Raw genomic sequence first — 113,938 nt, 5'->3', positions numbered from 1 at the left:
ATACTTTAAATATGTCCACCTGGGAAGAGACCTCTTGAGATGTTCATTGGTGGCTCTGTAGCAGTGTAGTTGGAGTGCCAGCCCGTAGACCCGGGTTTGATTCCAGCTGTGTGCTTCAGGCTTCCTGTCTGTGTCCTTGGACAAGACACTTCATCTGCATCATCCCAGTCCACAGGGGCTGTTCTTGACTGAGGAAGTAACCTGTGCTGAACTGGTGTCCTATTCAGAGTGAGTCAGAGACTCTGATCAGGATTCACACATCAGTATACCAGGATAACCACTGGCCCCACAAGCCTCAGAATCTGTACAGGATTACATTTTGTCTAGCGTTGCTGACACCTGCACCCAACTGATGGTCGTTCCCAAAGATTTGGACAGTTTGACACAGTCGTAGTGTGCCCTAATGTTTGGCAACTTTGGTGTCAAAATCCAACCTCTTGTCCGCGTCGTGAAACCTCGGTAAGTGATCGAGTAGGGATTGCCTGTTGGGGTGAAATACCTTGCGAACCTTGTGTGTCCTGTGGCTGCTACAGTAACCATGAAGGCCCAACGGGAACCCTGAACATGAGACGGCTAACAGGACTCTGGTGAAACAAGATGCCAGATCAGGTTAAGGAAGTAATGACTTGTCACCCAACAGCTGTGAAGGTGGATGAAGGCTGCAGCAGGTCCTCAGAGCCCAATCGTCTGGGATTTCCCAGCCATGTTAAGGGTGGCCAGGCTAAGGATCTACCAAGGACTGTGTCCATTTGTCTGTGTGCAACAATAATCCCATGTTAAAGTAACTGTAGCACAGTCGTCTCGAGATCAACACCTGGATGTAGAATCCCATCCAGAAATCGATCGAAAGACAATCTTCCTTGCCACCGAGGGATCGCCATGACGTTTGTTGGCAAACTATACTTTGGGCCCAGTTTTCCAAACGAGATGGTCCATATTACCAGGAATTGTTTACTTTCACTTGTTTTTGATAATGTTCCGCCCAGTTGTCTAATATGATGACAGACAGTTCACTTTGTGAGGTCACGATGAGTCACAGCATCATGATAATTTGGAACATACACAACATTTTCACAACTGACAGCAAATCTCTCAAGAGTGTAAACACTGGTTGCACACGGTGACATTCCCAGATTGGGTGTCCAATAAATTTTTGCAGCCACAAACGTAAACGATCAGCTTCTGGCAATCAGCAATGGAAGAATGCCTGTTTTTTACGTCATATCAGCCAATACATGCATTTTTAATCACAAGTGGTGAAAAAAAAAAAGTCAGAAGTAAGTGTTTGCAGGGTGTCACTGTGACATCATAAAGCAGGTTCTTTAATGATGCATCACAAAATGCAAAAAAATTAGAAAACTTTAAGGCAAAAGGATCATCACCATAATTTAGCCATTTTACACTAAAATCTGTTGGTTGCATTTTCAAATATTTTGTCTACATGCATTCATACTGGACAGACGGGGTGATCACATGACCCTAGAGGTGTGCAAAAGTTTGACCTTCACCCCCCCCTCCATTGGTTGGTGGTGCCAATCATTTCTTTCACACATGCATAGTAAAAGTTTAACCTTCACATGCTGCGGCTCTGCAGGTCCTCACGACAGTGAAAACATTGACATGCTTTGAAATTTTCACTCGTGCTGCTCGAGTGCTCAGACTCCAGCGTCCAGCACGCCGTCCGGCCAAAACGCATTCCCACTTTAAGACACCATGAACAAGGAACAGCTGGTGAACTGGCCACAATTTATCTGTAAAGTTCAGAGGCAAAAAAAAGAAAAGTTCCGCGGTGAAGTGGAACAGAATGTGGGCCTGAGCTGCTACGATTGGACCATTCTCTCCCAGGCGCCGTGCGCTGCCCTGTGGTAGAGTTGCGGCTGCCCGCCGGGGAACAGACTGTCGGAGCTCGGGTTCTGCAGAAGGAACTGGATGGTGGATTTCATGTGCTGGACAAAGTGTGGTGGCTCGGCCATCGGAGAGGTGGACAGGTACTGAAGAGGAGCGACAAACATCAAGTCAGACACGGTTTACACACAGAAGGTGTCATGTGATCACACCTCTGTAACAGCTACAACAACCACACGCAGGAGGTTCAGTTGTTCCTTTGATGTACTTCAGCCCAAACCCGTGAAGGACTAAATGTCACTGCACACAAAAGAGACAGCAGCCAGTTCGAGCACGCGCACACTGGACACTGAACTAATAATGTGCGTTTTGGTGTTTAATGTGGTCTGTAGTCTCTGTTTCACTGCTGCAGCAGGCGGAGGCGCCAACCCAGGATATAAATAGAAGTTATCTGACGCAACTCTGGTTCTGATGCAACCTGCAGCCTTCTGCAGGCTTTTCTCTGTGATGCTAAAAATCTTTCATGAGAGAAAACTCCCAGCTGTACCAGGAAAAAGTCACAAGTGCCAAAGAAAACATTAGAATTGAAGATGACATCAGTGTTATTGAACGTCATCGACCTTCAGATGTTCTTACCTTTAAAATGGTGTCATCACTCTGTGACAACCAGAAGGCAATATCCAGATTAGGGGACCACTTACACGGGCTGATTTTAACAAGTCCTCGGCTTGGATCATATATGTCAACCATCTGTAAGACAAAACGTTTGTTTATTAACAGAGCTGAGAGAAATAATTAGTGTTTTAGTGATTAAATAGCAGAAAATAGCAGCTGTTTCCATAATCAATTTTTATTGAGAAAAATAAGGTCTCACTACTTAAGTGAAAATGTAATAATTTTCCCTTTTTTTGTCAGTTAAGTCACCTGACAAGGTAAGGTGACATTTATGGCGTTACTTTAGATCCCCTGCTAATGTTTAAAAAACATGTAAAACAAATGTGTCAGAGACTTTAATATAGGAACTTTGAAATGGATCAGGAGCTCTCTAACTTTGGAAGCAGCAAAACCTATTTTAACACAATGATAATGTCCAGATTTTATTATTGTATCACATGCTGGTCATAAGGAAATAAAACCGCTTTGAAACTGTTAGAACTCATTCACAAAAAAGCCTGAAAAATTTTGGACTGGAGAACAAGACAGCACCATCACTGCCATGTTCTGGAAAAATACAGACTGATGAATTTTAAAGTCACTGAAAGAATGACAAGTATCCGTTTAGTGCATAGAATTATATACATAACTCTGCACCTGCTCCTCTTCAGAACTTTGTCCAGTTAACATCTCAAGTGACAAACAGAAGTACACGCTCCGCCACCAGGGGGCAGTGTACTGTTCCAAAACGTAAAACAACTTTTGCACAGTCAGCCTTTTCATATAGAGATAAAAAAAAGAAAAAAAAATATGAGATCATCACTGCCCATTTCAATATTTACATCTGCTAAGGACATAATAAAATCATCTGTGTTTATTTATTTTCAAAACTACTGCACAGATTTTGACTAAACTTTTACCACAGATACATATTAGGCCATGGAAGACTGCATTAAATTTTGGAGGTGATCCGGATCTGGATCTAGATTTCACTATATATAGGCTTTAAAGGATTACATCAAAACTGCTTCACAGATTCTCACCAAATTTGCACCACAGACAGATATTAGGTCATGAAAGACTCCGGATTGGCAGACGTCTGAAATCTCTGATTGCTCTTGTTCCTTTTACATTCCATTTAAAACACTGAGATCAGTGTTCCTTTGATCTCTCCTGTAACATTCTTGCCTCATGGGATCATAAAGCTCTCTGAATCTAATCTGTCACTTCTTATTTGCAGTAAATTCTCATTCAGGTATCTGCATACGTGCAGACAAACTGGATGAATAATAAACTCAGAATTCTGTCCACAGTCCTGAATGTTCGTCGCTCAGCTGTGCAGTTCTCTTTTATATTGTAAACTGAATCTCTGAGATTTGGAATTTCAGCTGCACAATCAGGTCTTTTAGTGACATCATAGAGGCTTTAAAGCTGAACCAAATCACCACTAAAATTTACTTGACTTTAATCCAGCGACTATCTCTCCATAAAACACAAATTGTTCAACAGTTTTTAAATTTTAATGTCTGTGATCTCACAGGGGTGGTCACATAACCTCCACCCTCCTCTCATTAGTTCCAGTCCTACATATTAGCAATCTGTACCATGGGTTTTGGTTGTCTCAAGTCTAAAATTTTGTTCCCATATAACATAGACGTCATCTTATTTTTTATTAAATTAAACAGTTAACAACTATTTACCCCACAGCATTTTAGTGAAACGTCTGATTTGGTTTTATGAAAATACTCAAATAATGTTTTTTAAATTTTTGGGGTTTTTTGTGAAGAAATAAACAAACATGCTTTAAAACCTAAGTTTCATGTTGTGCGTTACCTGTCCTCCAGTGAAGGTTCGAGCTGAACGCAGTTCCTCTGCAGGTCCTTTATGATGGAATAAGGCAGGGAACACATCCCCCGTTTTAACATTTACACCTGAGTGGAATCAGATTAATACACAAGATGTCAAAGGTTACATGTCAATCAAGCATTTGCTACTGACTATCATTTATTCATCACTTACCAATTCCATATACGATAGGTCTGTGAGTTCCGTTCACACTAACGTCATTCATTTCTATAACATAGAACAATGATATAATTAGACAAATACTGTTTTTTCAAAACACTAAAGTGCACATAATTAAATGTTATCTTTCAGTTACAATTAAATATGTTTTGAGGTTCATGTTGTCAAAGTCCCATAAATCTACACGTGTGATCTGTGAAAAACGCCCGTGCAGTTTGCAGGATCGTCAGAGCGGTGGGCGTGGCAAACTCCAGCTCCATTACTTTTAGAGCAACGGACACAATTTTGTTTTCATTTATATAGTGCCAAATCATAACCGAGTTGCCTCAAGATGCTTCACACAAGTAAGGTCTAACCTTACTAACACCCAGAGCAACAGTGGTACGAAAAAACTCCCTCTGAGGAAGAAACCTCAAGCAGACCAGACTCAGAGGGGTGACCCTCTGCTTGGGCCATGCTACAAACATAAATTACAGAACAATTCATAAATCGAATATACAGGAAATGCTGTTGGTGCACAGGACATGAAGGTCTCCAGCACAAATACAACTCCCATCTCTGGATGGAGCTGCACCATCCTCTGATACTTCACACAAATGTGAAGTATCAGAGAAGATGCATCAGAGTCTACGAGGATATTTAACATGTGTTTTTAAGATTCCTGCTGACCCCACAGAAAGGAAAAGACATATAAAAATGAGTTTTTACCTGTGATGCAACATGTTTCCAGTTGGATATCTTCTTTCTGATTGTGGAATGCAGCTGTCAATCAAAAGAGACCTTTCAGGATTGCTATCATGATAAAACTGCAATGTTACACAAATTAATGTAAGAAGAAGATACCCAGCAGGTTCAGGCTGAGAGTGTGGGACATCTTTGATTCATCATTAAATCCCCCGACAAGATGGAGTTCGAGTCTAAACAGTGAAAAACAAAGCAAGTGAAATAAATTCTGACACTACAGTGATAGAAATACTCACCTCATTCTATGTTAGTGTGTCTCATCAGTGTGTAGCACACACATTTACAACAGACTGTCCTGTGGTTTGTGTGATTTTGGTATTTGTGCTAATTAACCAATGGTGAACACTTGTTTTGTCTTGATTTTCACCTCATTTAGTGCACGTATCTGCACGGTGAATGTGATGACGTGGTCTGTGTTTGAGTTTCACACCTGCCCTCCTTCACATGATTACTCAATGACATAACGGCTTTCACAATGAGTGGCACTTCTGATTGTGTGCTGGAACCATCACAGTGTGCCAGACAAACAGCTCCACTCTCTAAAGAAACAATAAGAAGTGTTAATGTCATGACGACTTACAGAGTCTGAATTAAGCACATAACATGAATCCAGTGAAAAATGTTACCGGTGTGTCGCAGTACGACCAAGTGGCAGGTGGTGGCGTCATCAGATCCAATGACTGAAACATTATCTGTGATAGATGGAAGGAAAAAAGCATGAAGACTGGAAGTCTGTCAGAGGCTAACAGATGTTTAAAAGCAGACGTATGAACCAAACTGACCACAGAAGAGTTGAACCTGCAGTTTACCCATACGGCATCAAAATGATTCTTCTTTAATTCATTCATTCATTTCCTATCACTTATCTGTGTTTGGGTTGTGGTGGCAGCAGACCAAGCAGCTCAGACCACACTTCCCTATCCTCAGCCAAGTCCTGTAATTCTTCCTAGGGGATCCTAAGTCATTCCCAAGCCAGTTGGGAAATATAATCCCTCCAGTGTGTCCTGGGACTTCCCCGGGGTCTCCTCCCAGTTAGACATGCCCAGAAGACCCCCCTAGGGAGACAACGGGGGGGCATCCTCACTAGATGCCTGAACCACCTCCACTAGCTCCTTTCGATACGAAGAAGCAGTTGCTCTACTCTGAGTCCCTCCCAGATAGTCGAGCTTCTCACCCTGTCCAGGAGGGTAAGCGCAGATACCCGATGGAGGAATCTCATTTCCACTGCTTGTATCCACCACCTCATTCTTTCAGTCATTACCCAAAGTTCATGACCATAAGTGAGGACAGGAGTGTAAATCAACTCGTAAATCAAGAGCCTCGCCTTCTGGCTCAGCTCCTTCTTCACCACGGCAGTCCAGTATAGCACCTGTAAACCATCAGACGCTGCCTCAATCTGTCTATCGATACTTCTCTTTTTTAAAGTAAACACCCCAAATTTCTTAATAGAGCTGGACAATGTTTTTGCTCATGAAACTGTGCAAACAATGAATAGGACATCAAAGTGCAGAATTTAACTTCAGAGTATTGGTGCTTTTTTTCTTCAGGTCTTCAGGTGTCCCCTTTCAGATTATGAGGTTTACCTACCGTCCTTTGGTGTCGTTGAAGCAAACTCCCTTTGTTGAACGTACAAGAGGCACTTTGGGTCAACGTTAACAGGTGGCTTGGAAGAAAATGATCTTGCATTTTGCTGGAAAATAGCAAAGAAAGGCACCACAGTTAACGGAAGATCTCAACTTGACCTGGATTTATGTGGATTATGTCAAGCACTTTCATGCTCAAAGTGCTTTATAGCGATGCCTCACATTCACCCATTCACACACACTCTCGCCAGTGTCAGTGTGCTGCCGCAAGGTGATTGACTGCACATCAGAAACAACTCAGGGATTAAGGACCTTGCCAAAGGCCCGCAGTGATTGTCTGGTCTGGCTGAGGTTCTAACAGAGGATCCTCTGGTCTCACACGAAACCATCACCTCCCCAACAGGCTAAACAGATCAGCTCCAAAGATGTTGCCAGACCAGATGTGATCAGTAAATCCTCCAGTGAGTTCTGGGTCCAACCTGTAGTCTCCTCATACCCTGAATATATCCAGAAAACCTCCAAAGGAAGAAGATGAGGACAAATCCTGATCCAAGAACCAACCCAAGTAAACAAAATATGATTTCTTAATGCCGCTTTAAGACATTTTGAAGATATTTAATGAGTTTCATTGTTACGTAAGGCCTTATTTTAAAACAACTTTTATTTTAAAGCTACTTCTGCGACTTTTTAAGGATCATCAGGAGTAATTTCAGTAAAAGTAAGTCCCTGCAGCTACTCCCTTGTTTGCACTTGGGGTCACCACAGCAAATCCAAGGTGGATCTGCATGTTGAATTGGCACAAGTTTTACGCCGGATGCCCTTCCTGACGCACCTCCACATTACATGGAGAAATATGGCAGGGGTGGGACTTAAACCCGTAACCTTCTGAACTGAAACCAAGCGCATTAACCACTTGGCCACCACCCCTGCACAATTCTTTGTCAGATATTTAAAGTTACAGCTTTTATAACTGAAGGAAACCGAGGCTGGTTTAGCAGAAAAATAAATACATAGATCATTTTTATTCCTTCGTGGTTTATATTGTTTCAGACTGGGTTTAACTTTTAAGAATAATTGAAGTGATAAAACAAACCTGCAAATGTGGAAATCTGTCAAACAGCTCCGCTGTCGATCTGATCCGGTCAATTCCTCTGTTGTGAATTAACAAAGGCATTTTCTTTAAAGACGTGCAAATGAATTAATCTTAATATTCGGTGATAATGTGAGAAAATGACGAAATTATTTGACAGTTTGTTGCGTCCTGTTCGTCTTCCTCGACTTTGAAAAGGTGTGGCGATAGAAAACGTGTTAGCGCATTACCGCCACCTAGTGATGGCAATTTCGAGGCCTCATGAACCAATGAGCCACTTCAACACAACTGGCTGAAAATCGACACACTGCTTCGAGGCGTTTGATACAGACCTGAGCGAGTGCTGTGACAAATGTTTGCAGTAATTCATGACTGATGTGGTTTGTCCTTGAAAAATACTAATAAAAAATGTCATCTTCATTATTGTGTCTTTCTTAATGTAATAAATAGTCCCTACAGATGCACACATACTGGTTATGAAAGCCTTTATTGTAGACTATATGTAGATTCATCAGTCCTCAAACAATATTTGGATGGAATGTGACGGGAAAAGTGAGAAAGGCATGTGCTTCTGCAACTTGTGCTTATGATACTGTAATTTGTAAATTAGAATAGAGGGGATAGGAGACGGTGATTGTGCAACTATCAACAATTTTTATTCAAAAAAAGAATCATTTCAACAGTGCTGGGCTTTAATCGGCTCCTCTTCTGCCTCACCACCTCTCCAGCTTTGGAGAAGACCCGCTCGCCAAAATCACAGCTCTTCAGTCACTCAGCTCAGTCTCTGATCTACCTATGAATATATAGTCTAACCTATAACCTGTGTTCATGTACTGTGTGGATAAATGTTGTATATGAATGGATGCCTGTTGTGTGTGGTGTGTGTCTGTCTATGTTAGGTCCTATGTGTATGTAGCTAACTATACTAAATGAACTCTAAACTAGACCTAAATACGTGTATAAACTAATGCTGTCCCTGTCACGTAGTAATTGGCAATAACACTGTCGCTAGCAGTCTCCTCCTCTCACAAACCCACAGTTTGTGCCGCGATTCAGAGATCATTTAAATACTTGGCGGGTCGTATCGACACGCCCAGATTATTCGACTTTCCCGCGAAGCTCGACACGTGGGGTGACGTAACGAGGCCTCGCTCGCAGTGGTCACGTGATGGGGGCGTGCTCGAAACGCTGCTCACCGACACTTCTGGTTCACAAAGCTCGATGCTGTGTCGAGCAACCTGACTCGAGCTTAACATCACTACCGCCACCTATTGGTGGAGAGTGCGGATGGGAAGGGGGAAAGGCTTCATTCGCCGTGTGTGTTTGTGTTTGTGTTTGGGGGCTAATTCATTTCCTGCAAATGTTCTTTTCCAGCATTTTCACAAATATAACACTGCTTTCATAAATACAAAATCATGTTTTTTATTTATGATAAAAAACATGTTTTTTGCAGTAATGACACTCGGTTACGCCAATCGGAGGTCACTAAAATTAACATTGAATCGGTGTGTAACTTTGCAAAAACAATGTCGGACTCTGTAGTTTTCTCTGGGCCCCTCCCCAATCGGACCGGGAGTGACATGTTTAGCCGCATGTTCTCCTTGAATTGCTGGCTGTCTGAGTGGTGTCCAAAAAATGAGGTGGGCTTCATTGATAATTGGCAAAGCTTCTGGGGAAAACCTGGTCTTGTTAGGAGAGACGGCATCCATCCCACTTTAGAGGGAGCAGCTCTCATTTCTAGAAATCTGGCCAATTTTTTGGGATCCTCCAAACTGTGACTGTCTAGCGTTGGGACCAGGAGGCAGAGTTGTAGTCTTACACACCTCTCTGCAGCTTCTCTCCCCCTGCCATCCCCTCATTACCCCATCCCCGTAGAGACGGTGCCTGCTCCCAGACCACCAATAACTAGCAAAAATCTATTTAAGCATAAAAATTCAAAAAGAAAAAATAATATAGCACCTTCAATTGCACCACAGACTAAAACAGTTAAATGTGGTCTATTAAACATTAGGTCTCTTTCTTCTAAGTCCCTGTTGGTAAATGATATAATAATTGATCAACGTATTGATTTATTCTGCCTAACAGAAACTTGGTTACAGCAGGATGAATATGTTAGTTTAAATGAGTCAACACCCCCGAGTCACACTAACTGTCAGAATGCTCGTAGCACGGGCCGAGGGGGAGGATTAGCAGCAATCTTCCATTCCAGCTTATTAATTAATCAAAAACCTAGACAGAGCTTTAATTCATTTGAAAGCTTGTCTCTTAGTCTTGTCCATCCAAATTGGAAGTCCCAAAAACCAGTTTTATTTGTTATTATCTATCGTCCACCTGGTCGTTACTGTGAGTTTCTCTGTGAATTTTCAGACCTTTTGTCTGACTTAGTGCTTAGCTCAGATAAGATAATTATAGTGGGCGATTTTAACATCCACACAGATGCTGAGAATGACAGCCTCAACACTGCATTTAATCTATTATTAGACTCTATCGGCTTTGCTCAAAAAGTAAATGAGTCCACCCACCACTTTAATCATATTTTAGATCTTGTTCTGACTTATGGTATGGAAATAGAAGACTTAACAGTATTCCCTGAAAACTCCCTTTTGTCTGATCATTTTTTAATAACATTTACATTTACCCTGATGGACTACCCAGCAGTGGGGAATAAGTTTCATTACACTAGAAGTCTTTCAGAAAGCGCTGTAACTAGGTTTAAGGTTTAAGGATATGATTCCTTCTTTATGTTCTCTAATGTCATATACCAACACAGAGCAGAGTAGCTACCTAAACTCTGTAAGGGAGATAGAGTATCTCGTCAATAGTTTTACATCCTCATTGAAGACAACTTTGGATGCTGTAGCTCCTCTGAAAAAGAGAGCTTTAAATCAGAAGTGTCTGACTCCGTGGTATAACTCACAAACTCGTAGCTTAAAGCAGATAACCCGTAAGTTGGAGAGGAAATGGCGTCTCACTAATTTAGAAGATCTTCACTTAGCCTGGAAAAAGAGTTTGTTGCTCTATAAGAAAGCCCTTCGTGAAGCTAGGACATCTTTCTACTCATCACTAATTGAAGAAAATAAGAACAACCCCAGGTTTCTTTTCAGCACTGTAGCCAGGCTGACAAAGAGTCAGAGCTCTATTGAGCTGAGTATTCCATTAACTTTAACTAGTAATGACTTCATGACTTTCTTTGCTAACAAAATTTTGACTATTAGAGAAAAAATTACTCATAACCATCCCAAAGATGTATCGTTATCTTTGGCTGCTTTCAGTGATGCCGGTATTTGGTTAGACTCTTTCTCTCCGATTGTTCTGTCTGAGTTATTTTCATTAGTTACTTCATCCAAACCATCAACATGCTTATTAGACCCCATTCCTGCCAGGCTGCTCAAGGAAGTCCTACCATTATTTAATGCTTCAATCTTAAATATGATCAATCTATCTTTGTTAGTTGGCTATGTACCACAGGCTTTTAAGGTGGCAGTAATTAAACCATTACTTAAAAAGCCATCACTTGACCTAGCTATCTTAGCTAATTATAGGCCAATCTCCAACCTTCCTTTTCTCTCAAAGATTCTTGAGAGGGTAGTTGTAAAACAGCTAACTGATCACCTGCAGAGGAATGGTCTATTTGAAGAGTTTCAGTCAGGTTTTAGAATTCATCATAGTACAGAAACAGCATTAGTGAAGGTTACAAATGATCTTCTTATGGCTTCGGACAGTGGACTTATCTCTGTGCTTGTTCTGTTGGACCTCAGTGCTGCTTTTGATACTGTTGACCATAAAATTTTATTACAGAGATTAGAGCATGTCATAGGTATTAAAGGCATTGCGCTGCGGTGGTTTGAATCATATTTGTCTAATAGATTACAGTTTGTTCATGTAAATGGGGAATCTTCTTCACAGACTAAAGTTAATTATGGAGTTCCACAAGGTTCTGTGCTAGGACCAATTTTATTCACTTTATACATGCTTCCCTTGGGCAGTATTATTAGACGGTATTGCTTAAATTTTCATTGTTACGCAGATGATACCCAGCTTTATCTATCCATGAAGCCACAGGATACACACCAATTAGCTAAACTGCAGGATTGTCTTACAGACATAAAGACATGGATGACCTCTAATTTCCTGCTTTTAAACTCAGATAAAACTGAAGTTATTGTACTTGGCCCCACAAATCTTAGAAGCATGGTGTCTAACCAGATCGTTACTCTGGATGGCATTTCCCTGATCTCTGGTAATACTGTGAGAAATCTTGGAGTTATTTTTGATCAGGATATGTCATTCAAAGCGCATATTAAACAAATATGTAGGACTGCCTTTTTGCATTTACGCAATATCTCTAAAATCAGAAAGGTCTTGTCTCAGAGTGATGCTGAAAAACTAATTCATGCATTTATTTCCTCTAGGCTGGACTATTGTAATTCATTATTATCAGGTTGTCCTAAAAGTTCCCTAAAAAGCCTTCAGTTGGTTCAGAATGCTGCAGCTAGAGTACTGACGGGGACTAGCAGGAGAGAGCATATCTCACCCGTGTTGGCCTCCCTTCATTGGCTTCCTGTTAATGCTAGAATAGAATTTAAAATTCTTCTTCTTACTTATAAGGTTTTGAATAATCAGGTCCCATCTTATCTTAGGGACCTCGTAGTACCATATTACCCCATTAGAGCGCTTCGCTCTCAGACTGCGGGCTTACTTGTAGTTCCTAGGGTTTGTAAGAGTAGAATGGGAGGCAGAGCCTTCAGCTTTCAGGCTCCTCTCCTGTGGAACCAGCTCCCAATTCAGATCAGGGAGACAGATACCCTCTCTACTTTTAAGATTAGGCTTAAAACTTTCCTTTTCGCTAAGGCTTATAGTTAGGGCTGGATCGGGTGACCCTGGACCATCCCTTGGTTATGTTGCTTTAGACGTAGACTGTGGGGGGGTTCCCATGATGCACTGTTTCTTTCTCTTTTTGCTCCGTATGCATCACTCTGCATTTAATCATTAGTGATCGATCTCTTTTTCCTGGTTCTTTCCCTCAGCCCCAACCAGTCTCAGCAGAAGACTGCCCCTCCCTGAGCCTGGTTCTGCTGGAGGTTTCTTCCTGTTAAAAGGGAGTTTTTCCTTCCCACTGTGGCCAAGTGCTTGCTCATAGGGGGTCGTTTTGACCGTTGGGGTTTTTCATGATTGTTGTATGGCCTTGCCTTGCAATGTGGAGCGCCTTGGGGCAACTGTTTGTTGTGATTTGGCGCTATATAAGAAACAAGTTGATTGATTGATTGATTGATTTAAGTTGCCTCAAGGCGTTTCACAAAAGTCTAACCTTACCAACCCCCAGAGCATGAACACAGGCGACAGTGGTAAGAAAAAACTCCCTCTGATGATTTGAGGAAGAAACTTCAAGCAGACCAGACTCAAAGGGGTGACCCTCTGCTTGAGCCATGCTATAGACACAAATTACAGAACAATTCACAAAACGAATATACAGGAAATGCTGTTGGTGCACAGGACAGGAGGGTTACAGAAACAGACACCACACCCACCTCTGGATGGAGTCACACCTCAAACAGAGAGAGAGAGAGAGAGAAAAAAACAGAACCAGGCATCAGAAAGACAACAAATACAGTATAATTGGTCAGCATTAAACAAGAAAAACAGGAAATACTAAGGCGATCGCCAGCCACTAGCCCTAAGCTTCACTAAAAGACCCAGAATTTAAATAATGATTCATTTATTAGTGTGATAAAAAAAGTGCAAAATAGCATATAAAAAATACACATCACACATAAATGTACAAAAAATAAGAAAAAACAACAACAAAAAACCACAGACTGAGCAAAAGTAATCCATATTTGTTCTGTGATATAAAATAATGTGATGTTTTGTGGTTTACATAAATAGAACATCTGGGAACCATCACCTTATCATGGTGGAGAGGTTTGTGTGCCCTTATGAACCTGAGAGCTGTGCTGTCTGGAGCCTTCATGTTCCTGGTAGGGTCTCCCATGGCAAATTGGTCTCAGGTGAAGGGCCAGACCAAGAATGGTTCACAATGACTCCATGGAAAAACAAGGAAGACAAAACCTGGCCCAGCTCAGAAGAAGCCTGGGGTCCCTGTCTGGAGCCGGGCCTGGTGGCCAGCCTTGCCACAGAGCCCCGCTGGGCTTAGCCCAAAAAGGCAACGTGGACTTTCCATCTGTGGGCTCACCACCCGCAGGTATCCCCCAGTCAGAGGTGGTTAATGTGGCCGAGGAAAGGGAAGTCTGGAGTCCCCTGATGGAGCTGTTGCCCTGTGACCCGATCCCAGATAAGTGGTTGAAGATCTATGCATATAAATAGAATCTGTTTTATGTGCTTGAAAATTATCTAATCTAAAATAAAGTAATTTGATACATGACCATAAAGCATAGATTGGTCATCCCTGCACTGAAAGGGACTGTACATCTTTTTTTAATTTAAGATTAGTCCCATTGAGATCTATTTTGCAAGGGACACCTGGACAATTATAAAATTTCTAATCCAACTAACCTTAATGTCTTTAAATGTGGGAGGAAATCGGGGAGAACATGCAAACTCCACACAGGAAGGCCGCAGGTAGGAATCAAACCCACGACCTTCTTGCTGTGAAGCAGCAGTGCTAACCACTAAGCACCATGCTGCCCGCATCTGCACCCCAATCACCTGTTTCTGCACTTTTCCCATTCCATTACGTTTTATTTATTTAACAGTGAAGTAGTTTTGTCTATTTGACTCTTTTACTTCTGTTTTCTTATTGTTTATGCATCGATTCTGATTCACACCTCCAAAGCTTTGCCTCGACACGGCACCCATTTCACGAAGCTTTCAAAGCGCGCGGTGTCAGACGTAGCATCGTTTGTTTTAAGACGCCTGTATCTTATACGCGTAACAAAATTATTTTAGTTTAAACGAAGTTTTCTCCTAGATATACAGCGATAGTTTAAGACTGTTTTGTTAAACAGCGCACCACTTAATCTGTATTTCGCGGTAGTTCTCACGAAAACCAACCTTTGTCCGACGTTGAAGCTACGCTAAGGCTAAGCTAACGCAGCGTCGAGGGTTAATTTATTTTCGGCAGTATGAGAGGAGGAGGTTCGTCATTTGAAGACCGGGACAGAGACCGTGGGCGAGCCAGGTAACGCGGATATATTTAAAATGTAAACTTGTTTAAAACACAGTTAATGTTGGGTTACAAAACTTTCGTTAAGGCCGTGACGGGTTTAATGCAGGAGGCGAGGCCTAAAACAGCGCTTCGACTTAAAAAAAAAAACAAAAAAAAAAAAAAACGAGAACATTGGGGAGGAATGAAGAAGCTAAACTTTTTGGGCAACAACAGATTCGTCAAATGGGGAAAAAAAAAATCATCTGATCAACATAAAATGAGTTTCTGTGATACACTGACTTTCTATTGTTGTTACCCCTACCGACAAAGGGCGGTTATACGTCGGCCCGGCCGACTTTTCACTCCACTGCTGCAGATGACGTGCACTTTATTCTGTCTGCTCTGTCAATACCTCATGTCTTACTATTGCCACCACAGTTTGCCGTCAGCAAGGTTCTTGATCCCCAGATTGTTCTTGGGGTGTGGTTCAGCATGTTGCATGGCAGCATCCTCATTTGGGTGTGTGTAGTTGAATGGGAAGTTTTATTGAATTTACACCAAATAGGTCAGTGGGGAAGCGAACCGAAATGATAAAATAATTATATACTAATATACTATGTATAAGGTAATAAACTGCTCGTGTCCGATGGTTCAGGCACAACTAAACAGCACCCCCTATTGTTTGACTCCACACAAACCTCTACCAGCAACACTTGGCCACTTTTGCAAAACTGAAATGACAGAATCGAGCAACTTCATTAACCTTCAGCATTTAATGTACCAAACATTATCTGGTGAAGGTTGAAATACCTCTATAAAGCACTTTAAGTATCTGTCATAGATGGGAAAGCACTATATAAGTACAGTTCAGTTATTATTTCCTGTCTTGTCACTACCAACACTTAAGCTGAACACACCTGACTAAGTTAATCAGAAGGAAAGAATGCAGCAGAACAGGTGAATTCCAGGAACTGTGTTTGTGACCACTGATTTGTATGATATCTTAAAAAAAGACCAATTTGGACAATTTTTTTGTGGCCATGATTGTTTTTTTTTTTTTTTTTTTTTTAATCTTCCTGATTATGCTTTCCTTGTAAAGCTCTGTGTTCTCCAGATATTTCTTGTTGTGGTCCAGGAAAGATCATAAGTCTACAGTGCGATCAGGTCTTAAAATTTTTTTTAAAACTAAGGTCTTAACTCACTTAATTTCAAGGATCTTCCTACAGAGATAATTGCTGAGCAGTTATGTTTATTGCAACCCTCAAAATTTGCATAATGACAGGTTATTAGTTTGGTTTAAACCTGAGGACAGCCAAGAGAAGGTCTACAATAATCCTTTTTTCTCTCCAAATAAGTGACAAATGTCAAGAAAAAAATCACTATTTTATATTTTTTCCTGGAAATTGACATGCTACATGGTGTTTTTGTGTCATAAAATGAACAAGATTTAAGTCTTCTATCCAAAGAAAATTAATCACCAAGAGCAGTCATATTTGTTTTTGTTGTTGGGGTTTTCCCATGATGTAAATGGAAGTACCACAACTTGGGATTCTGCTAGTGTTTCTTTACTCTTTACACTGGGAAGAGTTAGGGTTATATTTGGATACTGTATTGTCTAAGAAACCAGGTGTACACTGAAACCTTACTGGGTTCTGTCACTTATTTACAGCATACCATGTTCATTTAATTCAAGGTGCAGTTTTCTGTCTCAAAGGGATGGGTGTCAGTGCACTGGTAGTGATCAATTTCAATTTATTTTATTTTAAATCTATAGCATCAAATCACAACAAAGCCACCTCAAGGCGCTTCACATGAGTAATGTCTGTCTTTACCAACCCCTCTGAGCAAGCACACAGATGACAGTAGTAGTAATAAAATGACTATACAGTCTGCGGGTGTAAAAGTGTGGAGATTTGGATTTAGCTTGAGAAATATACTGATCACAAACGAGCAAACTGCAGGGTTAACTGCCATGTTGATAAAGCAAGTGCTAGCCATTCAGCCTCGTGAAGTAAGCCAACATGGTGAAATTATCCTCATCTCCTAGACCTCGGTTTGGTGGTGGCGGTGGCGGCGGCGGCGGCGGCATGGGTGGTCGTGGTGGCCCCCCACCGATGAAGTTTGGGAATCCAGGGGAACGTCTCCGTAAGAAGAGGTGGAACCTGGATGAGCTGCCAAAATTTGAGAAGAATTTCTACACTGAACACCCAGAAATCCAACGCACGAATCAGGTAGCAGCACAAAATGGTTTGACTCTTTTCAGCTAGTTCACAGTAAAAACATTTGTGATTTTAATGTTCTAATGTCTTCCATATTATCAACAGTTACTGAAAAAATGATTTGCTCTTCATAGTCAAAATTATTTGGAACAGTATAACCATCTGCACAGCATATTTGATACTGAAGTCTTAATTTCATTCCTGGTCATATCCAGTATGAGTTGGAAGAGTTTCGCCGGAAGAAGGAGATCACCGTCCGGGGAGCCAACCCTCCAAAGGCTGTTACTGCATTTCACCAGGCACAGTTTCCTCGTTAGTAACTACACAGTACACATTTGATAATGCCTACATGGTTGATTTCACTGAAATCCTTATTCATTTGGCTTTACTTCACAAAATTAGGAGTAATTTAAATCTTTTCTCTTTGATTACTGTGAAATATTTTGTAGGCTTGCATTTGTAAGGATTTCTAATATAATGAAAGAAAGCACAGTAACACTCTGCTCAACTGCAGTGTAATTGTCTTTTTGGTTGTGTTACTCTGGTATTAGAGTATGTGATCGATGTGCTGATGGAGCAAAACTTCAAGGAGCCAACAGCAATCCAGTCTCAGGGATTCCCTGTGGCACTGAGTGGCAGGGACATGGTGGGAATTGCACAGACTGGCTCTGGAAAAACATTGGCTGTAAGGATGAGAGGCTGTAATTCTAATTTTATTGACATAGCACTCTTTTAAAACAAGTTCCAAAAGACTCAGTGGTATAAATAAATTAAAGAATCAGAACATTTTCTCTTTTTTTCTCTCAATAGTATCTTCTTCCTGCAATTGTACACATCAACCATCAGCCCTATCTTGAAAGAGGAGACGGACCAATTGTAAGTACATATTTCTGAGTGTGTTATATAGGGATGTCCCGATCCGATCATGTGATTGGAAATCGGGCCCGATCACGTGGTTTCAGACTTGATCGAAATCGGACGTTGCATCCCGATCAGGGATCTGATATAGATTTTATCCTCATTATTTTGATCAGCGGTATTTCAGGCTCATTAATGGGCCTTTCACGCGTCGGAAGCGTCAGAGGCGTGAGACACGTTGCTTTTTAAAGGCGTCAGAAGCGTCGCTTTAGCTTGGCTTTTGACGCGATGCTTCTGACGGGAGCGCGCATTGCTGCTTGTCGGCAGGCTGACGCGGTCAAAGTTCAACCCAGTCTTTTTTTCTTTTTTTTTTAATTGAACAAAAGAAAAAACATAAGTTCAACCGGACATTCTCGCACACGCGTGCAGCTGAAACTGATTCCAGAGGAGAAAAGGGAACAAGAAGAGATGGAATTGTAACCCAGACAGAGGTGGGGGGAGTTACGCGCGCAAAGTTTCTTTCGCAGAACTGCTGTTGGTGTGTTTACATGCTCAGCCTGATGCCTTGATGGAATGACAAGAGGATGATGGACACTTTCCCACCGAATCTCTTGCTCAGTCATCCTTCCGTGCGCACCAGGACCCGGTGCTGACCAAGTCCTCTGTCATCTGATTAACAAAAAGAAAAAAAATCCAAATTGACCTGTGATCGTTTGTCTACAAAACAGAACGAGAGATGGTGTGCGCACGAGCGACGTGCGCACTCATCACATTTAGGAGCGTGTCTTAAAGAGCTTCCGTCTTCATTCACGTTCACTGCGCTGCTCTGAACTTGTTGAACACTGATAAAGCATCAGAGGGACACTGAGGACTGTCAGGATGCAAATGTAAGTTGTTTTTGTTTGTTTTGTTTTTTTTTTTTGTTTTTTGTTTTTTCTTTTTACTTTTCAAGTTGACTTTTGAACTTTCGACGCTCTGAGCCGTGATGTAGTTTCGCCAATAGGAACGGCGGGTCGGGCCAAAACACGGAAGACTAGTGGCAGAAACCACTGATCTGTACAAATGGTAAATTGACTGCATTTATATAGCGCTTTTCCATCTGCATCAGACGCTCAAAGTGCTTTACAATTATGCCTCACATTCACCACGATGTCAGGATGCTGCCACACAAGGCGCTCACTACACACTGGGAGCAATAGGGGATTAAAGACCTTGCCCAAGGGCCCTTAGTGATTTTTCAGTGAGGCGGGGATTTGAACCACAGATCAGTGCAGAAACCATGTGTCTGAAGAAAAATCCTTGGATATGTTTTTTGTTGTTGTTTGTTACCTCAAAATTTCTGATTACTGTTTAAAAAAGTTTAGAACACTTGTAATTAAAATAGCTAAATCAATAAATGGTTCTTTAGAAACCTTTCATCTATAAATTATAACCACCTGTTATTTCAGATTAGATAATTTCTTGTTTAACATACGGAACCTTGGTCATTTATTTTTAGACAAATAAAATAACATGGAAATTTGTACATTTTTTAAGTCTGGTAGATTATTACTTGATCAAGTTACCTCAAGGAGAAGTGCATTGTTTAAGTGATAAATAATAAAATAAGGTGATTAAAATGAAATTATTATATATTTAGCATTTGTTCATTGTTCATTCAGTTTTTTAAAGTATCAGATCGGGACTCAGTATCGGCAGATACTCCAGATGACTCGGAATCAGATCGGGGCCAAAAAAAAACCTGATCTGGACATCCCTAGTGTTATAACATTGTGTAGAAATTGCACTGTAATTGTTGGGACAGCTGCTCCGTAACACCCAACTGGTCTTCTTGATTTCAGTGTCTGGTGCTAGCCCCAACCAGGGAGCTGGCTCAGCAGGTTCAGCAGGTAGCATATGACTACGGCAAGTCTTCACGTATCAAGAGCACCTGTGTCTATGGAGGAGCACCCAAAGGTCCACAGATACGGGACCTTGAGAGAGGTGGGTGTGGTTATTGGCAGGTGTATGCAATTTTTTGATTTTTAGTATTTGGGGAAGAGATCAACTTTACATCAACTGTATAATTTGGTATTCGTGGATATTAGCTTGCTGAAATCTTTCATCTTGGCTGTTTCCCTGTAGTCTGTGTCTTCTTCACTGATAAGTGTGTGGATCAAATGAAGAACTAAAGCTGTTTGACACATTGATTCTTTAGATAAAGAGCGCAGACTCTGTGACAGAAAATTTAAACGGTCAATGATTTTTGATCTGTATTAGGATGAGCTGGAGAGGAAATAGTCTGAGTACCAAGTCCCACCCATTATATACTCTGATATCACATCTTCTTCATCCCTGAGAGACACAAAGTTTCAAAATACAATCCAGGAAAATTTTAAAATTAATAAAATGTTGTCTTGCCTTAGGTGGAACAGTGAACAATAGAAGGACAAAAAAAAAAAGCAAATGAAAACTAGAATTTTAGTCTCACAAATTTTCCAAAATCATGCTGTAGTCTGAAACATGTAAAAACTGGGGTCACCAATGAAACTTTCCTTGTACAAAGTACTGTGGTTGGTTACTAATGAATTTCAGTAAATCCAATCATCAGCACTGCAGACAAAAGACTGTACCAGCTGTAGCGTGTGACTGAGATTTTCTACAGACTGAGTTCATCTTATAATTTTAAAAGTGCTCCCTATTTTTTGGTAGTCTTTCAATTAATGACGTCTCATGAACATTATAAGTGCATGAGTATCTTTTGACTTCTACAGCTGTAATGGGCTTCCTAATTCCTTGCACCCGATGGTCTCTATCTCTTTGTGATCTGGTCTAATGAGGATTTTGTCTGATTGTAGGTGTGGAGATCTGCATCGCCACACCTGGTCGTCTGATTGATTTCTTGGAGGTGGGAAAAACTAACTTGCGTCGCTGCACCTACCTCGTGCTGGATGAGGCCGACCGCATGCTGGACATGGGCTTTGAACCTCAGATTCGTAAGATAGTGGAGCAGATCAGGGTAGGAGGAATGTTCAGTGACCATGTCGACTGTGCTGAATTAAAACAAATGGTAAATTTAATGTGAACTGGCACATGTCACTGCCATTTTTTTCCTCCCCACTTGTCACACAGCCTGACAGACAGACTCTGATGTGGAGTGCAACCTGGCCAAAGGAGGTTCGACAGCTTGCTGAGGACTTCTTGAGGGATTACATCCAGATTAATATTGGCGCCCTAGAGCTCAGTGCCAACCACAACATCCTGCAGATTGTCGATGTCTGCATGGAGGCTGAGAAGGACAACAAGTATGGACATTCAGGACTGTAGCAGTAATGTGCTGTTATATTTCTATTATCAGCTGCTCCAGTAGTGCCACAGAACATTATCTCATACGTTTACACACAACAACTAATCATTACTTCTCCTAATCACAGCACTTATAGTTAGAACTAGATCTTTAGATTCCAAAACATCAGGAAAAAATGTTTTTGAACCCAAAAATCCAGGAAAACTGGCTTTTCTTGGTTGATGTCCACAGAAGGCTAGTTAAAATTTGTCCAATTTGCCATTGGTTGACATGTAGGGAATGCTCTGTTCAAATCCCTGTCAAATCAGAAAATCACTAAGTGCCCTTGGGCAAGGTCCATAATCCCTAAGTTGCTCCCCGTATGCAGCGAGTGCTTTGCACAGCAGCACCTTGAGGTCGGTGTGTGTGAATGTGATGTAAAGTGCTCTATAAATGCAGTCTCTTTACATGTTTAAAAAATTTCAGAAACATCTAATGTCGTTTCATTAATGTGGAAACAATTAAAACCTGATAATCTGTCATGTTAAACACTTTAAACCAGTTTAACATTATTTTAGAACAGTTTAAAATAAGGAAAATGGTTTTAAACCAGTTGAGAACATGGACCGGTTCCATAAAGCAATCTAATCTTTTGGTCTCTTAAACTTAGTCGACTACAGTTAGTTTGTCTAATCACCATTTCACATCAACAGCTAAACTTGTAGATTAGCCGTTTTACATTGGTGGATAAATTTCATGGCCATAGCGACCTTGCAGCGCTGTTGTCAAGAAACCCCTTCAATGCACAAGAGTTTTGCATTCTTCCGGGTTGGTCATTGTCATGAACTGTCCAGCCTAACTGGTTTTATTAACATTTATGGACACATGAATTTCAGAATGACGTGCTTAGCTCTTAGCCTAGCATTTCTTCTTCTACACTTCCTTCAAGCCTTTGTGTGCACACATCACTGCTCAGCATAACGGTGACCTCCGGTGGTTAATGTGAGAACTGTCACAAACACATCATGACAATTGTCTGCTAAAACCATGCCCAAAAGTGGAGCAAGCTCTCCTTTTGGAGGAATATGAGCGACATAGGGATGCTCTTGAGCGTTCCATCAAGTGGTGATACATGATAGCCACCATTTTTGAGGTAAGACACTGAAGTTTTGTTGACTAAAATAAGATTGACCTTCTTTCTATCAGGCTAAAAACTTAAGTCTGGTAACGGGAAACTTTAGTCGACTAATGTCAAAAAAGTAGTCAACTAAGTGAGTTTATTTGGCTAAACAAGATTAGAACACTTTATGAAACCGGGCCCAGGTCCAAGGAGCATTACAAGTAGGGATGTGAATCTTACAACAACTCACGATTCAATTTGATTCAGATTCTTGGGGCGACGATTCAATTCAGAATCGATTTTCGATTGAAAGAGCTCTGAGAAATAGTTATACAGTATTACTTAAAAAAAATGTTTAAGAAAATGCAGCTTTACAAGCTTAATCAAGTGATTCTAAAGATGTAAATTTACTCATCTGCTTTGCTCGTTCAGAGTTGACTGGCAGTTTAGCAAAGCGCTGGTCAGTAGTCGGCAGATACCGCTGCTCCACTTCTTTTAGCTCCGGGTGATGGCGTAGCATGTGGGCTTGTGGATTTGAAGTGTTTCTGAAGTACTTGACTTTCATTTTGCACACTGCATAAGTCATGTCAAGCTCCTTCTTATGCCTCAAATAATAAAATCCAAAATTCACCCAAACATTTGCCTTCAGCAAAGATGGTGCTGGCTGAATTAGCGCTTCGTCTGCCATGCTAAGCTACAGCTCACGAATGTTTGAAGCATGCCGGACCCTCCCCCCGCGGGGACGCTGTAGTACGGAAGTCGTTGCCTGACAAACAGTACACGCAGCGAGTAAGTAAGAAAATGTTTTAAAAAATGCTTTTTAAAAATCGATTGTTAGACATTTTGGATCAATTCAGAATCTTAATAAGAATTACGATTCGGACATGAATCTATTTTTTTCCGGCACCCCTAATTACAAGCAGTTTAAACCTGTTTATCTTTAGAAAAGGAGTAAATTCTTGAATTCCAGAAACCATTTTTTTCCTGTTTCCATGACTACAGGCTTATCCAGCTAATGGAGGAGATTATGGCTGAAAAGGAAAACAAAACCATAATTTTTGTGGAGACCAAGAAGCGTTGTGACGATCTAACCAGAAGAATGAGACGAGATGGGTGAGACCACAGGCATATATTATGAGAGTGAAGTCAGAATCAGAATAGCTTTTTTTGCAGCAATGCAGTGTTTGTGAATAATCAATTATTAATAAATGCATGTAATGTCTTAACAAATTTACAAAGTGCTTTATAAAAGAGCTTATGGATTTGATCAGAATAAAATGGGGGGAAACATTTTAAAATTGAGGCAAAAAAACCCTAATGTTAATATAAATAATGTACTGCTCCTGTTTTCAGAAAGATAATTGCTAATATTAACCATGTGACTTACAGAGGCAGTGTATTTGGCGAAACTGGTAAAAAGCAGGCCATGTGGTTATGCCACATGAGCAACTTAAGTTTTGTGTCTTTTGTGGGTTTTTGTTTTTGTTGTTGTTGTTTGTTTCTCTGCTACTTAAATGCATCATATATTTGACAGCAGATATTTATAGTCTGTTGGTCTCATAGTGGTTTTGTTTTCTAGATGGCCAGCCATGTGTATCCATGGAGACAAAAGCCAGCCAGAAAGAGATTGGGTACTCACAGGTAATAATACCTCCAGTGCAGCACATGTCGCTGTCATCTAGTGCGTTACAGCTGAATGTCCACAGAACTCTTAATTCTAAAGATGTTTAAACTGTGAAGGGGAAGGTTCTAAAGTTACATGAGTAAAGCAGCTCTCACATCTGGCTCACTTAGGTGCTGCCTCATTGTGTATCGGGTTGAGAAAGAACTCCGTGTCTCTTGGTTGACACCCCCCGCAACTCTTGCCTGGCCTGCGTTCAACACATAGTCCTCCCAAACTGGCACACAACTTGATAGAAATTGGCAAAAGTCCCTCCATCTTTCCTGGGGTCAGTCAGATTCCTGCACTGGACAGACAGTGCGAGGTTGACCCCGACCTAACATCAGGAGAATTTGGTGCACATTTCAGGGAACTCATCCTCATCTCGTGTGCCTCTTACATTTTTAAGAGCACACCAGAATGAAGTGAACCCACTATCAGAACACATGTTACAGATGCTTGTGTTTACTATCATTTGAGTGTAAATTGAGCTGATGATTCATATCTAATAAATCTTCCATCCATCCATTTTCTTCCGCTTTATCCGGAGTCAGGTCGCGGGGGCAGCAGCTCAAGCAAAGCTGCCCAGACCTCCCAATCCACACACCTCCTCCAGCTCCTCCGGGGGAACCCCAAGGCATTCCCAAGCCAGCCGAGAGATGTAGTCCCTCCAGCGTGCCCTGGGTCTTCCCAGGGGCCTCCTCCCAGTGGGACGTGCCCGGAACACCTCTCCAGCGAGGCGTCCGGGGGGCATCCGGAAAAGATGCCCGAGCCACCTCAACTGACTCCTTTCGACGTGGAGGAGCAGCGGCTCGACTCCTAGCTCCTCCCGAGTGACTAATAAATCTTTTTTTTTTTTTTTTTTTTCCATTTATTCTCACAGAATTCCGCAGTGGAAAAGCTCCTATACTGATTGCTACTGACGTCGCCTCTCGTGGTCTGGGTAGGTCTGCTCACACATACAGATAAGGCCATGTGATCTTTGACATTATGTCTCATCTGTCCTCCTTTCAGCATTTTTCATGTGAATAACATGGAGAGTTTTATGTGCCTTTTAGATTGATAAGTAAAATGTTGCAGTCAAATTCATGTGTTCAAATGCAGCTATTCTTCCTTTTTGTGAAGTTAGCATGACCACTAGGTAAGTAGATGTGAGAACACCTACGGCCATCAGACTTTGAAAATACAAAATGTCACTGCAAACACATTGTTGTCAAATTCAGGTCAGCTACGTCCATATATATATTTGGACTTTAGTTTACTTTTTAATTGTAGCTGTTTTATTGCAGTATATTAAATGGCAAATGGACGCATTTCACCTTTTAAGTCCAGTGACCCAGTGACTCCTCCCATTCATGCACGTAGTCCCACAGACTGATGTCCTGGCACTTTTTTGCACCTCAGCTGCACACCAGAAGCAATTTTTGGAGTTTGCTGTCTTGCTCAAGGCCACTTCCACATGTAGATAAAAGAGATCGAGCTGCTAACACTTTCATTAATGTGATCAAAACATTCTACCACCTGACCTACAGTCCCCTATTAGAGTTGAAAGCACAGTGTATTAAAATGTGTAACAGTTGTTGTCACATCTTGATGAATTTACAGTAAATAATCACTTTTACAGACAACTTTCTTAAGACAAGTCAGGGTTGATGCGTGACCCTGGCAAAGTCAATGAATATATGCCTTGGAATTTATTTATCTCAACCACTAACAAATGCAAACAGTATGGTGCTGTTTGGTAAATCAGTCTGGAGTGGGCAGTTCTCAAATAGTGACCACGCAAATAAGAAACGAGTGAGGAAGACACTAAGTTGCCTATGAAAACTGACTTATAGCCTTCTGTGGCTGTGATTGAAGAACATATGAATAGTGCAGCGTTTGTCTGTTGCATCACCAGTTACACAGCTTCATGGTGTGGTGGAACAGAGGAAGACTTTAAAACACCAGAACCTGTTCCACTCCACTGTTGATGCAACAGACAGAGCTGCACTCTGCACAGATTTCTCCAGTTGCTGCCATAGAAGCCTATAACTATAGAGTTGTCACTGGTGTCTTGGTGACTTTCCTCACTTGTCAGCTCTAGGTGCACTGACTTGTTTTCTGAAGATTACCTTCTGTAGACAGATTTGCCATCTTGAGTCATATTCTTTATCTTTCTGAATCATTGATTTCACTGAACCAACAAGAGATTTGTAACACATGAAATCGACTTTTGCCCCATTTCTTTTGCAGACTTGTTAATGAAATAGTGACATAACATGAGGGCATAAAATGGCTCGTTAGACGTGTCCAAAGAGTTTCAGTCACTTAAAAAGTTCCTAAACCATTGATTTTAATGTGGATATGATTAACGAGTAGCTCAGTAAGGAGCAGGACTGTCATTATGTGAACCTGGGTTCACATCTGGCTCGCACCACCTCTCTGTGTCCATGGATAAGACACTTATAGTACAGTGCACTATGTAATTCCGTAGGATTTGCTTGCCAAAATAGATTTTTTTGTTTAAATGGCTTTATTTGGGTGCCAATAAATAAAAAAAGTCAGGGTCTGAATTTTCAGACCCCTGGAGCCCACTCTGGGGATGCCCCTTAAGTTTCCTACCAAAAAGATCTGATTTTCGGTAATATTTCTAAATTGTAAGTTAATGTTGGTAATATAAAGGTGTTTATGAGACATTTAAGGGGTAACATGATATCAGGCTACCAAATAAAAGACATTTTTTGTATTTTTAACAATTTTGTTAACATTTTAGGTTTAAATATAAGAAAATTAGAACAAAACTCTTTAACTTTCTTAGGACAAGAAATTATTTAATTTCAGAATGTGATGGAAATTCAGCAGTATTATTTACCCATACTGAACACATAATAAAAATAAAAAATACCATTAAAGCTAAGATTTTATTTAAGGTAATAACATCTTACATAACGCAGTGCGTAAATACTTCAGTATAATAAGTACGTTTTAAGTATCATATGGACATATAAATTTACACAGGCCTGTAAATTAGAGAAACAGTGTCCTAATCATCATCATCCTCCTGTTCATCATTTCTATCAACATTTTCACAGCACATTGAGAAGCATTTACATAGAGGGGTGCATGGAATATTGTTCCTTAGACAAACACACCATCTTTACATCCTGATTTGCACCCACACTTGGTTAGTTCAATGACTGCTCGAGGTGCTGGGAGCTCAAGGCATTTCAGAGGCACATACATCTCATTCTGAATGTTCCATCCACTTCCTTCCACAGAGGGGAGAGATGCATTTTTGTCATCATAGGATTTATCTCTCAGACAAAGTTGACCCTTGCTATATGTGGAAGCAATGCAGCACGAGTAGGAGGCAGCATTTCTCCTTCCAGATTCTTTGATGTAAACAGCTCCCATCGCAGTGCAGGTAAGGTGTAAGGGCCAGTGGATGAATAGACATGACAAACAAACCTCTCCAAAGGTCTAACCTGTCGTGGCAGCTCACCATCAATTAGGTTAATAGGAATAGGACCACAACCAAGATCAAAGAAGCACGGTAGAGCAGGATCATTATCCTTAAGTTTCATGTATGCATTTACCAAAGCCTTTTTGGTTACTCCTACAAATTTGCCTCCCCAGTCAGCACCAGAAAAGTTGTGAATGCCAATAGTAGAGAAGCTTGAATCTTCGACTGGACTGGGTTGCTTGACGCAAGGACATTTCGCTTCAAATCGCCAAAGCTTCCTCAGCTAAAATTCTTGCTCTGGTGGTCTGACTTCTGTCTTGACTCTTGTAGAGAAGAATAATCAGAAGTCACAAAAGCTGGAGTTTAAACCTAACCAGATCCCTCCTACCGAGAGGCAGACTGCTATAGGCCCGTGACTAAACAATAGCTCTAATTAGCACCTATTGTGCTCTAGTTACCACCCTCCTAATGACAGGGCAGCTGTCCCTCCTAATGATGGGACGGACCCTCTCCTGATGGCTCCCTTGACGACTCTGCTGATGACGTGAATGACTCATTACCATGAACAAAAGACTGAAACTGCTTTGACCTGAGTACCCCATTGTAAACAGGGGATAAAGCGTGTCTCAGACTCCCTCCCCGGTTAAGGCTGGGTTTCAAACGTTTCACAAAGAATGCCTCCTTGACCCCTCTCTCAAACCATTTCTTCTCTCTGGCTAATATTTTAACTTCCTTGTCCTCAAACATGTGGTTAGTGTCTTTAAGATGGAGATGAACTGCAGACTGAGGTCCACTGGCGCCCTCTCTGCAGTGCTGGTATAGCCTTTTGTGTAAAGGTTGCTTAGTCTCACCTATGTAGTGTTCGTTACAGTTTTCCTGACATCTGATAGAATACACTACATTGCTCTGTTTGTAACTAGGGATCCTGTCCTTAGGGTGAACTAATTTCTGTCTCAAGGTGTTAACCGGTTTAAAGTAAACTGGGATTTTGTGCTGTCTGAAGATCCTCTGTAGTTTTTCCCCTACTCCTGCTAAATAAGGGAGAGACACTCCTCTTCTTCTTGTCTCCTGTCTATCTGGTCTCTTTGTTCTCTGGGACTTCTGCACTTTGTCCAGGGACCATCGTGGGTACCCACATACTGTGAGGGCTTTCCGGACATGTTGTTGTTCTTTAGCCCTTCCCTCTGCAGTTGTGGGCACCTGTAGGGCTCTGTGTTGAAGCGTCCTGATCACTCCGAGCTTGTGTTCAAGGGGGTGGTTTGAGCCAGAGAGCAGATATTGGTTTTCTGTAAACCCCTGTCTGGAGCTGCCTGTTCTCTCCAGTCGTAACATACCAGTCCAAGAAGGCTAAATGGTTGTTTCTGGCATCCTCACGTGTGAACTTGATATTGGCGTCCACCAAGTTGATGTGTTCTGTAAAGTCCTCAACTTCCTGTTGCTTGATTTTAACCCATGTGTCATCAACATATCTGAACCAGTGACTGGGAGAGATGCCCATGAAAGATGTCAAGGCTGTCTTCTCCACTCGCTCCATGTACAGATTGGCCGCAATGGGGGATACCGGAGACCCCATGACACAACCATGAATCTGCCTGTAGTAATTCCCCCTAAACAGGAAATACGTGGTGTTAAGACAGATCTCCAAGAGTTGGCAGATGTGGTCTGGTGTGAGTTTGGTCCTTTCAGTAGACACACATCCTCCAGCAGTCTCTGCCTCACAGCTGAGATGGCCTCAGCGGTGGGGATGCAGGTGAACAACGAAGTCACATCAAATGACACGATTGTTTCATCTGCCTCCAGCTGCAGGTCCTTGATCTTGTACACAAAATCTTGTGTGTTCTCCACATGGTGGTCTGAGTTACCCACTAGAGGAGCCACAATCCACTTGAGGTGCTTGGCCAAATTGTATGTGATGGAATCTGTGCTACATACAATAGGCCTGAGTGGCACGTCCTGTTTGTGGATTTTGGGCAGTCCATAGATGCACGGAGTGGCGTCCCCAGGGTACAGTCTGTAGTATGTCTGCCTGTCGATGAGTCCCTCTTTCTCCAGGTTTTGGAGGTAGCTAATGATTTTCTTCTTATAGCCGCTCGTGGGGTCTCTCTTCAGACGTTCGTATGTATTGGAGTCCTTGAGCAAGTTGTTGATCTTGGCCTCATAGTCCAATGTGTTCAGGACCACCGCGCATCTGCCTTTATCCGCTGGCAGGATAAGGATGCTTTGGTCCTTTTGCAGTGCTGACAAAGCTTTCCGTTCTTCTCCTGTGATGTTGGACGGAGGAGGCTTAGCACTGTTCAGCACTGCTATGACTCTTAGTCGGACGTCCTCAGCTTCTGAGTCATTCACGTCATCAGCAGAGTCGTCAAGGGAGCCATCAGGAGAGGGTCCGTCCCATCATTAGGAGGGACAGCTGCCCTGTCATTAGGAGGGTGCTAACTAGAGCACAATAGGTGCTAGTTAGAGCTATTGTTTAGTCACTAGCCTATAGCAGTCTGCCTCTCGGTAGGAGGGGTCTGGTTAGGTTTAAACTCCAGCTTTTGTGACTTCTGATTATTCTTCTCTACAAGAGTCAAGACAGAAGTCAGACCACCAGAGCAAGAATTTTAGCTGAGGAAGCTTCTGCGATTTGAAGCGAAACGTCCTCGCGTCAAGCAACCCAGTCCAGTCGAAGATTCAAGCTTCTCTACTTACTTTTTGTAGTAGTTCATTAATGATACTGCTGCTGGATTTATCAATTTTTTTTTCTTTATTTAATTATATAACCTAAACAAAATGATATATGAACCTTAATTGACTATTTCAGTAAATATAAGCTTTGAGGACCCACTTGATTAGGGAAGGGGGGTCTAGGAGTCAAAGAATTAAACACAAATATTTACTTTTGTTTTTACCCATTGATTGAGATTATTGTATTAGCACAAAAAATATGATTCATATCAGCTTTGGGGGCCCTGCTTGGGGGGTCTAGGGTGTCTAAAAATTTGGACCCCAATATTTTTTTTACTTTTTTACACCCATAGATGGCCAATTAGAATAAACAAATTTGTCAAGAATATCCTACGGGAGCTGTGCTGAAGTCTATTTTTCAGGATATATCAGCCTCTGGGGCCACTTTTGGGGAGTCTAGGGGTTCCAACAATTCTGACCCCAATATTTTTCACTTTTTTACATCCATAGGGAGCCATTAGAATAAAATAATTAATTTTGGCAAGCATATCCTATGGAAGACATGCCAAAGTCCATTATTTCAGTATAAATCGGCTTTGGGGGCCACTTTTGGGGGGGTCTAATATTTTTCACTTTATACACCCATAGGGAGCCATTAGAACAAAGGAATTAATTTTGGCAAGCATATCCTACAGAAGCCATGCCAAAGTCCATTATTTCAGTATATATTGGCTTTGGGGTCCATTTTTGGGGGTCTAGGGGGTCCAGAAATTTGGACCCCAATATTTTTCACTTTATACACCCATAGGGAGCCATTAGAACAAAGAAATCAATTTTGGCAGGCATATCCTAAGGGAGATGTTTTGGTGACATAGTGCACTGTACTTTTAATCTGCATTGTCTCAGTCCACCCAGCTGTAAATTGGGTACCGGCCTTGGCTGGGAAATGACTTGTGATGGACTGGTGTCTTGTCTAGGGAGAGTTACAGACCCTCCTTCACAACACATCACTGAGTCCGGGGCTCAGCACCGGCTCAGTGGGCCTCAGGGCCTAAAGATTGGGTACTTTTTTTTTTTTTTTTTACTAACTTCACATTGAAGCTGACAGTCTGCACTGAGTTCATGTTCACAATTTGCTTGTCAACTCTAACCTGTCTGGATCTACAGCTGTACAAATTAGTCTCTGCCACAAATTCCATTTGTTTATATTAGTTGAATTTACTATTTCACTTTCACATTGAAGGTTGTAGAAACTTTTAAACTTAGAGCGAGTAAAGCGTATTATTGTGTGTGGGGGGGTGGGGGACATTTAAAAAAGGGTGCAGCTTGTGACAAAGTGTAATGTCCAGGATGGAGGCTGTGCAGCCTTCTGGGTGTTTTAGTCTGTTTCTTGTTACTGCAGTAAAACAGTTTCTTCAGTCGGGGTTCTCTGGCACGCTGCCTGAAAGGAGGGGTGTGTGTGGGACGCTGCTCCTGTGCACATTTTCTTAAGTCTCCTTCATGGTGTCAGTGCAATTCAATAATGATGCTGCTCATATTACATGATATTATTATAATAATAAATTGTGTAATTGACATATTTCGGCAAAATGGTCCATATTGTTATGTTTTGCAGATCTGTTGGTAGGATAAATCTGAGAATGGGGAAGAAGGGAAGTGTTTTTGACTTGATAAAATTCTTTTGACTGTATCTTTTTTTTTTTTTTCTTCTTCCCCTCTCAGGGTTTGGCAGCACACGGCAGCTGTAACAGTCTGTGCTGCTGTCACTGCCCCCTCGGTCACGTTAGTCTAGAGACTTGGCTAGTCTCAGAGGGTTTAAAGCCCCTCTTATAGATAAGTCAGATCCCCCCTGCCCAGTATTGTCAGACATTAAATCCAACGAGCCTTCCTTGGGAGCAGCCTGAGGTGCCTGTATGTCTGCCCATCGGTCCGTCCAAAAAAAGCAGACAGACAGGAGAGAGAGAGAATTAAAGGGGCTCGTCTGGATCCAGTCCTGGCCGGGGTCTGAGGAGGGTCCCGCAATGCGACGAGAGAGCAACAGAACCGGCCATTTTGCATCTCTTGAGGTTAAAAGGTTCTGCTCCCGTCTGCTGTTGCTGGTGTGCGCAGAAGGTGAGGGATGAAAGCTGCGTCCCTCCCCCCTCAGCCCCTCCGTATGAACCGGGACTGAACAGGGGGTGACTGTCTACCTTTGTAAAAACAACCTGACGGGGGTAAGTACCTCACCGTCCTTTTGCCATAACGCCTCCACGAGTTCACTGTACATTCAGGTACTTCTGTCGTCCACTTTGTTGCTGCTAAGTTTCAGGGCACATCATTGTTCTTAGATTGTGGTGACGTCCGTCTGTCCAGCTGGACTGAAAAAAGGAGACTTATTGATGAGACTGAGCAGTGCTGTCAGAGCCCCACATCTCCTGTAATGAGAAACAGACTCCTACTTGTGTTCTAAAAAATTTGACCTGTAACATGGGTCAGTGCGTGCTCACATGAAGAATCTTAAAACTTGACGGTTTTATGCCTCAATGGCGAGCTCAAAACCCTGACGTCATGTTTTAACTGTGTTTGATTTATGAAATGAAATTTAAGATGTGTGGATTTTTGCACAATATCTGAACAAACAGGTAAGATGATTATTTCCAACCTGAAATAATAACTTTTTTGTTGTTATGCCTCATTAAAATATTTTTGAATTATTTTAGAAATATTCGTTACTGCTACATACCATATTCATGCATTGGAATTTCCTGTGCATTCCATGCAATATTCTCCCTGAAGAGGAGGTGGGTGGATGCACAATCACAGACAAATGTTACTTTGTTGGACTGCAGGTGTCAATAAAATGTTTATCATAAAAAAAAATCACAAATAACACTCGTTTATCTGTTTTATTCCAGTACAAATCCTCTTCTCATTCATTAAATGTGTTCTTTGTCATCAGCTAACGTCACTTTTCAATGATAACCACACAGAGAATATAATAATTTGCTTAATTGAAACATTTTGCACAGCATTATACTAAAGCAGAAAACCCTGGCTCTGATAGCTGTCTAAAAATTTCCCATCTGTTGAAACCAGGCGATTCTCAATTTATATGATCTGTTGGTAAACTAGTCTTTAGTTGTTGTTTGTTTCTTCTTTAATACTTGAAGAAGAAGAAAACTCACCTAGCCACAGGCTTCACTTTCCAATGAGTTGGAGTTAATCTTTTTTTAATGAACCAGTAATCCTTTCACTTGCATCTGCTTTCTGGATACTACAGCTTGTGTGCCTGGAGCACTGCAGTTTAAAGGCAGACAGGTGCCGTTCTGATTGGCTGTCCTATTTGAACTGCAAAACACCCATCACTAATAAATGCTGGAAACTAAACCCTTATGTTTTTTACACGGCACTGAATTTGTGCTGCTATTTTATGCCCCTTAACTAGCAAATTGCACTGGGACATGCCATATTGGCCTAGTGCCATATGTGCACATCTGCATTATGCCTACAATTAAAATAGGAACCTTGAAGTCTGATTATGGTCTAACTTTAACAGTTACAGGTTTTACATTTAAAAAGAAAAGAAAATGCTGCTAAAAGTTCAATTGGAAGCTCAGACAACTGCTGTTCCTTCAGCTTGAAAAGAGTTCATGGAGAGTAATAGTTACCACTCTAACGTTCTAACAGCTAAAACTCGATGTGGTCACTGTATTTATCCTCTCAAACACCGCATGTACAGACATGCATCGTCTGGCAGTAACCATCTTTGGCTACTAGCATGAAATCTGAGCACACTAATGACAGCCAGGACATCCAGGTTGTAATTTTGACTGCTTTCAAAATAAGTTAATTAGTGCAATTAATGACGGCTACTTCAGTATATATAGGTCTTGTAGCTTATATTCCAAAGTGATGTGGGGAAAAAAAATGCAGAAGTCTGTGGCCACAAGATGGCATAGAGTACATGTGATAAGATGCTGTATACTGAATGAGTCATTCACACTCTAGAGCACAATTAAACCGGGTGCAAACAACCTTAATACAATTAGATCAGAATGAGAGACATTCTGTTTAAGAGAACAATTCAATTTAACAAATCATGCTCTCAGTCTGAAAGACCACAATGGAGAAAAGAGGAAATATAACTTTAATACTGCTTGGCAGTTAACTCGTTTGAGCTGTGTGAGACAACAAGAACAGCAATGTCAGGTCAGCAGGCCTGATCAAAGGTAAGTGGTCGCGTGATAAATAAATTACGTGCAGATTAAATTCTTTTTGCGTGAAATGGGAGCGCCACATTTCAAACATAGGTGCAACTTGTAGCCCAGTGTGCTTTGCACTTGTTTTGTGTGGGGTTTTTTTTTTGTTGTTTTTTTGTTTTTTTTTCTCCCCACTTCGTGATGCATTGTTGGACAGATGTGACATTCTTTGGTGCGACTTGTAGTCCAGAACGTGTGGTTTACACAGAAAAAAAAAAATGGAGAGACAAAAACGATTAGTTCTGATTCTTTTCCTGCAGTGATTATTGATTTATTTATTTTTTCTCTCCACTCCATCAATTGCTTTCACCAAAAGATGTGGAAGATATCAAGTTTGTCATCAACTATGACTATCCCAGTTGCTCGGAGGATTACGTCCACCGTATTGGACGTACAGCCCGCAGTACCAACAAGGGCACTGCCTACACCTTCTTCACCCCGGGGAACCTGCGGCAGGCCCGGGACCTTGTCCGAGTGCTAGAGGAGGCCCGGCAGGCCATCAACCCCAAACTGCTTCAGCTCGTTGACTCAGGTCGTGGAGGCGGCGGTAAGAATAAATTTGATTATAAATGAATGGAATTTTTTTAAAACATATCTTGAATTTAGTAACGACACTGATGCAGTTTGGAGATAATTTTTTGTTGTTTGTTTCACAGGTGGCAGAATGCGTTATCGTAACACCAGCTCCAACAACCCCAACCTCATGTATCAGAATGAGTGTGACCGCCGCATGCGCCCCAGTGGCGGTAAAGATAATCGGAGTGGCTACAACCGCAACAACCGTGATGGGGACCGCACATCATCTTCCTACAGGGACCGAAACCACGACCGCAGGAACAGCTACAACTCGGAGCAGTATCAGAGTTACGGCAGCAGTGGCAGCAGCGCTGGTGGGAATTACCGTGCCGGAGGACAGTCCAGTGGGGGTGGGGCAGGTGGCATTCATGATCAGTCTAACAAGCCACAGGGTCAGTTTGGGCAGGGTCCTCCTCCCCCATCTGCAGTGCCACAGCCGCTGATGGCACAGCCCTTTGCTCCACCACAGGCCCCCCTCATGGGCTTCATGGGGCAAACGCCATATCAGTTTACGTCTGCGCTCCCTCTGCCGGGAGGCCCGCCACCTCCCCGCAAGTAAAAATACAAGGCAGAAGCATCAAGTCAACCTCTACCATTTAATGTGTTTAAAGTAAAACTCTTTTCTTCTTATTCTTCCTTTTTTTAAAATGATCAAGAACAAATATGGTGAAACATCTAAGCATAAAAAATCGGATGGAAGCGGGTTCTGAAGGCATAAATCTGAGGTAAGCGTTCTTTTTCTATCATGTACTTTAAATGTGTGGAATTCTTTTCAAATATTCAAATGTTTGTGTTTATGTAAAAACATAAAAAAAAAAATAAAGGTGAGGAAAAAATTGTAGGCCCCCCCCCCCCCCCCCCCAACTAACTGTAGCCGTGTTTGTTGATGGAGATGCGTCGGTATGGAGATGATTTTAAACGTAACTGGATTTCTTGTGCCACTCTGACCCAGCCAGGTCCATGTGAGGATATTCAAATCACTCGTGTGTCTGTCCGTCTGGAGCTAGATCTCCACATCCACTCTTTTTTTTTTTCCCATTTATATCTCATATCGATGCTGCCGCAAGGTACGTCATAAATTTAAAACTATGTGAGTAGACCTTTGTTATAAAATGAATGTGTGTGTGCGCTCAGCGAGTGTGTTGCTGTTTGCTTGGGAGGGGCAATGCAGAGAGTGGTATTCAGTTGAATTTTGAAATTCAAACTTTACTCAGTTCCATCATTTATTATGATGGCAAACTAATTTGGTGTATTTAAAATACTGTTATGGTAAATTTACTCGTTCTGACCCAAACTAAATGCTTTGGCTTCTCCCATTTTGCTCAATGTCACCACTGCGAATTCCGTTATGGATCTGCAAGTTAATGTGGCACAATTTTTACACTGATTGAGCATCGTGTTGTAACTCCGCATGTGTGAGGAGAGCGGCGGTCTGAAGTGAGGACCACCGGCTTATTGGTGGTGGTCCTCTGACATCTGTCTGCTGTCTTGGAGCTCAGGCACATAGGGACACTTCATACATCTGTGAGGAGCACAGCCACTGACCTCCTAGGGGGCGCTGTGACCTTACAGGGCATCAGTCATGCTGTTTGCAGGGATTAACTTTTAAATTAGGCTTCAATCAGTTCTAAGAAAAAATGAGCAAGAGGAAAATCAGGAAGTCCGGTTATTTTTAACTCATCTGCTTAGACGTCTGCTTTCTTTTTGACCTTCATCCTGTTGGTTGTTTTTAACATGAACTGCAGTTTTGTAATCAGACGGTGCAGCAATGGATTTTTAGGGTTTTGACTCCATGGTGACATGACTTTTTTTTTTTTCCTTCTTTAAAATATATATTTTATTTAAACCTTCGCATTCCAGGAGTCGACCTGTTTTCCTTTGATTTTGTATAGTGAGAATAAAACGAGCAGCAGAATCATTTTTCTCGAGGCACTGATTAAATGTTTCAACAGGATCAGTGCAGCTTCAGTTTCGTGATCATATCTGCTCATATTGATACTTTGTCATTCATGTTGTTTCCTGTCAGTTAAAATCTACTTTTCCTGAAAAGTAGATTTAATCCAGCTGATTCTAGACCAGTTTGACAAGTTGCTTGCTCTCTCTCTCACTTGTTTTTCTAGTGCTGTCTTTAATAAAGAGTTAAATTCAAGCTTTGTTTGTTCCAGCTGATCACTTCAGTGTTTTGGTTCAGTCACCCGCAGACACGCTCACCAGAGATCAAAGGTGGGGTGGGGGGGGGGCTGCATGACAGTAAAACCAAACTAGACTCTTGGCACTAGGAGCATCACATTTAACTGATCTCAGGTTTTCTGAGCACATGCTGGTGCATTATGCATCCACCAAATATCAGAACTATCTGGGGTCCCAGATGGCAACCACCCAGGTAGACAATCTATCCATCCAAATTAAGCCTTTAGCTGCTCCAACCAGGTAAAATGTGAGCATGTTCTTAACCTTCCCCAGCTGCTGGGGTCCTCAACACCAAGGTACCATCGTACCTGTACCAAAGATGTGGAGTTGTCATGTGATTAGTCAGGCTGCACCAGAACCCTTTATAAATTATGGAGTTGTGCCCTGTGTGTAGTTGTAGCTTCCCACGTCATAAAAAAAAAAAAATCCAGCAGCATGATTTTAATTTTCTTTATGACCTCAGAAGGATCACAGAGGGGTGCTGCCTTTTACAAACACTTCAGATCATTCTGCAGCATCATCTGATTCAGTCTTCAGCAATATAACAGGAATATAGAAAACATTATCAGTTCAGTCGTTTGTACACATTTACAAAGCAGAGAGAAACCTAAAGTTTCATATCTCAGGCACATGTGGTGGAAGTGAGCGGTCAGTCTGCTCGCCCGCTATTTGGATTCACCAACAACACAAAGATGGCAAAAGGTGGTGATGTGCAAAATTAATCCACATGTAAATAATGTGCAACTTCAGGGGGAAACGTGAAATCAAAATGGTTAAGAGTGCAGACATTTAAAGTTATACATTTTAAACATTGAAAAACTTAAAAAAAAAATCTTAAAGATGACGCTGTGCTGCTCTGCGTGGATTTGGTTTTCCATGATGGTTCTCAGTGATGTCACATCAAGTCCCAGTTCATAAAATGAACATGAAACATTAAGAGACAAACGTCGGACTCTGGTGTGACGTGTTCCAGGACGGAGAATCAGAATCCAGATGTCCAAGTTTTGACGGGTTCAGCTCGTTTTCCCAACAGTCTGATTCTTCATGTTTAACGGTTATCTTCACATCACCAGGTCACTGCCAAAAGCGGGGACAGTGAGTGGGGACCAAAGGCACTAGATAGACTAGGCGGTTCCTCGCTGCCGCCGCCATGTCTGTTCATGTTAGACCCGTTTCAAACTGCTGACGTGTAAACAGAATGCGATGGGTGAAGACAGGCCTCCCTAAAGGTTCCCCCAGCTGTGTGGAGGCGGGAACTGGTCCACGTCTCCCGATTCATCATGTGATTTGTCCCCAAGGATGAAGGTCAACTTGTAGCGCAAACGCACCTTCTCCTGAAACAAGATTCAGACCTTAGTCCTAAACTCTCACAGGCTGAGACCTGAACACTTTAGAACATGTATAATTTATAAAATAACCAAACTTAATTCAGATAATTTTAAATCCTGCTGATAAACATGAAAATTTAAACTTTGTGGTACAATGATGGGGCGCAGCACCTTGTGTGGGTTCGCTAACAGTAGGACCTGCGTGATGGCGGCTGGAGGCAGCAGCGGGCTGAAGGCAGGGAGCTCGGAGCCGGAGGGTGGCTGCAGTTTCACTTTCATCACCTTGTCAATATTTACAAACGCACAAGAATAAACCATCAGAGGGTTATAACGCAGGTTTAAAGGTTCAGGTTCCGTAGGACCTACTCTGGGCACAGCTGCCTGGAAGCGGATGTTGGTGACAGGAACGGGCGCTGAGGACAACATGGAGATGATCACCACCAGGACGTCAGGCCGTGACGGCGGACAGTCATGAGCAAAGTGGAACAAAACCCGCAGACTGCATTTGTCAAATACGGTCACCGGCAAGAAGCTGCCTGGAACATACACGAAGAGGAGAAGAGAGACTGACTGATGGAGAGGAGTGAGGACAACCGACGACCTAAACACTGAGGGCAGCTGGCCCATTTTAATACTGGCAGTTGTGTTGAGGATGCAAACTGCAAAAGTTTGTCCACTCTACTGGACGACAACTGTCCAAAAGTCTAGTTTTGTCCACCAGATCTGAATCATCAGGCGGAATGCTCTCTTTGATCCTGATGTCTGGAGATTCTTAGTCATCCAGGTTATTGTGCCCAAACACACTAAATCAAAGCTTCACCACTTCAGATGAACCTCTGAAGCTTTTATGCATGAAGATCACAACATCTTCAGGGAACTAAAGTACAGCTGCCCAGACTCAACCTGCTTGGACACTTTGATCATGACTGCTCACCTTTGTGACTCCTGATCACAACCTTGGACCTGGACTACTAAACTTTGACCTGGAGCACTTGCCCTTGATCCAGACCTTAGATCCCGATTACTTACCTTTTTCCTCTTTTAATGATCTTTGAACCTAAATTTGAGCTTTGATCTTGTTCATTAAATTATGATGACTCATCCTTGAGCTAGACTGTGTGATTCTCATCCTGGTCCTCCAGTACCAACTGACCTACACATTTAGGTGGTACTGGAGGACAAGGTTGAGAACCACTAACTAGACCTCTGATTGTTGACCTGTGATTCTTGATTTTTATTCCCAATCAGTCATCCTTGGATCTTGATTACTGAACTGGATCAGGAGCACTCATCCTTAATTCATACCTTTGATCCTGATTACAGGATCAGAGTCCACATTAAGAATCAAAGACCAAATCTGCCCCTTGATCTAGAATTGTGGCCAGATGTTACAGTCTCTTCCTTGGTCCATGTCCCGCCCCTCCACCGAGTTTCAATAAAAACAGTTTGTCAGTTTTGCGTCACCCTCCTGACCACAAGGTTATTTGTTGGTGATCAAATAACCTTTTGGCACTTACTCGGTTTAACAGATTCCAGAGGCACGATGATATCCGCTAATGAGACATTATGGGCTTCAGCAGTCGGTGACAAGCTTCTCTCAGCAGCTGTACCACTGGGATCAGAAGCAGGAGAGTCTAGCGGCTCTGAAGGGACAGCGCGGCTGGAAGTGGACCCGGGAACCAGAGGTGTGCTGGTTGTAGCTGAAGCAGATCTAGAACCTGTGCTGGCCTTAAACTGGAGATCTCGTAAAGTGAGTTTAGAATGAGGTTGGGTTTTATCCCTGCACAAGAAAACACAAACAGGAATCACTGAACGTGGGTTCAACCAGTCAGAACCACTTTCATCTTGCTGGTCTCACCATTTGACCTGCTGGCTTTCTGGAGGAAGCGACTGCTCCAACAGAGTCTTCCCCAGCAAATCCAGTTCGTCCATGGCTTTGGGAGGCGCAGCAGTGCCCTCTGCTGGTGCAGCAGACAGAGGCTGTGCCACCACCGAGAGCAAGATGCCAGCCGGGTCCAGTGGAGGAGACAGATGTGGATTATCCGAGATCTGGAGAGACCCGGCAGAGAGGTTTGTGAATTTAACAACAGTTAAATTTGCTTGAATGCAAACATGTTTATTTTTTTTCCCCCACCTGGTAAGTGTCGTCTCGGTCACAGTTTTCTGTTACACTCCGTCCTGAAGGATCAAACAGACGCAGGTTTCATCACCAGCAGCCAGATAAGTTTATTTTGATGGGTTTACAGGTGACATCATGCTGTGGGGGGTGTATCCAGGTGTAGACACAAACCTAATTCTATGTTATTTCTCTTTAGCTGTAATTTTTTGTCCTGTTGTGACGAGTGTCAATGTGTTCGGACCAAATTAAAAACGACAGGCCGTTATCGAGTCTAAATGAGTCCACAGTGGCTCTACTTACCCACTGACACGAGCTCGTCGTCCAGGAGGCTGAGTCCGAGGCTCTGAGTCTGTCGGTCCGAGATTCCCGGGTCGGCTGATAAGTTGATTCCAGTCAGATCTACCAGTGCTGTGCTTCTGCTATCTGGTTAGGACAGAAAACGACAACAACCCATCACAAGAGGCAGTGTAAAAAAAAACTAAACAAAAACCTTCATTACCGAAGACAATCCCTGCTGGGACGGCCACAAAAAGCAACACATGAAAACTTGAGTGTTTGCGTGTCTGATTATCAACATAATGTAGATTCATGAGTGGCATGGAAAAAAAAAAAATATATATATATATATATACACAGAACAATTTGCACAATAAAAAGAAGTAATTTCAGAATAAAATAATTTACTGCATCCAGAACAGAAGCTAAATATTTTCCATTTATCTTCCACATTCTGGTTGTGCTGCTGTGACAATCTGCTAAACAAATGAAGTAACACAGCTACAGTCTGAATGTTTGTGCATCTGACAGCCACAAGAGGGCACTGTTCCATTGTGTACACAAATTATTCACCATTTTAATAAGATTGACCAACAAACTTGGCTAATAAACTAGGGGAGGTGATGGTCTAGTGGTTAAAGTGCTGGGCTTGAGACCAGAGGATCCTCAGTTCAAATCCCAGCTTGACTGGGCCCTTGGGCAAGGTCCTTAATCCCCTAGTTGCTCCCGGTGTGTAGTGAGCGCCTTGCATGGCAGCACCCTGACATCGGGGTGAATGTGAGGCATTGATGTGTAAAGTGCTTTGAGCGTCTGACGCAGATGGAAAAGCGCTAAATAAATGCAGTCCATTTACTTGGCATAAAAACATACACTTTATTTTAAACAAATTACAAGTTTTGAGGCACAAACGCACATTAAGCTACCTGTTTTTGCGCTCGGCGTGGGACCATCCATGTTTAGCTCCTCCCCCTGGACCAGCTGTCTGTACAGGTTGATGATTTGTGTTAAACTGTCGTTGGCCTGTAAGATGTCGGCTGCAAGCACAAAATATTCATTACATTTCACACAAATTTTAAAAAGTGAATAAATCCAATAAATTTGAAATGCTTTAGGAAATAAGTCTGCTTATATTATGGATTTGACATCTGACACTGATGTAACGTTTTTATTGTGTTTAAAAAAGTTTCTCTCTAGAGTTTTTAATCTACACTTCATGACAGTGATTTGTTCAGCCGGGATTATATGTGTGACATGAAAGGAAAAATTATTCACCAAAAAAGAAATTGAACAATTGCAAAAAAAAAAAAAAAAAAAATCATAAATGCACGCAAATTTGTTTTCCTTAAAGTTTTCACTCTGCAGACTGAATTTTCTCTGAATGAAGCAGCACAAACGTAACACTGTCAGAATTGTAATTTAACTTGACTTTAATTTTATGCTGTGTTCACACGACTGCAGAGAGGCTGACAGAAAAATTCCACTCCCTCTGTCTGTGATCGTAACGCCACTTACCATCAAAGGTTTAGAATTTTCAGCTGTTCCTGCTTACATCAGTGACAAGGACAAACTGGATGTTGTCTTATCTTTAACAAGGAGGCAAAACGGACAACGATGGATGGATTATTTAAGTGCAGAGAGTCACTTGGTTTTCAACAGGTAAATGTGAATAATTTGTATGATATTTCCTAAAGGAATTAATTTATAACCTCACAAAAAGTTCACTTTTTAAGCTGCCATCAGTTTTTCTTTCAATGAAGTATATTATCCATGTTCTCATTGAAAAATGATGCCGCCACTTGTTGCCACCTGCAGTCTGTCGCTGCAGATGACAGAAATTCTGCTGTAATGACTGCTGTGACAGTTATTCTGACGCTGACGTGTGAACACAGCATAAGAAATAGTCGATAGAACATTGAGGCTCTACGCAGTTTTGATTAGACTTTATTTTTTTCAAACTTTGTGAAAAATTAAGTTTTAAAAATCAGTTTTATTCTTTGGATTCAGTTATAAAATGCTTCTGGACATATTTACACCGTGACTGACCCAAAGCATCGTCGCTGTCCTCCGTGTCGCTGGCTAATCGGAACAGTGTGGGTCTCATCTTTTCACAGCGCATGTAGAGATCCTGCAGACAGAAACGTCATGTCAACTGGTAAAAACAGAGAAGCATTAGCGTTATCGATGTGGATGAACCTTCAGGAGCTCCTGGCTGCTCGGGGAGCGTCTCTCCTCGCTGTAACCCTCCAGCAGCTGGCTCAGCAGGCTCACGCTCTCCTTCACCTCCTGGATGGCCTTTTCACGCTTGGACACCTTCTCCACTCGCTTTTGGTCCTGCAGAAGAAAGCAAACAACAACTGGATCAGCAGAACATATTTAATCTCAGACAAGACTTTTTTTTTTCTCCTTTCTATTATGTTGAGAGGAAAAAACAAATCAAAACACCTGTTACAGATGATTTATGCACAAGAATCAAGTTTATCACAAGAAAACGCAAACATTTCCAAAACGTTACCACACTGTAAACTGCATAATAACATTACCATGCATTTGTAGGAATATTTCCTATAATGCCGACACTTTATGAAATCAGCCCTGCACAAATTATCACTGTAACTGATCTAGAACCGAAACCAGATCTATGTTAAAATCACTAAGACGTCTCATGTGGCTCAGGCACAACTGACAGGTTTCATTAGGATCAGTGAATTAGATTTTGATAAAATGGGGAGGATGAACCATGTTGTAATGAGGAAGAAAAAATTAAATAAATCAATGAGTTGGCACCAAAATGTCATCTAATTTTTATTTTTGATAAATCTGATTATGTTTTATGTTGATGAAAACAACCTCATCTGGCGCTGAAGGAAAAACCTATTTCATCAGAATCAGCACAGTGGAGCCACTTTGTGACATCACAATTGCTGGATTAATTGATCATAATTACAAATCGTGATTATTAATCTGTCAGATAATGACGGGGAAAGCTCGTGCCTCATGATGCATTAATCACTGGTTTGAATTATTATTTGTTGTTTAAAATAAAATAAAAAGGAGATTCTTAATTATTTTCTCAGAGGTCAGATTTGTTCTCTGGTATTCTGGGCAAGTACAATTTTAGATGTTTGGAGACTATTTTCGTTGTGCAGGTGCAGTTTTTAAAGTAAACAAATCAAATCATCAACACCAAATAAGACTTTATGATGCACCAAATCACTGGTTCACAAACACTGGACTGAACCACTGTTTGATTAACTGCTGCGTGAGAGGACGTGAGCTGCACTCATCTCTCTGAATTGGTGTCAATCATTCTGATAAAATCCGGCATGCTGGAGAGCAGGAAAACTCAGGATTCCCACTCAGGCGGGCCTCGTGCACACACGGCGAGCGATGATTCACCTCCTGAACCATTTCCTTTATGAGCTTGTTTGCTGCTCGTAGATCTTCAGGCTGAGTGCTGTTCAGTAAGCGGGACAGCGTCTACAAAAACAGGACGGGACACAAGAGGAAGCGTGAGCGAGGGCAGCGTGATGGTTTTTACAGATACTACATTTCACTCATGTGATATCTGTCCACTTAAAAACAAACACATCCTCACACAGGTCATCGTGTTTTCACCAGCATACCTTGGCTTTCTCCTCATCCTCAAAGATGGCATGTTTGGATCTGGGTGCAGTGGGTTGGGGGGACATGTCCTCAGGAAGTCCTGGAGCCTGTTTGACAATTCCTGGAAGAGGACATCTCCACTTATACACAAAGACGTCAGGCTGCCATTCAGTTAGCGAGCACCTCACGTTCACCCATTCATACACCAATATACACTGGCTCAGGATCGGAACCTATGACCCGTTGGTCATAATGCCTCTTCTCTAACTTTTAGATTCCCTACCTTCCCTGAGATGTTGATGTATTCCCACCACTAGGACCAGATCCTGGTACTGCAGTACCTGGTTTACAGGTACAGGTTTAATCCTGGTTTACTCCGCCCGGAACAACCCAGATCTTTATTTAAACACGGAGCGGAAAGCCAAACCCCACGACTTTAAGACGCTTAAACCTCCAGCTCATCTTGTTCTGGTCTGAATCAAACAATATTTAAAACACATCTCTTTATTCCCTGTTATTTATGATAAATGATTTTCATTGAATTTCAATCTTCCTGTAATTGATAGTGTGCTGTTGACTTTATTTTGTTTGGTTCCTGTTGAGTTATAAATTATTTTATGTAAATTTATTTCAAATTGCACTTTGTTTCTGAAACCATTTCATAAATAAATTTGATTCATTTTATATATTTATTTTTGACAAGTTTCATTTATTTATTTTCAGAAATTTGATTCATTTTAGGTATTTTAGTTTTTATAAATTGGATTTTTCTTATATAGAGAAATTTCATTCATTTTATTTGTCTTAATCATCAAATATAATCATTTCGCTCTTGTTGACGACAGCGAAGCTAATAAGAAAAAAAAAATAATTAAAAAACAGATTTTAAATGGAACATTCTACATCAAATCAACAAAGAATCAGCCAACATCACCCAGAATTTTGTAAATCTTTGTGGGCTGACTGGGATTCATGAGTAACACTCAGAACGCTCATATTTTTGCTCATGTTTTTTTCTTCAGTAGTGAGATACATGCTAACTACTTTTCAGCTAATTTGTGCACCTTTACGACTTTAAATGCACATATCTCAGATGATAGAGGACTGGGTTTGGTGTCATGTTAAAAGTTCTTTTCAAGCTCTGCAAATTCTCTGTATCTTTTTCACAGCATTAAACAAAAGAAAGTTACAGCAAACTGAATCCCCACGAAAAAAAATACATCCTTCAAATTTCTGTCAAAGTCGGCTTCTGGTCTCAACAACAACACAAAAAGAAACATTTTACCCGCTTTCACATTAAAAATCAAGACATAACCCCCCCCCCAAAAAATCTGACAAATTCTGATTCTGAATAATCTCAAATGGACCATGAAGATGTGTTTATGTGCAACAACTCGACTGGTAATATCAGGATACATTAAACAAAGTGTTTGTGAATCATCAACGTAAAAAAGAGAAGTGACAGTTTGGGACAGATGAGTGAGCTATCCACCTCGCCTCTCTTTATGTGTTCTCACCCTGTTTCTTCAGCATCTGATAGGCATCTGCTATCTTGGTTTCATCAGGCAACTCCACGGTCCACCTGTACATCATTTCCAGGACCTTCTTCTTCACCAGCTCCGGAGCCCGTGAAGCCAAATACTGGAAAGCAGAAGGTGTGGACGGTTACCAAACCTGCCGTGTTTGAAGACACTTTGGGTCTTTGGGTTCCTACTGAGTGACTTCCACCAGTGAGGAACAACTTCAGTGGAACCACATGAAGAAATTCAACCACAAACTAAATGGTTTGGAAGTCAAAAAGTTTGTTTCCTTACACACAATCTGAAGGTGGAACTGTGGCAATAATGTGTTAGACACCACTTCACAGCACCTCGATTCCTCAGACACATAACTGAAATGAGCCATGATCTTTGCGAATGTAAAAGCAGCAGCTGCAGCAGGAGCTCAGACTGACATCTACACAGTGATACGGACAGAACAGACATTACCTTTGGTGAGACGACCTTGATGAGCTCGTTAAGGAAGCGAAACTTTCCCACTTCTCTGTGAAACCGCTTTCCACAGGTCTTCATGCACGTCTCCAGAACCTGCAAATTATTGGTTTGTTGGTTTTCCTTTTGTGCCAGTAATCCTCAACAGTGACACCTTGACCCAGACAAAAACTTCAAATGAAAACTTTGACATTCATCGGCTTTGCCAAAGCTTCATGCGGGACAGTCTCTTACCGTAAGTGCTTGCATGGCCTCCCACTCCTGAGGAGACTGGATTTTGTGGGCCAGAAGCCTGGTTGCGAGCTGAGGACTGATAAAAGAGAGAAAAGCAACCTTTAGTCTTCACAGCATTGACGAGGCAAACAGCTGTGTTAACTCCTCCTCAACAAAAAACGTGAATCAGAAATGACTCGATACAGTCTTCAACATCACCATCTCACCAATCCGGTTCATTGCTGAGCTGATCACAGAAGCCCCTGATACTGTCCCAGTCCATCTCTTTGTTCAGAGGGTTGGTGGACTTGTCTGTGCAAAAAGAAAAGACAAAAAGACTTGCACAACTTGGTTCTAAATCCTAATCTGGAACATGCATGAGCGTCCTACTTTATTATGGACAGTCCAGGACAGATGCGGACAATTCTCACTGGGATTTAAGTGTGTTGTGTCCAATTCCGCCACTCCGTCCTGTTCTTGACTTTCACTTGAAATCATGTTTTTTCCAACACTTTCTAAAATGATCTCAATCCCAGCTAACACGAAACAACATTCAAAAGGACGCTGCTGCAAATTACACCTCAAAGTCCTCACTTGTGCTGGTTTCAAAACAGAATCGCCTTTTCTCCTGGATGGCAACCAACTAGGCAGACACCTAGCCCACCCCAACCTCTCAAAAGTTAACATCTATGTGCTGCATATAGGTGAAGCGTGGGTGTGCCTTTGTTTTAACATTGGGTCACTACGTCAATAAAACAGTCAGATTATGTATAGGGATAGCGGCCAGCAATCACCTTAGTATTTCTTCCACTTTGCTGTTGCTTAATGCTGATGAATTATACCTTAAGTGTAGTTTTTCTGGCTGACTAATTCTGTTTTCTTTTTCTCTCTGTCTGAGATGCGGCTGGATCCACGTGCTGGACTGGATGATTTCTGTGGCAGATGTGGGATGGACTCCGCTGTAGGAACAGATCCAATGAGTGGCTCAATGACCCCCCCCCCCGACGGTGAACTGGACGCTTGCATGGACTCTCATCAATTGTTGTTGTGTTGTGTTCTGTATTGCAAACCTTTTTGGTATAATGGCCTAAGCAATGGGTCACCCCTCTGAGTCTAGTCTGCTTGAGGTTTCTTCCTCAACATCATCAGAGGGAGTTTTTCATTCCCACTGTCACCTGTGTGCTTGCTCTCAAGAGCTGGTAAGGTTAGACCTTAATTGTGTGAAGCACCTTTGAGGCAGCTTTGTTGTGATTTGGCACTATATAAATGAAATAAATTGAATTGTCACAATCAGCAGTCAAGTCTCACAACCATACAGTAAAACAGGAAGTACCAGGACCCAAAAGATTTGGACTTTCATTGTTCTGCAAAGATATCTGCATCACCAAACACTTCTGTTCAGTGACCTCATGACTCCAGAAAGTCTTTCCAGGCGTCTTTATCTCAAAGGCTGAGGACCCAGAGACATGTTGCTGAGTTAAGGGAGTCTCTCTCAAAGACAGTCGAGCTCAGGAACTCAGTGAAAGCCAAGATCTTTGTCTTCATCCAGGACAATCACAAACCCAGACTCTCCGATTTCCAACTCATCTCCTCAAGTGTTGCAATCAGGGAATTCATTGAATCTGTCATGTTTATGGTGTCATCTGCAAAGTCAAAGTTGGCACAAAGGCACCAAAATCTCTTGTTTCCACACCCCGACCAAACACCCTGTCCAAGGAACGGGCACTGAACGGTGGAGGAACCAGAACTCAGGAAGCTTCAGAGATTTTTGCCGCTGCTGAAATCTGTCCAGCGTTCACGGGATCTGTGTGTTGACTCTGGCTGCGAGGATTCCACCAATTCTCAGGATGTCCCAGAGACAGTTATCTGCTCAACTGAAACAACTGTTCAGGAGGCTTTTTATGTTTGAAACATGTTTCACAGGATCCAACTGAGACCTGAATCAATCTTCATGAATCACAATCCCACCGTAAATGTACGATATAACACAATAACACGTGCCTGTAGCACTAAACTCCGTCACTGCGTGTCAGAAAAAAAAACACAATAAAAGCGAATGTTAAAAACTAAAATGTAATTTAATGTTTGACTGAGTTCGTGTCGTCAGCTGACAAAATACCGCGACCACACACCCGACAGTGACAGCTGCTAACTAAGAATACAAACACAGTCCTCTTCGCGCACAAACTGTCTGATTATCGAACATTATTGGGTAAAAGGGACTTACTGATGAGAGACTGCAGGCTAACCTCAGCTGGAGGCGCCGCCATCTTTGGGAAAATCCAAACAAGTCACGAGATTTTCTTTAAGGCATCGCGTGGATACAGCAACGAGGCTATAGCGCCCCTGCTGGGCGAAAAGGCGAACAACAAAGTGAGTTGGAGGAGCGCCGCCAGATTCGCTGATTATAAGCAACTGTGATTTGATTTATTCAGGAAATAAAACTACAAGTCAAAACACATTTATGCAATATTACCGAGGATAACCCAACACAGGATAAAACTGGTTTTCATGATGGTCCTCGAGAAGAAATATATTAGATTAGAAACAACAAATCAGCTAAAATTAAAATGGCAAAGAGTAAATGCAGGCCAGTGATTCTCAAAGTGTGGGCCGTAGCCTCCTGGTGGGCCGTAAAGGTACTGCAGGTGGGCCAAGAGAGGTCATTTAAAATGTATTCTAAAAATGTCTGATTTTCAGTTTTGTAATAAATTTTAAAATAACATCACTCACTCATTTTCAACTGCTTACTCCTATTAAGGGTCACTGGTGGCTGAAGTCTATCCCAGCAGTCATAGGGCGTGAAGCGGGTTCACCGTGGACAGGATGGCCGTCTGTCGCAGGGTCACATATAGACAAACAAACACATTCACACCTACGGACACTTTAAAATTTGTAATTCACTTGACCTGCATGTCTTTGGATGTGGGAGGAAGCCGAAGCACCCGGAGGAAACCCACACAAACTCCATACAGAAATGGTCACAGGTTACACAACAAACCACAACAAGCTCCAAAAGGTGGAGGGAATTTGGGTGGAAGTGCCTCATGCGTTTCTTCATTACTCCTCAAATTACAGCTAAAGTACAAGGGTTTGATCAGCCGTGTTGGAGACAATGTGGTCACTTGAATGCCAATCACTCTCACATTTTTTGGACATGTACAAAATTAAAACCTTTCTGGGACAATGTATTTGAAACAACAAAGTATTTTCGCATATGCAATTCCCAGGGATCCCCAAATCTATCTCCTGGGCCTTCTAACAGAAGAGCTTTTTCAGAAAGAGGACATGTACCTTTTTAAAGTTTTGTCAGTTGCGTCGAAAAAAGCTATCACAAGGAACTGGATTAAACCCGACCCGACAGTTTTGTTTTACGCTTTTTACTCTTTTAATTCATTTTATTAGTAATTGGAGCGGGCCGCGGCCTCAACTTTATCTAAATTCTGGGTCTTTTAGTGAAGTTTAGGGCTAGCGGCGGGCGATCACCTTAGTATTTCTCTGTTTTTCTTGTTGTTTAATGCTGGTAAATTATACAGTATTTTTTTTTTGTCTTTCTGATGCTTGATTCTGTTTTTTCTCTCTGTTTAAGGTGCAACTCCATCCAGAGATGGGAGTTGTATTCGTGTTGGCGATCCTCCTGTCCTGTGCACCAATTGCATTTCTTGTATATTCGCCCGTGAATTGAATTGTTCTGTGAATTGTTCTGTAATTTATGTTTGTATCATGGCCCAAGCAGAGGGTCACCCCTTTGAGTCTGGTCTGCTTGAGGTTTCTTCCTCAGAGGGAGTTTTTCCTTACCACTGTTGCTCTGGGGGTTGGTAAGGTTAGACCTTACCTGTGTGAAGCGCTTTGAGGCAACTCTGTTGTGATTTGGCGCTATACAAATGAAAATAAATTGAAATTGAAAAACTGAAATGTATAGAGGGGTCAAACATTGTGAGTCTAAACAGGGCCACTGCTAAGGTTTTGGAGGCCCTAAGCATAACTGGTCAAGGAGGCCCCCCCCCCCCTCACACACACACAAATGTTCTACTCAAACCATTACTATTTATTAAAGCGTTTTTTAGCATTTAAAGCTACATCAAATCAGCAAAGCCACGCAACCTAGCTTAAGCAGCACCACTGAACATTAAGTAATCAAAACAATTTAAACCTTTAACACGTACTTACCAGCAAGGGATGAACGGGCATCATCTTTTTGTTTCTTTTTCCTCCATTTTTCAGCTCCAGACTCCTGCTGTCGCTTCGTTGTTTAATTGTGACATAGTGGCAACTTGTCGTCTGGTGTCAGAATCGAATGTGGGCTAGCAGTGCTACTTCAGTTAGGCGCAGGGTTGCCAGATTGGGTGTTTTCCCATCCAATTGGTTTGTTTAGGGTAAAAATATGGCACTGGACGAGTTTTTTGTATAGAATTGCCACACACATTTTAAAAATCAGTTCAAATTGCGCAGGATTTAGTGCCTCCATGCATTTTTGAGCATTTATTGAACTGGAAATCGTCACATCTGGGAACCCTGGTTAGGCGACACAGCGAACAGAGAAAGACGCAAACAGGGCTGTACCATTTCAGGGAATCGGGGCGGGGGTGGATGGGGGCTTTATATTAGGCAAAAAACTGTTAATTTGCCCCAATTAAGTAATGGGGTAGGGGCCGACACAATGTTTAAAGACAAAAACGATGGGCCTATTCATAAATAATTCATATTGATTTTGAAATGTAATAATCAGTGTTGCCACAGTTACTTTGATAAAGTAATCCAATTACTGATTACTGATTACTCCTTGAAAAAGTAACTTAGTTACTTTACTGATTACTCAATTGTAAAAGTAACTAAGTTAGATTACTAGTTACTTTTTTAGTTACTTTCCCCAGCTGCCGACAACAACCCCCTGCCACCTCAACATGACAATGATACCTGTTTTGCCAAAACTCACTTTATAGTCACCCTTTCTTGACTACAATGAAAATAAATACTTGTTTTATAAAAAGTAAAATAATCTTTCTTGACCTCATATTTAACTGTTGACAGCACTGTAACAGTAAAACTTGCAATTTCTAACCTACATTGTTTATAAATGTAACTATTAAATTCTAACATTTTTCTAACATTTAAATTCTCTATAAACATTTTACTTGTCAAAATTATTATTATTTTAAGTAGTATTAGTAGTTGTAGTAAAAAAAACGGCTTCAAAACTGGACCTTTAATCTATGGCGACACATCTGGACTCAGACCTGCAAAAACCTGAAATTTTATTCATCTACATAATCAGAAAAAAAAGAACAAAGAAAGAAGCAAGTAGAAAAAACTTCACAAAGACTTGTCATCAGTTGCCAGTCGTAAACTTTATTATCATAGACTTTTATATTGATTAACTTCCAAGCTGATGGACGGAGGGGGCGTGACTGTCCCGCCCCCTCCGTCTCGGCTTTTTTTTCAGTCACGGTTCCTTGTTTCTAACTGCTTGTTTTTAAAATCTGGCAACAGTGTGGGAGCAGAGGAAACATGACAAAAAATCTTTCACCGAAGCGCCCAAGTTGGACTTTTTAAAGTTAGTTTTAAGTGAATGGAACATCTGTTTATTCTCGTTTATCTTAATGTTGTCAGAAATAGAGTGTCGTGAAGAAGAAACGAGTGCTGTTTCAGACTTTTGTTTTGCTCAGGAGCTAACCCGCACAGAAGCTAACATTTAGCTAACTTAGGTACGTCGAGATTTTTTTCTAACAACTTTGTTTTTAACTCATTGTTTTTATGTAAGGTCTACTTTTAGACACATTTCTCTCCGTCGGTGTCTGTATGTGCAGCAGACAAAGTACAATAACGGTCTTTGTTAACACCCAGCTAGCCTGTGAGCCTTTTTTTTTTTTTTTTTTTTTTTTTGATGGATGATGTACCGCGTCGCTGCGTCGGGTGTTGGCCGTTGCCGTTGCCCGTCGCCTCCGCGCTGAATCACCGCTCATGACCAAAGACTTTATCCTGTCTGTTGGGACAGCCCGGACAAAGACACCTCGAGTGATTTTTGAAGCCGATCCCTTGATTTTAAGGACAGGATGGGCTCCCTGAAGGCTCTCCAGGAGTGGTGTCGGATCCAGTGTGAACCTTTTAACCAAGTGGACATAAAGGACATGTCAGCGTCCTTCCGAGACGGATTGGCTTTCTGTGCCATAATACACCGTCACAGACCGGATTTGATGTAAGTACGCCGGTGTCTTAACGGTGGAAATTACAGTGCAAAGAAAACTGTTTTATTTTAGCACGTAGTTATGATCAAATGATTTTTTTACCTCATTTTAGCAGTGTTCACACTACCGGCTGAAGTGACTTAAATAAGATTTTGTTTGTATTGCCAGATTTGTTTTTTATTATTAAAATACAAACTGCTCACACTCAGTGATTGTCATCTGATTTGGCTGTTGACACATCAGTCACACCACTGAGATTAAATTTAAAGAGCCATTATGCAACTTTTTAAAAAATCTAATTCAGCAGTTTGGGAGCAATTCTATTCTTGCTAAATGGCTTGTTTTTGGGAGAATAGGGGCATTTTGTGGTGGAAAACCAGCCTTGTAATTTTAGGGATACCAACCCAGCGTCCACTGAACAAGAGTCATGGTTCTCGTGAGAAACTTGAACTGCTTTACTGCCCTCCAACAAATATGCACCAGTTAGCTAACAGCTATAAGAACAAGTCAACGAAGGCTCTATTTCTTATATGTTCATCACCATAGCAGAGGTGGCAAAAAAGGGAAATAATAAAAAAAATGGTGTCAGGAGAAGAGGAAAAAGAGCGTGTGACCAAATGAGGGGGGTCATGCACGGGTCAACCTCAGTTGGGCTTTCTTCAAATAGTGAGAGCTAAAAGATAAAGAAATGTGCGAAATGGATGTAAACTTGGCGTTCTTGCTGTTGCACTTTAAGTATATTCAGATAAACTCTCTGTTCTCTGTATTTCTGTGTACTGCTGCTCCATAGATTGCATTTGCCAGCTTCTTTGAAAATAAATGCACATAGAGACTGGGGGAAGAGTTGAGGGGGGATGCCCAACATTGAGGTTTTACAACAGTTTTGTGACATATGTACTCCCGAGCTGTAGAGGGAGCTTCATAGAGAAGAATGAGACAAAAGAAAAGGCCAGAGAAAGTGAAAAACTGACCAGAGTTGCATATTTCCATTTTAATGGTACACACAGCAGTCACATGAAATCAGATTTAACTGTTCACACAGCAGTCACTGTGCCCCAGAGGTCAAAATCTAGTACATTTAGGAACACATTTATGAACACACTGCAATCAAAGAACAGATCTAGGCCACATGGAAGTTTTAAGGTCACTTCAGTCTGTAATGTGAACATGAATAAATGGTTGAGGAGCGACGTTGAACCAGCACTTTTCATCGGATGCAGATGATCAAAGCATGTCTTTACTTTGATATCTGTGATGCAATGAAGACACACACATCCAAAACGCATAAAAAGGCGTGCGGGACCAAATTATTTATCTGTTTGCTCTCAATTGGTTTCATTAGTCTTCAGGTGAGGGCAATCATTAATTGTGTCAGTATTTAAGCAGGTGTTTCACACTGAACATGCTGTGTGATGAAGGGCTGGTTGCCCGAAACGTTACGTTTATCTTTTGTTAAATTACATTTTTTTTGTATCGGCGCGCTGTGGCTGTGCAGATCATTTGGTTTCTCTCTTTACTTTGATACCTCACATTCACCCATTCATGTTGCCCCCTGCACATTAGGAAGAACTTGGGGATTAATGACCTTTGCATTACATGGCACACAAGTGGCTTTCCTCTGTGGTCTGGAAATTGAACTTACAAGCTTCTGCTTCTAGCTAGGCTACCATCCTCTTTAAAAAAACCAAACTGTTTTATTGCAGTGTTTTACTAAATGTAGAAATGGAGGGTGGTGGAGGGTGCCATTAAAGTCTCAAAGTGATCCAATCTTTCGTACCCCAAATCTGTTAAAACAGTAAGTCTCTTTGGCTGCTCCCTTTTTTCCACTTGGGTTGCCACAGCAGATCCAAGGTGGATCTGCATCTTGATTTAGCACAAGCTCTATGCTGGATGCCCTTTGTGATGCAACTTCACATTAAATAGAAAACTGTGGCAGGTGTGGAGTTTGAACCGGTGTCACCGACCGAACGGTTCCCCTAAAAATCGGTCCCCCCTGATCATGCAGTTCTGCTTCAAACTGCATACTGGTCATCATCTATCTCAGCAACAGATATCTGAAGCTTTTGTACAACAATCATTTCCACATAAATTCAGCATTATTTCATTATAAAAGGCGGCAGAAGCGATCAGAGCACTGCGGCTAAATGAGCTACTAGCTGATGCGTTCAGCACACGTCGGACATTTCAGAGTGTCATGGAATTTCACCTTGTTTCTGCTTAAAACTGACTTTAGAATGATTTAAGAGGTTTTACCTTTATCATCTGATGATTAATAATCCCATTAATCCATTTTATTGCTTTGGGTGAAGAGTGCTGCTGTAGTCCGAAATGACGCATACGCAGATGCAAAAGGCGGACCCATTTTTAGGGGCGGACCGTTCAGTCTGTGACACCAGGAACCTTCCACACTGAAACCACCACTTGGCCACCACCCCTGCCTTAAATCTGTTAAAATATATATAAAATAATTTGAATGATCTCTGAGTGAATGTTATGGAGTTACAATGGAGCAAAGTGGTTGACTGTGTCATTGTAGTCTCAGCATCCCGGAGCAAAGTTAAATTTTTATGCCTGAGGTGTAAAAAGCCTCAGGTGATAAGCATTGGATGACTAGTACTTTTACAGAGACAGAACTTGAGTGTGGCTTGCTGTTGAGTCATGGGCCGTGTTGGACCTTCTGGTTAGCGGCAGGCAGACAGTGCTGCCACTGAAGACCTCATTGAATGTCAGATCCCACCCTCGGACCTCAGCCCTCCATTGTTCACTTGTATGTCGAGGAAATGGCAGAGTGAATGGGACGGCTGTTCTGGAAACAAATTCTATGAAAATAATGCTGTTGTCAGTAAAAGAGTCTGTTACTTACCTTCCAAACCAGACATGATCGTCATGTACACCAGGTGCCTTTTTTTTTTTTTTTTTTGGCCATTCAGCCTCATCCATGTTTTATTGATTTACTCCCCCTGTTCTTTGAACAATCATGTTTTTCATGTGGTGCCACCACAAAAAGTACAACTTTTTAGTCACATGTGATGTGGATCTGAAGAATCATAATTGGTTGTTTTCTTACCTATGTAACTTGATTTTCTTTTTTCTTTATTTGTTTGTTTTCATCATTTCTTTGTATGCATTCACAACCTCTTCTGCCATGAAATAGCCACTAGTACGGGCAGTAAATCACGGTCTACTACTCAGTCATGGTGGAAGTATCTGCACCTCACTTCAGTCCTCATTAATATCGTTTTTCTAGGTCAGGTCATAAGTATGCAGTTGAAATTTGAATGGACAGCGACTGTGACAGCAACAGCAGCAACTGTGACGGTACAGCTATGTGGGACATTTTCCAGAGAATATTCCAGCAAGTAGATGGGCTGCAGCGACCAGCCAAGAACAAGCAGACTGCTGCATTTACACTCCTGGCTGCATCACATAGCTGGTTCCTCTTCCTGTCCCTGTCATCTCATGCAGTTTTGTGAGGTGGTGAATGCAGTACCAGTGCTCCCAAACCTGACCTGAGTGAAGGAAATGATAAAATGTCACAAAACGCTGCAATTTAGTGTTGGAAGTATGGAAGTGGACAAATCACTCAGCTTTTGAGTTTGTTTCTCTGCGTTCATCCCTGCCTGGTTGTCTTTACACCCGCAGTGGTCCAGACAGACAGGCTGTGATGCACATAGACAGTCTGTCAAGCTGATGTGCAGCTGAGACCTCTGCCTGTCAAAGTGGATTTAGGTCCAGAGGCAGACCAGACTGTTGTAGTTCTGCTCAGCACTGTGGAGCCATTATCAGAATACAGAGAGCTTAGTCCTGCAAATGGCGTTTTGTCAGTCAAGAATAACTCATTCAAACCATTCCAGAGGCAGCAGTGGAAGAAGACAGTGTGTGATATTGTTGAAGGATCGTATCAGATATTTTAACATTTTGGTCAAAATATAGTTCAGTTTCTTACACATTAGTTTGGGCAAGAATTTTCTAACTGTAAAGTCAAAATATACAGCTAATAGAACTTTCACCGCTGGCTTTAGTTCATGCTGGTCAGCCAACAACATGAGCTCACAGTCACTTCAGCGGTCTTTGGAGAGGTAATCCATCACGGTGAACAATGGAACTGATGAGACTCCAGCTGCAGTCTGCAGAATTCTGGTCAGGAGAGGTTTGCATGGTCAACATCTGTTTCCTGGAGCTTACAAACTGTTCAGGTGATACCCTCCAAATTCATTAGCCAAGACCTCAACAAATACTTGTATTGAATTCCTCTTTTGTACTGTGTTAGAAAATATTGCTGTTTCTTCCATGTGCTTCACAATATCACAATTTATAAACATGAAATTATGTTGAGATTCCACACTGTAAATATTGGTGTAGCTGGTTACTGCCCCCTACTGGTTGTGTGAGAACCATGAACTTTAGTAGCCCTTACTGGTTGTTTGAGGGTGAGCTGGATAAAGTCAGACTTTAAGTGTACAGGGGTTCAGGCCACAACTGTACACACAAATCTGATGACATGACGTCGACTTGTATAGACGTGGAACCAAATGAAAAGAGAACGAACAATGCTGATCATCTGAGGCACTCGACCATTGCCATATCAATCAGTTTGTGATTCAGCTTGTTTCCTGATTGTCATCTTGTCAAGTTCTGGTCTTTTCTATTTACAAATCATCAAAGATCATTATGTGCAAGTTAGTGGATCAGTTATTCTAGTTTCTGGTGTTGTGATCATGCAGACACCTGGCGCACACATCATTCCTCAGCAGTCCTCATACCAAAAATACACAGTGTCTCAGTCCCGGATTATGTTTTCTGCACCCTGTGTGTCCGTGGCAGGTGGCTCTGTCTCAGAGGAGTGCTGTCAGTAGGGTTTTGGATACTCTTTAACGTTTGTTCTCAGCATTGTCGGTGTGTTGGTAAATGTTTTTACCTTATCTTGATGAGTGTTTGCAGTCATGGGAACTAGATTAGGGAGAACACAAGTTACATTGTGTGCCACTGACATGGTTCATAAGGTTCACCCCGGGGTTATAGGATTTTATTACTTTCCCCAAACTTGATGCCAGAATACCTCACAAAGCTGCGCTTTCATCTAAAGCACCTCAGACATTTTCCACTTTTACTGCAGGATGTTTTGATGTGAGTCTGGATTTAATTCCTCACTCCTGGCATTTCAAAGCAGAGCCTTGTAATTATCATCACTCCTGTTTACCTCAGCTGTTTCTTACCTTTTGTCCTACCAGGGTTCCAACTACATATTCACCGTGTTTCTGTCTTGCTGCTGTACCAGCCATAGCTTCTTCACCATTTATAAGTAGAATTTGGTTACTATGAATACAGTCGTGTCCTCTTAGTGAGGCTTTGTTAGAACTTCCACAGGAGACCTTGGGCTGAGATGTCATATTTTATTTAAACATGCTGAGTAGTTGAATACTGAGCTTTTTGTCAAATGTTGTTTTGGTTTTTAATATTTTTTTTTTTTTCCCCTGCTGTGTCCATCCAGAGACTTTGACTCACTGTCTAAGGAGAATGTCTACGAGAACAACCGTCTGGTGAGTCAGTTTTCAGCTTTATCTTTTGAAAAGTGTGCACCCCTGTTATTATGCTGTTATTTGAGATCACATCATCATGTGCCCCCCCCTTGACATTTTATTCAGTTTCTCAAAAGGTCATTGTGTTTTCAAGAGGGTAAGGTGCTTTATCTTAATTCATTTCTTTCTTTCTTTCTTTTTTTTTTTTATATAAACTGGCTTAAGAGGTCCTGCAACTTATATTCCATTGTGACCTAAATATGTAAAAATATTCTCCGGGGGAACCCCAAGGCGTTCCCAATCCAGCCAAGAGATGTAGTCCCTCCAGCGTGTCCTGGGTCTTCCCCGGGGCCTCCTCCCAATGGGACGTGCCCGGAACACCTCTGCAGCGAGGCGTCCAGGGGGCATCCGGAAAAGATGCCTGAGCCACCTCAACTGACTCCTTTCAATGTGGAGGAGCAGCGGCTCAACTCCGAGCTCCTCCTGAGTGACCGAGCTCCTCACCCTATCTCTAAGGGAGCGCCCAGCAACCCTGCGGAGGAAACTCATCTCGGCCGCTTGTACTCGTGATCTCGTTCGTTCAGTCATGAGCCAAATCTCATGACCATAGGTGAGGATCGGAACGTAAATCGAGAGCTTTGCCCCCCTACTCAGCTCTCTCTTCACCACGACGGTCCGATACAGCGACTGCATCACTGCAGATGCTGCACTGATCCGTCTATCGATCTCACGCTCTATCCGTCCCTCACTCATGAACAAGACCCTGAGATACTTAAACTCCTCCACTTGAGGCAAGGACACTCCACCGACCTGAAGAGGGCAAAGCACCTTTTTCCGGTCGAGAACCATGGCCTTGGATTTGGAGGTGCTGATTTTCATCCCGGACGCTTCACACTCGGCTGCAAACCGCCCCAGTGCACACTGAAGGTCCTGATTTGATGAAGCCAACAGAACCACATCGTCCGCAAACAGCAGAGACGAGATTCTGTGGTTCCCAAATCAGACCCCCTCTACACCCTGGCTGCGCCTAGAGATTCTCTCCATAAAAATAATGAACAGAACCCGTGACAAAGGGCAGCCCTGGCGGAGGCCAACGTGCACTGGAAACAGGTTTGACTTACTACCGGCAATGCGAACCAAGCTCCTGCTGCGGTCGTACAGGGACCGGATAGCCCTTAGTAAAGGACCCCAGACCCCGTACTCCCGGAGCACCCCCCACAGGGTGCCCCGAGGGACACGCGATGTTGCAGAGGCGTGTCAGCCAAGACAGTCCCACAGCATCCAGAGACTTAAGGTACTCAGGACGGACTTCATCCACCCCAGGAACCTTGCCACCGAGGAGCTTTCTAACCACCTCGGTGACTTCAGCCTGGGTAATGGATGAGTCCGCCTCTGAGTCCCCAGTCTCTGCTTCCTCTTCGGAAGACGTGACGATGAGATTGAGGAGATCCTCAAAGTATTCCTTCCACCGCCCAACAACATTTGTGAGGTCCTGCACTTTATATCCCAAAATTATGAAAAATGTATGAAAAAATACTGCATTATCATCTATGGCCACAAGATGGCAGTATCAACACCCATGACAAGCTGCTCCTTTACTGAATGAGGTGCTGTGATTCACATTCCAGAGCAGAAGAAGAAGAAGCAGCAGCTCTAAATGAGAAATTGTGTTGTCTTTGAGAACAAATACATTTAAGAAATAATCCTCTCCATCTCAAATACCATGCTCTGGAATAAAAAGAGGGTATATAACGTTCATGGTCCTCTGAACAACACTCATTCGTACTGTGGGAGATGATACTAACAGCAACAGTGTTATTGGTTATAAATGTTTAACAGAGTTTTCAAACGTTTAATTTCATTGCACATTTACCTTGTGTGTGATGTGTGTTGATTGGCCAAAAGAAGCAGTTTATTTGTGTTTTATGCCTGGTACAATAACATTAATTAGCTCATTACTCTCTGTTCATTACAACAGTGTTTGTATTATAAATAAATAAGTAATGTTATGTACTACATATCAAAAATAAATGTGATTCATATTCCGGAAAATGTGGTGCTGATCTTGATTAAGCCTGTCGGTTATTTATGCCCCAGCACAAAGAACTAGTGAAATTTCTTGCAGACTTGCAGTGAAACACCTTTGAGTTGTGGTGATGCCAACGAAGCTCCTCTGCTGTAAGAAATGTGGCTTCGAACATACAGTAACATTGTCAGTATCACTGCTGGATGGTTTGGCTTTGACAGACATACATGCTCTCAGTCAGTCGTATTGCAGACGTCTGTGAAGTCACACTGGGTGTGACTGAGCATGTTTGATGATGTTACCTAATGAAGTGTTTTAGGAGAGAGGACTCAAGAACACATGGGGCCAGAAAAAGGAAATAGCTGACCTAAACATCTACAAGGGATTTTAAGAGCAAAATGCTGAATCTGCACTTTTGTTTATAAATGGGTCGAAACATTTTGTCATATTTCGAGGCTGGAGTTTTCCACAAAGTCTGCAGACCAAAAGAACACTGAGTAATGGGAGTCTCCTCATGTGTGAGCTCAACTCTGGCAACTTTTAGCTACACATGCACACGCACGTCACGAACTTGTGGAATTAGCAGCAGTAGGACCGGCCAATTCCCAGTGTTCTGGCTGTCACATGTATTGTTCCGAGCTCTGCAGTCCAAAGTGTCCCATAAGCTGTCGTCTGTGTGAAGCTTGTTGTTCAATTTTATATCAGAACATTAAGTCAGAACAGAAGGAGAGTCAGTAAAAACAGTCAAAAGCCCCTAAACGCGTAAAAGGGCTTACTGTCTGTATACAGTTCAATCAAATATTTTTCATTTGTACAAAGTGGCTCTTGATTGTTTCTCTTAGTCACATGATCTCAAATTATTATTTATAATTTAGATGTGCAAATGAAAGTGGTCAGATCATGTTTCAGTGCAATGTTTGCTGTAAAATTGTTATTCCGATAGGTTTTATTTGTCGTTTAAATTTGTTTTGTATTTATTTCTATCTGACTGCTTAAGGTGGTAATATATTGTTGAATTTAACATTCAGATTTACCTCAGCAGTAAAAAAAAATGCATTATTTGATGTAGCCAACCTTTATAATTTTTTAATGTATTGGCACAGTTTAGACACCTGCACTATTTTCAGAGTATAAGTTTAGTACTGGTAATGTGGGGAAAAAAAAGTCCATTTCAATTAATTTAGTTTATATAGCTCCAAATCACCACAGAGCTGCCTCAAGGTGCTTCACAGAGGTAAAGGTCTAACCTTACCAACCCCTAGAGCAAGAACACAAAGGAATCAAAAACCAAATGATGTCACTGTGTATTTTCTGTGTATCCATTTAGCCATCTGCATTCTGCCATACATTAAGGACCTTGCTCAAAGGTACCTCAGTGAGTTTCCTGTACTTCTACTGTCAACACGCAATGTTTATTGTAACTACTTTATGTAACAGAAATAGTCCCCAGAATGTCAGAAGATCCGATTAATTTGTGCCATAATAGTGTGACATTTTAATAGCTCTGTCTGTCTGTTTTTGGTCTGGATGTGTGTTCTATAACGGGTAAACTAGTGAGTTTTTCTAATCACAGCTTTGACTTGAATTGAGAAATGGATAAAGATATTACTAATCTCCTTGCCATCCTCTCTTCCTGTGTCCTTACCTTGCTTTAGGCCTTTGAGGTGGCTGAAACAGACCTTGGAATTCCGGCTCTGTTGGACCCAGAAGACATGGTGTCCATGAAAGTGCCTGACAGACTCAGCATCATCACTTACGTGTCCCAGTACTATAACTTCTTCAACAACAGGTCTCATGGTGAGTGTGTGAAATGTGTCTGAACTACAAAAAAAAATGATATAAGTTCTTTTAAGGACTGTACAAACATGCAGCATCAACATCCAGGGCTGGGTATCAATCAAAAATTTTCAATACCGGTACCAGTTTCGATACCTTCACTTCAATACCAGTTCCTGAACGATACTTTTTCAAGACCAATTTTATAAGATCAATTCTAACAAAAAGAAAATTACATTACACATAGTATAAATATTGAGTTTTATTTTTCTGATTTGTAATTTTCCACTCCAAGCAGTTTTCTTACAGAAAAAATAAGCGACAAATAATTTCCAGTGCAAAAGAACACTTGAAAACACTCTGTAGTTTTGTCAAAAGCATTTCCTTTCAGACATTTTGGCATGAATGTCTCTTCATAGAATCTGAGCTGAGCTCAGCCGGCTGCTGCACGTCAGCGCAGAACGTCTCATTTTGGGAGGAAAAAAACTTTTGATGGATTGCAGTTTATTGTTTGTATTACAACATTTGGAAAGAGGTGTCATTCGATTTAAAGGCCGATTCCCTTTGAAGTTATTAATTCTGATCAGACTCTTATATTTCTCACGTGACCGCAGCGTTTGGAGCTGTTTGAACGGAACTTTTTCTCGCAACTAGACAGGAGTCCCAGTTAGTCTCTTTAATCCGCACCAAAGTGACTCACGATCGACATATTTTAAAGGCTCTGAGAGGCGTTAAGAAGCAGATTTGCCGCTTCTGAAAGGCAGCGAAGTAAAGAACCAAGTATCGGGTCGGAACAGCGCTTCATTGCGTCAAGTTTCAAAACAGTGCATGTATTAAGTTGCAGTTGAAGCCGACTCCGGTGGTGGAGATTTTGAATCAGGCTGCTCGTGCTCAGCTTCTGGGGAAAACCTGGTCTTGTTAGGAGAGACGGCATCCATCCCACTTTGGATGGAGCAGCTCTCATTTCCAGAAATCTGGCCAATTTTCTTAAATCCTCCAAACTGTGACTATCCAGGGTTGGGACCAGGAAGCAGAGTTGTAGTCTTACACACCTCTCTGCAGCTTCTCTCCCCCTGCCATCCCCTCATTACCCCATCCCCGTAGAGACGGTGCCTGCTCCCAGACCACCAATAACCAGCAAAAATCTATTTAAGCATAAAAATTAAAAAAGAAAAAATAATATAGCACCTTCAACTGCACCACAGACTAAAACAGTTAAATGTGGTCTATTAAACATTAGGTCTCTCTCTTCTAAGTCCCTGTTAGTAAATGATATAATAAATGATCAACATATTGATTTATTCTGCCTTACAGAAACCTGGTTACAGCAGGATGAATATGTTAGTTTAAATGAGTCAACTCCCCCGAGTCACACTAACTGCCAGAATGCTCGTAGCACGGGCCGAGGCGGAGGATTAGCAGCAATCTTCCATTCCAGCTTATTAATTCATCAAAAACCCAGACAGAGCTTTAATTCATTTGAAAGCTTGACTCTTAGTCTTGTCCATCCAAATTGGAAGTCCCAAAAACCAGTTTTATTTGTTATTATCTATCGTCCACTTGGTCGTTACTGTGAGTTTCTCTGTGAATTTTCAGACCTTTTGTCTGACTTAGTGCTTAGCTCAGATAAGATAATTATAGTGGGCGATTTTAACATCCACACAGATGCTGAGAATGACAGCCTCAACACTGCATTTAATCTATTATTAGACTCAATTGGCTTTGCTCAAAATGTAAATGAGTCCACCCACCACTTTAATCATATCTTAGATCTTGTTCTGACTTATGGTATGGAAATTGAAGCCTTAACAGTATTCCCTGAAAACTCCCTTCTGTCTGATCATTTCTTAATAACATTTACATTTACTCTGATGGACTACCCAGCAGTGGGGAATAAGTTTCATTACACTAGAAGTCTTTCAGAAAGCGCTGTAACTAGGTTTAAGGATATGATTCCTTCTTTATGTTCTCTAATGCCATATACCAACACAGTGCAGAGTAGCTACCTAAACTCTGTAAGTTAGATAGAGTATCTTGTCAATAGTTTTACATCCTCATTGAAGACAACTTTGGATGCTTTAGCTCCTCTGAAAAAGAGAGCTTTAAATCAGAAGTGCCTGACTCCGTGGTATAACTCACAAACTCGCAGCTTAAAGCAGATAACCCGTAAGTTGGAGAGGAAATGGCGTCTCACTAATTTAGAAGATCTTCACTTAGCCTGGAAAAAGAGTCTGTTGCTCTATAAAAAAAGCCCTCCGTAAAGCTAGGACATCTTACTACTCATCACTAATTGAAGAAAATAAGAACAACCCCAGGTTTCTTTTCAGCACTGTAGCCAGGCTGACAAAGAGTCAGAGCTCTATTGAGCCGAGTATTCCTTTAACTTTAACTAGTAATGACTTCATGACTTTCTTTGCTAATAAAATTTTAACTATTAGAATAGAATAGAACAGAATAATTCTTTATTGTCCACCGATGTGGAAAATTGTCTTTGGCTCACCAGCACAAAAAAGACAAAAAAACAGTCATAAAACATTCATACAAACACACAAATAAAACAAAAATAAGATACATAAAATACATGGAAGTAAAAGAAGAAATAGAATAAGACCTAGTAAGATAAATAAAACGTACAGTAAGATCTAATAAAATAAAATAAAACAGAAGTAAAGCAGTTCAGGTTTAATTTGTGGAGTTGTCACTTTTTTGAGTTCATTATGGTGACGGCATTTGGTATAAAAGATTTTTTGAAAGAACCTTTGGCCAGAGGAGCTCTGTCTTCAAGAGCTCAAACTGACAGGACAGAGGATGAGAGCTGTCTGCCAGGACTCTCTCAGCTTTCCTCCTCATCCTGTCAGTGTAAATGTGGGCCAGAGTCTTCTGGGGTTTTCCCACAATTTCCCCCCGCCATTTTTACAATTCTATTTAATTTGTCCTTACATTTACAACTCAAGTGACCAAACCAAACACAAAGATGGAATGTTAAAATACTCTCAATATGTGCAGAATACACAAGCTCTAAAATCTGCGGATTAACACCAAGACAACTCGCTGTGAACATTTCTTAAAGATAAAATCAGTGTTTTCAAAGAAGCTCAAGTGACTATCAAGAACTGTACCAAGATATTTAAAAGTTTCAACCGTTTCAACAAGCTGGCCATCGAGTCACGGTCAGTTCTTGCTTTGTGTGAAAAACAAGCTCCTTTGTCTTAGACACATTGATTTCCAGCTGGCTGTCGAGACACCAAGCTTCAAGAGCCTTAATGTGAGCGAGATAGGAGGCTTCGCCAGAGGAGTCACACTTCTGTAGCAGGCCGACTAGGGCCATGTCATCCGCGTATTTAATCAGTTTAAAGTTTGTGTCATTAACTGCAAAAGAGAGAAGAGCAGAGGTGAAAGAACGCTACCCTGTGGGCAGCCAGTGCTTATGATGAGCTCTCCTGACAGAATGTTGTTAGCACAAACTCTTTGAGGGCGACAAGACAGAAAGTCTCTGATCCAGAGCATCAGGCCCTTTTCAACATTTAAATCAGCCAGCCTTTTCAGAAGAATATGTAATTTCATAGAATTAAAAGCTGCACTGAAGTCTACAAACAAAACCTGAGCATATGCTTTAGCAAGTGAAAGCTGCTTTGCAATCATGTCCAGCAAGATCAATCCGGCATCATCAGTACCTCTGTCCCTCTTATAGGCAAACTGCAGAGGGTCTAGTTCACTGACCACTGTGGTGGTCAGGACGTCAACTAAAACTCTCTCCATAGTTTTACATAATATGGAGGTTATGGCAATGGGCCGAAAATCTTCAGGTTTGCTTGCCCCTGGCTTTTTTGGTATAGGCCTTATGGAGAATTTCCAAGATTTGGGCACTCCTGTGACAAGAAGGGAATTAAACAATCTGGAAAAGACTCCTTTTAATTGAGGAGCACAGTCTTTGAGTAGACGGGCTTTCAGGCCATCTGGGCCAGTGGCTTTGTTTGGCTTCAGTTTAGAAAGACTTTTAGCCACGTCATCCTCAGTGATAGCTGTGGGAGCTCCTGCTGGAAGATTTTTACAGATCTCATCACATTCCTGTTTATCATCCACTTTATCAAATCTGCAGAAGAAACGGTTTAACTCATCAACAAAACATTGATTAATGGTTGTAAGAGCATCACATTTCTTACTGGATTTGCCCATCACTGTATTTAGACCTTCCCAGGCTTGTTTTATATTGCCACTGAAAAATTTACTTTCTACTTTATTCTTGTACTCAATTTTTGCCTTAAATATATTCCCTCTCAGCTGTCTCCTTTTTTCCTGCATTAATTGCACATTACCAGAGCAGAAGGCTGCCTTCTTTTCAAGACAAATTTTCAATTGTTTGGACACCCAGGGTTTGTTATTTGGGAATATTTTCACAGTTTTAGTCTCTGACACGTTATCCTCACAGAACTTAACATAAGATGTGATGGTGTCAGTGAGTTTGTCTCCACCCAGACAGGATTCAAAGAAAACGTCCCAGTTTGTTTCATCAAAACAGTCTCTGAGTTGCTCTTTGCGTTCCTCGGACCACACCTGTACCTGCTTATTAACTGTTTTAATTCTTTTGACCACAGCTTTGTATTTAGGCAAAAGATGAATCACATTGTGGTCAGATTTTCCAAGAGGCGGTCTGCATACCGCTTTATAAGCCTCTGGGATGTTGCCATAGCAACGGTCAAGCGTGCGATGCAGACGTGTGGGACAGTCTACATATTGCTGTAGAGTGGGCAGGTGGTCAGACAGACTGCAGGAGTTAGTCACCCAGAATGAAAACGGGCTGGTCAGCAGAGCGGGTGAGTGCATTATTATAGCTCTCTGCTATTCTCTCTCCTGCTGCGTCATCATCTGGACCGGGCACGTATACGAGAATGACAGTGATCTGTCCGAACTCCCGCGGAAGATAAAAGGTTCTAAAAGATACAGTCAGTATCTCATTGTCAGGTGTGCATACTTGCTCTCGTATGCTGTATTGAGTGGCCCAGCTGTTATCCACAAACAAACACAGACCCCCTCCGATGGATTTGTGCGCAGTGGGCGCGTCCCTGTCCGCTCTGACAGCGGTGTAGCCTGACAGGCTCGGTGTATTGTGATGATCTTTAAGCCATGTTTCCGTCAAACACACAAGATTACGCTGTCTAAATTCACTGTCATGCTCGGCTCTCAGCACAAGTTCATCGAGTTTATTGCTTACCGAGCGGACGTTAGACAGAGTGATGACAGGCAGCCGGAATCTGCTGCGGCATCTCCAGAGTCGGTGCCTCATGCCTCCCCAGGAGCCACGCTTTTTCCTCTTCCCCAGACATTTAAGAGGCCGTCGGATTTCCTGACAGTCCGCAGGTAGACAAACTGAAGGAACCCCACCAGGTGAGTGAAGTGACAAAAGATGCTCTCTGGTGTAAGTAAGGAAGCTTTGCCGGCTTGTGAGGCAGCTCCCGTGCGCAAACGCTGATAGGCAGAAAATGATGCACAGCAGTGCGATTTTCATTGCGACGATAAGGTCCAAAGTGCAAAGTGCAGTGAAGTTCTGACAGGTCACATCCACATTAAACCAATGAACTGCTTAAAAATATATGTTAAAACAAATTTAATAACGCTAACAGACAAACAGTGAGCGCAGGGTCAGCAGCAGGCCGCGCCCCCGGACGTTTGCAATGAAATTAGAGAAAAAATTACTCATAACCATCCCAAAGACGTATCGTTATCTTTGGCTGCTTTCAGTGATGCCAGTATTTGGTTAGACTCTTTCTCTCAGATTGTTCTGAGTTTTTTTTCATTAGTTACTTCATCCAAACCATCAACATGTCTATTAGACCCCATTCCTACCAGGCTGCTCAAGGAAGCCCTACCATTATTTAATGCTTCAATCTTAAATATGATCAATCTATCTTTATTAGTTGGCTATGTACCACAGGCTTTTAAGGTGGCAGTAATTAAACCATTACTTAAAAAGCCATCACTTGACCCAGCTATCTTAGCTAATTATAGGCCAATCTCCAGCCTTCCTTTTCTCTCAAAAATTCTTGAAAGGGTAGTTGTAAAACAGCTAACTGATCATCTGCAGAGGAATGGTCTATTTGAAGAGTTTCAGTCAGGTTTTAGAATTCAACATAGTACAGAAACAGCATTAGTGAAGGTTACAAATGATGTTCTTATGGCCTCAGACAGTGGACTCATCTCTGTGCTTGTTCTGTTAGACCTCAGTGCTGCTTTTGATACTGTTGACCATAAAATTTTATTACAGAGATTAGAGCATGCCATAGGTATTAAAGGCACTGCGCTGCGGTGGTTTGAATCATATTTATCTAATAGATTACAATTTGTTCATGTAAATGGGGAATCTTCTTCACAGACTAAGGTTAATTATGGAGTTCCACAAGGTTCTGTGCTAGGACCAATTTTATTCACTTTATACATGCTTCCCTTAGGCAGTATTATTAGACGGCATTGCTTAAATTTTCATTGTTACGCAGATGATACCCAGCTTTATCTATCCATGAAGCCAGAGGACACACACCAATTAGCTAAACTGCAGGATTGTCTTACAGACATAAAGACATGGATGACCTCTAATTTCCTGCTTTTAAACTCAGATAAAACTGTACTTGTACTTGGCCCCACAAATCTTAGAAACATGGTGTCTAACCAGATCCTTACTCTGGATGGCATTACCCTGACCTCTAGTAATACTGTGAGAAATCTTGGAGTCATTTTTGATCAGGATATGTCATTCAAAGCGCATATTAAACAAATATGTAGGACTGCTTTTTTGCATTTACGCAATATCTCTAAAATCAGAAAGGTCTTGTCTCAGAGTGATGCTGAAAAACTAATTCATGCATTTATTTCCTCTAGGCTGGACTATGGTAATTCATTATTATCAGGTTGTCCTAAAAGTTCCCTGAAAAGCCTTCAGTTAATTCAAAATGCTGCAGCTAGAGTACTGACGGGGACTAGAAGGAGAGAGCATATCTCACCCATATTGGCTTCTCTTCATTGGCTTCCTGTTAATTCTAGAATAGAATTTAAAATTCTTCTTCTTACTTGTAAGGTTTTGAATAATCAGGTCCCATCTTATCTTAGGGACCTCATAGTACCATATCACCCCAATAGAGCGCTTCGCTCTCAGACTGCAGGCTTACTTGTAGTTCCTAGGGTTTGTAAGAGTAGAATGGGAGGCAGAGCCTTCAGCTTTCAGGCTCCTCTCCTGTGGAACCAGCTCCCAATTCAGATCAGGGAGACAGATACCCTCTCTACTTTTAAGATTAGGCTTAAAACTTTCCTTTTTGCTAAAGCTTATAGTTAGGGCTGGATCAGGTGACCCTGAACCATCCCTTAGTTATGCTGCTATAGACTTAGACTGCTGGGGGGTTCCCATGATGCACTGAGTGTTTCTTTCTCTTTTTGCTCTGTATGCACCACTCTGCATTTAATCATTAGTGATTGATCTCTGCTCCCCTCCACCCCATGTCTTTTTCCTGGTTCTCTCCCTCAGCCCCAACCAGTCCCAGCAGAAGACTGCTCCTCCCTGAGCCTGGTTCTGCTGGAGGTTTCTTCCTGTTAAAAGGGAGTTTTTCCCTTCCCACTGTCGCCAAGTGCTTGCTCACAGGGGGTCGTTTTGACCGTTGGGGTTTTTACGTAATTATTGTATGGCCTTGCCTTACAATATAAAGCGCCTTGGGGCAGCTGTTTGTTGTGATTTGGCGCTATATAAATAAAATTGATTGATTGATTGACTGTAACGTCCACAGTGCTGACAAGAGGATGCCTGCGGACCGCTCTTCTTGCACGTGATTAACCTCTGGGTACCGAAACTTGGCACCAAAAGACCAGGCATGTTTCGATACTCGGTACTACCGAAACATTTTGGTCGGTGCCACAAAAGAACCTAAGTTCGGTACCCAGTCCTCTCAACATCACAGTTGACCATTCTGAAATCCACGCTGCTGTATTTTATTAATTTTATGTTCTTCCTGTAGTAGGGCTGAGTGATGTGGCAAATATTATCACAATATATTTCCATATTGATTGATACTGATATTCATGACGATAAATATTTAATGATGCTATTCACAAACTACATCCTGTATTTCAAGGATTTAAGTCCAATTAGCAAAGCTTTTGGTTCACCTGCAAGTACTATAAGGGAAAAAAAAATTCTTCAGCATTCAGACATTAATGCATTTCACCAAATGAGAACAAAATGACAAGGCAGAGGTTAACAAATAGTGTAAATTATCTCAGATCTACAAAAGAGACCACATTTGTCATGTTTTGTTGTTTTGATATAGCGATCAGCTTGTCTGTCTGTCCATTTGTTTTCGCTTGTTACCGCGATATATCTCAAGAACCAGTTGACCAGTTTCATTCATATTCAGCATAAGGGTGGACTTGGGTGATCCCCAGACACCAGTTAATTTCTGTGACCTTGGGGTCAATTTCAAGGTCACAGTCATATTCAAGATTTGTCATTGCTGCCATTGTTATTAGCGTGATATCTCAGACCAGTTTCACATTCAGCATAAACGTGGACTTGGGTGATCCCAGACACTTTGTATTACTGATTTGTGGGGGGCGGGGGGGAGAGATATGTCTTCTCCTGATGACTCTTGTCTTTTATTGTCTGTTATTGTGCATCTTTAGATGAAGCAGTGTCAGGTGTAATAGTTGATGTTATTAACTGATGACCTCGTTTTCTGCAGCGAACCCTCCCCCTCCCATGAAGAGGCTGAGCTCCATCACTCACAGTGAGCCGGCTCAGAAACGACTTCCAACTCCTCTGGAAGAGAAAGTGGTTCAGTCTGAGGTAAAACCAGAGCTGAAGCTTGGAGACCAACACAGATGTGTCTGAGTGTTTTAACTATTAAAAATGCTGAACATCATAAGCTGACTGTGACTCTGCTGGAGCAGCAGCTCATTTTTCCACTCAGACTTTGCTTATAGCATCTTTTAAAGAATCCTACTTAAACCCGATCAAATGTTCCTCATTTATGTCAAATTTCATTTGTGGTCAGCATCAGCAAAAGCATATTTTGGTCGCGGTTAGTGATGAAATTACAAAACGAAACAAAAAAAGAACAGGTGAAGTCAGGAAGTGAAATGCACCAGTACAAATTGAATTTTAATTTTTTTTTAATGGTGTTGTTAAAATGATTTATTCTGTGTAATGCAGTCTGGTGGTTTGTTCAGAGACCAGTTACATAATTTTATGAAGTCAAAAAAATAAATTGTAGTTTCACATCTTTTAAAAATGACATTTAACATAATGTTTTTTTAATGTTTTTACTTGATGTAGATCATGTTGAGAATTTTTCCCACTTCACATTTAAAACCATTTTTCTAAATGTATGTAAAAATGAGCCTGATTTATTTCTTTGTTTGGATTTTGATGCTGTAAAACAATGCAAACGTATAAAAGCCCAAAGCTGTGAGTACTTTTTATAGGTGATATATTTGTGGATATCCTCCTGGTGTGACTTTAACACTGCGGCTGGCAGCCTTCAGATAATTTATCTGTTTATTTTGTGTGTTTTGGGGCATTCTCAGTTTTTATTATAGCAATAGTGAACACAGGAAAGACAGAGAGAGAGAGACATACAGCATTCACACCTTAGCTACTTTGGGCTCACCGCACTGCCGTTAGATATTTTTAGTATGTAATTTTACATCATCGTGTGTGTGTGTGTGCTTCTGCTCAGACAAGAAGTGTGAAACCACATGTGACTGTGCTGGAGACTGGCTTCTTATTTGTCTGAGCACATCAGGATGCTGTGTTCGTGTTTCTTTAGTAGCTGCTGTCTTTCCACATGGCTGCTGTAAACTGTCACGGATGGGTTTTTTTTGGGGGGGGGGGGTTAGCAGCAAGAGAGCTGCAATCTTCCCTGAAAGGTTTCTCACTTTCTGCTATATTTTCCACACTGTGAAAACAGCTGGCTATAGGTCAGCTGATATTAAGGATCAGTTCTGTCCTTTCTTAGATGTGGACTGAGGACACATCTTCTGAGTTCTAATTTCATCAAAGCCAGAAGAAAAATATCCACAGTGTTATTTAAACAGAGACAAATCCTGGATTTTGGAGTTAAATTTGAAGATTGATGTGAAGGACAAAACTTTGACAAAACAAATAATAAATTAAAAATGTACCAGTGAAGCAGTGTTTACAAAAATAGTAATCAATCAATCAATTCAATCAATTTTTTTATATAGCGCCAAATCACAACAAACAGTTGCCCCAAGGTGCTTTATATTGTAAGGCAAGGCCATACAATAATTATGTAAAACCCCAACGGTCAAAACGACCCCCTGTAATATATTACATAAAAAAATTATCAGGAAATATTGTAGTAATCAAATAAATGCAGAATCTCTAAAGAACAACAACAATGAAAAACCTCTTTCCTTGGGGTTTTACATGACTGTTATGCATCAAATGACAAAATAAAATGACCAAGACCCATAAATCCTGGTGGGGTTAGTAACCCCTTTTCTTTCTCCTGATGTCTTCTCACTGACTCCTCCCCCCTCTGGATGTCCTTACTTTAGATGAACCCGCCCACGTTGACCAGAGCTGAAGCAGCAGCGGCGGTCAGATCCGGGACGCTCAGCAGCACCTGCGCCGCCTGCCAGAAACATGTCCACCTGGTCCAGAGGTTCCTGGTCGACGGCAAACTTTACCACCGAAACTGCTTCAGGTGAACATTGCTGCATATATTTATAGCTAATCTAATATACACTCAACAAAAATATAAACGCAACACTTTTGGTTTTGCTCCCATTTTGTATGAGATGAACTCAAAGATCTAAAACGTTTTCCACATACACAATATCACCATTTCCCTCAAATATTGTTCACAAACCAGTCTAAATCTGTGATAGTGAGCCCTTCTCCTTTGCTGAGATAATCCATCCCACCTCACAGGTGTGCCATACCAAGATGCTGATTAGACACCATGATTAGTGCACAGGTGTGCCTTAGACTGCCCACAATAAAAGGCCACTCTGAAAGGTGCAGTTTTATCACACAGCACAATGCCACAGATGTCGCAAGATTTGAGGGAGCGTGCAATTGGCATGCTGACAGCAGGAATGTCAACCAGAGCTGTTGCTCGTGTATTGAATGTTCATTTCTCTACCATAAGCCGTCTCCAAAGGCGTTTCAGAGAATTTGGCAGTACATCCAACCAGCCTCACAACCGCAGACCACGTGTAACCACACCAGCCCAGGACCTCCACATCCAGCATGTTCACCTCCAAGATCGTCTGAGACCAAAGAATTTCTGCACAAACTGTCAGAAACCGTCTCAGGGAAGCTCATCTGCATGCTCGTCGTCCTCATCGGGGTCTCGACCTGACTCCAGTTCGTCGTCCTAACCGACTTGAGTTGGCAAATGCTCACATTCGCTGGCGTTTGGCACGTTGGAGAGGTGTTCTCTTCACGGATGAATCCCGGTTCACACTGTCCAGGGCAGATGGCAGATAGCGTGTGTGGCATCGTGTGGGTGAGCAGTTTTCTGATGTCAATGTTGTGGATCGAGTGGCCCATGGTGGCGGTGGGGTTATAGTATGGGCAGGCGTCTGTTATGGACGAAGAACACAGGTGCATTTTATTGATGGCATTTTGAATGCACAGAGATACCGTGACGAGATCCTGAGGCCCATTGTTGTGCCACATCCAAGAACATCACCTCATGTTGCAGCAGGATAATGCACGGCCCCATGTTGCAAGGATCTGTACACAATTCTTGCAAGCTGAAAATGTCCCAGTTCTTGCATGGCCGGCATACTCACCGGACATGTCACCCATTGAGTATGTTTGGGATGCTGTGGACCGGCGTATACGACAGCGTGTACTAGTTCCTGCCAATATCCAGCAACTTCGCACAGCCATTGAAGAGGAGTGGACCAACATTCCACAGGCCACAATTGACAACCTGATCAACTCTATGCGAAGGAGATGTTGCACTGCATGAGGCAAATGGTGGCTTTTTTTTTTTTTTAAATGTAGCTGCTGTGTGCGGCTGCCAGAGCGTTGCAGTGATCTGACCTGCCGTCACCTTTTATCATCATTCACTTGAGTCTCATGAATGTCACATATTGCTCTATGAAAATTAATGATGATAGATTAGATAAATAATTTGATCCCCTGAAGGAGAAAGTCAGCTGTCCAGCAGCAACACATGCACGCATAAACACATCAAAAATAGATACATAGTTAACTTAAAAATCACTAACACATAAAACGCAAATGTTCAGACCAAGCTGTTATAAAGTCTTATAGCAGAGGGGACACAAGACCTCTTATATCGTTCTGTTCTGCAGCACATGGAAAGCAGCCTGTTGCTGTGGTTGCTCCTCTGAGCAGACACTGTTATACAAAGGATGCCTGGTGTTACACAGGATGCCCTGCATTACAGTCCTCATCCTCCTCCCCATCACTGACCCACACTTCCTTATCAGCTTATCCAGCCGATTACTCTGTCTCAGGGTCATCACCCCCCCCCCCCCCCCCCCCCAAGCAGACACCCCCAAAAAAACTCAACACTGCCTACGACAGATTGATAAAAAAAAATCTACAACATTTCACTGCTGACATGAAATGATCTGAGCCTCCTCAGGAAGTAGAGTCTGCTCTGTCCTTTCTTATACAAGGCGCTTGCATGTACCGACCAGTCCAGCTTGTTCAGTTGGACTCCCAAAAATTTATAGGACTGGACAACCTCTATCACCTCACCGTTGATGGTGATTGGTGTGTGGAAGGGCCTTCTGCTGAAGTCCATAATCATCTCCTTGGTCTTGGTGGTGTTTATGATCAGACCATTGCTCCTGCTCCAGTCTGTAAATGAGGAAATGACTCCTCTGTACTCCCTCTCATCCCCTTCCTTCACACATGCCACAACAGCTGTGTCATCAGAATATTTCTGAATGTGGCATGCCACAGAATATGTAAAGTCGGCAGTGTACAGTGTAAAAAGGAAGGGAGACAGTATTGTCCCCTGTGGTGGCCCAGTGTTGCTCACCAATGTGTCAGAAGTACACACAATGCAACACAACTTACTACACCTCAACTAAAGTGACATGAAATATACAATGACATCTTCTGACAAGTTTATTTCTATTACCCATGCATAGAACAGGTAACTCAGCGAGTTTATATACATATATAATATAAACACTCGCATGAGATCACTTTGTGTACTTAGAGATTGATAGTTTTCCACAGCAGGGACTAAGATTACATCTGCTTTCACCAGAGGATCCAGGAGCAAAATGTTCTCAATGTTGGGTGTGAAGGGGCGTGGCTTACAGCAGTAACACTGGCACTGATTGGAGCCAATCGGTGCCAGCCAATCAGTGTAGCCAATCAGAAAGTGAGGTGACAGATGCACAGAGTGGAATCCAAAATCAAAACAGCTGTTATGGCTTACCAGAAATTCCGGTGGTCACGCTGTCTCCACTCCTTTAACCAACACCTTTTCTTTTTTGTATTGTTTTTTTTCTCCGTTAGAAAGAGTCCACAAACTATCACCGTTGCGTCTTCCTCGTCCACCATGTTTGTTTACTCCGAAGTCACATTTAATCTGGAGAACTTTTGCAAGATTTTCTGTCTGACCTGGGAATGTTCTTGTGTGAAATCTATTTGCGTGTGGTGTGTTGTCTATACTGTGTGGCTGCACACTGTATGACCAAAAGTGTTGTAGCTATGTTTTTTTTTTCTTTTTTATCTCCATGCGTGTGGTCTCTCAGGTTTAGGAAATCTACAGACAATTTTAAAATCTTGCTGTGTGAACCAGGCTTAAGGAGGCAGAAAACTGCTTTTTGTCTTCTCTAAAGTTTGGAGGTTTCTCACTTTGAATGTCGCGTAGGGTGGTGGTCAAGTGGTTAGTGCGCTTGGTTTCAATCCGGTAGGTTCTCAGTTCAAATCCCACCCCTGCCACATTTCTCCATGTAATGTGGAGTTGTGTCAGGAAGGGCATCTGGCATAAAACTTGTGCCAATTCAACATGCAGATCCGCCTTGGATTTGCTGTGGTGACCCTGAGTGCAAACAAGGGAGCAGCCAAAGGGACTTACTTTTTTGGATAAAATGGACTGAGACATTTGTTTAAAATGATATCTGGTGTAATTTATGAGCTGCATTAAAGTCATAATGTGTAAATAAAGATTAAAGTCCTAGTGGGACTCATGCAGGCTGTCAGGATCGATCCAGGCTGGTGGAACCACAACCAACATCTTAAGTTTGCAGGTGGGAAACGTACTTAATCGTTGTAACTTATGGGATCTTTTCTTTCTTTCTCTCAGGTGCACTGAGTGCCGCAGTACTCTTCTTCCTGGATCCTACAAATTAACAAACGGGTCTGGGGCATTGATCTGCACTCATCATCTGACACAACACGCTTTAGCCGATCAGAATGGCCGCCCAGATCTGAGCAAGGACCCAGCGGTAGTTCAGTCGGCACGGGTCGGTCGCTCCACGGTACATCAGCCCTCGATCCCGGGAGGGGATCAGGCGGGTTCTCTAGCAAACGAAGCGGACACGCCGAGCGGTGTGATTGCTCCTCCATCCCCCACCGTAAACTCTTTAGAAATACTGGAGGAACCGGCAGAACGAGAACTCACTCCTTCTCCTCCCAACCCTTTTGACGAGAGCGACGAAGACGAGGAAGCGAAATACGGAGACACTGAACATCCAGTCAAACATGTGGCTAATGGGGTCGCTCCCCCTGAACACCTCGAGCATCATGAAAGCCGGCCGGTTCCAGCACCTCGCCGAGTATCAGAGCCCACACCCCCACCTCGCCCCGCCCCTCGGACCCGGCCCTTTCGAATCACAGACAGACTTCTTGTTGGTACGTTCAAAAAAAAAAGTTCTTATTCCTGATGACAGATGTTGACCTCTGAGCTGCATTAAAGCATAAAATAATGAACTTTGTCAATATTGAAATACTTTTAAAGCCATAACTTAGATTTTTCTTGAAGTCACAGATTGCCATCAGAAGCCCCCGACTCCTCCCAAACCACGAGCGAGGTCCCAGTCTCCAGGAAGGTAGCCTCCTTTTCGTTACTCTCTCCTATTTCATCCATGCTGCCGACCTTTGACCCTCCACACCACTGTTTGGTTGCTCCATCTGTAAGCTCCTCCCCCACCCTTCTGTGTATTTCACTGTCTAGCTTGTCCAGTGGCACGCATAAACCAAAAGACCCACCGTGGCTCGCCTTGGTCCAGTCAGAACCCAAGAAGAAGAAAGCCCCTCCCCCTCCCGGACTGGTAACGCCTCCCAATACCGGCTCTCTGCCCTCTCTTAAAGGGGAGGGCTCCAGACCGAGTACACCGCCGCAGGCTAACCCTTTTGAAGAGAATGATGAGGAGGAGGAGAAAGAGGAGGGTCCTGAAGGCGGCGTGGTTCCTTCCAGCGTGGTGGTGAACCATCCATGGTACAGTATCACACAGGTGGCAGACGAGGTCGGCGTTGACACTGCCCCCAGTGGAGAGACCTCATCCCGCTCTGCCAGCCCCGGGAACGCCAAGAGCAAGAAACGGCCGGCACCTCGTGCACCACAGCCACCTGCCACCAACCAGGGTCAGTCAAAAACCATTTACAGGCCGGTTTGTGTCTTAACTTTTCTTAAAGTATCAGAAGCTGTGAGTGCAGCTTTACGGTCATGTTTTTACACCTTTAGTTCTCTGCGTGGTTCCACTCCTGAGACAAACGCTGACAGTGTCGCAGGTTTGGAGTATTTGGAAGCTGAGTCCTGTGTCCTCATTGGTCAGAAGTGCTGTCACTCATAGTGACCTCTGTGTTTGTGGTTCAGTTCCTCTTGGATTGAGATTCTCCTCACAGCGTGCCGTAAAGCGTCTGCAGGAGGACAAAGTGGGTCACTCACTTGTCCTCCTGTGGAAACCAGCTGCTGAGGTACTTCCTGTGCAGCCGTTAATTGTTTCTTTTTCCCCCATTGTCTCTCCAATCTGTGCCGCCCTCCCCGCTTCCTGTTTCATTTCTGCACTCGTTTTCCTCGTAACCTTCCTTCCTTCCTTCCTTCAGCTCTTCCTCACTCTCAGCCCTCCTCCTGCTCTCCGTCTCCAGCTCTCAGCACAGAGAGTCTTTCCTCTGGCTCAGACCTCAGCTCCTCCCAGCATCCGGCGGGTGGCGACCAGGAACACGCTGTCACCAAAAGCATCTCGGAGCCTTCCATCTGTCGACCATATATCTCCACGGCAACCGCTTCCTCCTCCACCTCAGCCGAGCATCTCCTTTTTCCTCCTTCCTCAAACTCGTCCCCGTTGCCCGTGTTGTCTAACGCCAGCTCGGCTCCAGCCACGCCACAGACCAGTCGCAGCTCCAGCAGGAAAGCAGTCCCTCCTCCACGACCCCCAACGACCCCGAGCCCTCTGGCATCCGGACCGTCTCCTTCACATAACAAGGTAATAAGAACACGCCCACCTACAGCTATAGTTCCACATTATAGTCCAGCTCAGGAACTTTTCTCTTGTAGAGGATCTGTAAGGAGAACCCCTTCAACAGAAAGACCTCCCCCTCACCTTCTAAGTCCAAAAGCAGACCACCTCCAGGCTCTCGTCCTGCCAGACCCCCCGCCCCTGGTCATGGATTTCCGCTCATCAAACGCAAGGTACAAAAGCTGCCATACTTGTTTTTAGCCTAGAAATAAAACCTGTAGAATGAACATCCCTCGTTTTGAGTCAGATGTTGGTGGTACTGAGGCCGCCCGTCTCTCCCACACCAGGTCCATTCAGACCAGTACATCCCAGTGGAGGACATTCACGGAGAGATGAGCGAGCTGGAGAAGCAGCTGGATGAGATGGAGCAGAGAGGAGTGGAGCTGGAGAGGAAGCTGAGAGACAACCCCAATGGTACCACCTCTAGAACAGGAACTATTTCATCACCCAAACTTAACACACACAGACGCTAAATGTTCGGTCAGGACGGGCTTCAGAGGAAACAAGAAGACGAGTGATGTTGGTTAAAGGTTTCCTGCAGACTGATGGGTTTTGGGTTTTTTCTTTTCTTTCTAGCTGAAGATGAGGAGCACCTGCTGGTGGACTGGTTCACACTCATCCACGAGAAACACCTTCTAGTCAGACGAGAAGCAGAACTGGTCTACACGTAAGTCTCACTGCAGCCACATCTGATGTGTCAATGGGAGCAGGAAATACTTCTGTTCCCATGACATTTTAAAGTAAAACATAAAAAATAAAAATAAAAATCTCAACTATGTCCACAATGAATCTGAAGGGGAACTGAACCAGTTTAAATTAAACACATAAAACTGATGTTCCAACACTGTTTATATGTTTGTGGGTCAGAATTGTGAGAAATATTTACAAGAACAGAAACGAGTTGAATAAGCAGCTCCTTGGTTTGATTCCCTGACCGACAGGAAAAACCAGTCAGGTGCCCTTGAGCAAGTTACTTAATTCCCAAGCTGCTCCCGGTGTGCAGCGCGCTGATATCGGTGTTAATGAGGCGTTACTATGAAGGTGTTTGGAGCATCTGCATCAGAGGGGAAAAGTTATTTTAATCAACATCTACTTTCTGTGTAACAATTTAGTGGTTAAACCATAGGTGTGACTGGCAAAGGACAAAAAAGCAGGACAATATATGGCGCACCTGACCCCCCCCCCCCCCCCAAAGACACACAGTGATATTACTTAAATACATTTAATAAAATACAGTACATGTTGAATTGACAGTGTCAATTTCAATAGTATTGGGACGGGTTCATTCAGGAGTTGGCAAGACCTCATTTACGACATTCTTTTGGCGATTAGGGATGTGGCAAGGAAAGAGATGGAGATAACACTGATGTGGTTTCCAGTAAATATAGGTATCCCAACGCATGAGAAGGTGAAAAAAACACCTCAGTATCAATCTCTCCAAAGCAGAGAGCAAATTAACTTTAAATGGCAAAACTGCTGGGAGCAGGAGAGGAAGGGTAGGTAGGCATTTACAGTAGAGTTCAGAATAATAGTAGTGCTGTGTGACTAAAAGGATTAATCCAGGTTTTGAGTATATTTCTTATTGTTACATGGGAAACAAGGTACCAGTAGATTCAGTAGATTCTCACAAATACAACAAGACCAAGCATTCATGATATGTACACTCTTAAGGCTATGAAATTGGGCTATTAGTAAAAAAAAAAAAAAAAAAAAAGTAGAAAAGGGGGTGTTCACAATAATAGTGTGGCATTCAGTCAATGAGTTTGTCAGTTTTGTGGAACAAACAGGTGTGAATCAGGTGTCCCCTATTTAAGGATGAAGCCAGCACCTGTTGAACATGCTTTTCTCTTTGAAAGCCTGAGGAAAATGGGACGTTCAAGACATTGTTCAGAAGAACAGCGTAGTTTGATTAAAAAGTTGACTGGAGAGGGAAAAACGTATACGCAGGTGCAAAAAATTATAGGCTGTTCATCTACAATGATCTCCAATGCTTCAAAATGGACTAAAAAACCAGAGATGCGTGGAAGAAAACGGAAAACAACCATCAAAATTGATAGAAGAATAACCAGAATGGCAAAGGCTCACCCATTGATCAGCTCCAGGATGATCAAAGACAGTCTAGAGTTACCTGTAAGTGCTGTGACAGTTAGAAGACACCTGTGTGAAGCTAATTTATTTGCAGGAATCCCCCGCAAATAAAAGACATGCGCAGAAGAGGTTACAATTTGCCAAAGAACACATCAGCTGGCCTAAAGAGAAATGGAGGAATATTTTGTGGACTGATGAGAGTAAAATTGTTGTTTTTGGGTCCAAGGGCCGCAGACAGTTTGTGAGACGACCCCCAAACTCTGAATTCAAGCCACAGTTCACAGTGAAGACAGTGAAGCATGGTGGTGCAAGCATCATGATATGTGCATGTTTCTCCTACTATGGTATTGGGCCTATAGATCACATACCAGGTATCATGGATCAGTTTGGATATGTCAAAATACTTGAAGAGGTCATGTTGCCTTATGCTGAAGAGGACATGCCCTTGAAATGGGTGTTTCAACAAGACAATGACCCCAAGCACACTAGTAAACCAACAAAATGAATGCCTCGCAGATGTGAAGAAATCATGAAAAACTGTGGTTATACAACTAAATACTAGTTTAGTGATTCACAGGATTGCCAAAAAAGTAATTTGAACATAGTTTTGAGTTTGTAGCATCAACAGCAGATGCTACTATTATTGTGAACACCCCCTTTTCTACTTTTTTTTTTACCAATAGCCCAATTTCATAGTCTTAAGAGTGTGCATATCATGAATGCTTGGTCTTGTTGGATTTGTGAGAATCTACTGAATCTACTGGTACCTTGTTTCCCATGTAACAATAAGAAATATACTCAAAACCTGGATTAATCTTTTTAGTCACATAGCACTACTATTATTCTGATCACTACTGTATTTTCAATAGCTAGAAGAGTGACAGATTGAGTAAATAATTGTAAAAGAAACAGGTGGAAAAGAAAGGATGAAGTCACTATCTTGAACAGTACTCTCTTCCTCCTAATCAAGTACCAAGATGGACTTTGTTTGGAATGTCCACAGCCAGAAACAGTGCTGCACATCCTCATGTACTGTAAATATTCCAGAGAAAGGCAAGAGCTTCTCTCAGAATTTAGAAGAAAGATGTTTCTGTAGGAAGTATTTTAGACATAAGGTCAAGTGGTAGAAGTGAAGTGTTGGCTTTTTAAATACTTGAAAGATTGAGAGGATTCAGTACTGCTGACTGTTGCAGAAGGTGGCAGCAATGCAACAAAGGATGTCAGCTGCCATTAAATGCTTGATTTATTCACAGGGGCACATTTTGAGAAGGAGTGCGTATCCGCATTTCCAAAAACCCCCACCAAAAAATAAAAATACTTAATTTACTGATATTTGGAGTCAATCTGGGTAAACCCTCAGATCCATTGATTCTGCAACTAAAGCTAAGCTCATGTTAGCTGATAAAACAGCGGTGCACTAATGTCACGTTTTATTTTTAAGATTACTCACTCACCTCAGACAAATTTGCAGATGCTTCATTGCTCACACTGGGTGTTTGCATATGTATATCCAAAAGTGAAGAATTTCAGATTGAGTGTGTCTCGCTGACCGGGACTGTGGGCATGTAGCTCTGCCCGGCTGCACTTGGAATAGTCGCTGAAAAAAGCTCCTCCAAGCAGGGTGATGTTCATCACTCGTTTTTGTCTTTGTTCATAATTTTGTGGTTATGACTCACAGACTGTGCACCCCCCCCCCCCCCCCCCCCCAAAAAAAAACAGATTTAAATGATTTAAGCTTAATTTTCAGGCTGGAAAAACCAGATTTCCAGTTTTATCTGGAAGAATCTCACACCTGTTAATGGCATCCTGTGCAGAAAACATGCATTTGAGTCCTGCACTGAAGCCCCGTTCATAAAGACAGCAGCACTCACTGCGTTGTCATTACATTTGATAGTAGAAAGGAATCATTTTTGAGAAAATCCTGCAAAATCTGTGTTCAGTGGCTAAAAATGCATTGAAGAACATAGTCTGGCCTTTTCCCCACATCAAAAACTTAGTCCTGTTAAAAGGCTCCAACTGCTGTTCCTTCTGCTCCGTGTGGAGGAAGGAGGGGGAGTGTTTACCGTGTTTTCATGTACTGTGATGTTTAATTGGTATTTCAGTTGTAACCTGCTCATTGCAGTGCCAAGCAGCAGAACCTGGAGGAGAGACAGGCTGACGTGGAGTATGAACTCAGGTGTCTCCTCAACAAACCAGGTGTGTTTAAAGAACTGATGTGACCTCCATGATGACCTTTTCCCAAAACATTCCACAGAATTGGTGAAGTGAAAAACCTTTCCTGAGTTAACTGACATAACGATGGTTTGTTAATTATGTTGCTCATTTTTAAAAGTTGAATTTATTTCAAATCACACTCTGGCGTCTGAATCTCGTCTCTTCTCTGCTGGAAACTGAAACCGGAAGTTGAAACGTAGCGTGTTCCTGCTAAAGCTACAATCATTCCCATGATGCTTCACTGCTGCTAACAGCTGCAGAACATTGAAGTGTTTAGTAGATGTTTCAGATTTCCCTCAAGTTTAAACACCATGGATGCAGCACCGCTCAAACAACTTTCCTCATTCAGATATCAATCACACCCAAACACACATTTTCTTTATTTCAACATTAATAAACTTTTTTTTTTTTAAGAGAAAGAATGGAATGAGGAGGACAAGACTCGTGAACAGGAGCTGATGGCAGAACTGGTTACCATCATTGAACAGAGGAACCAGATAGTGAACAGCATGGACCAGGACAGACAGAGGTAATCAGTAACTGTTACTGTGCACAACTGTGACGGGGCTGTGATCTAACCACACACTGTGACAGGGAGGAAGAAGAGGACAAGCTCGTGGAGGCCATGCTGAAGAAGAAAGGTGAGACAAAGACGACATTCACAGACCATGAAAACTGGTTGAGTTACAACGTTGAAGGTATAAACAGTTGACAGCTTCTCGTTTTCAAGCAAAAGGCTAAACTGCTGTCTGGTCGCACAGGGGGCATCCTTACCGTGGAAAACGTACACGTTTACCTCTGTAAATGCAAAGAAAAAAAAAGATTTTCCAGTTGGTGGCTTTATTCTTCTCCTCCACCAAGTCAAAGATTAAGGTGGATCTCATTCTTGTTGAAGAACAGCTCATTGACATTCAACTTGGTCAAGAGTGATGTCACTGAACTGGACGAGGAGTGAGGTCAGTCTGCCTGATTGTACTTTAAAAACATGCACTGAGGGAAAAGTGTGCACGTTTCCCGCTGGAGGGATTCTCTCTGTGCCGCACGACACTTCAGCCTGTTCAGTGAAAACAAGACGTTTCCACATGAACCACAGACTTAGGCTGAATCTCAGTTCTACTCCTCGGCCCTTCCCCTCTGTTTTGCACGGGCACGAGTGACAGAGGAGTGTCTCAATTCTCCTTTTGGAGCGAGGTGGAGGGCTACATACCCCTCAAACGGAGTGAATCTGGATGCACACTCCGTTTGGAGGGGTAGGAGGAGCTTACTGCTGTCTCCACAGAAACAAACATGGCCCGAAAAAGCCGCACAAATGAAAGCGGCTTTCATTACAAATTACTCTGTTTAGAAAGTTATAACTTGCCAAAAATTTTTTACAGACAATTGCCTATGACAGCAACATGTAGGTTGCTGGATGCATGTTGCGTATATTGTCGTTCTGAAGAATATCGTAACTTCGCTCATGCGCTGAGGCATTATAATGTATATACACACGAAAGCTATGATAAGACTTTTATATCTCACAGTGGAGAAAATCATGATAAAGGATAAGCACGTTAATTTGTATGTTCATAAATCTTTGGCTAATAGCGACCCCCGCTGTTGGATTTCAAGGTGTGTAACGCGTGTGTATTTAGTAAACAAACAGGGAGCCCTGAGCACACTTTAAAGGGGTAAGGGTACAAAAGAGAACTGAGATTGGGCCTTAATCTAAACCACACAGGAACATCAGAACACAACGACATTGATTTCAGCTCAAACCTCTATAAAAGCCCAGTCAGGGCTCTGCCCCAAGTTTTAATGATAGCTGGAGCATAAAGAAGGTCAAATGTTTAGAAAATGTTCAGAAAAAGAACAGCACACAGACAGAGGCCTTGTTTTTGTTTGTTAAATAACCCGACAGAAGAATTTCCGGTGGCTCCAGATGTTAACATTTGCACAAAAGTGATGTTAATTCAAAAGTACCCTTAATGTTCTGTGACACTTTGACTGGGACCAGGGCTTAAAAAGGGGTTTCTGTCACCTGAACGATACTTACATCTGGCTTGAGTGTCCCTCTTTGAAGGGATGGAAATTTCTGCTAGGGGTCAAAATTTAAATTGGAATAGATCGCAAACCTCTGCCAACACTGGTTTCCAATTCCACAATTTTTTTTTAACCTTAGAAAAAATTTTCAAGGTCGAAGTCCTTTTAGAAGTGGCTTTTCATCAACTAAAATATAATACAAAATATAGATCAAAAGGGCTTTGTCTTGTGAAAATCAAATATCTACTAAATCCACGATCCAGATCAGATCTGGATCAAACTTTGGAAGGCGATAGTGAGCGTCAGTCTGCACCTCACTTTCACACATGAGTGATTGGGACACATTTGATTAAGATATAATGTAAAATATACATTAAATGGGGTTTCGGTGTTTAAATTTAAATGGCCACAAACTCTAATCTGGATCAGATCTGGATCAAACAGTTGATAAAGGATACCATCCTAGATAACTCTCAAATATGAAAGACATTTGATCTTTGTTTGACAGTTATGATTTTTGTTTTAATTCATTCAATGTCTGACTTTGCCCTTTTGGAAATTGAATCAGTTCTTGTCCCTCAGGATATGAATCTTTTGTAAAAAATTATATAAAAAATGTGGGTTCCACCTTCTTCACAAACTGCTACAGTTCTGTTGAAAAGTACACTAACTTACTCATTTTGTCAAAGAGAATATACATTTTATATATAGTGAGGAAAATAAGTATTTGAACACCCTGCAATTTTCCAAATTCTCCCACTTAGAAATCATGGAGGGGTCTGAAATTTTCATCTTAGGTGCATGTCCACTGTGAGAGACAATCTAAAATCCGGAAATCACAATGTATGATTTTTTTTAATAATTTATTTGTATGTTACTGCTGCAAATAAGTATTTGAACCTGTGAAAATCAATGTCAATATTTGGTACAGTAGCCTTTGTTTACAATTAGAGGTCAAATGTTTCCTGTAGTTTTTCACCAGGTTTTCACACACTGCAGCAGGGATTTTGGTCCACTCCTCCACACAGATCTTCTCTAGATCTCTCAGGTTTGGAGTTTCAGCTCCCTCCAAAGATTTTCTATTGAGTTCAGGTCTGGAGACTGGCCAGGCCACTCCAGGATCTTGAAATGCTTCTTACAGAGCCCCTCCTTAGTTGCCCTGGCTGTGTGTTTGGGGTCATTGTCATGCTGGAAGACCCAGCCATGACCCATCTTCAATGCTCATACTGAGGGAAGGAGGCTGTTTGCCAAAATCTCGCAGTACATGACCCCATCCATCCTCCCTTCAATATGGTGCAGTCGTCCTGTCCCCTTTGCAGAAGAGCACCCCCAGAGTATGATGTTTCCACCCCCATGCTTCACGGTTGGGATGGTTTTCTTGGGGTTGTTCTCATCCTCTAAACATGGTAAGTGGAGTTGATTCCAAAAAGCTCTATTCTGGTCTCATCTGACCACATGACCTTCTCCCATGCCTCCTCTGGATCATCCAGATGGTCACTGGTGAACTTCAAACGGGCCTGGACATGTGCTGGCTTGAGCAGGGGGACCTGCCCTGCAGGATTTTTAAACCATGACAGCATCATGTGTTACTAATGTAATCTTTGTGACTGTGGTCCCAGCTCTCTTCAGGTCATTGACCAGGTCCTCCTGTGTAGTTCTGAGCTTTCTCAGAATCATCCTTACCCCACAAAGTGAGATCTTGCATGGAATCCCAGACCGAGGGAGATTGACAGTCATCTTGTGTTTCTTCTACTTTCTAATAAATAATCACAACAGTTGTCTTCTACCAAGCTGCTTGTCTGTTGTCCTGTAGTCCATCCCAGCCTTGTGCAGGTCTACAGTTTTGTCCCTGGTGTCCTTAGACAGCTCTTTGGTCTTGGCTATGGTGGACAGGTTGGAGTGTGATTGACTGAGTGTGTGAACAGGTGTCTTTTATACAGGTAACAAGTTCAAACAGGTGCAATTAATACAGGTAAAGAGTGCAGAATAAGAGGGCTTCTTAAAGAAAAATTAACAGGTCTGTGAGAGACAGAATTCTTGCTGGTTGGTAGGGGATCAAATACTTATTTGCAGCAGTAACATAAATTATTAAAAAAAAATCATACATTGTGATTTCCGGATTTTTTTTTTTTTAGATTATGTCTCTCACAGTGGACATGCACCTAAGATGACCCCTCCATGGTTTCTAAGTGGGAGAACCTGCAAAACCGCAGGGTGTTCAAATACTTACTTTCCTCACTGTATATAATAGTGCCGTCTCTGACCTTCTGTTTAGTAACTGTAATCACGAGAAGGTTAATGCACTTTTTAGTTCAAGGGTCAAGTTCAACAACAGTGTTCAGATGATCAAATATGTCAAATTAGATTTTCCAGCAGATCTTTCAAAACCCAGAATAGGCAGCCTTAATGTGCAAAAATTCATAATAGGCACTAAAATTGTTTTGGTATTCTACTAAATATTTTTGGATTCTGTAATGTGAGAGCTTTTTTTGATCGTCACATTCAAAAGGCACAAGATTTGTTTGCTATCTGTCAGTAAACCCAAAACCTCTGAGCCTATGGTCACAGAGACTCACTGAACATTAAATTTGTTTTTGATTAACACGTTACAGCGCTGCTTCAGATGCTCATTTTTAATAGATTCTGTCCAGCTTATCTGCTGCGTATTGCCGCAGTTCTCCTGATTGGCGGAAATTTAAATGGGTTGGCCAATAATGATGCAGAAATCCAGTGTCAGGGAAACTGGAATGTGCAAGTTTTCAGGGACTTTTCATGGCTATTTCATTTTTAGGTTTTAGTTATTTTAAAGTACAGTTACATGCCTCACTGTAAATGTTTTCCTCTGATGCACAGCGCCCCCTGTGGCTTATGTAGTTTTAATATTTTTGTCTGTGCTCCTCAGACTTCCAGAAGGAGCCGGAGGTGGAGCACCCAAAGAAAAAAGGGGCAAAGTTCAAACCTATGAAGGCGCTGAAGCGTCTGAGCCATAAAGCAGAAGCGGGTCAGAGCCCTCAGAAGGAGAAAAACTGAACAAGAGGCCTTTCTGGCTTAGTTTTTTTTTTTTCCTATGGGGGGGGGGGGGGGGGACAGGTCATGTATGCAACACCGACTGTCACTCAACGCGCTGCTCATCTTTACTTGAAGCTTCTCTTTAAAACTTGTTTCACTCTACATCACCTGAACCTGCATATTTTTCATTCTGTTGACAAAAGATGAGCTCAGCCAATTAGGAGCTAGCAGACACCTGACTGAGCCAATTAGCTGTGAGCAGGTTTGGGGTCACTGAGGACCAAAGTGACTGAAAAGTGAGTTCTGACTTCCACTCCAGCAGCGCCCCCCTCTGGTCTAGTGGTGGTACTAAGAACAGCTAAAAAACTTTTAGGCAACACTAAAATCCTGCAGCCGTCACATAAAACCAGGAAAGCTGCTGCAGTCTGAACGTTTTTGTCCTCCACTTATAGTTTTACTGTTATACTCATGTATGTAAATGTAGTACCTATAAAAAGTACTCTTCATAAAAAATAACCCCACAGATCAGTTAAACCTAAACCACCAAGAATCCTGTGAGCTCTCAGAGGCACAGATGCTTTCATTTTTTTTCCTGCGTGTATGAAAACACGCAGGACACTTCATGTCTCTGATCTATAAGTGCCATTTTCTCATCCGCTAAATCCATTTCAACAACAATTTTTTTTTTCTTCTTCCTTAAAGGAAAAAACTGATCTTGGCACAATAACTCCATTCTTATATTATGTAGCAAACAACATCTGTGTCAGTTTGGTGCCTTTACCATAAAACACGCTCGTGCTGATATTTTACACACAGATCTGCCTCGTTGTCGGAGAAGCTGAGGAGCGTCATCAGCTGTGTTTGGTGGCTTCCCTCACCACACTCCTCTGTGCACGCTCAGGGTTTGGTGACTACATGTTTTAAACTAAGTGTTCCTGAATCCATTTCCTGATGTGTCTAAAGATGGCAGGAAAGTGAGACGCTTTTTTTATGTCATTGCTGATCTTATGCACTTGTTTAATTTTTATCATGTAGATTTTTTTTTTTTTTTTTGTAATGAGGCTGAATTTTGACTCTATAAACTGTAAAAGCCTAAAGAGCTGAGTACTTTTTATAGATGCTAGAAAATATTTTTCTAACATGTTTTTAGTGTTTGGGGAGAAGTTAATATGCATCCAGTTAAATTATCTTAACATCTTTGCTTCAAAAAGGACGACTCGTTAGCTGCTTATTTAACGTTGTGTTCCAGCTCATGTAAATGTTTATTATTGACTTGTTGTTTTTGTTATTTGTAATCATCTGTGTGTGTATGGTGTTCCTGTCGTCTCTGTCCAGCTGAAACCAAGTAGCAGCATCATTTTGAGTAAAACGAGTCAGGTTACACAAAGAGGCGGAGCAATAAAATACTTAAGTTCAAACTGCTGTTTAAAGTTTCTTTCATCAACATCTGCCACAATCCTGTTCACTGCTTTAAATACATCTCAGTTCATCTTTCTGAACTGTTTTAAAAAGTTGTTTTTTGCACCTGGATTCCAAATGAGTTCAGATTTGGAGAGACGGGCGTTCCCGGCGGTCGCCTGCGATCCTGTCTTTACAGAGTCGTCATTCCTCTCGGATCCTTTTTGGCATCGCCGGCCTTCTGCAGCTCTTCCAGTTCTCTGATTTTCTGCGTAAGACACAGCACAGAGGTCCCTGTGAAGTAACAGTGGTGGTGCCGACAGTCTGATGCTCAGAAGAAACAACAGAACCCTTTATGATGACATCATGGAGGGGGGGGGGGGGCGCCGCCCACATTTATTCTGATTTGTAACAGTTTGACTTGATTATTGATTGAAAACTCTCTATCCTGTGGGCATTAACAAAGTGACTAATTATAGGATAATTACCAAAATTTCATGGATTTTTCTACAAATTAGAACCAAAACATAAACTTCCGCCAACACTAGTTCCCAACTCCACAAATATTTACCTTGGGAGAAAACAAATTTCAAGGTCAAAGTCCTGTTTGAAGTGTCTTTTCATAAGTTAAATGTGCTCACATGTCATGAAAGAATGGATTTAGTTTATGCACTTAAAGTTTTGTTTTTGTGGTGTATCGGGTTTTTTCAGTTTCTGAATTCTTGTTCAGATAACTTTTGGAGAACATCGGTTATCTCTGCTCTGCACAATCAATGGGTCATTGCTTTCTGGCACTTAGTTTCTAACTGATAACAGGAAGATAAACAGGCATGAAATTAGAGCATTCATGGACTTTTGGTGGTGTAGGTGAATCCATACCAGAAAAATGAGAGTGACTGAGGCACTTTTGATTGAGATATAATGCAAAATGAATAGCAAATAATCTTTTCAATATTAAAATGTCCACAGAATCCACAATCCAGATCAGATGCACATCAAACGTTGTCAGGTGATAGTGAGTGCCAGTCTACACCTCACTTTTAAATATGATAGTGATTGGGGCATGAATGATTAAGATATAATGTAAAATATACACATTAACTGGGTTTTCAATGTTAAATTTAAATGGCCACAAAATCCACAATCTGGATCAGATCTGGATCAAACTTAGTCAATAAAGGACACCATCCTACATAATACTCAAATATGAAATAAATTTGATCTTTTTGACAGTTATGAATTTTAGAAAATTCATTCAAGATTACAGATAGATTCCAATTTTCCATGATTTTTCTTGACTTTGACCTTGAAAATTGAATCAGTTCTTGCCCATCAGGATATGAATCCTCTGTAAAACTTTCATAACAATATATGAAAAATTGTGGGTTACAGGCTGTTCACAATCAAACATGGGGTGAAAACAACCGCTGCCAAACTTCGTTGTTGGAGGTAATTATCAAAATTAACCTACAGATGGCAGCAACAATGTAAATAACAGGACATTTTTCTGTGATGTTCCAAAAATATAAATTATCAGTGAGACCAGTTTATTTTTCATGGTAATGTGAGATATTTCTCGGTTACCTGCAGTATCTCAGTGTTGATCAGGTTTGTGTATTTCTTCTCCTGCCCCAGAGCCGCCATATCGGCCAGGAACTGTCTTCTGTCTTCAATCTCACCCAGAACTAAAGAAGAAAGTCAACTTGGATCTGATAGTTCACCAAGAGTTACACAGAGCTCATGAATGTCTACTGGAAAACAGAAAAGGTCCTATTCTCACAAGAACAAACTCAAGTTTGTCACAAGCACTTTGATGGGGACGATTGGCTTGTTTTTGGTGTTTGTTTCTTTTTTGTTTTGTTTTTTTACATAACCAACTGTCCAAAGTGTTAATTACAGTTTAAATTGTGATATTACTGCAAATTTTCAACTCCCAATCATATTTAAAAACTTGTAAAGAGCTTTTATCTATGGCTTATGATTCTAAAATGAAGCATCATTTCTGTGTATATATACACTACCAGTCAAAAGTTGGGATGCACTTTCCCATTCAGTTGAATGAAGAGGTTGTGCAAATACTGTGTAGCTGCTTGAATTTAATAAGCGATAATTCCAGTGAGGGGAAAATAAAATACCTCACCTTCCTGGTAGCGGTCCTTCTCCTCTGCCACCTCTGGGGTTTTATCGTCAGGAGCATTTGGGGAAGCAGAAGCCAAACCTTCTCCCGCAAAGATCTGCTGGAGCCTCCTCTTCTCTTCCTCCAAGTCTCCTGAAAGAAGACCCAGAAGCGGATAATCTCATGCAGGTTTTAATGCGGTTCTTCAGGTTTGTGGAAATCAACAACGTACGTGTAGGACGGGGCTGAAACTGTTCCCGGCAGTAGCTGTTCCCGGAGCGACATGATTCAGCGCTGCGTCTCTGAGGCCTGGACGGCAGGTGTCTTGGGGCCGGGTTTTTGGGTCTGGCCTGAGGGGGATGGGCGGACACCGTGGGACCACATGGCAAGGGTTCCCCCTCTGTGGGGACGGTTTAAAAAAAATAATTTAATGAGGTGGTGCCACAAGTACTGGCTTCACGTGACATCACTGAGCCGTAACACTGATTTGATACCAGCAGCCTGGAGTCCAAACATGACATCATGTCCTCTGCTGGAGACATTATTGACAATCAGCATGAAACTAATCAACACAACATGATCCAGATTCTGCAGCACCGGTGGCTGCAGATCTCAAAAAAACAAAACAAAAAACAACTCAGGAGAAGAATCTCTTTGCAGAACGAGTCAATTAAATGCACTGTCTCCAGAAGACCCATGAACCTAAAACTTACTCTTCAGGCAGTCATTGATCCGTCTTCTGTGGAGGAGGCTGACCTTTGACTCCTGCATCATTACTGAGGGCCAGGAGAGAAAAACAACAAAATTTAATACATCAAATACAAAGTCCAGAATCACAACAGGTGCTTTTTTTCTCACATCTCAGCATGTCATGGGTCTCCTTGCTGTACTCGGTCCCCGGCGGACAGTTCCACAGTCCACTGGTGTGGTTCCCTCGTGACGTCATCTGTTACGTCACGACACAGAACTTAAAAAGAGTAACACTTTTAATTAATCTAAAAAGACTAAAAAAAAATAAAATAAAATTTAACACATATTGAAGTTCAAATTTAATGTTATGTTATCTGGTTTCTCGAGCTGGTTATAAGCGAACATCGAGGTTTTGCTAAATGTGATGCCAAAAAGCAGTTAGATCCAGTATAAACCAAAACCAAAAAAAAAAAAAGTTATTGCGCATATGAACATATTAATCCACATTAAAGAAAATAACCTGAGTGCCAGTCCCAAGCCCGGATAAATGAGGAGGGTTGCGTCAGGAAGGGCATCTGGCGTAAAACAAGCCAACCCAACTATGCAGACTCAGAATCGAATTCCCATACCGGATCGGTCGCGGCCCGGGTTAACAACGTCCGCCACCGGTGCTATTGCCCAACAGGGTGCCAGTGGAAATTGGGCTGCTGGCCGAAGACGACGAAGAAGAGGAGGAAAACGTTGCCACGAACAGCGGGAGAAGAAGAAAACTAGAAGGGTGGAAATGAGAGTGGGGACTTTGAATGTTGGTAGTATGACTGGTAAAGGGAGAGAGCTGGCTGATATGATGGAGAGGAGAAAGGTAGACATATTGTGTGTGTGCAAGAGACCAAGTGGAAGGGAAGTAAGAGCAGGAGTATCGGCGGTGGGTACAAGTTGTTGTACCATGGTGAGGACAGGAAGAGAAATGGTGTTGGGGTCATTTTAAAGGAAGAGTATGCTAAAAGTGTGTTGGAGGTTAAGCGAGTGTCTGACTGGGTGATGAGTGTGAAGTTGGAAATTGAAGGGGTGATGATGAATATCATCAGTGCATATGCCCCACAGGTAGGTTGTGAGATGAAGGAGAAAGAAGATTTCTGGAGTGTGTTAGATGAGGTGGTGGAGAGTGTGCCCAAGCATGAAAGAGTGGTGATAGGAGCAGACTTCAATGGGCATGTTGGTGAAGGGAACAGAGGTGATTAGAAAGTAATGGGTAGATATGGTATCAAGGATAGGAATGGGGAAGGACAGATGGTAGTTGATTTTGCAAAAAGGATGGAAATGGCTGTGGTGAATACCTACTTTAAGAAAAGGGAGGAGCACAGGGTAACATATAAGAGTGGAGGAAGGTGCACACAGGTGGACTACATTCTTTATAGGAGATGCAAGCTAAAAGAAATCACAGACTGTAAGGTGGTGGCAGGAGAGAGTGTCACTAGACAGCATAGGATGGTTGTTTGTAGGATGACTTTAGAGGTAAAGAAGAAGAAGAGAGTGAGAGCTCAACAAAGGATCAGATGGTAGAAGCTGAAGGAGGAAGACTGTTGTGTGAAATTTAGCGAGCAGGTGAGAGAAGCACTAGTTGGAGGGGAAGCAATTTTGGACAACTGGAAAAGTACTGCAGATGTGGTGAGGGAGACAGCTAGGGCAGTACTGGGTATGACATCTGGACAGTGGAAGGAAGACAAGGAGACTTGGTGGTGGAATGAAGAGGTCCAGGAAAGCATAAGGAGAAAGATGTTGGCGAAAAAGTTTTGGGATAGTCGGAGAGATGAAGAAAGTAGACAGGAGTACAAGGAGATGCGGCATAAGGCGAGAAGAGAAGTGGCAAAAGCAAAGGAAAAGGCATATTGCGAGCTGTACAAGAAATTGAATAGTAAGGAAGGAGGGAAAAGGACTTGTACCGATTGGCCAGACAAAGGGACAGAGCTGGAAAGGATGTGCAGCAGGTTAGGGTGGTAAAAGATGCACATGGTAATGTACTGACAAGTGAGGAGTGTGTGCTGAGAAGGTGGAGGGAATATTTTGAAGAGTTGATGAATAAAGAAAATGAGCGAGAGAAAAGGCTGGATGATGTGGTGAGAGTAAATCAGGAAGTAAAAGAGATTAGCAAGGAAGAAGTGAGGGCTGCTATGAAGAGGATGAAGAGTGGAAAGGCAGTTGGTCCAGATGACATTCCAGTGGAGGCATGGAAATGTCTAGGAGAGATGGCAGTAGAGTTTCTAACCAGATTGTTTAATAAAATCTTGGAAAGTGAGAGGATGCCTGAGGAGTGGAGACGAAGTGTGCTGGTTCCTATTTTCAAGAACAAGGGTGATGTGCAGAGCTGCAGTAACTACAGAGGCATAAAGCTGATCAGCCACAGCATGAAGTTATGGGAAAGAGTAGCAGAAACTAGGCTTAGAAAACAGGTGAAGATCTGTGAGCAGCAATATGGTTTCATGCCGAGAAAGAGCACAACAGATGCAATGTTTGCTCTGAGAATACTGTTGGAAAAGTACAGAGAAGGACAGAAAGAGTTACATTGTGTGTTTGTGGACTTAGAAAAAGCTTATGATAGGGTGCCAAGAGAAGAGTTGTGGCATTGTATGAGGAAGTCTGGAGTGGCAGAGAAGTATGTTAGGGTAGTACAGGACATGTACAAGAATAGTGTGACAGCGGTGAGATGTGCAGTCGGAATGACAGACTCATTCAAGGTGGAGGTGGGATTACACCAAGGATCAGCTCTGAGTCCTTTCTTGTTTGCAGTGGTGATGGACAGGTTGACACATGAGATCAGACAGGAGTCCCCATGGCCTATGATGTTTGCAGATGACATTGTGATCTGTAGTGAGAGTAGAGAGCAAGTTGAGTCTAGTCTGGAGAAGTGGAGATATGCTTTGGAGAGAAGGGGAATGAAAGTCAGTAGAAGCAAGACTGAGTACATGTGTGTGAATGAGAGGGAGCCCAGTGGAATAGTGCAGTTACAAGGAGTAGAAGTGGTGAAAGTAGATGAGTTTAAATATTTGGGGTCAACTGTTCAAAGTAATGGAGAGTGTGGTAGAGAGGTGAAGAAGAGAGTGCAGGCAGGGTGGAGTGGGTGGAGAAAGGTGGCAGGAGTGATTTGTGACCGAAGAATATCAGCAAGAGTGAAGGGGAAAGTTTACAAAACAGTAGTGAGACCAGCTATGTTGTATGGTTTAGAGACAGTGGCACTAACAAAAAGACAGGAGGCAGAGCTGAAGATGGCAGAGCTGAAGATGTTGAGATTCTCTTTGGAGTGACAAGAATGGACAAGATTAGGAATGAACATATCAGAGGGACAGCTCAGGTGGGACGGTTTGGAGACAAAGTCAGAGAGGTGAGATTGAGATGGTTTGGACATGTGCAGAGGAGGGACCCAGGGTATATAGGGAGAAGGATGCTGAGGATGGAGCCACCAGGCAGGAGGAGAAGAGGGAGGACAAAGAGGAGGTTTATGGATGTGCTGAGAGAGGACATGCAGGTGGTTGGTGTGACAGAGGAAGATACAGAGGACAGGGTGAGATGGAAACGATTGATCTGCTGTGGCGACCCCTAACAGGAACAGCCGAAAGACAAAGAAGAAGAAGAACTGGTAACGCCGTAATTAATGCGTTACCTTGATGAGCGAACAACAAAACTAAAAACATGTCAGCAACCAACAAAAGGAGCTTTACTCACTCACTCAGACAGTGTTTTAGTTTTAATAAATCCACTGCGGGGAAAAAAATCCTGATCAAACGGCGGCAACAGTTTCTCAGAGCGACAGTCAGTTACTATAGCAACCCACGGAGACAAAGCTTGTTTCGAGCTATCCACTCATGAAGCACTATGTTGAGCCTTGGTTCAATCCCGAAATAAAGGTTAAGTCACGTAACCAGCGTACTTTGTTTAAATAGTCTGGTTTGATTTGATGTTGTCATTATGAGTTGGTAACATTGAAACTTTGATAGAGTTTCAAAACCTTAAACTCAGTCACTCTTTTGAAAGTTTTTTTGGATGGTTCGAAACGCGCTCTGTGGCATGTAGTGCACAGCCTGCTGGCAGGAGCCGGTACTGCAGCTGTTCTCATCGATAAGTGACCTTTTGGAAGAATTTGAAACTGAAAACTGCGTTTACATTTCCATATGAAGTGACCACTGTTTTTTTTTTTTTTTTTTTTTTGCATACAAATAACAGCTGAGATGGTTTTTGAAAAGTCTAAGACAAGATAGATAATTATTATTATTATTATTAGATTTGGAGTAAACATGTGACTCTAGATTATATTTCAATGTGGCCACTGTGCACACGACTCAGAGCAGATACATTTATGAACTGTCTAGATATTTTTTTAAAAAAGGAAAATTAATCTAATTAAACTCACTCAAGCCAGAAATACTGAGTGACCTAAATCTATCACACACACACACACACACACACATATATATATATATATATATATATATATATATATATACTCGTATATACATATATGTGATAAAAGGCATGGCCACTGTGTGTTTGTGTATCTGGAGCATCACTTTCGTCCTTTGGCATACTTATGTAGTTTTTCATGAGGATTCAAGCTGTGAAAACAGCAAGGTGATCGGACCAATATTTTTTGAGAAATCAGTAATTATTGAAAACAAGCCTGTTTATTATGTCATACTTCCACAATAAGAGCTTGTATTTCAAAATAAAGCCTGTGAGGTTGCTGCAGACTTGACTGAATTCATCACTCTGTCCATTCTCTAACATCCCAGACAGCAGATTCACATCTGGACATTTTCCGTTTGCATGTAACCCCCCAACCCAAAATTAACATGTTCACACTCTAGAGACAATAGCAGAATTGTGTCTCAACAGTGTCTCACACAGGCCAAAAAAAAAAAAAAAGGATAAAGAAATTTGATCTAATGTGAACACGGTCACAGTGTCACAGTGCAAATATAAAATTTCAGTTATTTGTAATTTCTTTATATGGAATATTGTACTGGATATGCAGCCTCAGAAAACCTTATTGATGACAACTGAAAACAAATTAAACCTTCAATAAGACTTTCATAAAAGCCAAGATTTTTTCTATGCCAATACTTAAAAATGTAGCAAAACTGTAAACAGATTTCCCCAAATCTCATCTGTCCTCTGTATGCAGTACAAATGACTACATCTAGCACCTGTGGTTCCCCAAGAGTCAATGTCCTAGTGTAAGTGTAATATATATATATATATATATATATATACGAGGTCTATTAGAAAAGTATCCGACCTTATTATTTTTTTCAAAAACCATATGGATTTGAATCACGTGTGATTACATCAGACATGCTTGAACCCTCGTGGGCATGCGAGAGTTTTTTCACACCTGTCGGTTACGTCATTCTCCTGTGGGCAGTCTTTGAGTGAGGAGTAGCCCACCCGCTCGTCGATTTTTTTCATTGTTTAGGAATGGCTCAGAGACTGTTGCTTTGTTTGATAAAAAAATTTTCAAAACTGTAAGGCACAACTGAGTGGACACCATTCAATAAATTCAGCTGGTTTTCGGTAAAAATTTTAACGGCTGATGAGAGATTTTGGTCTGGTAGTGTCGCTTTAAGGACGGTCCACGGCGCCTGACGGCGATCTGCGCTTCGAGGCGGCAGCGTCTCGCCGTTTCAAGTTGAAAACTTCCACATTTCAGGCTCTGTTGACGCAGTAAGTCGTCAGAGAACAGAGAACTTTCAGAAGAAGTCGGCATGAGGAGTTTATTCAGACATTCCACTGTTAACGGTCATTTTGTAATGAAAGAACGTGCGGGCAGAGTCGCATGTCGGGCTGGACCCGACCGCGGGGGGGTCGCGGCAGGAAAAACACCTCCGTTGGAAATCTTAACGGGCAAGTTGGAACATGCCCAAGCTGTTAAACAATTTCTCAGTTACTCACTTGTTGAAAGCCATTAAAAGCCGCCTGAATTCTACAAATGGTTTTCAACACGGAGGTGTTTTTCCTGTCGCGGCGCACACAGATTTGCCGAGTCGTCATGGAAACGACTCGGCGAATTTGCGCATACGTCTTTCATTAAAAAAATGTCCTTAAACAGTGGAATGTCCGCATAAATTCCTCATGCCGGCCTCTTCTGAATCTTCTCTGTTCTCTCACGATGTCCTGGGTGAATTAAGCCTTAAATTAGGATGTTTTCAGCTCGAAACAGGCCGACGACAGCGCCTGGAAGCGCTGCAGGACGTCCCGCTCCGTGGGAAGTCCTTACACCGACAGAAACACCCCATAATCTCTCATCAGCCGTTAAACTTTTCACAGAAAACCAGCTTAATTTCTCGAATAGTGTCCACTCGGATATTCCTCACAGGTCCAGAAAAAATTTTGATAAAGCAACGCGCGCCGTCTCGAGCAGCGTGTGAAACAAAGGAATTCAGCCGAGAGGGCGGGACCACATCTCACTCAAGGCCTGCCCACAGGGAAATGACGTCACCGACACGCGTGAAAAAACTCACGCATGCGCACGAGGGTTCAAGCATGATTGGTGTAATCGCATGTCATTCAAATCCATATAGTTAAAAAAAAATATAAAAGGGTCGGTTTATTATCTAAGAGACCTCGTATATATATATATATATATATATATATATATATATATGTGTGTGTGTGTGTGTGTGTGTGTAGACAGAGAGACCATATTTAATCTAAAGCCTCACTCAGAACCAATATGATCTGTGTTACATGTAGATGCAAATAAATAACAAAAAAAATCACTTCATCTGGCAGTGTGAACGCAGCCTCACTTCACAGCAAGAGACAAAAGTTAAACTGAAAATCCTCGTGTTTTAGAGCAAGAGACTAAAAAAATGTTTAGTATCTTTTTCTTGGCAAACCATTTAAACAGACTATTAAAGTTATTTTGTTTTATTTCCTGCCAAATTAACTGAAAAATGATTTTGCCTCTTTAGTTTAAGAGGTACAAAGACCATCGAGAGAAATGTTTGCACTGACCTAACATCATTTATAAAGACATAAACTGACATTATTGAAGGTGATTCACCCAAAGGCCTTTTCTTTCTCCTGCTGCTGTGGAAGATGAATCATTGATGTTCTCATTCTGATGATTCCAGGTTTGGAACCCCTGGAATCCCTGTGTTTTCTTTGGACAGGGAGCTGCTGCTGAAGAACTTGAAGCTGAAGAACCTGAGCTGTGTGCACGGTGCAGCAGCTGCATCTGCTGCAGCTTCTGCTCAAAATTCATGTATTTTAGAGCACAGGTATCTTTTTTTTTTTTTTTTTTTTTGCAGTAGTTGGCTGAAGTAATTCCGATTGTCCAGGGCGCCGTCCTACAGAAAGTTTAACACAGCTAAACAAAAACTGACTTCACATCTGTATCATGTGACCCTTCAAAGAAGACTGTCTGTCAAAACAGTAACTCAATAATATTATATATGCAAACTAATTATTTCATGTTTCATATTTTAATTTGATATAGATCATAGGGAGTTGCCCTAATTATGACAGCAAAATTTAAAAAAATTGTATATAATTTTTAAAAATACATTTTTAAATCTAGACTAGCTTTTTTAAAGCTCGACTATGACATGCTTCCACATACATAGCTGGTTGTTTTCTTGTGAGATCTGGCAACATGGGTAGAATGAGAAAACTGAATAATAATAATACTGTCACTCAGCACCTGTCAATCAAAGAAAGAGTCCATTGAGGTGCATTTGTTCCTTCAAATTTCCAAACATTTAACAGGTGTGACTGCACACTTTGGGTGTTATTTCCTTTTGTTCTGTGTTATAATAAAATATCTAAAGGTTCTGCAGCAGGGATTTTACCGCACAGCTCAGGGAAACTTAAATTTAGTTTTTAATGAGTTTTTGGGCTTTGCAGTGGACGACTTGTGCAGTTTTAGACTTTTTATCAGCAGTTTCGTCATCAGGGAGCAACAGCAGTCAAATTATCTGAGGGGAGGCAGCAGGCCGCCAAACACCACGTGTGACCAGATAAACAGACAGCACCAAATCATCACATTCACAGGTTTTCTCACCAAAACCGACCTGTGAGTGCAGCAGTTCGAGCGCTGCTGCAGACATAAACTGGAAGGAAAAAACCATGACCGCTTGGTCTTAAATATGTTCCTGAGCTTAGAGGAAAGAGGAACCAGCTTCCTGGCCAGACCGTGAAGGTGTCAGTCCCAGTTGAGACTTGAACTGAAAACCTTTTGGACAGAATGTGAGCAGGCAAACTGCAAATCCACCACGTCCCCGGAGACACTAACCACAGGCCGGATTTACTGTTTTTAAATAATTAAAAAAAAATAATAATAACATTTATTAATCATTTTAAGCCTAGAAAATAACTGCAGCTGAATTATCGGGATATGTTTTGACCAGTTTATCAATGACAGTGATTGATTTCAGGTTCTGAAGGTCAAAGGTCAATGAAACACGTGGGACGAGCTGCTTGGTCTGCTGCCACGGCGACCCGGGTGAGTGGCAGAAAAGGAATGAAAGAATAATTTAGAAATGTAGACCAAACGGACAAGTGAGGGAAGCCACCAAGACACCCAGGACAAGTCTGAAGGTGTTAGAAGGTTCCATGGCTGTGATTGGACAGTATGTAAAGACACTGTACAAATGTCTCATTTATACTATTTCCATGATTTTTCACATCAGATGATATGAAGTATTGAACAATTTTACCAAAACAGCAGGAAAGTATTTGAACGGGTTTCTCTAGAAACAGGTGGTACAACCTGATTATTCACAGAGATGAAACAGAGTTTGTGCTCAGTCACAAAACTGAAACAGACAAAAAGTCAGAAAGTCTTAATGAAACAACCAGCAGAAGCCTTAGGCGTAGGCTCCGCCCCTTAACTGTCAAAACCTATGTGAATAGGAGATCTGAAGTTTGACATGCAGCTGACAGAGATAGACAAGAGAGGAGGGCGAGAAAGGTCGGGAGGACCGAGCTGCAGGAAGTCACACGAGGTTCCAGTTTGAATTTCTTCGCTGAGGTCAGCGGACATCACGGGATCGAGGAACTAACGGAGCAACCTGCAACCGTTAAAGTGCTGCATGTCTGCTGTGCTGCCCTCCTTCAGCTCCTAATCCAACCCAACTCAGTCCTCAGACGCCATGAAGGCAAGTATCCAGAACTTATTCATCCACAAATAAATCATCTATAAGTAACTAATTCATGCCTAATCAATGATCTCTGCAACTTCACTGCACAAATGATATTTTGAACTGAAGCATTAATTGTAATGATCCATTTGCAGAAATTTAATATTTTCTCTCTCTCTCTCTAGTTGTATGCAAACGTTTGGGCACCCCTGATAATTTTCATGATTTTCCTTTATAAATCATTGGTTGTCTGGATCAGAAATTTCAGTTAAATAAATCATATAGCAGACAAACAGTGATATTTGAGAAGTGAAATGAAGTTTATAGGATTTACAGAAAGTGTGCAATAATTATTTAAACAAAATTAGTCAGGTGCATAAATTTGGGCACCTTGTCATTTTATTGATTTGAATACATTTAGCACTAATTATTGGAACACAAAATTGGTTTGGTAAGCTCATTGACCCTTGACCTCCTTACACAGGTGAATCCAATCATAAGAAAGGGTATTTAAGGTTGCCATTTACAAATGTTTGCCCTCTTTGCATCTCTTCTAATGAGTGGCAACATGGGAGCCTCTAAACAACTCTCAAATGACCTGAAAACAAATAATTGTTCAACATCATGGTTTAGGGGAAGGATACAAAAACCCATCTCAGAGATTTCAGCTGTCAGTTTCCACTGTGAGGAACATAGTGAGGAAATGGAAGACCACAGGCACAGTACTAGTTAAGGTCCAAAGAGGCAGGCCAAGAAAAATCTCAGATAAGCTGAAGTGAAGAATGGTGACAACAGTCATAGTCAACCCACAGACCTGCTCCAAAGACCTACAACATGATCTTGCTGCAGATAGTGTCTCTGTGCATCGTTTAACTATACAGCGCACTTTGCACAAAGAGATGCTGTATGATGCTGTAATGCAGAGGAAGCCTTTTCTGCGTACACTGCCACAAACAGAGTTGCTTGGGGTATGCTAAAGCACATTTGGACAAGCCAGCTTCATTTTGGAATAAGGTGCTGTGGACTGATGAAACTAAAATTGAGTTATTTGGACATAAGTGGCAGTATGCATGGCTGAAAAAGAACAACATTCCAAGAAAAATGCTTGCTACCTACAGTAGAATTTGGAGGTGGTTCCATCATGCTGTGGGGCTGTGTGGCCAGTGCAGGTACTGGGAATCTTGTTAAAGTTGAGGGTCACATGGATTCCAGTCAATATCAGCAGATTCTTGAGAACAATGTTCATGAATCAGTGACAAAGTTGAAGTTGCACCGGGGCTGGATCTTTCAACAAGACAACGACCCTAAACACTGCTCAAAATGTACAAAGGCATTCATGCACAGGAACAAGTTCAATGTTCTGGAATGGCCATCTCAGTCCCCAGACCTGAATATTATTGAAAATCTGTGGTGTGATTTTAAGTGGGCTGTCTATGCTCAGAAACCAACAAACCTGAGATGTTTTGTAAAGACGAATGGTCCAAAATACTTTCAACCAGAATCCAGACTCTCACTGGAAGCTATAGGACGCGTTTAGAGGCTATTATTTCTGCAAAAGAAGGATCTACTAAATATTGATGTATTTTTTCTGTTGGGGTGCCCAAATTTATGCACATGCCTAATTTTGTTTTAAAGAATTATTGCACACTTTCTGTAATCCTAGAAACTTCCCTTCACTTCTCAAATGTCACTGTGTTTGTCTGCTATATGATATATTTAACTGAAATTGCTGATCCAAAAAAACAATGATTTGTAAAGGAAAATCATGGAAATCATCAGGGGGGCCCAAACTTTTACATACAACTGTATAAAGGATGTATGTGTTATGAAGCCATAAAAACTATGGAACATTACAACCCCTGGCAAAAATTATGGAATCACCGGCCTCAGAGGATGTTCATTCAGTTGTTTAATTTTGTACAAAAAAAGCAGATCACAGACATGACACAAAACTAAAGTCATTTCAAATGGCAACTTTCTGGCTTTAAGAAACACTATAAGAAATCAGGAAAAAAAAAATTGTGGCAGTCAGTAACGGTTACTTTTTTAGACCAAGCAGAGGGAAAAAAATATGGAATCACTCAATTCTGAGGAAAAAATTCTGGAATCATGAAAAACAAAAGAACGCTCCAACACATCACTAGTATTTTGTTGCACCACCTCTGGCTTTTATAACAGCTTGCAGTCTCTGAGGCATGGACTTAATGAGTGACAAACAGTACTCTTCATCAATCTGGCTCCAACTTTCTCTGATTGCTGTTGCCAGATCAGCTTTGCAGGTTGGAGCCTTGTCATGGACCATTTTCTTCAACTTCCAAAGATTTTCAATTGGATTAAGATCCGGACCATTTGCAGGCCATGACATTGACCCTATGTGTCTTTTTGCAAGGAATATTTTCACAGTTTTTGCTCTATGGCAAGATGCATTATCATCTTGAAAAATGATTTCATCATCCCCAAACATCCTTTCAATTGATGGGATAAGAAAAGTGTCCAAAATATCAACGTAAACTTGTGCATTTATTGATGATGTAATGACAGCCATCTCCCCAGTGCCTTTACCTGACATGCAGCCCCATATCATCAATTACTGTGGAAATTTACATGTTCTCTTCAGGCAGTCATCTTTATAAATCTCATTGGAACGGCACCAATCAAAAGTTCCAGCATCATCACCTTGCCCAATGCAGATTCGAGATTCATCACTGAATATGACTTTCATCCAGTCATCCACAGTCCACGACTGCTTTTCCTTAGCCCAATGTAACCTTGTTTTTTTCTGTTTAGGTGTTAATGATGGCTTTCATTTAGCTTTTCTGTATGTAAGTCCCATTTCCTTTAGGCGGTTTCTTACAGTTCGGTCACAGACGTTGACTCCAGTTTCCTCCCATTCGTTCATTTGTTTTGTTGTGCATTTTCAATTTTTGAGACATATTGCTTTAAGTTTTCTGTCTTGAAGCTTTGATGTCTTCCTTGGTCTACCAGTATGTTTGCCTTTAACAACCTTCCCATGTTGTTTGTATTTGGTCCAGAGTTTAGACACAGCTGACTGTGAACAACCAACATCTTTTGCAACATTGCGTGATGATGTACCCTCTTTTAAGAGTTTGATAATCCTCTCCTTTGTTTCAACTGACATCTCTCATGTTGGAGCCATGATTCATGTCAGTCCACTTGGTGCAACAGCTCTCCAAGGTGTGATCACTCCTTTTTGGTGCAGGCTAACGAGCAGATCTGATTTGATGCAGGTGTTAGTTTTGGGGGATGAAAATTTACAGGGTGATTCCATAATTTATTCCTCAGAATTGAGTGATTCCATATTTTTTTCCCTCTGCTTGGTCTAAAAAAGTAACTGTTACTGACTGCCACAATTTTTTTTCCTGATTTCTTAGTGTTTTTTAAAGCCAGAAAGTTGCCATTTGAAATGACTTTAGTTTGTGTCATGTCTGTGATCTGCTTTTTTTCCACAAAATTAAACAAGTGAATGAACATCCTCCGAGGCCGGTGATTCCATAATTTTTGCCAGGGGTTGTATATACAACAAAATCTGGGGTTAAGTACCAGCATCAATGGCCTGTTGAAAATAATTTCAAAATTCTGCTTTTAAACCTATACTGAAAATAAAGTTTCACAGCATGATCTAAATAAAAATCTTATATATCATTCCCATTCAGCTGCTCCCATTTCTTCGGGGTCAGATCCACAATGGTATTTGGCACAAGTTTTTTTTTTACGCTGGATGCCCTTCAGTGTCACCTGAAGAAACACATGCAGCTGCTGGTGTTCCAAAGAGGTCTCCCATCCAAGTACTAACCAGGCCCGGCACTCTGTACTTTGGAAAACAGCGCCCAGCTGAATGTTTTCTCTGTTAATGGCAGATAAACAAGGATGGTTTGGCTTTTGTGCTGTCAGAGTGGTTTGGGATGTGTCAGTGTCTCAGACCGAACGGTCCCCCTAAAAACCGGTCGGCCCTGCCTTCACTGCGCAAGCGTCATTAGCCGCAGTTCACTGATTATCACCTCGTCTCTGCTTCAAACTGCCTCATCTATCTTAGCGACAGCTATCTGAAGCTTTTGTACAACAATCATTTTCACATAAATTCAGCATTATTTCATCATAAAAGACGGATGAAGTGATCAGAGCGCCGCGGCTAAACAAGTTGCTGATGCATTCACAGCGCGTCGGCCATTTCAAAGCGTCACACATTATCGCCTCATTTCTGCTTATAACGGCCTCGTTTCTGCTTTAAATTTGATTTATTTTGACAATGATTTAAGAGGTTTTACTTTGTCATCTGATGGTTAATAATCACATCAATCCATTTGATCACTTTGGGTGAAGAGACTCTATCTCAGACGAGGGGCTGAGCTCAGAAATGACGCATACACAGTGGAGGCAGAGTGGACCAATTTTCAGGGGGGGACCGTTTGGTCTGTGACAAATCATTTGCATAAAGTGATGTCAAACAGTGAGGAGCGGGTGCCCTCGCTCTCTCAGTGTCACTTCCCGTTGGACATTTCTTTTTCGTCTCTTTTTAGGTGTTGAAGTCCGATAGTCCCTCCGTCCTCTGGACTCTCTGAGCTACAAACCTCCAGCGGGTGGTTATGACCCCCTGCAGGCGTCTCAGCGACAGTCGGAGGACATCCTGGAGGACAACAGCCAGGCAGCCTGGGACATCGATTTCGGCTGTTGGAACAAAGCTGCCAATCACCGGGACACGAGTGACCAGCAGCTGTCACATCTGGACCAGAACCCTTCAAGTCGGGATGGGGGCATGTTTAATGTCCATCTGGGACCGGACCATGTTTTGGGGGAGCAACGGTGGGCTCGACCTCCTGTCCCTCCGATGAAGCCACGACCCTGGAACCTCTACCACCGCGGTACCCATAACGACGCCGCTCGATCAGTTGGCTTCCACCAAGGAAGCAGCGGGGACATCACACCAACATCACTTCCTGGGACAATGTCTCCTGCTTCCCCCAACAGCAGCCGCCCACCGCGACCTTTTCTGAAAGCAGGTTCCACCCGCCCCAAGCTGTGACCTCTGACCTTCATCACCACAGCTACACACCCCACTTTAATCACAACCTCAACTTTTTCTGTGACCCCTCCCACAACCAGGCCAGCTGCCCTTTAATCCAACTGATGGGCGCTGTGCTGCCCCCGGGCCAGATGGAGGCAACGTGGCGGCGAGCCGCGGTGAAGAAAAGGCCCGCCCCCACCCACCGCTGTGAATACCTGGGCTGCGGCAAAACCTACACCAAGAGTTCGCACCTGAAGGCTCACCGCCGCACCCACACAGGTAAGACCCAAAAACACCAACCCTCAGAACACCGGTGTCTGGTTCAAACCAGCTTCATGTCTTCATTCTGATTGACCCGCCAGGGGAAAAGCCGTACCCAGTGCTCGTGGGAGGGCTGCAGCTGGAAGTTTGCACGTTCGGACGAACTGACGCGTTCACTACCGAAAGCACACGGGCCACAAACCCTACAGGTGTCTGCTGTGTCAGAGGGCCTTCTCCCGCTCCGACCCCTGGCTCTGCACATGAAGAGACACGCCTGACGAACCTGACCACGCTGACCGCCACACGCAACAAACCCAACACCACCCTCTTACCTGCCCCACACGGAACTTTACCAAAACACACAAAGCCACAAAACAGTCAGTAAAATCCAAAAAAATATCAAATATCCTACAGACCCCAGGACAGGACTCTGAGGATCAGGTGCACACAGAGCGCCACGACTGCACCGGAACAACAACAGATGACTAATAATAACTTGGAATAGTTTGTTTTGAGACGACATGTGACAGATGATGTCAAGGTGCTACAGCAAACCTCGACTTGAGAAGTACCAACAGGAAACTGACCAAAGGTTCTCAGGTGAGATTCAGAACTTATTTGATACATTCTTCAGCCAGACTCCTAAGAGCTTTAAAAGTGATCATTAAAGACTTAAAGCCACCAGACACTAGAACACACACAACCAAAAGGACTGAAGATAAAACTGCGAGATAAACTGGGCGGAGAGAATATTTGGATATTTGATGTCCTGTGACATCAGTAAATATCATAAATGAAACGGGGTTTAATCTCTCAGATATCCATGATGAGATTAATTAGGAGGTGCTGCTTTCTCTTAACAAAGGTTGACGGCAAAATTCCACCACATTCAAACTGAGGACGACCTGGAATCTCAACAGGAAACTGTCCAGGGTGAACACCACCAATCATGGCGAGCACCACCCACCATGGCGAGCACCGGTAACCATAGCAGCTCAGGCAAGCAATGACTCTGAGCAGTGCACTGCCCCCCCACTATCACCAGTGGGGGAGGGGGGGCAGTGCCATACAAGTGTAGAACATTACAACTTTGTGCATCAGAGGTCTCTGTTTGGCAGAACATCAACCTTCTGTTCCCCAAACAGAACCAGAATCCACAAGAACACAGAGCGTTCTGGAGCACACTGGAACGTTTTTTAAATCTGATTGTTTGGGTCCATCGTGCTGACAGAACCAAAAAAAACTACAAATAAACTCTGCCCAGATGGACGTCACCCTGCCCATCGTACACCCTGTAAACACCGTGACTCAATAAACAAACACTAACACTTTAACAATACTAATACTAATAATAATACTAATAACAGAGGTCATGTTTGAACTTATGGTACTTTGTAATAATTCTGCAGTTCAACTGAAATAAACTGATACAACATTCAAACAAGAACTTTAATTGTAAATGATGTAAATAAAATGTAAAACTGTGCAATTCTATGGAAAACGTGCATCTGTGTATTGTTGTTTTTATTGTATTTTAACAATGAATGTAATTCTGTTTGGTCGAGCAGAAATTAAATCTGTAAGTAATCTGCATTTTCCATCAAAGACTGACAAACATATTTATTTATATGACTATTATGTAAAAAAACATAGTACACAATTACACACTATGTAATTGTATCATGTTTATTCCATAAAAGTGATTTAAAGTTTTTTTTTTTTGGGGGGGGGGGGGGGGGGGGGACTATTCCATTCTAATAAAGAATTCAGGTGTAATAAACCTATTTAATCCTAAACTTTTTTTTATAGAAGAACTGCTGTAATGCAGGACAAAAATGTCAAAATTAACATAATAGCAAATGTAATAGCATTTGTTAGACAACAACAACAATAATAATAATAATAATAATAATAATAATAATAATGGCAGCGTTCCATTTAAATGTGAAGGGAAGTCATCATGAACGTGAGCCAACATGCAGCCTGGAATCAAACAACCAACCTGTCAGGAGTTACACACACCGATGTTCCACCTGAGCCACAGTCAAGAAGTCCAGAGCCAGTCAGGAACGCAAAATACAGAAAATAAATAAATAAACACGCGAAAGTTCTTAGTTCTTACAAAGGAAGATGTGTGTGTGTGTGTGTGTATACACACACACGAAAAATATACACAGTGAACACAGTGAATGGGTGACAGTTTTCAAAATATATTTATCTACAAGTTTCAGGTAAGTGTGGTTTAGATTTCATTTGTACGAGGTCTGTTAGAAAAGTATCCAACCTTATTATTTTTTTCAAAAACCATATAGATTTGAATCACGTGTGATTGCATCAGACAAGCTTGAACCCTCGTGCGCATGCGTGAGTTTTTTCACGCCTGTCGGTTGCGTCATTCGCCTGTGAGCAGGCTTTGAGTGAGGTGTGGTCCACCCCTCTCGTCTATTTGTTATTGCGAATCAATGTCTGAACGATTTGGAGCTTTGCTGCATCAATTTTTTTCCAGAAACTGTGAGAGACCTCCAGTGTGAACACCGTTCGAAAAATTAATATGGCTTTCAGGGACGATTTTATGGGGATTAAACAGATTAAGGAGTGTTACTGCCGCCTTTAAGGACGGCTCACACTGCTGAGAGCGTGGCGCGCTCCCAGCCCCCATCGGACAGACTGACACCCCGCTGGAACAACCAGATCATTTCCAACATGAAAGCTTTGTTGATCCGGGACCTCGTCTGACTTTCACAAAAAGGCAGAAGATGTGGACATCAGCACTTTTTCGGCACATTCCACCGTTACAGGAGTTTTTTCATGGAAAGAAAAGCGGAGGGACGCGCCACGGCTCCGTTCATTACGCGGGACAAAACCACCTCATGTTGGTCTCTCAGGACAGCTTTCAGGTGGATTTCAGGACGGATTTCCGGTTTGCTTTCCAGTCATGTGAATATCGGGTTGTGATTGTGCATGAGCTGGACATGCCAGAACATGTTCCGTGAGGCTTCATCATGGCGTTGCTTTGCGCCGAGCGGCAGCAACGCGACGCGCGGTGGAGCAGCTTCTCTTTCCATGACAAAAACTCCTTTAACAGTGAAACGTGCCATTCATTTTTAAACTGGACGCTGTCTTGATCCGGTATGTCATCTGACTAGCACAGGAATTGTGAAAAGACGTGGACATCAGCACTTTTTCCAGCACATTAAGACAGACGTGCGGAGGAGTTCCGCGCGTCGCGGTGCAGCCGCTCAGCGCAAAGCAACGCCGTAATGAAGCCTCACGGGACATGTGGGACATGTAACGGTGGAATGTTCCGGAAAAAGTGCTGATGTCCACATCTTCTGCCTTTTTGTGAAAGTCAGACGAGGTCCCTGATCAACAAAGCTTTCACGTTGGAAATGATCTGGTTGTTCCAGCGGGGTGTCAGCCTGTCGATGGGGGCTGGGAGCGCACCGCGCTCTCAGCAGTTGTGGGCCGTCCTTAAAGCGGCAGTAACACCCCGTAATCTGTTTAATCCCCATAAAATCATCCCTGAAAGCCATATTAATTTTTCAAAAGGTGTCCACCTGGAGATCTCTCACAGTTTCTGGAAAAAAATTGATGCAGCAAAGCTCCAAATCTTTCAGACGAGAGGGATGGACCACACCTCACTCAAAGCCTGCTCACAGGCGAATGACGCAACCGACAGGCATGAAAAAACTTACGCATGCGCATGAGGGTTCAAGCTTGTCTGACGCAATCACACGTGATTCAAATCCATATTGTTTTTGAAAAAAATAATAAGGTCGGATACTTTTCTAACAGACCTCGTATGTTGTAATCTGACACACGGTGCATCCGGAAAGTATTCACAGCCTTTGATCAATACTTTGTTGATGCACCTTTGGCAGCAATTACAGCCTCAAGTCTTCTTGAATATGATGCCACAAGCTTGGTGCACCTATCTTTGGGCAGTTTGGTCCATTCCTCCTTGCAGCACCTCTCAAGCTCCATCAGGTTGGATGGGGAGCGTCGGTGCACAGCCATTTTCAAATGTCTCCAGAGATGTTCAATCAGATTCAGGTCTGGACTCCTCAAGGACATTCACAGAGTTGTCCTGAAGCCACTCCTTTGATATCTTGGCTGTGTGCTTAGGGTCATTGTCCTGCTGAAAGATCAGCCATCGCCCCAGTCTGAGGTCAAGAACACTGGAGCAGGTTTCCATCCAGGATGTCTCTGTACATTGCTGCATTCATCTTTCCCTCAATCCTGACTAGTCTCCCAGTTCCTGCTGCTGAAAACCATCCCCACAGCATGATGCTGCCACCACCATGCTTCACTGTAGGGATGGTGCCTGGTTTCCTCCAAACATGACGCCAAAGAGTTCAATCTTTGTCTCATCAGACCAGAGAATTTTGTTGTTCAGGTGCCTTTTGTCAAACTCCAGGTGGGCTGCTCTACCATACAGGCCTGATTGGTTAATTGCTGCAGAGATAGTTGTCTTTCTGCAAGGTTCTCCTCTCTCCACATAGGAATGCTGGAGCTCTAACAGAGTGACCAACGGGTTCTTGGTCACCTCCCCGACTAAGGTCCTTCTCCCTGATCGCTCAGTTGAGACGGGAGTCCTGGTAAATCTAAACTTCTTCCATTTAGGGGTGATTCTTTAACTACGGGCACTATTGGCCTTACAATATAAGCACCTTGGGCAACTGTTTGTTGTGATTTGGCGCTATATACATGTGCTCTGATGTCACTGTTTATCTCCATAGAAATACCCAAACAATCTTTCATACAAACTGTTTAGGGACATTACAGTGTTGTGGTGAAATTACAGCAATAGTGTGGGACAACTACATTTTGTTTAAAAAAATCACAACAGTTGTATGACACTGAATACCCCAATTATGTTTTGATTATTTTACTGATATTTTATTCAGAGATATTTTAAAACATTAGAAAAAACGCTTCTTTACCATTCATTTTTATCATTGAAGATCAAAAGTCTGGGTGTGGGACAAGCACAAAACGGCAATATTTGCATATAATGATGCTGAAAAAAGATGAAAAAGTCATCATGGACTACTAGAACAAATTTCTTAACACACTTTCATTGTAAAGATAACTATAAAAGTGTGAAATTTCCCCCTTTTTTCTGTTTTTCATACAATATGATCAAAGGACATAAGTGCCCGTAGTCTAAGAATCACCCTTAGATGATGGAGACCACTGTGCTCATTGGGACCTTCAAAGCAGCAAGAATGTTTATGTTCCCTTCCCCAGATTTGTTCTTCAAAACAATCTTGTCTGAGGTCTACAGACAATTCCTTTGACTTCATGCTTAGTTTGTGCTCTGACTGTCAACTGTGGGACCTTATATGTAGACAGGTGTGTGCCTTTTCAAATCATGTCCAATCAACTGAATCCAATTAAGCTGTAGAAACATCTCAAAGATGATCAGTGGAACAGGAGGCAGCTGAGCTCAATTTTGAGCTTCATGGCAAAGACTGAAATATTTCCTGGATGCACTCTATAGACCATAGATTGGAACAAAGACATTTAATTAAAAGCATTCTAATGTTACTCCACCCCGAATTGATCCATTCTCACCTGATCGGTAATTTGGAACACGTGAAGTGACCATTTGGCCTGTAGGTGGCAGTGTTGGTTTAGTTTGTGGTGACTCTGGATCACTTAAATCTTTATTTAATTATTTTTTGTGGTTATTTGATGCCAGACTAATTAATAACTGTAGGACTCTAATAAGTCGCATTTCCACCTGCTAATTAAATACAGGAAAGCAGTTTTCTTAACTTTAACTCTCAGTATATTTAACAGATTTTAAAAGTTTAAGGGGTTTGTAAATCTTTAATGGCTTAAAGGATTAATGGATCCTGTTTGGTCTAAACTGGTTCAAAGAAGTGTGAGTACTCTACATCTGATCTGCAATAAAAATTAAATATTTGTTCCAAAAATAAGTAGAGATGCATGATTTAACCTTTTACCCCAATAAAAATGCCCCCCCCCCCCCAAAAAAAAATCCCCCCGCTGCCATTTTAGTAACAGGTGAGTGATTCAGTTCACATGTGGAAATGTCCGGAAGCTGGCCTTGAACCATATCCAAAATTCCAGAAATATTCAAATTTGCAGACTTTGGTGCATTAAACAATAATTATGAAAACATACAAAGTTTAGAGTGTTACTGAGCAGCTGAGATGTTATCTGAAACCTCATTCTGATTCCGGTAAATGTACAGTCAGAACACAAAAAACGTCTCACCTGGTCCACAACCAAACTCCCAAATATCACTTTTGGATGCAGAAGTGATAAAGTACTTGAAGTAACTACTTTTTTGTGATTCTTAGATTTGAGCTTTATAACTGGAGTCCTGCATGGGGCTCAGTGAGGGAATCCATTGTTGTGCTGGAGGACTTCAACACCAACAGGGCGGTGACAGACACATGGAGAGGCGTCGATTGGGAGGAACAGCTTCCCAATCTAAACCCGAGTGATCGTTTGTTATTAGACTTCTGTACTAGTCATGGACTGTCCATAATGAACACCATGTTCGAACATAAGGATGCTCATAAGTGTACATGGTACCAGAGCACCCTAGGCCACATGTTCTGGAGACTCAGGTGAAGAGAGAGGCAGAGCTGTCGACTGATCACCATCTGGTGGAGGTCTGGGACAGTGCCAAAGGAGTGGCAAACTGGGGTGGTGATCTCCATACTGTGGAATGTGGATTCCGTCCTTGTTGTGGAAGAACCAACCAGCTCCTCACTCTCACAAGGATCCTGGAGGGGGCCTGGGAGTATGCCCATCCAGTCTACATGTGTTTTGTGGACTTGGAGAAGGTGTATGATCGGGTACCCAGGGAGATGCTGCGGGAGTATGGAGTGAGGAGGTCTCTTCTCAGGACCAACCAATCTCTGTACTCACAAAGCGAGAGCTGTGTTCGGGTGCTTGGCAGTAAGCTGGACTCGTTTCCAGTGGAGGATGGCCTCCACCAGGGCAGCGCCTTGTCACCAATCCTGTTTGATATTCATGGACAGGATATTGAGGTGTAGTCGGGGGGAAAAGGGTTTCCAGTTTGGTGGGCTCAGGGTCTCATCACTGCTTTTTGCAGATGATGTGGTCCTGTTGGCTTCATCGGCCGGTGACCTCCAACACTCACTGGATCGGTTCACAGCTGAGTGTGAAGCGGCTGGGATGAGGATCAGCAC

General features: G+C 42.1%; 6 protein-coding genes across 9 annotated transcripts; 3 read left to right on the top strand and 3 right to left on the bottom strand.

Moving 5' to 3' along the window:
• Nucleotides 1–1,293: 1,293 nt before the first annotated feature.
• Nucleotides 1,294–8,155, bottom strand: ntan1 (N-terminal asparagine amidase). Its single transcript, XM_034188929.1, has 10 exons — nucleotides 7,945–8,155; nucleotides 6,856–6,958; nucleotides 5,895–5,960; nucleotides 5,699–5,807; nucleotides 5,368–5,441; nucleotides 5,233–5,286; nucleotides 4,519–4,572; nucleotides 4,333–4,430; nucleotides 2,482–2,595; nucleotides 1,294–1,991 (listed from the first exon to the last, which is right to left on the bottom strand). Exons 1-10 carry the CDS (start codon nucleotides 8,023–8,025, stop codon nucleotides 1,821–1,823), a joined length of 924 nt encoding a protein of 307 aa, XP_034044820.1. The 5' UTR covers nucleotides 8,026–8,155; the 3' UTR covers nucleotides 1,294–1,820.
• A 6,609-nt stretch (nucleotides 8,156–14,764) lies between these two features.
• Nucleotides 14,765–37,243, top strand: LOC117525671 (probable ATP-dependent RNA helicase DDX17). The gene is made up of 13 exons (XM_034187592.1): nucleotides 14,765–15,079; nucleotides 17,094–17,277; nucleotides 17,481–17,577; nucleotides 17,817–17,950; nucleotides 18,076–18,141; nucleotides 19,965–20,106; nucleotides 20,961–21,121; nucleotides 21,235–21,407; nucleotides 23,511–23,621; nucleotides 24,088–24,149; nucleotides 25,052–25,111; nucleotides 34,835–35,065; nucleotides 35,175–37,243. Exons 1-13 carry the CDS (start codon nucleotides 15,024–15,026, stop codon nucleotides 35,651–35,653), a joined length of 1,956 nt encoding a protein of 651 aa, XP_034043483.1. The 5' UTR covers nucleotides 14,765–15,023; the 3' UTR covers nucleotides 35,654–37,243.
• Nucleotides 37,244–37,739: 496 nt separating this feature from the next.
• On the bottom strand, nucleotides 37,740–49,317 carry LOC117526715 (ADP-ribosylation factor-binding protein GGA1-like). 3 transcript variants are annotated; one of them, XM_034188766.1, is made up of 17 exons: nucleotides 49,042–49,317; nucleotides 47,042–47,126; nucleotides 46,836–46,911; nucleotides 46,599–46,697; nucleotides 46,128–46,251; nucleotides 44,631–44,731; nucleotides 44,404–44,484; nucleotides 43,201–43,338; nucleotides 43,051–43,132; nucleotides 41,931–42,041; nucleotides 41,032–41,154; nucleotides 40,747–40,790; nucleotides 40,471–40,661; nucleotides 40,130–40,392; nucleotides 38,979–39,148; nucleotides 38,784–38,894; nucleotides 37,741–38,618 (listed from the first exon to the last, which is right to left on the bottom strand). In XM_034188766.1, exons 1-17 carry the CDS (start codon nucleotides 49,082–49,084, stop codon nucleotides 38,508–38,510), a joined length of 1,953 nt encoding a protein of 650 aa, XP_034044657.1. In that variant the 5' UTR covers nucleotides 49,085–49,317; the 3' UTR covers nucleotides 37,741–38,507. The 3 variants fall into 3 exon arrangements, with proteins under 3 accessions (XP_034044660.1, XP_034044657.1, XP_034044659.1); XM_034188768.1 differs by lacking the exon at nucleotides 49,042–49,317 and adding an exon at nucleotides 47,409–47,544; XM_034188769.1 differs by lacking the exon at nucleotides 49,042–49,317 and having other exon boundaries at nucleotides 37,740–38,618; nucleotides 46,599–46,755; nucleotides 47,042–47,078.
• Nucleotides 49,318–52,292: 2,975 nt separating this feature from the next.
• On the top strand, nucleotides 52,293–88,825 carry micall1a (MICAL-like 1a). The gene is made up of 16 exons (XM_034188050.1): nucleotides 52,293–53,010; nucleotides 58,491–58,539; nucleotides 62,200–62,341; nucleotides 71,041–71,144; nucleotides 72,881–73,029; nucleotides 76,636–77,183; nucleotides 77,314–77,380; nucleotides 77,506–77,915; nucleotides 78,378–78,757; nucleotides 78,829–78,963; nucleotides 79,078–79,204; nucleotides 79,367–79,457; nucleotides 83,001–83,074; nucleotides 83,507–83,621; nucleotides 83,687–83,733; nucleotides 88,017–88,825. Exons 1-16 carry the CDS (start codon nucleotides 52,868–52,870, stop codon nucleotides 88,142–88,144), a joined length of 2,709 nt encoding a protein of 902 aa, XP_034043941.1. The 5' UTR covers nucleotides 52,293–52,867; the 3' UTR covers nucleotides 88,145–88,825.
• A 311-nt stretch (nucleotides 88,826–89,136) lies between these two features.
• c15h22orf23 (chromosome 15 C22orf23 homolog) lies at nucleotides 89,137–96,073 on the bottom strand. Of its 2 annotated transcripts, XM_034188052.1 has the most exons (7): nucleotides 96,048–96,073; nucleotides 92,496–92,583; nucleotides 92,351–92,413; nucleotides 91,870–92,037; nucleotides 91,662–91,790; nucleotides 91,106–91,206; nucleotides 89,137–89,789 (listed from the first exon to the last, which is right to left on the bottom strand). In XM_034188052.1, the coding sequence occupies exons 2-7, from the start codon at nucleotides 92,581–92,583 to the stop codon at nucleotides 89,715–89,717; spliced, it is 624 nt and encodes a 207-aa protein (XP_034043943.1). In that variant the 5' UTR covers nucleotides 96,048–96,073; the 3' UTR covers nucleotides 89,137–89,714. The 2 variants fall into 2 exon arrangements, with proteins under 2 accessions (XP_034043943.1, XP_034043942.1); XM_034188051.1 differs by lacking the exon at nucleotides 96,048–96,073 and having other exon boundaries at nucleotides 92,496–92,597.
• Nucleotides 96,074–106,003: 9,930 nt separating this feature from the next.
• On the top strand, nucleotides 106,004–108,422 carry klf1 (Kruppel-like factor 1 (erythroid)). Its single transcript, XM_034189280.1, is given in 5 exon segments — nucleotides 106,004–106,763; nucleotides 106,847–106,860; nucleotides 106,862–106,915; nucleotides 106,917–106,989; nucleotides 106,992–108,422. Coding segments are annotated over 5 exon segments (330 nt in total). The 5' UTR covers nucleotides 106,004–106,606; the 3' UTR covers nucleotides 107,024–108,422.
• The last annotated feature ends 5,516 nt before the right edge of the window (nucleotides 108,423–113,938 follow it).

The sequence above is a fragment of the Thalassophryne amazonica genome, chromosome 15, assembly GCF_902500255.1.
Source record: "Thalassophryne amazonica chromosome 15, fThaAma1.1, whole genome shotgun sequence".
NCBI lineage: Eukaryota > Metazoa > Chordata > Actinopteri > Batrachoidiformes > Batrachoididae > Thalassophryne > Thalassophryne amazonica.
Note: the sequence above shows the minus strand (reverse complement) of the source record. Positions and strands in the feature narration are given on the sequence as shown.

Excerpts from the sequence above, each read along its gene's own strand:
- ntan1 (XM_034188929.1), bottom strand. The coding sequence starts at position 8,025 with ATGCCTTTGTTAATTCACAACAGAGGAATTGACCGGATCAGATCGACA. Across the intron at positions 5,808-5,894 it reads GGTCGTACTGCGACACACCG|AGAGTGGAGCTGTTTGTCTG; the intron begins GTAACATTTTTC and ends TTGTTTCTTTAG. Across the intron at positions 4,573-5,232 it reads GGAAACATGTTGCATCACAG|AAATGAATGACGTTAGTGTG; the intron begins GTAAAAACTCAT and ends TCTATGTTATAG.
- LOC117525671 (XM_034187592.1), top strand. The coding sequence starts at position 15,024 with ATGAGAGGAGGAGGTTCGTCATTTGAAGACCGGGACAGAGACCGTGGG. Across the intron at positions 17,578-17,816 it reads TCACCAGGCACAGTTTCCTC|AGTATGTGATCGATGTGCTG; the intron begins GTTAGTAACTAC and ends CTCTGGTATTAG. Across the intron at positions 21,408-23,510 it reads GAGGCTGAGAAGGACAACAA|GCTTATCCAGCTAATGGAGG; the intron begins GTATGGACATTC and ends CCATGACTACAG.
- LOC117526715 (XM_034188766.1), bottom strand. The coding sequence starts at position 49,084 with ATGGCGGCGCCTCCAGCTGAGGTTAGCCTGCAGTCTCTCATCA. Across the intron at positions 46,912-47,041 it reads CTCAGCAATGAACCGGATTG|TCCTCAGCTCGCAACCAGGC; the intron begins GTGAGATGGTGA and ends CTCTTTTATCAG. Across the intron at positions 44,485-44,630 it reads AGGATGAGGAGAAAGCCAAG|ACGCTGTCCCGCTTACTGAA; the intron begins GTATGCTGGTGA and ends CTGTTTTTGTAG.
- micall1a (XM_034188050.1), top strand. The coding sequence starts at position 52,868 with ATGGGCTCCCTGAAGGCTCTCCAGGAGTGGTGTCGGATCCAGTGTGAA. Across the intron at positions 73,030-76,635 it reads TACCACCGAAACTGCTTCAG|GTGCACTGAGTGCCGCAGTA; the intron begins GTGAACATTGCT and ends TCTTTCTCTCAG. Across the intron at positions 77,184-77,313 it reads CACAGACAGACTTCTTGTTG|TCACAGATTGCCATCAGAAG; the intron begins GTACGTTCAAAA and ends TTTTTCTTGAAG.
- c15h22orf23 (XM_034188052.1), bottom strand. The coding sequence starts at position 92,583 with ATGACGTCACGAGGGAACCACACCAGTGGACTGTGGAACTGTCCGCCG. Across the intron at positions 92,414-92,495 it reads GACCCATGACATGCTGAGAT|TAATGATGCAGGAGTCAAAG; the intron begins GTGAGAAAAAAA and ends CCTGGCCCTCAG. Across the intron at positions 91,207-91,661 it reads GAAGGACCGCTACCAGGAAG|TTCTGGGTGAGATTGAAGAC; the intron begins GTGAGGTATTTT and ends TTTCTTCTTTAG.